Below are 144,179 nucleotides of genomic sequence, written 5' to 3'. Positions count from 1 at the left end.
CGGAGTGTAATGGTTCATGGTGGCTTTTATGTTTTCATGTTTTTTGACCCTGGAACGTATCGTCCTTTCCTTACCTCATTAAGGTTTTTCCAAATCCTGATCTTGCATTACGTCCCCTCATACGTAGTGTAGGTGGTGTTACCTAGCGGGGACCATAGGGCACTATTGTAGGTTACAACGTTATGATACAGACATCACGCTCTACGATTATCCACACGCCTTCCGGCTAGAAAAGGAGAAGAAGTTAGTGAGTCTCTCTTCCCATTCACTAGGAGAGTAAGGGTGAGCTAGAGTATTGTCACATCCTATATTCATTTCCATAGGGACTTTGGGATTTTCACTTATGTCTTACCTTGTGATTCTTAGGTAGAACAAAGTACCGATATTCCTGCTGTGAATTCCAAGAGAAAGAGGGAAATTATCTGTGGTAGGTCTAACTAAACTAAAAGGTTCACATCTATAAGATTATAGGACATTGATGCACAGTAATACAGACTTTGTTTTACAGCTGGAAGTTCCTGCCTTTGAGCCCCGACGTCAACCACCCACAAGATCATCTTTTCTCCCTGCCTACCCTTGTTTTGTTTCCCTGTTTTCCCCTGGTGTGCCTTCGTACTCTAGAGTCAGATAGAGTCGGAGGGATGCAGGGGACGACTGAGGACATTCTCCAGGATTCCTGACGCTCCTGTGGAACAGACCAGCGATCCTTACAGAACGCTAAGCCTAAAAGTGGGTTCTACCCGAGCGTCATGGACCTAGGAGCAGTTACGCTGGCCGATGTTGCTGGCATGTTAGGTAACTTGCAGGTAGAGACTCAGGCTTTGTCTGCCAGGCTAGACACCCTCCAGCGCAGACACGAGGCAGGGGCCACGGGGGGGAGAGCCGAAACGACATCCTCAGTAATACACGTCACTACCCCTACTTCCATCCCTTTAGCACCCCCAGAGAGGTTCTCAGGTGACGCTTCCAGGTGTGCCGCCTTTCTGAGTCAATGCCAGTTACATTTTTCTTGCAAAGCCTCTTGCTTCCCCACAGATCAGGCCCGTGTTGCCTTTATGGTGTCCTACCTCAGTGGAGCGGCCGCAGACTGGGCCATTCCTTTGGTGGACCGTGAAGACCCTCTCCTATACAATTACTCTGCCTTTAAACAAGAGTTTCGCAAATTATTTGACAAACATATGTATACACACTCCGCTGATACCGAGTTGCTGGCTCTGAGACAGGGTAGCCAAGAACTGGTGGCGTATATCACATCGTTTCAAAGATTGGTGGTGGAGTCCGATTGGCCGGAGGAAAAGTGTAGTACATTGTTTTATAGGGGATTGCGGGACGATTTAAAAGATGCCCTTTCGCATATAGTGGACTTACCCTCAGCTTGTACGGAGCTGATAGATTTGGTGGTAAAAATCGAACACCGAATTCAAGAAAGGAAGCAAGAAAAGGGAAAGGGTGAACCACGATATGTCCCTGCCAAAGAAAAGAAAGTAGAATCTGTTAAAGGGCCTGATGAAAGTGAACCGATGCAAATAGGCATAGTGAGAGGGCCCCTGACACCGGAGGAGAGGCAACGGAGACGTTCCAATAGGCTCTGCCTATATTGTGGAAAGGCTGGTCATTTTCTGAGGACATGCCCGATCAAACCGACTCCATCTAAGAATTCGGGAAACTAGAAAGCCTGGGTTTCGTGGAGACGGGAATCCTGGGCAATTCTGGCCTAACAGTCTCCTCTTCAGAACAAGACATAAAACATGTCAATCACCTTTACGTATCAGCTTATCTCTCCGTAGAACAACTAGGTCTCCATGTAGCCATTATGATAGATTCAGGGGCCTCTGGGAATTTCATGGATGAGGAGTGGGCACGGTGTAACCTCATACCGTGTGTTAGGAAAGAAGTGTCCACCAAGGTGATTACTATAGATGGCAGCTCTCTTGTCTCAGGGCCAGTAACGCACAGGACAGTTAGTCTCCACATGCACATAGACCCCGATCATCAAGAAGAGATTGAATTTGATTTAATCCGGTCACCACAGATACCAGTTCTTTTAGGTATTCCTTGGTTGCAGACACAGAACCCTATCATTGACTGGCAGAAAGCGACGCTCACGTTGCGTCAAGATACACACCTTGATTCTAGGATAGCAGTCTCCCAAACGATACTCGATACAGAACTGACGGATCCTGTGCTTGAATTGCCTGCCTGTTATAGCGATTTGTACATGGTTTTTGATCCCAAGGAAGCAGAAGTCCTTCCCCCTCATTGGGTTTACGACTGTAGGATAGATCTAGAGACAGGAGCCAGAATTCCGTGCAGTAGGGTCTATGCCCTTACTGAAAAAGAGAATACATACCTCAGGGAATATTTGGATACCATGTTAGAGAAAGGGTTTATTAGACCTTCTAGATCTCCTGCCTCTTCATCTTTATTTTTTATCCCTAAACGTGAAGGGGGTCTCCGGTGTTGTATTGACTACAGGAGATTGAATAACATCACCATTAAAAACCGATATCCCTTGCCTCTGATTGCCTCCCTCCTTGACAGAATACGCAACGCTAGATTTTTCACTAAATTAGACCTGCGTGGCGCCTACCATTTAGTGCGTGTCAAGGAGGGAGACGAGTGGAAGACTGCCTTCTGCACTAAATACGGGTTATTCGAGTATTTAGTAATGCCCTTTGGGCTTTGTAACGCTCCTGCTGCGTTTCAATTCTTCATCAATGAAGTGCTCTGGGATATGCTAGATGTACACGTCATCGCCTATATTGATGACTTACTGATCTACTCTCCGACCATGTCTGAACACGTAGGCCATGTCCGAAGGGTGTTGGAGCGTTTACGCGATAACAACCTTTACTGCAAATTGGAAAAATGCACCTTCCATACACAAGAAGTGCCTTTTTTAGGATTCATTGTTTCACCTCAAGGACTTAGCATGGATCCTGTCAAGGTCAAGGCCGTCCTCGCTTGGCCGGCACCTGGTACTATCAAAGAGCTGCAGAGCTTTTTGGGTTTCGCCAATTTTTATAGGCGTTTCATCCGGAATTATTCCGAATTGGCGCATCCTATTACTACCCTCTTGAGAAAGGGAGTTCCCTATGTCTGGTCGGCGGAAGCAGAAACATCCTTTCAACGCTTGAAGAAGGCATTCACGTGCGCACCTGTTTTACGTCATCCTGATCCAGCCTTGCCTTTTGTGGTTGAGGTGGACGCCTCTCAGGTGGCAGTGGGAGGGGTACTGAGTCAAACTGATCCGGAGAGCGGTGAGAGTCACCCTGTGGCTTATTTCTCCCATAAATTCACTCCGGCAGAATATAACTACGCGGTTGGAGACAAAGAACTACTGGCGATCAAGAAGGCTTTTGAGGAGTGGAGGCAATATCTCCTAGGCGCCCGGTTTCCCGCTGTAGTATATACAGACCATCGCAACCTTCAATACCTTAAATCCGCCAAAGCCCTGTCCATGAGACAACTTTGTTGGTCTCAATTCTTTTGCGAATATGAATTCACTATACAATTCCGCCCTGGGAGTAGAAACGGTAAGGCGGATGCCCTATCCCGGCTGGGATTTCCACTACCTGACGCGTTGGTTGATACACCCTCTGTCATTCCGAAGGAGTTCATTATAGGAGGGGTGATCACGGAAGAAGGATTTAGGGAGCAGATTAGAAGGGAACAACTCTCGTCGAACATGCATGCCATAGTTGGGTCACATGAATCGGTTTCTAAGGATGGTTGTGTTTGTGTCCAGGGAGGAGTAGTGTTACCTACCCCAGACTTGCAGGCCCGGGTGTTGGACTGGTATCATTCACATCCCTTGTCAGGGCATCCCGGAATTAAGAAGACTACCAAAGTTATACGTGAGAGGTTTTGGTGGCCCACCATGCTGAAAGACATAGAGCAGTATGTGAAGACATGTCATGTCTGTGCCCAATCCAAGGCTTCCCATCAGAATCCTGTGGGTCTGCTCCTGCCACTTGCCTCTCCTCCTGGCCCGTGGCATACCGTTTCCCTAGATTTTATAGTGGAACTACCTGTGACCAAACGAAGGAATAACACGTTGCTTGTGGTGGTGGATCATTTCACGAAAACGGCACATTTCATCCCCTTGTCTGGGTTGCCCACGGCTTCAGAATTGGCCTCCATATTCTTGCAACAGGTTGTCCGCCTCCATGGTTTCCCTGCTGTGTTGATCTCGGATAGGGGGGCCCAATTTGTGTCTCGGTTTTGGAAGTACTTATGTCCCATATTGCAGATTGACGTTCGGTTATCCACTAGTCATCATCCGCAGTCGGATGGCCAGACCGAGAGAGTCAATCAGTGTTTTGAACAATATGTGAGGAATCAGGCCCTGCATTCCTTAGCAGAATGGGACGAGTGGGTATGGGTGGCATAAATCTCGTATAACAACAGCCCACACACGTCCATTAACCTTACACCTTTCTTTTGTTCTCAAGGCTTTCATCCCAAGCTGTTACCCGTAGGGGTCCCTATTGACAGCCCTACTCCTGCTGCCACTGATTTAGTACTGAAACTACAGGACATCCACAAGAAAACATTAGAGGAACTAGACCAGGCCAAGGTGAAATACAAGGAGGGGACAGATTTACACAGGAGGTTGGAACCTATTTATACTCCTGGGGATAAGGTGTGGCTTTCCACTAAACACTTAGCGCTCAATGGCCCTCGCAAGTTTAACCCCAGATACATCGGTCCTTACACGGTACTCAAGGTGGTTAATCCGGTGGCTGTGAAGCTCGAGTTGCCCGCTTCCTTTAGAATTCATCCAGTATTCCATGTATCGTTGGTAAAACCTGTTGAGCCGGGCACAAAACTCCCTAAGAAGCCCGCTCCTGTCACCATACAAGATACAGAAGAATATGAAGTCGAGGCTGTAGTAGACTCTCGCACCAGGGGTAGATCCCTCCAATATCTGCTGCATTGGAAAGGGTATGGGGTGGAAGATCGCGCCTGGGAGTATGCTCGAGATGTGCATGCACCCCAGTTGGTACGTAGGTTTCATCAAAGGTACCCTGAGAAACCCAAACCACGGGGAGAGCGTTGTGGGGGGGAGTGTGCTGTCATGCTTCGCGGTCATGCCCCGAGAGGCGGATGGTATTTAAAGCGTGCAGACGGTTCTAACGCTGCTTAGCGTTCTTGCCGATAGCCCATTTCCGTCCTTTTGTGATTTGCCTGTCTTCCGGTTGTCGATAGGTTTCCTGTTTCCGGTGACTAGCGAGGTGCAGGCTTCGAGTGCGTCGTTCCTGAGTTGGAGAGGCGTCCTTCGAGCGTACAGAAGCGGCATTAGTTAGCTCCTCAAGTCCCTCTGGTTGGTGTAGCTTTACCGGACTGAGCTCATCATTTCCAAGTAAGGTCTCAGAGTCCGTGCCTCTTCGTCTGTTGTATTCCTGCAGGCTCTGAGGTCCCAGCCCTATTTATGGTTATGTTGTGCGGGATCTGTGGACCAAGTCTGATTTGAAGATTTGTGATACTTACGAGTGGAGCCTGAAGTTAAGGTTCCTCTCATTCCCAGTGAAACCGGAGTGTAAATGTTCATGGTGGCTTTTATGTTTTCATGTTTTTTGACCCTGGAACGTATCGTCCTTTCCTTACCTCATTAAGGTTTTTCCAAATCCTGATCTTGCATTACGTCCCCTCATACGTAGTGTAGGTGGTGTTACCTAGCGGGGACCATAGGGCACTATTGTAGGTTACAACGTTATGATACAGACATCACGCTCTATGATTATCCACACGCCTTCCGGCTAGAAAAGGAGAAGAAGTTAGTGAGTCTCTCTTCCCATTCACTAGGAGAGTAAGGGTGAGCTAGAGTATTGTCACATCCTATATTCATTTCCATAGGGACTTTGGGATTTTCACTTATGTCTTACCTTGTGATTCTTAGGTAGAACAAAGTACCGATATTCCTGCTGTGAATTCCAAGAGAGAGAGGGAAATTATCTGTGGTAGGTCTAACTAAACTAAAAGGTTCACATCTATAAGATTATAGGACATTGATGCACAGTAATACAGACTTTGTTTTACAGCTGGAAGTTCCTGCTTTTGAGCCCCGACGTCAACCACCCACAAGATCATCTTTTCTCCCTGCCTACCCTTGTTTTGTTTCCCTGTTTTCCCCTGGTGTGCCTTTGTACTCTAGAGTCAGATAGAGTCGGAGGGACGCAGGGGACGACTGAGGACATTCTCCAGGATTCCTGACGCTCCTGTGGAACAGACCAGCGATCCTTACACACGGATTCTATAACATAGGTCCTGCTTTACCCAGATTGTTAGCACTCCTGAAGGTCTACCCCTCTGCCCTTGAATTGCCGGTTTATAAAAGTTAAGGTATCCTGAACGATGTAATGGATTTGTGGACCATGTCTCCTGGAACACACAAATATTGTGGACTTCGATTGTTCTGACCAGTCCTGGGACTCTAATTTTAACTGTAGTCCTGCAACGTTGCACGAAATGTATGATAGCTGGGCTGGTTTTGTGGAGGTTACCAGGTCTGTGCTGCCTATTAATTCACATTTGGTGGGATCCTTGCTTTCCTTGATTGGGTGGGGGTTGGGTGATTGACTAACCCATTATTACTTGGATAGGTCCGATAATCAAAAGGATTTAGTCAGTCACATTGCTCTAGACCGCCAAGGGGAACAAATCTATTCTCTAGAGTTACTCCTACATTGCCTACGCTGCAAGGTTCATCATGCTTTGAGTGCCCCCCATGAAAACACTAGTTTTGCTTACCGTTGTGTGGGTGTGCATACAGAAATACACATAGGGTAGTGCTCTAATTTGTGTACCTTTAGGTGGGTCCCAACATAAATGGTCTAAAAGAGAACTCAATACATAACGATTATTGCAGTTTAAAACCACACAATCACCCTCCAATGTTTTCTTGGTCGGTCCCAGCCACTCTACCCTTTTGTAATATACAAAAAACAATGGTCCTAGACCTACTTTAGAAAAGCATTAGTCAATACTCCTTGAGTTCCATAGAATTACCAATTTTTTATGAGCGTTGATCTGGTGCAGCCGCACCCGCTCGAAGTAGTGAATACAATAATATATATAAACAGTAAAAATGCAATACCCAATGTTTTACTCAACCATGCATTTAATTCTTCATGCCAATGGTATACAGTACTAATGTAATCGTTTTTATAAATCAAAGCAGTACAATCATTAAGCAATCATTGTAGAGGGTTGCTCCAGATGGAACGTGCGGGGAGAAGGTGCTCAAGTGAAAAGGGGGATGTGAAAAGACTTCAAAGTAGTGGCATAGGAGATAGAGGTTGATATTTTCAAAACAAAAAAGAAACGGTTGTAATTCACCGTTCCATCGGGACTGGCCACATGTATGGTAAATACACAATTTTACATTTCATTTCATACAGATATAACTTCTTGTGGTGCACGTTTTTCAAAGAGAACAGCGTGTGTGGTCCAGGCCAGGTACTAGGGGCGTCGACGTTTCGATCCGTCTTGTGGCCGCGAGGGTAATTTAAACCTCGGCCGTGCGGATCTTCCTCAGGACGAAAATGGGGCAACCAACTCTTATAATGATCTAAGTGGTGAATTAAAAGAGGGGGGGTGAGTCAGGTATTGCATTGGGGAGTAAAGTTGATTAAAACGAAGGAAACCGGGTTGAGGCTTACCCGTCAGGGTCAATGAAATACCCCAGAATGCCCACTATATACACGTTGCCAAAAATACATAAGCGTATGCAGGACCCCCCCGGGAGACCAATAATATCTGGATGTGGCTCTATTTTGGAACCGCTTTGCAAATATATCGATGTATTTCTCCGACCCATTGCAGAGAACACCCCTACTTACCTTAGGGATACGATGCAAACCATCCAATTGGTGGATGAACGTCCTTATGATCGGAGTGGTAATATACTAGCCACCATGGACATTACTTCTCTATACACCAACATCCCCCAAGCGGCTGCCCTATCCTGTATTGAGTCAGTACTCAATAAAAGACCTGCACCATTTAAGGTTCCCACGGAATTCATCATTGAACTTCTTGGTGTGGCAATGACTAAGAACTATTTCTACTTCCAGGGTCAATACTATGTGCAAACCAAAGGTGTAGCGATGGGTGCTAGCTTTGCCCCTAACTTAGCAATTATTTACATGAGTGAATACGAACTACAATTCATCATGAATGAACACAACCCCTACAGGAATCACATAGTCCTGTGGCGTCGTTACATAGACGACGTTCTAATGATCTGGGAGGGTGAGGAAGACCAACTTACATCCTTTCATCTCTGGCTGAACACATGCTCAAGGGACATTCAATTTACACTTGAATCCAATAGAGACCAAATCAACTTTCTCGACATTTTAATTAAAGCAGAATCCGGCGAATTACACACAAGCCTGTATAGGAAGAGCAGTGAGCGAAACACGCTTCTTAAATACACCAGCCACCACCCACGCAACCTCAGGGACAATTTGCCCTTTGGCCAATTCCTGAGGTTGCGTAGGAACTGCTCCAAGAAAGAGGATTTCTTTGCAGAGTCAGCAGGCCTTCTCACCAGACTACTAGAACGTGGCTACCCAATCAGACTCCTCAAAAAAGCACGTAAACGTGCTTGGCACAACCACAGGGAGTTTCTATTGGTCCCAAAATGTAAAACCAATTCAAATGAAGACAGGATTGTCTGTGTGACCACCTTTAATACTAAAAGCAGTGCCATAAAGAAAACAATCAACCAACACTGGCATTTAGTGTCGGATGAGTTGGGTAATATCCCACCGCCTCTACACGCCTTTAGAAAGGGCAAGAACGTAAGGGACCATGTGGTCAAATCATTACTTCCGATACAACGTCCACAGGGTCAAACCACACTATGGGGTATTCCACCAATCAAAGGGCACCGCAAATGTGGCCTCTGTAAAGCCTGTGCCATGACTGTGGAAATCACTGAATTTACACACAACGGTCAAAACTATACACTACAGGAGCATAGTAACTGTAACACCAGTGGGGTTATTTATGCAATCATTTGCCCTTGTGGCTTTATGTATATAGGACAGACCAGCCAGAAAGTCAAATGTCGAATCCTACAACATTGTAGCCGCATACGCTGCATGGTACAAGGCGCACCACTAGTAGAACATTTCAGGAGGTTCGAACACACACCAGAAAGTCTGAAATGGTGGGTCGTTGAGAAGGTGAAACCCAATCCAAGAGGAGGTGACTTTGGTAACATTCTTAGTAAAAGGGAATGTAGGTGGATACATTCTCTTGATACGATCACACATGGCCTGAACGAATTTGAGGAGATAGGGAGACAGGTCTCAATACTGGGTATTGGGTGAAACCATTCCCCCACTCTGTTGCACACTAGGGGCTCATTTGGGCTTTCATCTCATGTAGATACACTGTACACTACATCCTTACTGTGTATTGTTCATACTGGTCCTCCAACTACCTAGAACGTGACTCAATGGATCCCTGTATGAATGAATCCTTGAAGTCATCAATATATGTTGGAGCCTCTATCCATGCGCAACGTGATTATCATCCTTTTAATTTTAATTGTTCTTTGAATTATACATACTCTGTGTAAATACTCTTGAAACCAATATGTATAACGTTATATACTGTATATTCATCTCCCTTAAATTAATTCTCTGATGAATGAATCCTTGAAGTTAACATGGTTACCATATATGTTGGAGCTTCTATCCATGCGCAACGTGATTATCGTCCTTCCAATTTTAATTGTTTTTTGAATTATGAATACTTTGTGTAATTACTCTTGAAACTAATATGTATAACTTTATATACTGTATATTCTCTGATTTACTGAGATCGTGTGAAATATCTTGTCCTTACCACCGTAGAATTCAAGTGGCAATTATAACCAGGGACTCCCCCTCCTATACATCTCGCCGGATCCATTACACATAATTCAATTATGTATCCACCTCGCAGTATTTGAACCTTTCTTCACACATCAGGACTCTTATCCCGGTCGGGATAGTCTTTCATCCCTGTCCGTTCCGTACCGGCGGCGTCATCCCGGTGTGAATGACGTCGCGTACGGTTTATACTTTGGAGTTGCGGCCGCTACCTCCCTTCGAGCCAACTCACTTGGGAATTGCTCGCGGCCGGACATAAGGTAATGACACCCATTGGGAGCGCTCGACCCCATCTACCGCCTCCCCTTTTAATCTAATCAACTCACGCTTCGGCTTAACTTAACTCACGCTTCGGCTCCTTTCAGATAAACTTGGCCTTGAATGCCCCGGACACGGTCTGAACAGAGCAAGAGATTGTTTACCCCTCAAACCACTACTAGGTAAATATACTCCCTTTATCGTAAGTGGGCAATATTGTCTTTTCAATCCCGCATTTTTGAGGGGTTGGCTAATTAATCTATCGCCTTTAACCCTAGGCAACTTATTGACGCACACTTATCGAGTGATTGCTGGGCCCACTAATCGACGGACCCTGACACACTAGGACCCGGGTTTCATTGACCCTGACGGGTAAGCCTCAACCCGGTTTCCTTCGTTTTAATCAACTTTACTCCCCAATGCAATACCTGACTCACCCCCCCTCTTTTAATTCACCACTTAGATCATTATAAGAGTTGGTTGCCCCATTTTCGTCCTGAGGAAGATCCGCACGGCCGAGGTTTAAATTACCCTCGCGGCCACAAGACGGATCGAAACGTCGACGCCCCTAGTACCTGGCCTGGACCACACACGCTGTTCTCTTTGAAAAACGTGCACCACAAGAAGTTATATCTGTATGAAATGAAATGTAAAATTGTGTATTTACCATACATGTGGCCAGTCCCGATAGAACGGTGAATTACAACCGTTTCTTTTTTGTTTTGAAAATATCAACCTCTATCTCCTATGCCACTACTTTGAAGTCTTTTCACATCCCCCTTTTCACTTGAGCACCTTCTCCCCGCACGTTCCATCTGGAGCAACCCTCTACAATGATTGCTTAATGATTGTACTGCTTTGATTTATAAAAACGATTACATTAGTACTGTATACCATTGGCATGAAGAATTAAATGCATGGTTGAGTAAAACATTGGGTATTGCATTTTTACTGTTTATATATATTATTGTATTCACTACTTCGAGCGGGTGCGGCTGCACCAGATCAACGCTCATAAAAAATTGGTAATTCTATGGAACTCAAGGAGTATTGACTAATGCTTTTCTAAAGTAGGTCTAGGACCATTGTTTTTTGTATTATACTATACCCAGGTCCAGTACCGTATTAGGGTAACCCCATTTCTATAATGGCCACTCTACCCTTTTGGCCATTATAACTTGATTTGCCAGTGAAATCCCCCTGTTCTCCCTACTAGTTGTTTGGTGGGTTAACCAGTGCAGGGATTTATTCATAAGTTGGACAGTAGTTTCGGACTGGTCCTCCCTCAGGGACGGGACATTTCCCAGAATCAGTACAAGAGGTGATGAGGCCCGTGGAAGGTGTAGAGACTGATATGAGTTGAGAGGTCTCCCTGTGTCTAATCTTCGCTGCTTAGAGCAAAACTCCCTTCCTCTAACCCCATGCAATGACGACCGTACATTGGTAACTGGGCCATCTGAAGAGGTGGTGGGACATAACTGGGGGTTTGAAATTCCAGCCATGTTCGCAGAGTGTGCCGTTGGACTGGGAGGTAGCAATTGTAGATTATGATGGGGGGTAGCTACAATGGTATAAGCATAGTTACCCTTGCATGAATGATGCCCCTCGTTATTACAGTCCCTTAGGCAAGACCCTCTCCCTGTGGATGCTAGGGGGACTGCTACTACTTCAGGACATGAGCATATGCAAGAGCTTGCACCTTGATTATGTGTCGATCTACCCAACCCTTCAATATGTAGCAATCTCTGCTCAATTTGCGATAGTTTATTTTATAGGGGGTTCAGTAACCAATGTCTCAAGTCTTTTCCACAGTTGATCATCACTCCCTGGGACGAATGAAGTAAAAGTATTGTCTTTGGCCGTAGGATGTAGGATTGTACCTGGATCCGTATCTCCAGTTCCTCTTTGCTCAGTGAGTTGTGACTTTTGTTTGGGCTTTTGCTTTTGGGGGGCACCACCCCTTCTTCATTTTACAGGTGGCTCACTGCTGGTGTCTAATGGGGCAGTAGCAACACGTTCCCTTGTGGCTATTTTTGGTCCAGCAGAAACTTCAGTGGTACCAGAATCAAGTGCCACTGACGCCACAGGGGTTACAGGTGGTACTATATTTGTATGCACGGATGAGGAGGGCGTGGGGGAACTAACCATGCTTATGCATCCTAGAGAGGAACGCTTCTGGATAGCGAGAGAATCCAAGGAGAGTCGCCTCTCTGGTAGTTCTATTTGGTAGGTCAACACCGACACAGCCCTCGTTAGGAAGGCATCTAATGTCCCTGCTATTCCACCCCCCAGATGTATGCTGGTATCTTTGCGCTTGACCATTCTTCGTACAATACACTTATGTATTAAAAAACAATATCAAAAGGCAGTACCTCAGATGAAGAATCTTAAGGGGTCACAGTCCTGCTGTTAAAAAGTGGTCCCTGCTCAGCCTCCTTCGGGCTCTGACGGGCGCAGACAGGCTCGCCCTTGGCCCGGGCACGCCCATGCGCGTCCTTCAACGTGGGAGCCCTGAGCCACTTTTCAGGCGTCCCCTGGCGCGGAAATGGACGTTGGCAGCTCCGGCCGCAATGGGGGATGGAGCCCCCCTGTGGTGCTGGCTGGCGGTGCTGGCAAAAAGGCAGTGAAGGGCTCCCGTGCCATGGGAGCTCTGAGACGCTTTTCAAGTGCCTCCTGGTGGCTCCGGCCACAATGGTAGATGGGGGATGGAGTTCCCGTGTGGTGCTGTCTGGCGGTGCTGGCAGTGAAGGGCTCCTATATACATTCTTTTACATGTTGTCTTAATTAATATCTATTTATTTTTATGTGATATTTAAAATGCACTCTTTGTGATTCTATGGCTAACAAAGGGCCTAGGCCGGGCTTTTCACAGATCAAGTTGTAATTAATGCACTTTTGCACTTTCATGTATGAGAGTGTTTATGACAGAAAGATGCTTTTTTCCTTTGTTATGTGTTTTTAATGTGATATATTAATGTATTTTCTATTTATTTTAATGGCCAATAACGGGCCGAAAAAGGTTTTATTTGATGATGTGTTGGTTGAGTTGAGAGAGAACACATTTCTCAAGAATGTTTGACAGGAAGGGAAGGTTGTAGCTAGGCCTGCAGTTGTTGAGGTCATCTGGGTCTGTGCACAGATTTGTTTATAAGTAGCGGGGCTTGAAATAGTTTGAAGAAGTCTAGCATAACTCCAGTACTCAGGAAGCTCTATATTATCTTCGTCCAGAGAGGGGTTAAGGCGTGATTGAGATTTTTCACCAATGAGTCTTGAAGGGGGGCTTCAAGGTGGGAGAAGGGGTTTGATTTGGCAATCATCTTAGAAATGTCCACCTTTGTGAGTAAGTTGAACAAGTTCCAGCTGCTCAGTGTTGTGGGTGACCCTGGTATTTGGTTGCACCCGGTGATCTCAGGGAGGGTGACTACTACCTGGGTGTCTGAAGAGTAAGTAGGGGAGTTGATTCCCTCCATAATGGGGGGTACATTTTGTATGTATTCCTGAGTGTGACAGCATAGGGAGAGCTCTATTTTCGTGATTTTATCATTAAAGAATTTAGAAAATTTGTCACCGCGTTTTTTGGAGGCCTGGGGGGTTTATTTTGGCTGGTTTGGAGGTTTGTTCTTTAATGATGTTGAAAAGCTCTTTGGGGCAGTTTTTTGCAGTATCTCGTGTCCTGCTTCATTTAATGACCACAAAGGTAAGTTACACATGTGTAAATTCACTCTTACAGTAAGGGAAAACCATAATTCCACATATGTCAAAGAATCACCCTTCTTTGGCATCCTACCCATTTCTGAGCACCACACAATGTTTTTCTCTGCCAAAAAAACAAATAGCTATGAACCTGGAGTGTTAGCAAGGTATGGCAAGTTGAATCTAAGGTTACTACATTTGCTCAAAATAGCTGTTCAACTGCACTTACAGTTCACCTCACAAATAGTAGACACCATCATAGGGAGCATTAGAAGAACCTCTAATGAAATTACACCCATAGTAAGCTGTACTTTGGACTTAATACACTTCACTCTCTTGCAAAGAACACTCTCTGTTTTGTTCAAAACACACATTGTGCTATAATGAAAAGGGTATCTGGGCTTTGGGTATGCACTTGGTTTAATCCTATCCTCTCACAACCCATCACCATCAATGGCCATTGGTCTTCCTGGAAATCAGAAAAAGATGTGGAAGTACTGAAGGCCATCAGAAATGGTGAATGGAGTTTGTTGACTACAATGCCTGTGAGGCAGCTTCAGCTGGTGTCCCCATTGCCCGCTACCCACGTAGTCACTGCTATCTGTGCCAAAACGATGTAATCTATCTACTGGTCCCTTGAAAGTGTGGAAGTTGTGGATGTAAAGTTACTCCTGGCACAAACTTCCTGGATCTGGAAACCAACTACAACTTCCCTATGGGCAATGGCAAATGGCAAATCTTGTGGAATGAGCCTAACAGGACGCTGTGGTCTCAGCAAGCAGATTGTGAGAATCCACAGGATTTCTGCCTGGAGCCACAGGTCCCTTATGTATTGAGACACTTGTAAGGATATTTTGTCCCCAGCAAATGCTATGACAGTTTGGCAATTTCCCAGAGACCTTATTCTATATAATGAAAGGGAACACCGAGAATGAAGTGAGGACTAAACTAGGTAACAATATCAAAGACAAGACACATATCCATCATGCCAGGAATCACCCATTGAAGATAGTGAAGGGACAATTATTAGAGCAATATGAAGCAGAGCAGATGGTCATTAACGCAATTTAAAAGAACAATGGTGGGATTCCTTCTTCTCCTGGGGGAATAGGATATTTGGGTTTGTCCTAAACGTATGTTTCTGCACAATGTTCTACACAATACCTGTGCTTTGGGTAGCAGCAGGATGTATGTGTTCTATGACAAAGAAAGTGTTCAAGAGAAGATGACAGGAGTTTGTAGAGGAAATAGTGGACAAGAAGTGGAAGGAAAAATAGGGATGTAAGAAAGAGCTAGTGAGACTAATGGCCATCAAAGATGTTTTTTTTAATTGTGCTTAAGTAAGCACAAAAGAGAGGATTGTGGAAGATACACAAACACATGACAGTGCCTATGAAGAGAAAAATGTGTATGTGTAGATCTGAACATGTTTTCTGTGGCCTCCTGACTAGTTTTCCCCTCCTCAACACCAAGAATATCTGTTTTGGCCATCTTTCCCCTGTGCGGCCCTTACAAAATTAAACATATCCCTGATTGCTTTGAAAAATCTGCTGTCCCCTCATCTTGCTTGCTGTTTATCTCTAAACATGCTACAATTTTAGTATTTTACTTTTTATCGAGTTTTGAGAAGCTGGAGCTGTTTCTAATTTTAGGAAGCCTATTACATCAAAGGTGAGGTCATCATCATTGTATTTGAAGTACAAGGTATGGTTTGCATTGCTTTAATGTATGTATCCATATGCACAGTGTAATACGCTGTTTAATATCATTATTTTTACAGTGGGTAAGGGACCATGACTCATGAGGTGTGTAGCCTCAATTGAGTCATGATGCTCCTCCACCAGATTGGTAATAAATAGCCTAATACATCATATCTGGATGTATGGTTCATGCCATGCTGTTGTGTCAGATCCAGTAGTTATAAATACAAAATTTAACCTTAACCAAAATACTAGGTGTGAGAAATGGGGGTCTCTAGTTGGCAGTTTGTTACCCATTCCAAGTAGGGACCCTTCTTCCTAGTCTGGAAATGGGGGATACACTTCTAAAATAGCCCCTGCTCACCCCCCTTGGTAGCTTGGCATGAGTAGGCAGGCTTATCTCAGAGGCAGTGTGTAAAGCACTGGCACATACCCAGCAGTAATACTGTGAAAACTCTACAAAAAGACACCACACCAGTTTTAGAAAAATATCCAATATTTTATCTGGGCAAAACAAGACCTAAAATGATTTACAAATCCACCATACAGTTCTTAGAAATATCAATAAGCAAATATAGACTTCAAATACAGTTCCATGAAGTCATTAGCTCAATTTGGGGCTATCATGGCGTCGTGAACAACAAATTAAAAAAGTTCTGGCTGACCGCGGCGCCGCGGGCCAGCTACGGTGTTGGGAAGACCCGCAAACAGTACTTTTAAAAATGTAGGCTGCCCGGGACCTCGCGGTGAGCTCTGAAGAGTCGGCGTTGGCAGCCATCGGTTAAAGAGGTCAAAGCAGGAGTCATCGGGCCCTTGAAGTCACACGTGTTGCAGATGGAACTCTGTGCAGTTGAAATCAGGGGCGCTAGTGTCGGCGGGCGTTGGAGCTGCAGTGCAAAGTGGTGCAGTGCGGTGTGCGGTGCCCTCATGTTGCAGTGTAGCAGCAGCTCAGTGGCTGTCAGCCAGCGGCATCGGTGAGACAAGGGCTGCGATGCAAAGTACTGCAGTGCTCGTTGTGGTGCTAGCAGGTCACGGTGCAGGCAGCAGCAGTGTCGAGGCACTAAACCAGCAAAACGAAGTCCAACGTACCATTAAAACAGGGGACCTGACGATGGAACCCCTGGCGGCACTGATACGGTCCGAAGGGCGTGTACAGGGATGGGAATGGCCCAGTGCTGAGCCTGACAAGGTCGCCCTTTATGCGGACGACGTCCTTATTTATCTAGCAGATCTGGCCCGATCCGGCCCTCAATGCCTCCAGATTCTACACTCCTTTGAGCAGGCCGCCGGTCTCTGGCTGAATTCCAACAAGTCGGTCCTGGTCCCTCTCCACCTGTCTAGAGAATGCTACGATTGGCAATCCAACATACCACCCCGACGCCAATCGTTTAAATACTTGGGGATATGGGTGACTCTGCTTCCTGAACTAGGCTGGGCCCTCAACGTTACTCCTCTGGTGAAGAGAGCTAAAGCAGATCTCCAGAAATGGCACACATTACCTCTGAACCCCATGGGGAGGGTCGCCATGTTTAAAATGATGATTCTCCCCAGGTTCCTCTATGTTCTCCAAAACACCCCTTTCTACTTTCCGAGGACCTGGTTTCGGGAGTTGGACAGCATGGCCTCTAAGTTCCTCTGGGGGAAGGGGAGGGCTCGCTTGGCCCTAAGCGTGTGTAGGGTTTGATGGAGGTCTGGGGATGACCCATTTATATCTGTATTATCTGGCCACGAGCTTGCATCCATACACGACTGGTTTAACGGGGCTGGTCCGACCCGGCCTACAGGCTTGAGTTGGGCGAGTTAGGCCTGCCCAAAATCCAATCTATGTTATATGGGGAGCCCATTCCGTCCTGACTACCAGAGGTGACGTGCTCGGCGCTGTTGGCCTCGCGGGCAGCGCTGCGACACACTCAGTGGACACAAAAGCTGACCCAGTGCACTCCCCTCTGGCAAGGCACCTGGCTCAGAGAGGTTAGTGGGCTACAGGGCTTTAGATCCTGGGACCTTATAGGGATCTCATAGTTGGGTGATGTGTGGGCAAGCGGTCACATGCGCTCCTTCAAGGACCTCCGCACCGGTACTCCCTGCATCAGACACAATTTTATAAATAGCTACAGCTGTGCCATGCCCTCCACGTGCATCTCACGGAAGACACGCGGATCCCTGAATACAGCCTGCCAGAGGCGCAGGGGGGTATCTCCCGCATCTACCGGACACTGGTCAATAACACCCCGACCATGCTAGATCGACTCCGAAACCAATGGGAGGAGTGGGTGGGCTCATTAGAGGAGGAAGACTTGTGTGATGCTCTTTTGGCTCCCAGGACGGTTACCGCATCAGCCAGGCTCTGTATGGTCCAGCTAAACTATTTGCATGCAGCCTACCTGACCCCGTCACGTCTGCACCGGGCAGGTTTTTGCCCGACCCCCGCCTGCACCAGGTGCGCCCATGAACAGGCTGATTTCTTCCACATGGTATGGACATGTCCCCGTTTGACACGGTTATGGGGTGCTCTTGAGGAAGAACTCACGGATATAGTGGGGTGGGAAGTCCCTCATGACCCACGGCACGCACTCCTGGGTATTACAAATGGGCTGGATGAGTCCAGGAATGAAAAGCTGTTTCTTACTACGGCGATGGTGGTGGCTAAGAGGGACATAGCTGCATCTTGGAAATGCCCTGATCCCCCATGCGTTGGGCAATGGCGGAGAGGGGTTGACTGGTGTGCCACACAAGAGAAGACAATGTATGAGGCACGCGGCTGTCCTAAAAAGTATCGTGGGGTATGGGGGAAGTGGTTGGCGGAGGTGGAATAGACATGCAGGGAATGTCCGATTGCATATTATTTTTTGGTACTTTACCGGCTCCGAGCTGAGGAAGAGTCGAGCCATTGTCTGTGATCTTATGTTATCATTGTATAGTGATGATTGGCTGGCATCGTTTGTCGAAAAAAAAAACAGGGGACCAGAAAGCAAAAAAGACAAGGAAAACAGGCAAAAAGATGGCAGGTCTAACACTAGGGGTTAATTCCATGCAGTGAATAAAATCACTATAACTAGACCTTATAAGTATGGCAACAGTTTTGTACTGTAAATTGGTTCTCAAATGTAATTTGTGTGTGGTACTCTTCAAGTCAGTTAGTTGCTACTCTGCTAATAACAGTAGCACTTTTGTAGTACTACTAAGCGTACTAGAAAGTGCAGTTTGTGAAACGGCTCCTAAGGGTTCCCAAACCCACAATGGGGTTTGCAAACCTCTAAAAAAAAAGAAAGAAATAACAATGAATACTTAAAAAAAATATATTTATTAAAATGGGCCAGCCCCTACTTATCTACCTGAATGAAATGCACAACAGGGGTTGGCCACTCGTGGTAGGCCTATGGCTAGGCCCTGCGGCCAGTTCTGCTGAACACGGCTACAGGGCGCGCCCAGTTGAGGCTTTCCGCCTGCAGTGGTCGTTGGTCACCCATTGCAGTTGGGTGCAGGGATTAGCCAGAGGTCAGGCCCTGCAACCAACCCCCATTACACTGTGGGGTAGGGTATGCTTTCATAGACGCTAGATGGAGAAAAAAAGAAAGTCAATGAAAAAAATGACGAATAAAGTGAGGATATGGTTAGGATTGGTTACATAACCCTAAGGTAAGTTTAAGAAAATCCTGTGTAATTCACTTGAAACGATAGTTAAAGCCATGCAAAACATATTTGACCACCAAATGCAATGCTTATAACCTCTCAATATTTATACCAGCAATTAACAATACCTAAGAGCACAGCGTCATTAAATAACAACATTTGCTCGTTCAATCCAAGCATGGTTGAGAGATAAAAGGTTACCCTCTTTGTCAGAGGAAAGCAGGAACAGGCTAGAGGCTCCTATCACACATGAAGAAATAATAGAGCAAATAAAGAAGTCTAAAAACAAAAAGGCAGCTGGTCCAGATTCACTTCCAAGTGAAGTGTATAAGCACCTGTCAGAGGAGCTGACCCCCCAATTAAGTATCATCTTCAACTCAGTCTATAGCTTTAAGGGTAGGGGACCTGAGTCCTGGAAACAGGCAACAATTGTTTTGATTCTGAAGCCTGGCAAAGATCCTTTAAAAGGAGACTTGTATCGTCCAATCTCCCTGCTAAATGCTGACTATAAGATCTTTATGGGTATATTAGCAGGGAGATTGGCCAAGGTAATCTCAGAGTTGATCCATGTAGACCAGAAGGGTTTCGTTGCTGGACGGCACATTCAGGAGCAGACACAGTTGTTAATCGGGAACATCGATTTGGCCACGCAGAGATCAGATCCTCTGGCTATAGTTGCTGTAGATGCCGCCAAGGCGTTCAATAGAGTTTTTTGGATGTACCTCTGGGAATTAATGGCGAAGGCGGGTTTTGGACCTATTTTTATTCAAACGTTAAAAAATTGTTATTATGGTGCCTCGGCCAAAATTCTCCTAAATGGGATATTGATATCAAGCTTTTCCATACAAAGGGGCACCAGGCAGGGATGTCCAATGTCGCCTCTATTGTTTAACATCTATATAGAGCCTCTAGCACAAGCTCTAAGGTTAGATGATTCAATCCGACCCTTTAGGTCAGAACAATACAGTTGTAAGCCAGCTCTATATGCAGACGATCTAATTATATATATTAGTGACCCTGAAGGAGCTGTTCCTCGGGTGGAAGCGCTTCTGTCTAATTTTGGGGACTTGTCTGGTTATCTGATCAATAGGTCTAAGACAGAAGTAATGTGCTAGAATGTAGATCAATGGTCTGGCAAAGTTATTACTGAATTCAGATATTTAGGGATCTACATAATTAAGAATCTGGAAATGATCCCACAGATAAATTTGAACAGAGTAACCAAAGAAATAGATCGTCTTTTTAGCCGATGAAGGAACCTCCCCTTGACCATTTTTGGAAAAATTAATTTGGTGAAAATGATAATCTTGCCTAAACTCTCTTATCTATTTTCTACCATCCCCCTTGTTTTTCCTAATAATTGTATTAGTAAAATACAGAGTAAAATCGGGAGTTTTGTATGGGGAGACAAGGGGGCTCGGCTGACATGGAAGAAGCTGAGACGAAGGCTTGTTAAGGGGGGGTTGGCCCTCCCAGATATCAGTCTGTATGCGATAGCTAACCAGTTTAAAAGTATTCGGATGTTATGTGTGAAACCCGAGAAGTCAGCGTGGGGTAGGCTTCTGGGAGAAATGGTTAGAGCTGAAGGAGGGGGTGGGGGCCAGTCTTTTCTATATAAGTTTGGCGTCCCTAGGTTCTTCAAGCGAGTTCGTCTGAAGGTGCCGAGGGTAGCCCTAGAGCTATGGCATAAGATCAGACTTAAGTGGGGTATTGGATACTACTCTGACTGTGCCCCAATTTGGGATTCCCCTGGAACTCCGGAATGCCTTAATACATTAGTGCTACCTATTAAAAGGGCGGGTATTAACACCTGGTCCGAGCTGGCAGACTCCGAGGGGATTCACCCCTGGGAATACTTCCAAGCTAGAATAGGGGCTGGATTCTCTAGGTTTAAATTCTTGCAGCTGAAGTCTTGGGTCAATGCGGAAAAAGGGGAATTAGAGGAAACCGAGATATTGAAAGCTTGTGTCAATCTATCAATCCATTGAAGCAAGAGATCTCAATATGGTACAAACTGCTAATTGATGTTGATGATCAGAAGATATCCTCTTCTGAGATGGTTTGGTCTGGAACATCTCTGGGTCCATCTATAGGTTCTTTGTTTGAGCCATCTTTGAAGATTTTATACAAGCAAGTTAAACCTGCTTGTTTGAAGAAGAACCACTTTTTTGTTATTAATAGGCTGTACTACACCCCGGCAAAGATTGCTAAATTCGCTCCATCCCCCCCTCCTAAATGTTTCAGATGCTTATTACCCTTGGCAGACGATTTACATGTTTTCTTTGAATGTCCGGTTTTGAGGAACTTCTGGAAAGAGGTCGGAGATTCACTTCAAGATATCTTTAAGATCAACATTAGTATTAATTTGTCATTCGTGTTCTTTGGAGACGATGGGCTAACAAGTCATATAGTCACTCCACTACAGAGAGGCCTCTTGCTATACTTGGTTCTCTTGGCCCGGAGAGAGATCTGCAAGAAATGGAAATACCCCCAACCACCAACAAGGGAGAACTGGCTCAGGGCCTCATTTAGTATGGCTCGTTTGGAGTACGAAAGCGCTGCAGACAAGCCATCTAATGTCTGGTATCCTCTTATTTGTTGGGGACGTAGTCTCCGGTTAATAGAATTGGTCCAATGATTACATCAAGCTACCCTAAGCTAAGGGGTTTGGTCGGAGACCAAGGTGATTGCGGAAAAGCCAGGAGGCCCTCAGAGTGTTAAAAAGGCTTTATAAGATCCGCATAGAAAAGCTTGGTAAGATGAGGGCAAAAAAAAAAAAAAAAAAAAAGTTCAAGCTCTTCATCAACCAATTATCATTCGCAAAATAATAGCTATAAAACATGGCTTATGGAATATACTAGTTGCATGCTCTCAACCAACAAGATATACTTAAAAGCCTTACAAGCCCATCTTACTTCTTTAGTAATGTTAATTTCTCAAAAGCTACTAGGTGATTTTTGCTGTAGTAGAGAGCAACATTTCATGTGGAAACAGGAGATAGAAACACTTCTTTTTGACTATCACAATGTTAGAGCCCTTCAAACAGGGTTACTGGGTCTTAGCCCTGGGGTCTTTGGTCATTTGTCTCTGATGCCCTCGGTCCATCCTACTAACACTTTGCAAACTAGGCCAAGTACAACCCCTTCAGCACTTGACTATCAGTGGTAGCATTGGCAAACAGCCAATGGCTTCTCAGAGAGGTGGTGTGGCGGTATATCAAGCTTAGAACTCAACAGTCACCAGCAGTGCAATAATCGATTGTTGACAGAGTGCTTTTCTTTTATAAAAATAAAGTACTTTATTATACTCAAAAAATGAAATACTACAATAGGCAGCAATGAATATCCACTGGCAAAGTCCATTTCTCACCATCTATCTTTAAGTATAATGTTGGAAATTGGGTTATTAGTAGTGGTAAATATATGTCTATCACTGGCAATAAGGCCACTAACACAGTCTAGGGCTCAGAATAGGACTCAGAAAATTATTCCCATGCACAACCCTTGGTAGCTTGGTTGAGAGCAAGGAAGCTTAACTTCAGAGAAGTATGCAAAGCATTTTAGAAAGCATTTAAAAATACCACTTCAGTCAATAATTAGGACACAGCACACAACAAAAATCCAACACCAATTTATAAAAATAGAACATATATTTATCTTTCAAATGACACCAAAACAAAGAAAATCCAATGTAGGGAGCCAGATATATGAAATTTAAATGATTTAGAACTATAGAGCACATAGAAACCTATAGTGCCTATTGGGACAGGTCATGATAGACCGGAAAAAAGCCAAAGTTTCAGGCAGACTGCGATGGAGCCCTGCACGGCTACCCCTCGGGGTAGGCCTTGGTCAAAGTTTTTACCATCTGACTTAGAAACTTTCCTGGAGCTTTTTCTGCCGGGGTCCCTCAACGTTCTCCACCAGTCCGGATTCGGTGAGGGTTTGCCGGCCTGCCTTTCAACGAGCTCCTGGTCAAACTACGGATGTTGCACCTCCGGAACTTTCCAGCGGGACGAATCAGGGATCCAGGCTGGCTCGCGGTTGAGGGTCTCTGACTTGGCTGGCCAGGTCGAGTCGGTCCACTTATGGAGCTTTTTTCCAAAGTTGCTCCAAACTCCTGGTACTTCTTCCTGAAGTGCCTTTAGTGGTCTCACAGTGTCCAAAACACAGCCCAAGGGTCTGGAATCTCAAGATGATCCTTGAAAGTTTGGGACTTCAGTTTCCACAATCCACTTGGACAAAACCCTTACAAATCCACTGGAAGTCCTCCAGGCTGGGGATTCTTGGTGGTGATGGTCCAGGTGAGGTCTGTTAATCTTTAGCTAGCAGGGAGTCCACTCTTTATTTCTCTTAAAGCAAGTTAGGTCCACTGGACAGTAGTGTCAGACTGTACAGCAGGCGCAGTCAGTCAGAGTGCTGTGCATGGTTGGTGCAAACCAAACTTCCAGCATGGACCCTTCTTCTTCTGTTGTTTCAAGCAGAAGATCTGAGAGGCTCTGCCCCTCTCAGATACTTATTCAGTGTTCTCTGGGGTCAAACAGGAGGGCACTCCTGTCCTATGAGAGGGAGGGCAACACCCCAGAGCATGACAAGTTCCTCCAAAGTGTGACACAATGGTCTCCCAGAAAGCACTATTCCTCCAAAATTCAATATTGCTGAAGTTGCAGCAGAAAAGCAAGAGCTAGCTAAACCAACCTCCAGTATGGCTCATTACCATAGCTCCCCTCTCTCTTACATCTGCACATTCCTTCCTTCAGCCTACCATCTCGCTGGGTTCAGAGTGGAAGGGGGTAGATGGACCTGGCTGTCCCTTCTCCCTTTGAAGCTGATGCTTTATGACCCCACCCCCCTGCTCTAGCATTTCTGTGGAGGAGGGTCTTCTTACAAGAGATAGCCTTTTCTTCCTAGGTGCCACCTATCACTTCATCAAAGCAGCCTGCTTAATCCACTTAACTCTGACCAATCAGGGGAAACCACTGGAAGGCTGAATTTTGGCTTACAGACAAGAAAGGCTTATAACTTATTTTCTGCACATTTTAGGATAAATTAAACAACAGCATATTGTTGGATTTATCAATACCATTCTCCTAAGTTCTTGAATTATATTTTTCTGTCGTCCCTTGCAGTAGTTATGAATTCATAAACTATTGCAATGTTAACGTATGTTGTTGGGGATCCACAATGGGTAAAATGAGGTGTCCAATTTCTCTAACACCTGGGCTTATACAACTGCTTGGATAAGGACCCTGCTTATAACTACCTGCCCCCCCCCCCCCGCCCTCCCTCCCCTGCGACACCTAGGGTAGACTGTAGGGTTCCTGAATATACAAAGAAAATGTAGATCCTCACTCCACAGTACTCGTAGCACAAAAGTTGATTTTGGAAATGACTTTACTACAATGAGGAAAGTGAAATGTGCAATTCCTTTATCCCCAAGGCATAAAAAACTTATTTTATAAGACTCCTCCCCCCTCTGGAAACCTATGGGAGTCCCTGGGTGTACCTAATATGCTCAAATATTGTAGTTTGTCCATTTTTAAGTGCCCCTAACACCAAAGTCGAGTTTGGGCACAATTTACATTTAAAGGCAGTTCTGCAACACAGGGTTGCTTTTAAACTGACCTCAAGCTTCAGCAGTGCACACACAAGCAAGTGCAGGAAGGGCTTTGGCCTCTAAAATGCCATGCCCTATTACATACCAGGGACTTAAAGGTAGTTTAATTCCTCTGCTCTATTATATACTAGGGCCTTATAGGGGAGGTCATGCCAATCATAGGGGTACCCTAACCCATAGTGTACCCTAGTATGTGTATGTATTTTCACTTTATTTTAAGTGTTTTCAGCAAAGCACTGGCCTTGGCCTGGTTATGCAGAGCCCAGGTCAGTCAGAGTCAGTTACCACCAGTTCCAGCCAGCAAAAAGGTGGAGGGTGCCCAGGGCACAGGATGACTGTGCAACATATAATATATGGTAAGGCAGGTTTTAGGCACAGATGGAGTGCTACCTCTCTTGTTCAGAGTGAATGTGCTTGGTTTCCAGTCTTTGTCCTTGTATGTAAAGCTCACCAATACAAGTCATTTTCTTCCACCAGTCATGGTCAGGCCTGCACCACGTTTCTGGTTCCAACTCATTCTAGAGGCATATGATGGAGTGAAGGTACAAACATCACTGTTGTGATATCCTGGTCAAAAGCACAGAGGGCAAAACATACTTTATTATGGGCCTGTACCTATCCTGATACATGAAATTGTGCATCACATGATGTAACAAAACAGGGAACACATGGTTATATGTACCTGCAATGAGACATCTATTGGTGTATGTGTGGAATGGGTAGGTTCAACATAAGCCTTCTGTTAAATAAGTGTTATTGGTCATTAAAAGGCAGTTGTATGGGTAATGTTTTTAGCTGTGACATGTTGTGTTTTATATTGCTGGTAGCATTGCTTTCCTCCTTGTGCAGCACATAGCCTGGCAGCCACATGTACCTACCTGCTTGCTCATAGCAAATCTCAGGAGAGCTAGCAGCCTAAGAATTCGGGATCCCGGTGCTCAAATTGGTATACTATTGCTTGTAAAACTGAATCTATAACGTGTAGTGCAGGATCGGAAACCGAAAAATGTAACCCGCATGCGCGGGTTTTGTCGAGCACTAGTTTGCATTGCAAGTCTTACTTTGGTAACACACAGCTCATCATGCATGTGCTCCTACGATGCTACTTTGTACAATTAATTCATCAACCCGCCTAGCTGTGATGGAACTTGTTTTCTCTAACTTGCTGCCTTACTCCATGATCATTAGAATCATTAATCAATGGAATTCACTGTGATCTACGGCTAAGCAAGACAGTTCTACTTTTACACAATCACATTCTGGTATTCTCCCATTGAGTGCTATAGACTTAACTCTTTAATTTAAGTTTAAGGCACTGGAAATAACACTGTTGTAGGGAGTTTGTGGAAAATGCAATTCCAAGTAGTGCATATAACTAATGTTGATGAAAACCTGGACTGGTTCTCTGACATATGTTTTTCATAAATATTGCATTTGTTGCTAATAGAATATTACGTTCAGAACATGTATTTGATGAGTGCGTATATAAATTAGATGACTGCCCAATGCAGAAAGTAATTTACGAGGTCAAGAAAGTTTAAACTGCATCAACAGACGAGGGCCTTGCGTGCATTGCGTGTATAAATACATTTAAATAAATTAAAGTAAACCGGTGCAATCCAATTTGCTGCTAAATAACAACATAATCAGTAGCTCCCTCTTATCTCCAGTCTACGAGATTACAGCCAGGTCTTGCCATGCAGTTCAACTATTGCTGCGTTTCAGTGATTGGTTGTGTCCACTTCCCGAAAGCAAAATCCAATATTGCAGACATTCCTGCCCTCGGGGTGGGATGCTCGAGAGGGACCTCTGCCAGCACCTGAGCCTTCCAGATGGATGGCACGTGACACGTCACGCAATTCCGGACCCTTTTATACTCCAGCAAGCTGTCTTCGTGGACGAGGCTGGTGAAAGACACCGTTAACAGGTGAAGTACAAATAACCATACTTCCAATGAATTTCTCCTTTGCGTTTTTATACCGAACTGACAACAGTTTGACGTGTTATGTTTTTTTAGGCTGAACAAAGAACCAAAGAGTTTGTGGACCATGTTTCCTTGCTTTCGGAGGATTACACCGGGATACATAAAGTTACTACAGGTATGGGCACTTTTTGTTGTACAGCATGTGACGCTTCGGCATAGATGTTATTTATAGAATGATCTGTTTGAGACTCTTGCATACATATTCCTTCTAGTTGTACTTGTATGAATTATGATGAGAGTTTGCTTCAATATAATGCTCAAGTATGAAGAAATATTGCGTGCATAAATATATGGGATTTTATCGGAGATCATTAAATATGGATCAGTTCACCCTACAATCCAAGTATGTGTCTGTGGCTCTGCTTAATTTATGAAAAAGTAAGTGCCAGGGCCCTCGTCAGGAGGCCACTACAGCCTACACCACCCATTGCCCCTGCCAGCACTACCAATGACAGTACCAACACAACTACTAACCATCACACTTTTGTGTGACAATTCAGGCACTTCCTGGCCCCCAAAGCTATAAAAATGACTTGGGCTGCAGGCATTAGTCATTTTAATGTATATTAAATTAATAAACAACTGTTGTTGGGGTCGTCTCTAAATTAGACAAACAACGCAACCATGTGGCAGACTGTCATAAATTGGTGACCAAGTGGTAAACCAGACCCAGAGTGCACAATCTTCGCCCATGGGCTTTCAAGAGTAAACCAAAATCAACAATGGTGAGACGCTTAGTCAAAAAGAGAGTAGTTCTTCAGTCTTTCAATTGCTTTATTGAAGTCGTGGTAAGGTCAGTATTTAAAGTTCATGCAGAATGCTGCTCCACACTCGCAGCATCAGAATCTGACAATGTGATATTCATCACGCATGAACAGTTGTGTTCAAAACCCAATGCATTTCTGGAAAGAATCCTTCATCAGGGGTAACTGTAATATGAAATAAAAAAGGTCTATTCAGAACACTCTGTAGGGAACTGGGGTAATGTTTTAGAAATTGATCTCTTTATCATGGGAAACACACGAATCCAAGTGCAGGTCCCACATGCCTTAAGGCTGCTCACCAAACACCATCCATACCAGGTGTGTCAGTGGTAAAGTGTCATGCGACATATAAAACCATGGCGGTATCAAGATATTGTGTGAAACGGATGTCCACCATGCAATATTAAACCATGCTACTGCAGCGCATCTAAACAATACCCCATAGATATTGAATCAAAAGTGAAACACCAGTGCTATAAAACCGCTCTTGACTGAAATGCAATGCCAATGTGCCCCAAATGTGTTTATTGTGCATATCCTTAATTATCCAGTGTTTAATGCACGGTAAAACTCTAGGTGCTACTTCCTTCACGTACGGCAGACTATAAACTGCACACGCATAAATCGATGAGTCTCTAAGTGTGAACCTGTGCGCTGATGGAAACAGTATGTCCCAGCCCCTGAGCTGCCGCAGATGCAGCGCAATTCTAAAAAGCGTAACAAGCAGTGGTTAGACTGCTAATCGAGGAGGATTACGTGCAAAACAGTGAGAAGCGGAGTGAAAGTGTATGATTTACCTTACAAAGCTGAAAAGAAGAAGGCCTCTCCTGTGTGTGACGCCGTGAACGTGCACCATGAACAAGACCATTGAACTGAGTAACATGGTATGATACATGGATGTGCAGCAAAAGTAATTCTCGTTTTGACTAATTGTTTCACCATTGTTGATTTTGGTGTAAGCTTGGAAGCCCTTGGGCTTGAAGGTTGTGCACTCTGGGTCTGGTTTACCACTTGGTCACCGGCTATTGTTAACATTTTGCGCATGCACTGGGCAGAGTACGCACCACTGTTGCACACCAAAGATTTTGTTGACCCTACAACAAACTAAAGTTAGAATATTGTATGGTCATTGTATGTTTATATTTAGAGTGCTTTCTAACACATTTTTCATTAGACTTAAGTACCAGTGTTAACAAGTATGTGCCGGTGCCAAGCACCGGAAACAACTGCTCAAATTAAGCACTGGATCTGCGGTGACAATAAAATAACAGAATATTGAGGTAGTGTTCACCCAGAGGTAGTGGCTTCAGTGAAAAGCACGAGTGGATGATGCCAATGATTTTTGTTACTCAGACATTTTAAACAAAAAAGGGCTGGTTTAAAAAGCATTACAAAGAGGGCCTTCAAATCACCCCTCCTTTACCTGAAGAATAATAGCTGCTGGATGTGCAGTGGCGGCTGGTGAAATTAAGAAGTGGTGAGGCATAAACAAGTGGCCAGAATTTCAGAGAGTGAGCAAGTGAAGTGAAAAGGCCCAACTCTTTCAAAAGTGGTTCAGGGGGTTCATCACTGGTGCCAATTTTTTTTTCAAATAGGGCATGAAATGGTGCATCCTGCACCACATTGCCTCCAAAAATTGGTCAAGAGGCCATGGGTTTAAAAGGTAATTTTGCAGGAGTGCTCTTGAAATGTTCAAATACTCAGGAGTGTGCCTCCCGAAAAATGTGTCAGCAGTATTACTCTTGGTGCAAGAGCATAAATATTTAATATATTGACCGTCTTGCTATAATTTGTGTCCTAAGCCAATAACTCATGTCAGCAGAAGGCATTTGACTCATTGAGTCATCTAGTCACCCTAATATAACATAACCATAACATTTTTTTATGTTGTTTCAATTTTGCACATATATTATGTATTGGCACCCTTAAAATAGCCCATTGGGTTAGGGACAACAACTTGTGCACAGAGATCTGTCAGAAACCTCAAGCCATAAGTTTTAATCCACCATGGCCGAATCTGTATGTTATGCTTTAAAGGCTGAAAAATGGATTCCATCAATTTTGTAATATCACATTTTAGCTAATCACTAAGTTCACATGCACACACGTTTTATTTGATCAACCCTCTTATGTAACCAGGTACTTGAATTTTTGACATTGTCTGGTTTTGTTATGATTCAAATGATGCCTTATAGCTTTCCCCACCCACATACTTGTTATGATTATGAGCAAAACTTTCTATTTTAAATAAAGTCTTGGACATTGAATCCCCAAAATGGCAGGAAAAGGTGAAGTGACTTCACACACGTTTTAACATCAATTACACTTCAAGAAATGACATCATACGACCTTTGACCCTGAATATATGGAAGTGATACCACATCACCTGGATCCTGTTAACGTCACAATTTTTGTTATTACTGAAGCCTACTGTATAACTCCAAGATAAAATGTATTAATAAATCACAGGAAGACTCTCAACAAATAGATTTTGAAAACAATAGTGGCCATGTCCACTTGTATTAATCCCTGTGGACTACTTATTTAATATGAACTATGTTGTTTGCTTGATTTACTCCATCATTCAATCCCGTTTTGCTTCCAGTCACTTCAGGGCTCAGCATGGAGCAGTGTGTCACCCCACTTCATCCATTGGATGCCCTTTGTTGTGGATGTTGGCATTTTGCCAGTGCCATAGATAATAGGCAAAACTTTACTTTCCAATGCTTTTTATTTTATATTCTTTATCCTTATTAGTTTGAAGTCATCCATTTCTTTACACCATTCCTTAAGATCACCTATTTTAGAGCAATAGTACCTGTTCTGTGTACAAGTAAGATGAATATATTCCTGTGATGTGTGTTAAAACCGACTGTTCTATGTACACCAGCCTTGTAGGAAGTACCCATAGTTTTCTGTAAAATTGTGTGCAATTATTAAATTTTTTTAATTTAAAATTGGTACTGCAAGCATATGGCACCATGATTAAGCAATGTGCTTTTTTTTCTTTTTTATATTTTGTGGCATATTCTTGCAATAATAATAAAAACAAATCTCACCAGATCACCAAGGCCGCACCCAGTGCTTATATTTGAGCCATTGGTTGCCGGTGGAGGCCACTGGAACTCATTTTTGGGGACCAGCACTTACTTTTCTTCATCAGACATTTCCTGAGAGCAAGAGAAAAAAAAACACAAACAGGAAAGGAGGAGGAAGAGAAAGATAGACAAGCATTGGCATAGCCAATAGGTCTCGCTTTTGGGACCTTATAAGTGTTTAGTTATGCAACTGGTGCATGGCTAAACACTTATAAGGTCCAAAAGGCGAGACCTATTGGCTATGCCAATGCTTGTTTAAGACATGTTGCACAACTGCGTGGCTGCTATAGAGCATGGCTGAAAGAGGAAAACGATTGATCTGATGCAGCCTGCATTGACTGCCATTGCACTTTTTTTAATGTTACTTATTTTACTTTTAGCCTTGCTGCACAGCAGCTGTGCTGGTATCTAATATGGCCAGGAAAAATTAAACAACTTGACAAAGTTCATAAATTTCAAATAGACGAGACCTATTGGATTTAACCAATGGTTATTTCACATGGAGAGTTGTGTTTGCTATCCTTTTATCTGAACTCATGGTTAGCATATATTGCAATTCTATCTACTGACTGATACTCTTACTGTGATACAGCTGAAAGGAGAAGGCCACACGATTTCAGAGGTTTTCTAATATGCATACAAAAGTGCTTCCTTTACAGAGTTAAATACAAATATCTCAATATATATGTCTGAAAAATGGAAGGTACAATCAAGCAACTTAAATCTGTAGATGTCAACGGCCATCACCCCCATTCTAAAAATGGTTACAGCACCGATACCAGTAATTGATACAAGTCTGAGGACACTGAACATATACAATGAAAGGCTATTCCAGGCTGAAAGTGAGTGTGTGAAATCCACAGTGTTATGGGAAGGGCCACTCAAATTATGTGGCAGGTGAGGCAAAATTATGCGGCAGGGTTGAGCAAATTATTCTGCAAGAAAAGTCAAATTATGCGGCATAATGTGGCACATTTTCGGATAGTTATACTTAATTCTTTTTACACTTGTTAACACTTCTGGGCATTGGTTACACCTTGCTAGTACCAGTCTAACTCCCAAATGTAGCAATAAGCAGCAGAAATCTGCCCACTTATCCTTTGCAAATGGCTTCCCACTGTGCGACAGTACACGCTGCTGTTTTTGTTTTTAGTACATTTTGAACCATTTGAGATAGAAATATTTGTTTTTTGTTAAAATCAGCAGAATATGCAGCAGATGATGGATTATGTGGCAAATCTATTATCATGCAAAAAACACTGCAGCCAGAGTAATAACATGATTCCAGTGGCCCTGGTTATGGGCAGGTTTTATCACTAGATATGGATACGAGTGGGAATGGGAGTTCTGTGAACCAGATCAGGAAACGGAAATGACTCTACCAGCCTGGCTAGAATGTAATCTGCTATATTTACAATAACAACTCATTTTTAGTTAGCGTTGTGTACTTTTGAGTTGTAAATCTCCGCATGTTTCAGCAGCGAGCATATAACTCAGGGGGTCACCCTGCTGGCTTATAGATTGACAGAGCCTCAGAGCTAAGGACTATAAGAAATGTCTAGGCTTCTTTGATGTGTATGACAGCGCGCTGGAAGTTTACACAGAGCTGCACGTGGCCAGTAGGGTGAGGTGGTGCTTGTCCTTTCTTTTTTACTTCAAAGCCTCGCATACCAGAGCTGCTAATAGGGCCTCAATCAGCTCCATGTCAGTTTTCTTTACAAGCACCAGTTAAACAAAGCATTGCCCAGCTTGTCACACAGCGGCGAGAACACCTGGAGATTTGCTTGAACTGGGAGCTGGGATGACCACCCTCAGCGTGAGCCTGTGCTGGCCGAGAAAGGCACACTGCTAACTCTCACCCCAGTGACACGTCGCATTTCATTCTTTCACAGAACTGCTCGCACTCTCACAAGGTTTGAAACAGGCTGAACTCTGGCCACACACGTGTTATTTAACACACTGTCTTAATAGCAAAGCCATAGGCTATTTATGATAATATTTTAAAACCCTGCAACCAAATCCATCATGTGCCAGGATGCATAGTCATAAATGAATAGGATCACGACCAGCAGAGCGGAGCACACTCATTGAATGGAATCTTTGCCAAGAGAGGTGCCTATGAAGAATATAATGAAGGTGGACTTGTGTAATGTAAATGGTGATAATGTAATGTGTTCCAAAACCTTCAAGTCTTACCATGTGCTGCAACAACTTTAGGCTACATTGAGGCGCTATGTGGGCATCTCTACATCACTATGCAGTACTCACAAATGCAAACGTTTTAACAGAAGGGTTTGAAAAAGGGGGCATCCAACCACATGATGTAAATTGCAACATATGGCAAGTCACTGAGTCCCAAAAAAAAGGCCTACTTAAGAAAAGAATCACAAGAATCTCTATATGAGTGACAATACTACTGGTCATGACCGTGATGCATTATTAAGGCACAAAACTGATAAAACATCAAAGCGGCCGTGCGGCCGCGAAAGTGAAAGTAATTGCGGTGAAGTGCGGCGCGCGTGCCCGCGCACATGCACTGTAGCTCTAGGCTGGCCTGGTAGCACTTTTTGGAGCCCTCTCAATAAGGCTCGCCAGACCAGCGCATGCGCTGGGTCAGGCGAGACCTAAAACAAGCATTTGCAATGCAATAGGTCTCGCATATTTGAAAGCTAGAGCTCTTGGTGTTAGAAATGACAATGTTTTTTACTTTTGTTTTTTGTATGTAGTGTAGTGATGATATTTGCATAGTGCTATTGCCATTCGTATCGCCTTGTGGTGCTGTAGAACCAGAAAATGGGAAATAGGTTATGAGGGAGGGGAGACAAGAGTAATATCATATGCTGGATGGAAAAAAAGTAACAACAATGCAATTATATGCTTCTGAAGCCACAAGATTTTAAACAGGACTATTTATTTCACAAACATGACACATAATCCACAACCTACTGCATAATCTCAGATCACACAACAAACACATAGTAGCTCAAATGAAAGCAAAAACAAAAAAGCATGACACGTGGTGCTGGGCACTGGCATGGTCTCTTGAAAGTTTAATCTGTCACCGTACAGTTGTTGATTGTTGAATTCAAGTATTAAACTGGTACTAATGTGGTCAATCTTTTCTCCAGCCAGTAGTTACTGTCACAGATGCAACCACACAAGCATGCACACACACACACACACACGCATGCAGGCATAAGCACATACAAGCAGACACAGACGTGCACATAGACATGCACATAAGTAAGCATGCACATACATATACAGCATTACCAAGAGGAGATACATTTACACACTCACACATGCATGCACATATATACAAGCACAAAGGCACTCACACATACCTGTGCATATGTGCACACCCAGACACACATGCACGCAGGCATGCACTCGCACATATACATGCACACACTCTGGTGTGTGTCTTGCCTCACCCCTGTAAGGTAGCTTAAATGAAATATTTATTTTACATTTTTGGAAAATGTAAGCATTTGAAGTGCTCTGACTGGGGCAGCGGATAAATGGAGCCAAGAGGCAGATAGGGTGGCAGACATAGAAACAAGAGACAGATGGAGATAAGAGGCAGATACTTCGGCAGACAGAGAAACGAAAGAGAGCTAAGTATGTTAGATGGGGGAGAGCAATACGGAAAACACAGACGGGAGAAATAGAGAAATAGATGAGAAGAAACAAGAGATGTTAAGGACAGAGAACGAGATGGGGCAACATGGGTGAATGGGCACGAAGAGAGAGCAAGATAGAAAGGGGAGAGAGATGAAGACAGACGTGAGAGAGAAAGGGGAAAGAGATGAAGACAGGTGAGTGGGTAAGGAGAGAGAGAAAGGGGAGAGAGGTGAAGACAGAGGTGAGTGGGTAAAGTGATAGAGAAAGAGAAGGAGAGACAGAGATGGTGCGACTTGGGGTAAGTAGTAAGACGAGAGCAAGAGAGGGGGAGAGATAAGACAACGGGGTGGGTTACATGAAAGATAAATAGAGAGGGAGTGAGATATTGAGTGAGAAGGATGGGTGGGTTAAATAAGAGATAGAGGGTGAGCGTGGGGTGAAAAGACAAAGGGATGGGTAAGGTGAGAGATACAGAAAGAGAGGGAGGGAGAGAGAGAGATGAGGAGAAGCGATAGGGAAATGTGAGAAAGAGAGAGGGACTAGAGAGAGGGAGAGATTGGGAGACATGGGTGGTCTAGTAAATTGGGAGAGAAAGAGGGAGGATGGTAGAGCGAGATTTTGAGAGGGAGACACTTAGAAAGAGAGCGCAAGAAAGTGAATGAATCTGCGGCTAATTATGTGAGATTTGTAGCTCGTAGATGAATAGTGGTTCAACACAGCCTTTGAGTTTACAAAGTGTGAGAGCTGTAGACATCAGCGCATGGACATGTGCCAAGAGACCTCTCGGTGCGGCACTCTGCATGTTTGTCCGCACTCGCTCTCCCGAAGAGCTGTCCAATGTGCAGTCTCAGGTATGCAGTGAGTCCCCCACTGCACACCCCACTTCTAAAACACATATCTTCTGGTCGGGAGTGTTAGAGATGGCGAGGCAGAAGGAAAACCGGCTATTCTCTATTTCAATTAAAAGTGCAGAAAGTGAAGACACACAGTCGCGGCATCCCAGGAGGCCAGCAGCCTAAAGTACCCTACATGCTTCCTTCGAGGAAGGCAGGCTCTATTTCAAATAAAAGTGCAGAAAGTGAAGGCACACAGTCACTGCATCTCAAGAGACCAGCAGCAGTACCGTACGTGCCTTTTTTGAGGTCTGACTCCATGGTATTACAAACACACTCGGGTGGCTAGTGCTACTGTCTATACTTGCTTTAACTTTGCAGCGCCAGCCACCGCAGCAGTTGAGGGATTGCCACCCGCCTCCCGAGTCCACCACCAGAGTACTGGCCGCTGCAACAGTCACAATCAGTCTCTCCCTCGCCTCAGGAGCAATAGAATTTGTGGGGGCGCATTGATTTTAATACTGCAGCTCAGCTGACAGCGGCTGGTGCAAGCACTCAGGCAGCACCGCCAGAGCCATGATTGGCATGAGCAAACTGTCCAGCCACCCTCCCATAACAAACACCGGTTCTGCAGCACGACGTGACGTCATCCCCGTGGCATCAGAGACTGTACCACGCAACTCTGTAGCCAGCACAGCGGGTGCCGGCACCAGTAAAGGATCCCTTGCTGCAGCAATAAATACAAGCAGCGACAAGCGGCAGAGGAAGGTACGAATTAAAACAAGGCACGACGGGCGGGTGGCAGTGAGCGGGGCACACAGAGGGCGGGTGGCGGTGGGGGAGTGACAGTGGGGAGGACGACACACATGTGCATCGAGCACTGCCATAAGTATGAAGCAATGCAATAAACAACTAGGACCCACAGAGTGGCATGCAGAAAGCTGACAAAAAAATAAAAATAAAGAAGGAGAAACAGGCGTGTGGCACTGGGGGAGTGTACACAGAGGGCGGGTGGCTGTGCGGGGGGGAGACAAAAGTCGGGAGGACAACACAGACGTGCATCGAGCACTGGCACAAGCATGAAGCAATGCAATAAACAACAAGCATTCGGCCGCGCGGCCGAAAACGAAAGTAATAGCGATCGCGATCAAAGCGAAACTGATCGCGATCGCTTGGACGGGAGCGCTGTGTGGCAAGCACGCGAGTGGTGCGCGTGCAGCAGTGATTGGCGGCTGCGCGCGTGCACGTTCACGTGCACTGTAGCCTTAGGCCACGGCAGCACTTTGAAAAGCCCAGTTATAAAATGTCTCTTCGAGCCTTTGGCTCGCGAGACCTAAAAAGGTTACCAGGGGACAAAGCAGGAACCTACCTGCAAGAGAGAGCTGAAGGGGCAGGCAGTGGCTGGTAGTGAATTAAAGAGGCCAGAGGTATATTCAGGACTAAGCAGCCTTGGCATTTGGCATGCTGACATTTAATAGCGCCAACCGTGGGCTTCTGAGCGGTGATTTGGGCACCAGCACTCATCATTTTGCAAATTAGGGACTGGCCAGACCTCTTGACTTGCTTGTTTTTCATGTAGCAACAAAAATGAAGAGTGGCAACAAGTTTTTTTTAAGTGTTTTTATTCGTTTTTTTCATCATATGATGTGTTCTAAAAAGTGCGGCGTTGTTGAATGGATTTATATGACCTAAAAGAGGGTGTAATGTTGCAAAGGGAGCTACAGAAAGTAACCTGCGCTCACAATGGCACTCTCTGCCTCCTCTACATGACTCTGCTTATGTCACCCGTGAAGGCAGGGTTCTGCGTCATAAGGGACAAGCCAGTCTCTGCTGGGACCCCTAAATGGCAATGATGAGTAAAGTTACAGTTTCCTGAAGGTAACACAACTGACAGGCGCAACGGTGTTACCATTCCACAACGCTTTTTCGGCCAAAATTCACAATGCTAAAATAGCATGACATACAAAGTTGGGGACAGAGCATATATATTTTATTTTTCGTATATTGAGGGTAATGGTAAGACGCGCTGCAGCAAAATGCCTATATCGGACTGAGCATGCACACAATGAACCAAATGGCTCAAGATGATCAAAGACGTTTAGTTTTTTTAAATAATTATGTTACTTATAAAATGCTTTATAATAAATAAAACTCTGTACCACTTAGCAACTGTTCGCATGTTGGTCTAATACAAGGGTCTCCAAAAATTTCAACACGAGAGCCACATGGTATCCGTTTTATAAATTAATGAATACAATTTAAATGAATAATTAAGGTTTACTTGGATTTTTGAGCTTTGGACCATTTTAATTTAATAGGTGGAATGTAATCCCTCCCCAAACTTGTGTGGAGTAATTCTGCACATGTTAATCTTTGGCCGGGGTGAAAGCTGGCTACAGAAAAGTTGGCATTAAACTGCAGCTTTAGCTTAGGAAGCAAGATCCAGATATAAAGCCAAGAACTGTCTTCAGTTAAATGGGTCTTTTGCTTCTTTTAAATACCCTTTTAATATGAGAGACAGACGCTTTTAACCAAAAGCAGTTCACAATTCTGCATCTGCATGCAGTGTGCTGCTGGCCGAGAGCCTGAATTGGATAAAAGTAGCACACATGACATCAAACCGAGTGGTATCATTAAGTCTATATCCAGATGCGGAACACAACAGCGAAGTGGTATTTCCAGGCATAAAGTCCACAACCAGTGAACCCATGACGAGGCAGCGCGATCTTGGAGGTCTGACAGTAGTAAAAGTGCTTAGAAACCACAGGTGGCTTGTTTTGATACACTTTACTAAACACGGAGAAAACAGTACCGATGGAAGGGAAATTGTAGCACATGAAGATAAAATATCACCAACAGCGCCCAAAGGCTGAGTGCGGCATGGGAACACGGCAGTGAAAACCTGCGGCTCGCTCCTCAACACCTGCATATGTGAGACAGCCTGCATGTCCCGAGACTGGTTGTCTACTGGCTGGTGGCCAGGTAGCCAGAACGGTGCTCTGGAGCCAGCCGCTCGGGCCCCCACCCACCATAAGCTGCGCCTCCTCTGCACAGTAAGATCCCTGCCTCACCTGTTTCTATGGGGCATATTATCAAGACAGGCGATAAAATTATCGCCTGTCTATGCCCCCTGGTCTCCTCGTTGCCCACAAATGGCATGCGAGCCCCGTCAGGAAAACCGCCAACTTCATGGCAGCAGCATTTCATTTGCGGGAGCCCAGCACACCCTCCATCCTGAAAACAACGTGAGAGCGACGCTGCAAAGCGGCTTCCGTGCACTTCCGACTAGCTGCCCCGGCCTGACTTAGTCTATTATTTCTTTGCACGATGACACGCGTACTTTTAAATTCATGAGGGGTAATCACCACTACAAGGGACAAAATGCAAAGAAAACAATTTGACTAAATAATCTACTCCCACGTAGAAATGAAGAAACACTGCGTGTTACCCCCCCCCCCCCCCCTTTTGACGTGTTTCCTCACCCTGCTGTTGCATCCCACTTTCGAAACAGTCGCAGTCTCGAACATTCGGCCTCGGGGATTTAGGACTAGCAGAACGCTTGTCGCTGCCCACAATCTACGTCAGACACTTCACTCTATGCAGGGTGATAAATATTGATGTATCTGGCTTGTTGTGCGCATCTGTTCCTGGCGCCCCTGCCTATATAGCATATTGATGGTAATGTTGCTGCGGGTTGGAAAAGCCTAGAGGTGGGCCGCATAATGCCCACAGGCCGTAGTTTGGAGACCTCTAGTTTAATACAATATCTGCTCACCTGAGCTTTGAGGCATTCTGAGTTGGAGATATGAGTATACGTGTTTCTTTTCTTTTTTATCACTTTTTTATTGCTTGAAACGTGAGACAAATCATTTCCCTTTCGCTTGAATGCTTCAAGACAGCTGCATGAACAACTTCCAGCAACTTAAAGTCGGAGAAACTGGGCCCACACTACACTTGTCATCTCAGACTGCACTGGTGGCATACACACTCAAGGGAATGACAGGAAAAACCCGTGTGAGCTGAGGCAGGGACCGCAAAACATGCCCGATCACCCTGCACCTTACTTGGATGGTGAATGGCCTGATGTTTTACTCCCACGACCCAGCACCTCTGCGCTCATTCACAGTCTCGCATGTGCTGAAAGGTGCTGCTGCATGGTATTTACCCGTTCTGTCCCGAGGCCGCTCTTTTACAATGGAGCTGCCTCGGCACTGACTTCGCAGTTTTTCTTAGTGCGAGGCAAGTCAGCGCTTCATGAGAGACCCGGGGGTGTGGAGCTGTCCCCCTTCTGTGTGATGCAGACCGTCTGCTGAGACTTTAAAGTGTGCAGGCCAAGCTGGCCACCTTAAGATGCATGACCAGGCATGCACACTTTAATGTGTCAATCCAGTAAATGAGGTAACAGCCCCCCAGCAGACGCCATCAAACAAGGCATATTCAAGAATGTCTGTTGTTGGTGATTATTGGTGATGCACGTCTAGGTGAAGTGAACTGTATTTTTTTGACTCTTCACTGTATGCTCACTTTAAATCACAACATCAAAAGAAACAAACTTGCCAAGCTATCACTCAGAACAGGAGCACAGCAGATGGGGACACCTTTGGCTCACCACGAGCATGCACTACTGTGCAGAGTCTCTAGGCAATAACAGATGATTACTGGAGAAAATAAAAAATAGATAATTAACCAAACAAGGCAGTGTGCTACAGACTATGGGTGGTGGGCATTGTCCGAATGCCCATGTGGATCAACTGCCACTGTAGATCAACAGATGTATTGTGATGCAGGCTGTAACTTGCAACAGTTTGTAAAATTTTAGGAACTCTTAAATGTCTCATAAAAAACAGGTTTGTCAAACCGTATACCTATCTGTCCTAGACAGGTACTATACTATTCAAATAGATAGCATCCATCACATAGCTTTATTAAGGCAGAAAATAGTGATATTTCATGGTTGCTCTATGTTGTATATATGTGTACATATTAGAGAAATATGGGTTACTACAATGAACATAACTGTCATGCATTACACTCACCACTCATGCACACAAAAACATTATATTACAACACATTATATAATATTTATAAAATATATATGTATATTTGTGTGAATATTGCTCTTTCGCAAGGAGGAGTTGTGTGGTGATATATATATATATATATATATATATATATATATATATATATATATATATATATATATATATATATATATATATATATATATATATATATATATTCACAGAAAAAACCATAGGTTTCAGGGGCGTTATAGTTAGCGAGACATTTCCCTCGTACAAAACCATTGAAATTCCCCCGTTATAGTTAGTTCAGCTAACTATAACTCGCGACCCTGCAATGCACTGCTGATGACGTCACATATTACATCACTCATGACATGGTCAGTGACATCACTGATGACATCACTGATGACATCTGAAATGACATCACTGATGACATCACTGATGACGCCATCCATGTGAAAAATTAGTGCATCTTCTCACACCCTTTGATATACTCAATCAAAATTTCAAACGTCCATTCTCAAAACCATAGATACTCCAATACCAATAACTACATACCCACTCATTGACTCTTAGATCTACACACACATCCACTCACTCACCTGTACAGTCACTCATACTTACAGTCACTCAGTACAGGACTATCATATGCATTTATACACCTACATAGACACTCACACACCACCAATCATCCATAGAGGTACTCTCACACCTAGTCAGTCATACAAATAATGAATCACACTCCCATTTACTCACCTATGAATTTATACACACACAAGTTCACTTACTCATACAAATAGTACCACATTCTTACACTCATATACAATCACTGATACAAGCACACACTCATCCATACAGTCACTCTCACAATCACACACTCTCACATATACCCACTTATATACTCTTACACACATATATACTGACTTTCACATATGTAGTTACTCACACATGTACCACTGAGATATACATTCAATCACTAACACACCCATACATACACTCACCCAACCATACAGTCCATCACAGATGCACTCTTAAAACCATGCACCCATAGAATCACCCAGAGAGTCACACACACCCCACCCACACAAACACTCAGGCACCCATACAGATACTCAGACAACCAATCCATAACCCATAGATACACTCATATAGCTATTCACAAAATCATGCAGCCACTTATATACAAACAGATAGACAGATACAGACATTCACACAGTTTAGTCACTAGTCTGCAGTAACATACATTTAATGACTCACTAATAGAGTCATTCACGCACCTACTAAATCATCCATTCACACACTTATACACCCACTCATTCTTCCATAGGTTTTTCCCTATATATATATTAAACATATTTAAAATTTACAGAAACACACACTCACTGGATGACGTTATGAGTGATGTCATCAGTGATGTTATTTCAGATGTCATCAGGGATGTCACTGACCATGTCATGAGTGATGTAATATGTGACATCATCAGCAGTGCATTGTGGGGGTGCGAGTTATAGTTAGCTGAACTAGCTATAACGGGGGAATTTCAATGGTTTCGTACGAGGGAAATGTCCAGCTAACTATAACGCCCCTGAAACCCATGGTTTTTTCAGGGAATTTCTAAGGTTTTTTAAATGCCAATTCCTAACTATAACGCCCCTGAAACCTTTGTTTTTTTCAGTGAATTTCAAAGGTTTTTTAAATGCTAATTCCTAACTATATCAGGCCTGAAACCTATGGTTTTTTCAGTGAATTTCCAAGGTTTTTTAAATGCTATTTCCTAACTATATCAGGCCTGAAACCTATGGTTTTTTCATGAATTTCAAAGGTTTTGTAAATGACAATTTTTAATGTATTAATTGTTATACTGATTTTTTTGATACTGATTTACTACATTTTTTAAACTATTTATTTTTAGATATTTTTTTTAATTACATTATAATTACATTATACATTACAATGCAATTTATACTTTCTCAAAATGAATTACTTTAGTTTAAATACTTGGCAAATAGGCAACAGACTTTTAAGTACAGTAGTTACAGTTGTTGCAATGGCCAACCCAATTTCAAACACAAAGCAACATTGAGCTCAATGTGAATTTCTTGTTAAATGCAATTAGTTACTTCATGGATTACTTTTCTAACCACAGGACTGGATCCTAGATTCAGTCCTTGGACATCTCCTGTAAACAGTTGAGTAATAGCGTTTTGGTTACAGTAGTTATTTTTAAGGAATATTATTGTATTTTAAAAGTTGACACTTAGAAATGTTTTCACATAGAATCATCAATGTTGTCCTATGGCAGAAAATTCACTTAGCAGGTAAGTAGTCTTATCGTTGCATTTTCTTACTCAGTGCTGGATCCTGGATCCAGCACTGGCCATCCTCCTGTAAACAGTTGAAAGAATGTGTTTAAGTAATACAGACGATTTTTTAGGAATATTTTTTGTTTGTGAAAATAGACAGAAACTTTTCTGCTGAAAACCACACAATGGATTCCTATGGAAGGAAATACAAGTTACTGGTAAGTACGCTTAAAATTACTTTTCAGGGTCAGCGCTGGGCTAAAAGATGCAGCACTGGGTTCTCTCCTGATTACAGGTGAGTAAAACGGAATTCGTAGTTCGGCTGATTTTAGAGGAATATTTTTAGTTTGTGAAAATAGACACTTCGAAAATTTTCTGGTGAAAAACACACAATGGATTCCTATCGACGGAAATACAAGTTACTGGTAAATACGCTTAGATTTACTTTTCAGGGTCAGTGCTGGGCTAAAAGATGCAGCACTAGGTTCTCTCCTGATAACAGGTGAGTAAATCGGAATTCGTAGTTCGGCTGATTTTAGAGGAATATTTGTACAACGGTGAAGGAAGGGGGCGGGGCCTGAGGTGATATGTGTGCAAACACGCCCTGTGGCGCGTTTTAAGTTGGGGAATTAATTCCTCTTCAATCCTGAGGTCCCCTGGGGGCCAACTAGCCCACCAGGTACCTCCAGTATGCACCAGGGGGCTGCATTGCAGAGAGGTGTTCAGAGGCCACGCCCCTTTTTACAACACTCTGCAACGCAGCTCCGTGGTGTCCCCGGGCTGGGGGGCCCCTCTAGGCCCCCCATAACTATGAAAAATTGCCCCCAGGACTTGGCCCCCCCGGGGGCTAATTGTACACGAAGCGCGGGAGCCCGCGCTTGGTTTTTTTTTTCCTCAGCGGGATGCGCGGACCCTACGTGCATCCCGCAATTTAAAAAAAAAAAATGTTAGGCCTTGGGGGTCCTTGTGGGACCCGCTGAGCAGGCCTAGAGGGTCAGGGTGTTTCTACCCTGCCCCCTTTTCGCTTTTTGCAATGTTTTTTTGGGAGCTTCTTGTGCCTCGGTTCTACCGAGGCACAATATGGCTGCCAACACTTCCTGATCTGGAGTGTTGACAGCCAATTAGCATTCAGCTTGTGCACAGCAGGGTGCGCACTGGGTGCGGGGAGGGTCTGCGGATCTCGGCCATAGATATCACTAACTTTTAACTCTAAGTTTCTAAAGGAACTACTGAACGGATTGACACCATTTAAGCAAAAGGCACGAGTCTGAACTGAGGACTACCTCTTTGCCAAATTTGGTGTAATTCCGTTCAGCAGTTCGGGCTGTAGCTGCGACAACAGGTCCTATGGGAAATTGCATGGGGAAAATGTGTTTTGGGACAACCCTTTTTTCTCAGCTCCCGCTTAACGAATCACCGCACAACTTTCAGGGTAGGAGCGGAGCGGAGCTGGTCAAAAGTTTGGAAAATTTCGCGAAGATTCGTCAATTGGTGCCAGACTTATTGGGAATAGAATGTTGCGGATTTCCGATGGAAAATAGGTCCTAACTATAACTATCTACTGGCGACCGCCAGTAGATAATATATGTATATCTATATACATATATGTCTCATCAAGAATTGCTCCAGCAATTAAGGCCGCACTCCGTCAAAGGTAAAAAACATTTCTTTATTATGGAAATCATGCAGCTTCTTCTTCCGTACTTTTATTCTCCTGGCCGACGCGTTTCGATGAACTCACTTCATCTTCTTCCGGGGCCAAAGTGAGCAAATTGATAAATCACGTGCATCCACACAAGCCCCTGCATGCTTCTTAAGTAAGTACTCTTGGCCTCCGGTGTGCCATATATTACGATGCCACTCTCATTGCATGCTGGGCTTTGTAGTTTTAATTCGCACCAATCAAGCCCTCCAGTGGGTTCAATTGCTCACTTAAAATAAAAGAACAGTTTATGCAGCCCCCATTGAGCCTCTGAAGGAGACTCTGCATGATTAATTTAAAGCCACCCCTGGCGCCGCATTAGAGGAGTCATTACCTCTCGAGTGGTCCCGTGTTCAGTGAAGCGGGTGGTGCGTCGCCTTCACATCCTGAAGCGCGCCGTGCAAAATGTCTCATCAAGAATTGCTCCAGCAATTAAGGCCGCACTCCGTCAAAGGTAAAAAACATTTCTTTATTATGGAAATCATGCAGCTTCTTCTTCCGTACTTTTGTTCTCCTGGCCAACGCGTTTCGATGAACTTACTTCATCTTCTTCCGGGGCCAAAGTGAGCAAATTGATAAATCACGTGCATCCACACAAGCCCCTGCATGCTTCTTAAGTAAGTACTCTTGGCCTCCGGTGTGCCATATATTGGGATGTCACTCTCATTGCATGCTGGGCTTTGTAGTTTTAATTCGCACCAATCAAGCCCGCCAGTGGGTTCAATTGCTCACTTAAAATAAAGGGTCCCACCACCTCCCTGGGGCTGAAATAAATTAATGTAGAGGTTCTGTCGCTGACCCCGGCACCAGGGACCAGCTCTTCCTTGGGTTCACTTGTGGAGCCGTTCATAGCTCTGGGGACCACCATCCCCCAGGACCGGCTCCTGCTACCTCCCAGGGTGCCCACCCTCGGGAGGTAGCTGTTTGCTTTTGTTTGGTAGGAGCTGACAGCTCCCAATCAAGCAAAAGCAAAAAAACTCTGCTTTCTGCAAGCCAGAGCTGTCAAACATGCATGCAGGGAAACAGATTAAAACATTGCTCTGACAAACAGGGAGCTGCCTTTCAGCAGCTCCCTGTCTGTCAGAGCAAGGCCGGCTCAGACCACGAGGACTTTGAGTCTCCCCCTGCGGTCCCATTGCACATTCGGTGTCCTAGGGGTAACAGGTGAGATAGCCCGGCCCTAGGGGATGGGGTCCTCTGAGCCAAAATTAGCCTGGGGAGGGGAGCCGTGTAGCCCATCTCCCTTTAGGAAAAACAAATAAGCACTTGCAGCTGTAAAGTACAAATCACCCAAGTGTGTTTTACTCTGCATTTCCACCATGATAAGTTATCTGTAATCCGTGCTGGAGGTGTTTGCGTCCTTGCTTTTCTTTAGCGCAATATCTCATGTAGTGTCTGTGATAAGGGGATTCTTTCTTGTCATCTGCTGCTGAGACCAGAGATTGTGTTCTAAACTTTTAAAAACTAGCAGTGTGTACATTTGCCTATAAACCCTGCCCGTTTTCTTCTGCTCCATATACATTAGTGGTTTGCAGTGTCTTCCCTCCCTTTTCTCAGGATGATGGTCTGCTTACTAAAAGGCACCTCAAGCACGTTTCCCACCAAATTTGGAGATGGGGTCTTGATGCCTAGGAATATGATAGCATCAATATTATGTGAGTGGCTGTGTGTATCTGTGTGTGAGTGTGTGCCTGACTGCCTGTATGGGCATGTGAGTGACTTTCTGGGTATATAAGTAGGTGTGTGAGTAGCTGTGTGGATGAGTGAGTGGCTCTGTGAGTGACTGTGCTGGTGAGTGAGTTGGTTTGTCAGTGGTTGTATGGGTGAATGAGTAGCTGTATGGGTGGGTGAGTGTGTGTAAGTGACTGTATTGTGAGTGAGTGGTTGTCTGAATGGCTGTATGAGTTACTGGCTCATTGTGTTAGTGGCTGTATGGGTGAGTGGCTGTTTGAGTAGGTGTTTTGTTAAGTGGGTTGGTATATGAGTGGCCATATTGTAGAGTAAGTGTCTGTATGAATGGAGACATGGTTGAGTGAGCAGATGTGTGAGTGCTTGTATGGATGTGTGAATGAGTATATAAATGTTTGTGTGGGTGTGTGAGTGAGTGTGTGAATGTGGGTATGGCTGTGTTAGTGGCTATATGGGTAAGTTACTGGTTGTATGAGTAGCTGTAAAAGTGAGTGATTGTTTGTGTGAGTGGATATATGAGTAAGTGGGTATGTGAGTGGCTCTATGGATGAGTGAGTGGTTGTGTTAGTACTTGTATAGGACCGTGAATAGGTATGCAAGTGGTTGTGTGGATGTTTGAGTGCATATATGAGAGGTTGTATAGGGGTGCGAGTAGATGTGTGAGTACTTCTGTGGATGATATAATCAATGATGGTATTTGAGATGTCACCAGTGATGTCATCTATGATGTCACTGACCATGTCATGAGAGATGCAATATGTGAGATCATAAGCAGTGCATTGCAGGGCATAAGTTATAGTTTGTTCAGCTAACTTTAACTGCTGAATTTCACTGGTTTTGTACGAGTGAAAGCTGAGTCTAACTATAACGTCCCTGTAACCTTTGTTTTTTCAGTGAATGTCTAAGGTTTTATTTAATTCTATTTCCTAAGTATAACATCCCTGTAACCTTTGTTTTGAATTTCTAAGGTTTCTTTTAATGTTGTTACCTAACTATAATGTCCCTGTAATCTAAGGGTGTTTAAGTGAATTTCTAAGGTTTTTTACATTTTATTTCCTAACTGTAACCACTAGCCTTTGATAGTGAATGTGTGAATGAGTGCATGTGTATCTCAGTAGGTCTGTGAGTGGGTGTTAGGGTGTCTGAGTGGGTCTGTCAGTGAGTGTATGAGTCGGTCTGTGAGTGGGTGTGTGGGTGTCTAAGTGGGTCTGTAAGTGGGTAAGTGAGTGTCTGAGTGGGCCCTTGAATGAGTACAGAAGACTATGAGTCTCTGAGTGGGCCTGTGAATGTGTGCATGAGTCTCTTAGTAGGTCTGTGACTGAGTGTGTGAGTCTCTGAGTGGGTCTGTGAGTGGATACGTGAGTCTCTGAGTGAATCTGTGAGTGGGTGCCTGAGTCTCTGAGTGGGTCTGTGAGTGGGTGCAAAGGTTTCTGAATAAGTCTGTGAGTGGGTGCGTGAGCCTGAGTGGGTCTGTGAGTGGGTGCATGACTCTTTAAGAGGGTCTGTGAGTGGATGTGTGAGTGTCTGAGTGGGTCTGTGAGTGTATGCATGAGTCTTTGAGTAGTTTTGTGAGTGGGTGTATGAGTGTTTCATTTAGTTGGTGAGTGGGTGCATGAGTCTCTAAATGGGTGTGTGAGTATCTGAGTGCTCTGTGTTTTTCCCTCTTTTGCTCTGCTTTGCCTTGTATGCCCTCTGTTCTGCCTTTCCTGCTTAATTTACTGTCCTTTGTTTTGCCCTCTTCTGCTCTGTTTTACTTTCCTGCTCAGTTTTCCACCCTCTGTTTTGCCTTTTTCTCCTAATTTTCTGCTCTCTATTTTGCCTTTCCTGTTTATTTTTCTGCCCTCTGTCTTGCCTTTGCTGCTTGTTTTTCTGCTTTCCGATTTGCCTTTTCTGCTCTCTCGTTTTTATGCCCTCTGTTTGGCCCTCTTCTTGAATCCCAAGGGGGGATATGCAGCCAGGCACCTCCCTGGGCCGATTTCGGACCCAGGGACTCCATTCACCGGGGTCTAGGCAAAAGCATCAGAGGGGGAGGGGGCCACGCAGCCCCCTTCCCAGGCTGTTTTCAGCTTAGGGGACCTGATGCCCAGGGGCCTTTCCATTTTTCCTAGGGTGCCCTGAAGCTTACCCAGGGCACCCAGTGGGCAGCTTGTGGACCACGGGGGAGCTTTGATGCCCCCTCGGTCCTTGCCAGCTTCCTCTCTCCTGCAGGAGCTGGCATTGCTGCTGCATGCAGGTTGCTACTGTGCATGCAGGAGCAATAGTTTCATCTTTTTCCCTGCCCGCATGTTTGCGGGCAGTGAAAGAAATGAAACCTCTGCTTCCAGTGGGCGGGAGCACTTTGATAGCTCCTATCCACTGGAACCAGAGTATTTGCTATTGCTTGGCAGGAGCTGTCAGCTCCCTGCAAGCTAAAGCAAACATAAATGTATCAGGGGTGGGCACCCAGGACATAGCAGGAGCATAACTGGCTTCAGGAGGAGGGATACTCACCCGGCCCCCAAAAATGTAACAAAAGCCCTAGAGAGGTGGTGGTCCCTGGGGCACAGTGGGTCTGCATGCCCCCCCTATTCATTTTATTTAAAGCCCAGGGAGGGGGTGGCCCAGAGGGATGTGCACACCCCCTGCATTCAATTTAAAAAAAGCTCCAGGGAGGTGGTGGTTCCATTGGCTAGAGGGGTCTGCATGGGAAGTGGTGGTCCATGGGGCCTGGGTGGCCATGCAGCACCCCCGCATTTCATTTACCAAAAGCACCATGAAGGTGGTGGCCCCCAGGGCTTGAGGGGACTGCATGCCCCCCAATTCATTTTATTTTTAGCCCTTGGGACATGGTGGTCCATGGGGTCCAGTGGAGTTCTACACTGGGCCCTCGCTTTTACATTAACATAAGCCCTGAGGAGGTGGTGGTCCCCGGTGCATAAAAATGCCCATGAAGGGGTCCACGTAGGACCCCCTCCTTTTAATTTAATAAAGAAGGCATGCCCCTGGGATCTGGGCCACCCAGGGGATTATTTAAAAACAAGCGCAGGAGACCGCACCTGTTTTTTCTTTTAATTTTTCCACAAATTTGTGCTGATTTTGATGCAGATTTTGTTTTGTTGCCCTTGTAGGGTCCCTCTGGGACCCAAGACCATAGCTAAGGAGTCAGGGTGTTTCTACTCTTTCCCCTTTTCTTTTTTCACTTTTTTTGGGGTACTCACCTAAAGCCGAGTCCCAAGATGGCCGCCAAAATTTACTGGTTAAAGTGTTGACAGCCAATTAGAGCTCTGCAGATCTCTGCATGAGCTTGTTATTATTTGTGAATTAGCCATGATCGTAGATAAACAAATTAGGATTTCCTTTAATTTCTCACAAACTACTGAATGGATTTATAACAAATAACTGAAATCATGTTCTGCATAACCTAAACTACCTTTCTGTCAAATTCGGTGTAATTCCATCCAGCAGTTCAGGCTGCAGGCATGTCTAAAGACTCTATGGGAGTTAGCATGGGAAATGCACTTTTTTATCCCCCTTTTTCTTGGCCCCCGCTTGACAGATCACCCTGAAACTTTCCATACACAACAAGATTCACTTGAGCACTTATTTTGGGAAAATGTAGTGAGGTTACGTCAAACAGCACCATTGATATTGGCAAGTCAAAAACGTATTTCCTATAGAAAGATGGTCTTAACTATAACTACCTACTGGCAGCCGCCAGTAGGTAACATATATATAAAATAATCCATACTACTACTCAGCACTATACAACTATAAACTCTAAAAATTCTCTTACTACCCCTCAATATTACTCTCCGCTAAACAAAAAAAACCTTTAATAACCTTATATACCACTAAACCACCCATTCTGACACAGAAAAATTCCTTACTTCTCTTATGTACCACCCATCCCTGAGCAATAAAAACTCCTTACTACCCCTGTGCACCACCCATCCCTGAACCCTAAAAACTCCTTACTACCCCCTAAACCATACATCCCTGATACCTAAACACCCCACATTACTCCTACCACTCATCTCTGGCCCCTAAAACTCCCTCACTACACCTATCCACTGCCCATCCCTGAGCCCTAGAATGCCTTACTAACCCAATGCACCACCCATCCCTGAACCCTAAAAAACCTTACAGCCCCTATTCAATAACCTTCCCTGGACCGAAAAACTCCTTGCAACCCCTATACATTTCAAACCCTTAAAACCTTAAATGTGTTCTCATTGTAAAGCATTATAATTTACTTTGTTGTAACTTGCTTAGTTTTAGTGGTAAATTCATGGTAATAACTTTGATGTAGTGGTATAATACCTATAGACAGTTCATTTTTGTGCACTGTTAGTCAGATAAAACCTATATATAATTCATCCGTAAAATTTAAAAACGTCAGAGCTTAATTGATATAACATAATCAAGCTGCAAACAAAAGCATTTCTCAGCTTTAAAATACTTAAATGGAAGAGTCTCTTATCTACACATATGTCCTGCTTGCTTTGGGGGACCTTGCTTTCCTCTGAATTAAGTATAGTTTGAGATTACAGTCAAAATGTTCAAGGGAACAAATATTAAAACAATGTGTCGTTTTTATCGTTGTGTTCCTATTGAACAATCCAGATGTTAAGATGTTAATGTATTTTTATAAGCATCACTCAGATGACCATGTACTATCCAAATCCGCCCCATTTAATACTGAAGCTTTCCACTGGATAACTCTTTAACACACACTCTAGGTCATGAACGTTCTGAAATTAAATCTTACTATTAAAGATGCAGGTTTGCAGATTTGTGAAATCATAAATATTATAGAGTGTTGTTTAACATTAAAATACTATGTAGTAAGGAAAGATTTTGACTAGAAGATGAGCTGAAAGGGAACACATATAACAGGATTGTGAAATTCAGCATAAAATACTGGTTGGTGATTACTGGTTCGTGTGGCGTTCCAAATCCTCCACTCCACCAACTTGAGCGGAGGGCACAGGGTTCTTACTACCAGGCCCCCAAAGCATCGAGAAAAGCACAGGAGTGGAGCTTGTGAGTGTGACAGACAGCCCCAGCTCAGTTTGCTCATTGCGCTGAGTAATCTTTAATGGGTGTGCAGTACACAGTAATCTTACTGGTGGCCTGTATAGAACTACAACATCCAGTGGGTCCTCAAAAGGCTGTAGCGAAGGCCGGCACAGGTAAGAGCAGTGGGGCAGGGCAGGGCTCGGAAGGGAAGTCGGCAGATGAAGGAATAGGTATTATTTGTTTATTCAATTATACCTATTCCTTCGTCTGTCGACTTCCCCCACCCTACCACGCCCCACCACATTTACCTGTGATGGCTGCCACTGAAAGGCTGTTTCATCTCCTCCCAGATGAAATGCCATGTAGTTCCGCCAGTTAGAGCCATTCCCAGAATCCTTCACCCATATTTATTTATTTACAAATTTGTACAGCGCACAGGTACCCCCAATGGAGGTGTCCAGGCGCTGAGGCAGTCGACTGACACAGGTGCATAGGGATCTAGGAGCTGGTGAAGAACCAGGTTTTTAGGGCATGCCGGAAAGTTGATTTTGTCTCCGACAGGCGGATCGGGAGTGGCAAGGCCTTCCAGAGTTTCGCCGTCCTGACCGCAAGTGCTCTGCCGCCTGTCCTCACCTTGCGAAAGCGGGGAATGGCGAGGAGTCGCAGGTGGTTGGATCTCAAGGCCCGGTCTTGATGGTAATGCTGGAGTCTGCCTCTCAGGTATGCTGGACCCAGTCCCCTGGGGGCTCTGAACGCCAGGGTGAGTGCTTGAATTCTATGCACCTGATGACAGGCAGCCAGTGAAGGTTTCTCAGGTGGGGAGTAATTGGGTGGAGACAGGGTATTTTGCAATCAATCTGGCTGCGGCGTTCTGAATTATTTGCAGTCTACGGGTCAGACAGGCGGGAAGTCCCAGATAGAGACTGTTAGCGTAGTCTAAGTGAGATGTAATTAGGGCATGGACTACTGTTCTTCTACAATCCAGAGGGAGGAAGTTGAGGATTTTCCTCAGGATACTTTGCTTCCCAAAATTTGAGGAAGAGACTTGCCTAATCTGAGATTTACAGGCGAGCTCGTTGTGAAATCTGTACCCCAAGTTTCTCACTGAGTCAACAGGCTCAGGAGGGGGATTCAGCTCCTGTGGCCACCAGAGTGCGGCAGGAGTTGGGGACTTCTGGTTGAAGAAGAGTACCTCAGTTTTATCTGAGTTCGGCTTGAGACAGTTTTGGGTCATCCAAGCTGAGACTCAGACACCTTCCAAAAGTTCTCAAATGCAGCCTGATTCTTAAAGAAAAACACAAGTTGGTTGTCATCCACGTAGGAGATCACCCTCACCCCGCAGGATTCACCCAGAGCAGCAAGTGGTGAGAGGTAGGCGTTAAAAAGGAGAGCACTCAATGCTGATCCCTGGGGAACCACACAAACCAGGTGGTTCTGGGAAGAGATGACAGGGCAGAGAAAGGCTTGTTGTGACCAATTTTCCAGGAAGGACCGGATCCAGGTCAGGGCCATGCCCTGAATTCCCTGGCATTTTATCCTCTCCAGAAGAATGGAGTGGGCTACCATGTCGAACGCCGCGGTCAGATCAAGTAGCACAACCATAGCTGCATTGGGGCGTTAAAACAGGGGATCAAGAGTTTGAAAAACTGGGCCGGGCAAGGATTGCCCGTCGATCCAGATTTAAATGCTAATAGTTTTTGTAGGGAAGCATCAAGAGAGAGATGGCGGAAACTGGTCAGTGCCTCATCGTTGTCAGGAGAGACAGTGGGCTCTGATGTTGTCAGGGTGGAAGGGAAAGTGGCATAGATAGATTGGATTTTGTCCTGGAAAAAGTCAGACAATCCCGTACAAAGGGAGGCGGTGAGGAGTACCGTACCAGCAAGGGCAGCAGGTTTGGTAAAGTCTTGAACAATTTTAAAAAGTGTTTTTGCTGAATTTTCGGCTAATTTGATCTTGTGGGTAAAGTAGTCCCTCATAGTATTGCGCTTTAGTTTATGGAAGTTTTTTTAAGGCTTTTTTGTATGCCAGCTCGGCAACGGGGTCGTAGGATTGTCTCCAGGTGAGCTCCAATTTTTTACAAAGGCTTTTCTCCACCCGGATCTCAGGGGAAAACCATGGGGCTGATAGTCTCTTCCTGGTGGAAGTGACTGACCTGGGGGGGCAACAATGTCTAAGGCCTTAGCCACCAAACTGTTAAAGCTGACTGAGTCCTTGTCAGGTTTCCTGACAGTTGGAGCGGGACCGTTGAAAGTGGGGGTGCCATATTATTTCTAGTGACATTGCGCCAATTTCTCCTTTTCTCTGGAACTTGCTGTGGCCTATAGATGAAGTAATTCAGCTTTCAGCTGAGAAGTATTAAACAAGCATTGGCATAGCCAATAGGTCTCGCTTTTGGGACCTTATAAGTATTTAGTTATGCAGCACAATATCCTTGGTGCAACAACATCAACTGTTGCATGGCTAAACACTTATCAGGTCCCAAAGGCAAGGCCTATTGGCTATGCCAATGCTTGTTACACTTGTTAACACTGTCTGGGCATTGGGTGCACCTCATTAAACCAGTTTAATACCAAATATAGTAATAAGCAACAGAAAGGTGCCCAGTCAACCTTTGCAAAGGGTCTTTCTCTAAGTGGTAACCTGTGCCACTGTGTTTTCAGTAACTTTTGAACCGTTTGAGCTACAAATAATTTTTTTTGTTAAAATCTGCAGATTATGCAGCAGATGATGGATAATGTGGCAAATAAGGCAAATCTATACTAAATGGAAAATCATTGCTCAATCGCATAATCTCAGTGGCCCTGGCTACAATATTTCATATTAAGAATAAACATGTTATATTTAAATTCATCTTTCATCTTGACATCGTATTTTTGAAAAATGTGTTGTAAAATGCACCATTATGCCATTTCTTTCCAAACGTTCATGGGGAGTGAAACCTCTCCACCCCAAAACCTCCCTTCCAGTGGTCAACATTTTTCATGACGCACCCTATAGGGACTGGCCTGACAACATGTGCCAGTGCTGCTTTGGGCTCCCAGTCCGGCCCTTTATGTGAGGGTCTTTTCGGTCCCAGAACCCAGCTTGCCGTAGGGACGGAAGATTTACCGTGTGATGTTGTGTGCATGTGTCAGGGATAGAGTAGAGAAGACACACTCGGTTATGGGTTTTTGTATGGATCCCAGTTAAAAAAGGCATATCTCTTCACCATCCCTGGTCCCTAAACACGGGGTGTCTTCCCCATGCAAAGGCCATACACCTGGACGTAAAGAAGACACACCTGTCATATCCAGACACAGGAACCAAGAATAGGCAAATATTGAGGCCCATGTGTATGTAACACGGATACGGAATACTCATCTGGTCATAAGCGTGTGTATGGGTCAGGGAAATGGAAGAGTATAAAGTTCAGCGTCTCAGTGAATCCACTTGGGATCTGATGCCCTCCAGCGTTGACGAGTTGCATTAGCTTTGGAAATGCTCTTAGAAGCAGGCTCAGTGCAGACGCGGAGGGTAGGGAGTGTCGCACGTTGCAAGGTGGGGGTGGTGGGGTCAGCTGACCTTTGAAGTGCGTTGCCAGCCCATTCCACCTGCATTAGGGAGGCACAAGTCCTTGGCCGGGATAACCTAGCAGCGGTTCTCATAATTGGCTTAGGCGAGTGTGGGTGGACCCAGGAAAGTTAGCTGTTTACAGCAAAACAAAGACGGCAAAGGAAAACAAAAAGTTAAAGCGACGTGTTTTAGTTGACCGCGTCCGGAAGTCCATGGACAGCCTTTACCTTGTGGGAGCGAGCAGCGCTAGGCACGATAATTGCAAACAGATGGCGCTGATGCTCGCTCCGGCAAGGTAAACGCTATACATGGACGAGTACTGATGGGAAACAGTGCAGTACATGCACTTTTTCCCCAAAAAGTACGGAGTGATTGCAAGAGGTCACTCCAAAACAGCGCTTACGAGCTGCATAGGCGAGACCTAAAAATGGTCCGACCATGTCAGTGGTTGAGGGGCAGCTACTCTCAGGTTGGGATCATTAGAAAAAATGAGGTCCAGTGTATGACCAGCAGCATGTGTGGGGGCATTGACCAGCTGTGTCAAGTTGAGTCTGTCTAATGTTTCCGCCAGTTGGTTAGCTTTCATGCATTTGTCGCTATCCATATGGACGTTAAAATCTCCCAGAATCGTGAACCTGGCGTGCTTGAGGTCAGCTGCTATATCGCATAGTTCTTCTAGATGGCAAGCAGGAGTGTTTTGGAGTCTGTAAACTAGGATCCCGACCAACGAAAAATCAGATGCAATCTTAACACAGAAAAACATGGCCTCTAGGGGCCCGTGTTTTCAATCTTCCTATATGAGATTTCCCAGCCCTCTCTGAGAATAACAGCCACCCTGCCACTGGTTTTGTTGCCATCTCTATTAACACATATTAACCAAAAACCAACTAGATTGGCTAGTGTGAGGTGAGGTAAGAGCTTTCCCTGAGCCAAGTTTCAGTGAGAAACATTAAATCCCAAGAGTTTACCTCCAGGGAGAACCAAATGTAATCTGCATGTTTAGGAAGGGATCTGCAGTTGATCAGGCAGGCCCTTATAGGGGAGGTGTATCTCCGGGCCGCAGTGTTAGGGGATGGTGAGTCCTTGAATATCAAGGAGCCTGTCTCAAGAGAGTACGGACAGGAGCTGCAGACCGTTTGTTGATTAGACACCAGGCAGTCTAGTTTGAGTGTGTAGCCACAGTCCTTAATATTCATACTAAGTAGTTGTTCCCTGGACCAACAGATGCATCCACCGGGAGAGCCACGGGCAGCATGGCTGGCGCTGGCCGCGATCCGGACACCGACGGGCGCAGACAGGCTTGCCTTCAGTGTGCCAGCGGTGAGGCCTCTGTGCTCCGCAGCCCCGTTTAGTGTACACCCATGAGCGGGAAAGCTAGAGTGCTGCTCCAAAATGTGACTTCCTGTAAGTCAGGTAGAGAGAACCTGCCCCAAACGTGTGCAGTATGCCACACAATTCACATTCACACGATGTTAAAAAACATAAAACAGTTTTTAAAAATGAATTTGCTTGCAACTGCAGCGATCGGCAGCCTTACGTGCTGTGTGCCACGGCCCCATTTAATATACACCCATGAGTGGGAAAGCTAGAGCGCTGCCCCAAAATGCACTGCTTCCGACCTCACGGTGACTTCCTTAAGGTGAGTCATGTAAAGAGAACCTGCCCCCAAACATGTGCTGTATGCTTCACAATTCAAATTCATACAATGTAAGTGACAGAGATGTTAAAAAAACATAAAACAGTTTTTAAAAATGAATTTGTCAGCGTCTTTATTCTCTTTGGACAGAAGCCGCGTCTACCAGGAAAGCACGCACACAGCTGCACTCTCTCCCTACCGTCCTTTAAGGAGATGCTTCTGCTGGAGTGTTTCACCAGCATTTTTGGCAAAAACTCTATTCTAGATAAACTGCTGTAATTCAAATATAAGAACTGACAAAAAGGTAACCAAAATTAAATTTCATAAAAAACTTTTGAAGACTGCAGGAACCAAGTCAATCATTTTTTTTTTTAACCAGAATGCATTTTACTAGGTGCAGAATGCATTGGAAGAGTATTTCTAGTTGTAAAAACGAATTTTTAAACCATGTTGCTTTATATTATCTTGATATTTACAATAACACCAAACGTGCTGTTTTTGACTCACAGCTCTCTTTTGTTAAATGTTTTATTTTTGTGTCCATTTTTGTAATATTATTGACATACATCTGGGTAACGTCCCAAATTATTTATTATGTTTTTCCAAATGAATGCTCGCTAAAAGCCTGTTTATTCTTGTTATGACAACTGTCCATGAGCGGGGAGGACAGCGACAGTAGGAGCGGTGATAGGGAGAGAAGGGACAAATGGGCAGGAGAGTTAGGAGGGCGAAATTGAGGGAGAGAAATTAAATTGGGAGAGGGGTGAGACATGCTGCGATAGAAACAATGAGAACATGTCTAATTAAAGGAGAAAATATGGACAAAGATCAGGGGAGACAGGCGTAGAGGGAGAGGAAGTAGGAAAAGAGGCAAAAGAAGTAAGGAGACAAGAGTGATGAGGACAGAAGGAGAGAACTGCAAAATGAGGAGGGAATGGAGGGCAATGGGAGGAGAGACAGAGACAAAAGGAGAAGTGAGACACAGGAAAGAGGAAAGGAGGTGAAACAAGCAATGGCAAAGCCAATAGGCCTCACCTATGCGAGAGCTATTGGCATTGGCAATGTGTTTTAGCCATAGTTTACACCAGTGTGACTGCTGTTTAGCCTGGCTAAAAGTTAGTGGAGTAGGCTGGATTGGGGTAGATTGGAGTTGGGTAGATGGGAAAACTTGGAGTGGGGTAGATTGGATTGTGGTAGCTTGGATTGTGGTTGCTTGGAGTGGAGTAGATTGGGGTACATTGGAGTGGAGTGTGGGGTAGATTGAGTTGAGTGGAGTGGGGAAGATTGAAGTGGAGTTGAGTGTAGCTGTGGCCATTAGGATACATCTCCTGCACTTACGTGTGTATGAATATAGGGTGCCTGAAAGAGCATTTGGTGGCATACATATGAGAATGAGGATTAAGGCATAGATTTTAAGGAGTAATGGAGTGGTTGCTGTGCTGCACAAAACTGAAGTGCTTTAAACAAACACATAGAGGCTAATATATGCGAGCCCTGTGTCACTTTTGCACCACGTGAATTCATACATCGATGACAAAGAACTCTAAATCCTATTTATGAAGCCACCCAAAGCCACCCTGCGTGGTTTTGGGTTTCCTCATAAATCATGAGGAAGGCAACGCAGCGCAAATCGACACGTCACCTTACTCCGCGCCCACAATGTGTTCCATGGGCATTGCCGTGGGTTTTTCATGCAGCACCCATTGAATTTGATGCTGCCCAAGATTGATAAAATTATGTAAATCTGGGGAAGCAGCAAATCTGTACACCCCCTGAGATGAGGCGTAACAAGTAAAAATATGTTAATTTCTCCTTGTTTCTTCCCCTTTCCATGTGTGCTGCATGTAGCACACGTATAAAGAGGAAAACTCTTAAGAATTGCTTTTGTGCAGATAGGTGTCCTCTCCTGCACAAAAACAATCCTGCATCCAGCGGAGGCACCCTTGCACCATAGTGCAAGGGTGCCTACGTTGGTGCTGGGCTGTGGAAATGACGCCAGCCCAGGGAGAAAGGACAGGAATGCACCGTATTGCATAAATACAGTAGATTCCTGCCCTTTCACTTTAGCTCGACCGAAAAGTGAACTGAGTGCCACTCTGAGGCCTCCTGGACTGTGTAAGTGCCCAGAGGCAGGACTGCAAGACCCTACTGAATGAGGGACACAAAGAAGCACTGGGAATGGCAAGCGGATGGAAGCTGCGGCATATAAAGGATAGCTAGAGATATTTGCAAGCCACCTTTCGCTCCTAATACTGTACAAGGAAAGGGCACCTCTCAAAAATATAACAGGTCCAAGTCTGGCATCTGCTAGTGGTTGAAAAAGAGGTGATCACTATGCACCAATATATTGTTTAAGTGCATGAAAACCCATTAAACTCGGGTGTAGAACAGGAAGAAAGCTAGAAACGGGCTCAGGTTGAGACATGTACAGCATGCAAGGGGGCCTTTGAGAAACACCCAGGAGGCAAACAATGTGGAACATCTGTTGGGACCTTCACACCCATGTGGCTGGTGAGAGATTACACTAACCCAGTTATGCAACAGTACATAGATGTGAATGTTTGTTTGGACACAAAGGGAAGTTGAGTGACGAGTGACCAAAGTAGCCTACTTACAATGGCGAAACCCCAAAACACAGAAACAAGGACCAACAGAGTAGTATGAGGTACCCAGAGCAGGAGACCTAAAAGGATGAGCCAAATCAGGCGTGGACAGTGAGGAGCGTGATGTAGCACACCAGAACAAACTAGATGTCATACTAGCACCAATCAAAAATTCTAGAGCCACTCTAGAGGCAAAAATAGACACAGTAGCAATTGAAGGTAGCCCACACAGGGCAACCTAGCAAAGATATCTAGAAAGGTCACTGAAGTCAAGAAGCGGCACATGAAGCCCATGCCAGAGGTGTGGGACATCCAGGTACAAATGGCTGGCTCCATGAAGAGAAGATATTTCCTAGAGCACACAGCAGAGGATATGGAGGGGTGATCACAGATGAACAGCAGGAGGATTGAGGGCCTCCCGCGGAAGGTTCAAGGCCTAAGAATGGAACTGTACTTTAATGAATGACTGATCTTGCAAACTACACCACAAACCCTGTTCAAGCTCTTTAAGTCGATAGAGAACACATGGTTCTAGCAATTGCTCAACTATAAAGACTGAGATTTGATGTTGCAGCTGGGGTGCTAAAGAATCAACATTTGAATTGCAAGGAAATGAAGTTGTCCTGTTCCCAGCTTACACAGCAGCAGTCAAGAAGCATAACAATGCCTTCCAGGAAGGCATGACAGTTCCTAAATCACTGAACCTAAGGTGTTTGCTATTATTCCCAGATAAGCTTAAAAAGCCGTTGGGCAGATTCACACTTCTTTACAGACCCAGAGGTAGCAAGAGAGTGGATGCCATGCTGGTTAGCTCTCAGATTAGGACAAACAAGTGCATGAAGGAGTATTACAGTATAGAGGGCATCAGACAAAATGGATAACAACAAGGGTTGCTATATAAAGGAGGCATACATAGTTAAAGTTACTGTGGACCAGCACTGATGATAGAAGAGATTGTGCATGCCACAAATTAGTTGGCACCAGGAAAAAATACTGAAGGCGCTGGATTTTCGTTGGAGTTTTAACACACACATAGTGCAACATTGGTTCCTATGTTAATGTTGATGTACCTGATCCCCAGACAAAGGGTAAACCTACCAATCAGTGGTGCCAAAGCCAGAAGTGTAACATTACACAAACAATGATCTCATCCACACAAGGGCCCAGATTTACTAAGATTTTTGTATAGAGGTTTCATCACTTTGGTTGCTCAGTCCAGACCCAAAATAATTTTTGGCCCTTACTAAGCCACACAAAACCACGTTTTGTGGCTTTGCGTGGGTTAGTAAATACAAAGTAATGAAATGGAGTGCATAGTGTTGCCTTGCTTTACTTTGCATTGTGTAGGCGTTACATGATTGGAGCATAGGTGTTTCCATGCACCCATCCATGTATTTTGCCGCAAACCCAGATTAACAAAGATTTGACAACCATGGTTTGTTTCAAAATGGTGCACCTCCCAACAGAGGTGTAACAAGGAGCAATATCTTTATTTCTTCTCAATACTTCCTCATCCCAGGTGTGCTGCAGTCTGCAGCAAAATAGAAAGAGGACTATGCCTCTAAGGATTGTTTTTATGCAGCAATGTATTCCTTCCTGCACTAAAACAATCCTGCCCATAACGCAGGCATCCTTGCACCATGGTGTAAGAATGCCTGCGTTGACAGTAGGCAGCACATTGCACATTGTACCAGCACTAGGAAAGAACATAAGCAGAGACTTAGTAGATATGGCACATTTATGGTCTTTCCCTTTCATGCAATACAACACAGCAAGGTGCCCTGCTGTGTTGCGTTGCATGAGGGAAAAGTAAAACTGGCCCAAGGTGTCTTCATACAATCCTTTATTAAAGCTAAATTTAGGCTGCAAAGTCCTAGGCAAAATATTAGCATACAGACTTACTTCTGTGAGACCTGGCACATTAGGAATAAACAGGGTTTTTATCCCAGAAAAATTCAGCACACAAATTCAGGAGGCTCTTTCATGCTGTGGACGAGTGCCTGGATGAGACGGAGATGACATCCATGGCGTCAATTGACTTGAAGAAGGTTTTTGACACATTAGGCTGGAATTGCCAAATTTCAGGCCCTACATACCGTAGACTTTGGCCCTGAAATAATTGTGTGGATTAAATCACTGTATATGTAATTGACAGGGAGTGTCCGAATAAGTCACTTTGGATAACTTCCCGGTCCAGCTGGATATTCAGCAGGGTTGCTCTCTGCCACTGCTGCTCTTTGTGCTCACAATTATGCAACTGGCTGCAGCACTCAGGAGGGTGAACTCCAACAGAGGGGTCGGGGGGAGGCACAGGCATGTAATATCCCTGTATGCAGATGACATCCTACTTAATTTAGAAAATGTGGAGACCAGTCTGCATCCATTTAGGTTGCCTTGCTTTTTGACATAGGTTCAGATTTACATTAGTATTGATACCTTTTCTTAAATCTGTTCACAGAGCTAGCAGCATGTGTGGCAAGAAGTTATTGGTGAAAGGAGCACTATATTGTTTTTTAAAGTTTGATACCAAAAAAGTATTAAACTGCCATCACAAACTGATAAGTGCATGTACGAGGAGCAGTACGTTCTTTATAAATATTTAACAACAAAGACATTTTAAAGGTCCATTGCAAATTGAGAAATGCAACTGCTTACAAACGTTCCTCGGCTATAGTGTGTTAGCTGTAATGCCCTAAGTAGCCAGGGCTATGCCCAGACCTGGGTCTCTTGCATGCTTTGTCACAGGTTCCTAACCAACAAGGCCTAGAAAGGCCGAAACTGATCTGGGGGTTGCTTGTGTTTCCTTCTGGAGGGGGCCTTGATTGGCAGTACATGGAACACTGTCCCCATGAGGAGCAGAATGAGTACTAATTTGCATAAGGCGAGCCTCTGTCCAGAGGGGCACAGTGGGTGACAAACAAAGGATTGGAATTCTGCCCACAGCAACAGCCAGTGGTCAGACGATTTGTAAGCATTCCTCTCATCACCATTTTTGTGTGTGATATATTTGTGAATATTTATGGCACAATCTTTTTGTCAAATGACATCTTGGTTATAATATTCTGGGACCATACCTCTAAGCTTTTGTTCTAAAGAAGGTTGAAGTCACCTAGAAAGAATATCATAACTGAATGAGTGTAGCATGCTGGTGGAGAATTGCAAGATGTGTTCACTGAATGCTATTTGATTGCGAAATGCGTGGTACATTAGCGTGACAGTAAAAATGATTAGCCAAAGTGTTTGAAATGTATAAAGTACTGTGTACCATTGCAAATTGATGTTTTCATTTGCTAATGATAGCCATATTGCCTACTCTGTTTATTCTGGTCACAATTTATTATTTCGGTTCCCTGACAAAATATCGATGTTAAAAATATAGAAGTAAAAAATATTGATGCAAATATATCAACTCCCTATACTTAAATAAGTAAGTACAAAACATTTTTTTAAAAATTGATGTAAAAAACTATAGTTGTACAAAATATCGAATTGTATATATATACAATTTGATATTTGGTACAACTATATTTTTTACATCAATATTTTTTAAAAATGTTTATATATATACATATATATATATGCTGGTGGCTGCGTCTGCAGATTTGTTTTGCAGATCTGAGGCCTCCGCTTCACAAGTGGAGGAGTGTGGCTCAATGGTTAGAGCGGCAGACCCTGAAGCAGAGTTCTGGCCAGGGACCAGGGTTCGATTCCCGCCTCGGCGGGTCTCGGGCTCAATTTCCTCGGACCTGTCTATTCTCGCCTCGGTGCCTAATCTAATCACGGGCCCCACGCTGCAACTCTGGGCAATAGCTTGCTTAGCCTCCACACCGGCCCCAACAGCGCTAAGGATGCCTGGCTTCACTCTGGGGGTGCCCAGGAGTGGACACTTCACAGGGAAAGCCAGGAGGGGTTCCACAGTGGTATGAGTATCATCGCCAGGAAACCGCAAAGGCGACACCGCAAGGTGGCCGTCTGGTGACAGTGCGCTCTATAAGTACCTTGACATTTACATTTACAATTTGGCCACGGACATTGCTGGTGGCTGCGTCTGCAGATTTGTTTGGGATCCGAGGTATTGGAAGGTCCGTGGCTTGCATCTCTATTCAGGACACCAGACGGCGGCGATACGTAGGGCGGGTTGCATTTCACTCCTGCCTCCGTCGCATTTGTTGCCTGAAGTGTGGGGCTGAAGCGGTGTTTGGGGACCCAAAGAGACACCAGGAACATTACTTAAGCAGGAACTTGGCAAGTTTGTTTCACCATTGTTTGTCCTGCACCCCGCGACTCTCCAGCTGGACAGCATATTCCCCCAGCAGCACCATACCTCGATCACAGATGCATCTTGGGACCTGTAGTTTTCACGCATTGCAGGTCGGTGAGCAAGAACGAGATAATGGGGCGGAGCGGGTCTCCACCAGTGGGGAAGCTGCGGGACGCTCATATTCAAGGTGTCTCAAAGCCTCCTGACATATAGGCATCTGAAGAAGGCTGGACTAAGCCGAAATGCATTATGCCGCATATTTCTATTAAAGGTGTTTCCGAACAGCCTGCCGTGAGGACTCGGCTCTTTCTTTGGAAGAGGTGTTTTGGGATCATTTTCATGTCAGCTGGCAACATGATTCTGAGGCCCCAGCTTCACAAGTTGGCCACGGACATTGCTGGTGGCTGCGTCTGCAGATTTGTTTGGGATCTGAGGTATCGGAAGGTCCGTGGCTCGCCACTCTATTCAGGACACCAGATGGCGGCGATACGTAGGGTGAGTTGCATTTCACTCCTGCCTCCGTCGCATTTGTTGCCTGAAGTGTGGGGCTGAAGCGGTGTTTGGGGACCCGAAGAGACACCAGGAACATTACTTAAGCAGGAAATTGGCAAGTTTGTTTCACCATTGTTTGTCCTGCACCCCGCGACTCCAGCTGGACAGCATATTCCCCCAGCAGCACCATACCTCGATCACAGATGCATCTTGGGACCTGTAGTTTTCACGCATTGCAGATCAGTGAGCAAGTACGAGATAAGGGGGCGGAGCGGGTCTCCACCAATGGGGAAGCTGGGGGACGCTCATATTCAAGGTGTCTCAAAGCCTCCTGACATATAGGCATCTGAAGAAGGCTGGACTAAGCCGAAATGCATTATGCCGCATATTTCTATTAAAGGTGTTTCCGAACAGCCTGCCGTGAGGACTCGGCTCTTTCTTTGGAAGAGGTGTTTTGGGATCATTTTCATGTCAGCTGGCAACATGATTCTGAGGCCCCAGCTTCACAAGTTGGCCACGGACATTGCTGGTGGCTGCGTCTGCAGATTTGTTTGGGATCTGAGGTATCGGAAGGTCCGTGGCTCGCCTCTCTATTCAGGACACCAGATGGCGGCGATACGTAGGGTGAGTTGCATTTCACTCCTGCCTCCGTCGCATTTGTTGCCTGAAGTGTGGGGCTGAAGCGGTGTTTGGGGACCCGAAGAGACACCAGGAACATTACTTAAGCAGGAAATTGGCAAGTTTGTTTCACCATTGTTTGTCCTGCACCCCGCGACTCCAGCTGGACAGCATATTCCCCCAGCAGCACCATACCTCGATCACAGATGCATCTTGGGACCTGTAGTTTTCACGCATTGCAGGTCAGTGAGCAAGTACGAGATAAGGGGGCGGAGCGGGTCTCCACCAATGGGGAAGCTGGGGGACGCTCATATTCAAGGTGTCTCAAAGCCTCCTGACATATAGGCATCTGAAGAAGGCTGGACTAAGCCGAAATGCATTATGCCGCATATTTCTATTAAAGGTGTTTCCGAACAGTCTCCCGTGATGACTCGGCTCTTTCTTTGGAAGAGGTGTTTTGGGATAATTTTCACGTCAGCTGGCGACGTGATTCTGAGGCCCCCGCTTCACAAGTTGGCCACGGACATTGCTGGTGGCTGCGTCTGCAGATTTGTTTGGGATCCGAGGTATCGGAAGGTCCGTGGCTTGCCTCTCTATTCAGGACACCAGACGGCGGCGATACGTAGGGCGGATTGCATTTCACTCCTGCCTCCGTCGCATTTGTTGCCTGAAGTGTGGGGCTGAAGCGGTGTTTGGGGACCCGAAGAGACACCAGGAACATTACTTAAGCAGGAAATTGGCAAGTTTGTTTCACCATTGTTTGTCCTGCACCCCGCGACTCCAGCTGGACAGCATATTCCCCCAGCAGCACCATACCTCGATCACAGACGCATCTTGGGACCTGTAGTTTTCACGCATTGCAGGTCGGTGAGCAAGAACGAGATAAGGGGGCGGAGCGGGTCTCCACCAATGGGGAAGCTGCGGGACGCTCATATTCAAGGTGTCTCAAAGTCTCCCGTGAGGACTCGGCTCTTTCTTTGGAAGAGGTGTTTTGGGAGATATATATATATATATATATATATATATACATATATATATATACATATATATATATATATAAAATAATAAATATTAAATATTTTAAATAACAAAATTAATAAAAAAGTAAATTTCAGATAAATTAAAAAATATAATAAATAAACATAATAAAAAAGGTTAAACACATACATAATAATTCATATATATTTACTTTAAAACAATTATACACTATTAATTGTAATTTATTTGGGGGGGAGGGGGCGCTAGAGAGCCCTCGGCAAGATAGTGCAGCTCTGCCGGCCGGAAGCTCAAATCCGGTGATTATCGGTGGATCGGGCATTCATCGTCAGGAAACAAGGCCGAAATAATGTTACAGTAAGGACGAGCTGCCCCAGGAGTCCTTTTGGGCTGACACGAACTGCGGCACCAGGATATTTTGGTGACTGGGCCTGTACAAGCCGCAGACTGAAATCGAGCAAGATGACGGTGCAGGATGGACATTATCGGAAGACGGAACTGCTTCTTGGCCGACAATAAGCAAAGCGTACTGGCTAACCAACAACAGTATTTGTGTGTGAATTAGAGAATAATTATCGCACACCAGGTGGGCCCCGTTGAAACAGTGCTGCGGAGATAGCAGGAGACAGAAGAACCATCCAATTCTACACCACGACCGGCGACCGGAGCAGTGTCTCATGAGCAGCTGCACGGTCCGGTCGGAGTTTGTGGAGCGGACCGCAGACCACGCGCCAGCCAAAGAAACAAAGATTGGTGGAACCGGCATTGAAATCCCAGAGGTAAGGTGGAGGGCCGCGAGTGGCAACGTAGAGCGCAGCTGAGTGCAGGAGACACGGCTGTATGGGCCAGGAAGGTGCGACTGCCATCGTTATAAAGGGTCAACCCTGAAAGAAGCAGGGCGGCGAAGCGGTAAGTTTGTATTGGGATGTAAAGCGAAAGAAGCACACATGAAGGCCTGTAGGTGAAGGCATCGGCGGTTCCCCCCTAGGAGAGAAATGTTTTAGTGGTAAACAGAGACTGTGATACCCCCAAAAATAGTCCATATCAGAGATCCTGAATACAGCAGTGGTGTGGTGTAGGAGTACATTGCACAGCTAACCAGTACACATCTGCAGAGAGGTGGAATATTTAACGCAGTTGCACGCCTGGGTGAGACCACAGACACAACTGAAATGCCAGCATGGGAAAAGCAGACCAGCAGCAGACGAAGTTGTCCTTCGAATTGAGGTGCTCCACGAAGCACACGGGGTTGCACAGTCGAACATGTCCACTCTGGAGGCTACTCTGAAGGCAATGCAACAGAGCCTGCATGCCATAGATGGCAATATAGACACTCTAACGTTATGAATGGATAATATGTATGCCAAGATGGACAAACAGGGTGAGCGCCTAACAGCCTCTGAGCAACGTATTTCATCTGGATGAGGCACACGGGACTACGGGCAAATGCCAGGAAATGGAGAAATTGTCAAAAGTTATAAGGGCAAAAAATTAAGATTTAGAGCGGCGCTCACATCGCAATAAACTGCATAAAATGGGGGTCCTCGAGAGTACCAACACAGGCCGCCTTGAGATTTATGTTGAGGAAATGCTTAAGACCATCTTCGGTACAGAAAACCTCTCTCAAGTACTGATCATCGAGAGAGCACATAGAACATTTGCCCTTAGGCCTCCGCCGGGCGCTCCGCCGAGACCCATTGTAGCCAGACTCTAGAATTATCGAGATCGTGACGCTGCACTGCGGCTAGCAAGAAAGAAACAACATACCAGCTACCAGGGGAATGAGGTGTCCTTTTTTCCAGATTTTACAATTGCAGTGCAAGCGGCTCGAAGTGAATTCACTTCTGTCAAAAAGAAGCTGCGCAAAATGGAGGTGCCTTATACAATGCTGTATCCAGAGAGATTGAGGGTCACCGTTGAGGGGAAATCAAAGATTTTTCAGTCACCACGGGAAGCACAGGAATACTGTGGGACAATAATGGAATTAAGGCTGATGCCCGATATAACATTCTAGTACTGTAATGCATGTAGAACGCTGCTTTCTGTCACAATTTTATGCTCAAACAGGTGGCTTTGGGCAAGGCGGGGTGAGCAGATATCATCGAATAGGCCAATGGCAATATAAGAGAAGGTATAACTATCCTTGGTTTTAAGGTTTAGTTGAAAATGAAGAAGGCATGAGGTAAAATAGAAAGTCACAGAATATGAAGGCAAAGTAAATTGTAAAATATAATTGAATGTTACAAAACGCGTGTTTCTCCCGGCCTCACCTGCGCTGCAGGTGGGAGTTCGGGTTTCTGGTCGCCCCTATGTGGGTATACCCCAAAGTGATTGTCTTGTTGTTTAAAAGTTCTATGGGGACATGTCTTTGGCATCATTAGGATTCCGAAGTGGGAGAGGGCATTTCAAACAGTTAGTTGTACGGCTAAGCATGGTACTCCAAGGGCAGAAAACTGAGTTAGATCTGTGGAGAGATTTGATTGCATGGTCAGCTACGATTAATGTACTGGAAATAGAATTGACATATGAATGGGGGCGGAATTAGACTATTGACATGGAATATCAGGGAATTGAATAATCCCAAAAAGATCAGGCAGGTTTTGGCATACCTTGATGGACAGAAAGTACAATTGGCTCTATTATAGGAAACACATCTTATGAAATTGGGTGAGGACATGGTGGGTAGACGATGGGCAATGGTAAAGGCGACAGCATCATACTCCAATTATACCATAGGAGTCATGATTTTAGTTAAAAGAGGAACACCTTATACACTTACGCATGTTGAGTCCGATGATATGGGGCAATTCACTCTTATACAAGGGAATTTATGCGGAACCTTGATAACAATTGTCGATACCTATGGCCCAAATATTGACGATCCGGAATCCTTTCAGAGACTGAAGAACAGGTTATTTGTATTGCAACCTGAGGTGATTTTCTGGGATGGAGACCTGAATACATACCTGGATCCTGATATGGATCACAGTGCTAACATACCCTGGCAGAGAAAGCAGGCAGCACAAATAGTGTGTGATACATATGTCCACCCATGGGCTCATTGACATCTGGAGGGACCGGAACCCTAAGGTACGGGAGGGCACACGTATGTTATCAGTACATAAATCATGGTTCAGATTGAACTACTGGCTGATCTCTGGATCGGTGGCCTCATGGGTGCCACAGGTGCGGTACCTGCCGCGGACATTGTCGGATCACTCACTGGTGACTCTGGAGTTGAACATTCCCATACAACATGCGCAACCATTCCAGTGGCGACTGCAGCTGACCTCACTGCTGGACCCAGTCTTTAAAGAGGGGGTGCAATAAGCCATGGAATTATTCTTTGTTTAAAATGAAGGGACAGTAGAGGAGACTGGAACTCTATGGGAGGCATTAAGGCCACCATCCATCAGGGGGTCTTGCATTGGGTTACAGGCAGGGGTATTAAAAGACTTACGTTCTAGGATGGCAAGTCTGGAGAAAGACATTAAATCATTAGAAAAAGAATATACAGAAACGAGTAAACCCAAATCCCTGGTAGAGATTAGAGAGTTAGTGACAGAATATAATGACACTGCAGACCAGGAAATAAAAAATCTGTCTAGACGCTGGAAGCCAGGTCTTACGGGGAAGGGGGGCAACCTAGCTGGATATTGGCAGTAAAGATTAGACCCCATCGGTCGCAGGCATATATTACAGAAATAGTCAGACAGGACGGCACGACATGCTACAATATACCTGAAATTCTTGAACAATTCAGAAGCTACTATTCTGAACTATATGGGGGGGAAGCGACAATTGAAGGTGAAGAGGTGCAATCTTTTTTTAAAAGATAGCGCTAGTATTGCTCTCCAATGGGCAGAGAGAGTAACTCCTGCAACTATTCACAGTCAAAGATGTCAGGGAAGCAATACAGGCATTACCCTCCAGGAAGGCAGCTGTGGTTGATTGGTTGCCAAGTGAATTTTATAAAGCATATATAGATCTGCTTGCCCATCACCTACACAATTTGTACAGTGAAGCATTTGAAAAGGGGTCTGTTCCTCCCACACTATGGGAGGCATTAATAATCACTCTGTTGAAGCCGGGTAGGCACCCGGACAGTTGTGATTTATATCGTCCACTTTCATTGCTGAAAATAGATACTAAAAATATTGCAAAAATGGTTGCCACCAGACTGCGGCCCCTGCTGCCGGCATTGGTCCTCCTGGATCAATCGGGATTTGTACTAACACGATCTACCACACACAACCTGAAAACTTTATTCGCAGTAATGCACCAATTGGATCCGAAGTCTAAGACTGCGGCAGTAATGCCAGATGCTGCCAAAGCATTTGATTCCAGAAAATGGAGGTACATGTGTGCAGTTTTGAGGCGCATGGGACTTCCATTTGCGTTCATCTAATGGATTGAACTATTATATGCAGCTCCAGTAGCTAGAGTGCGGGTAAATAATTGTCACTCAAAATTATTGGGGATTTGTAAAGGAACACGGCAGGGATGCCCGATCTCTCCCCTGCTGTTTGCAATTGTTATGGAGCCACTGGCCTGTATAGTGAGACAGAAATATGCAAGAGCAGCATTGGGGTTTAGACAACGTCCACTCATAATATCAATGTATGCGGATGACATGGTGCTCTATGTCTGCAACCCCGAGGAGGAGCTCCATGGGTTGATACAAGAATATATTAAGTATGAAACTTTTCTCAGGTCTTAGAATAAATTGGGATAAGTCCTCTGTGTTTCTGTTGACCCCAAGTACACTCCTGTGCATATTGGAATTCCAGTTAAAATGGACAATGGACCCTGTAAAGTATTTGGACATATAGATACTTAATGACCCCGAGATAGTGATGAGGGAAAACTATGGAAGGGCAATGGTGCAGAGGAGCAAGTGGACAGGTCGGTTAGATTACCGTTTTCTTTGGCGGACCGACTAACAGTCATAAAAATTACAATCCTCCCAAGATTTTTATATCTGTTTGTTAACATCCCTATACGATTACTAAAGTTTTTTTTATAAAGACTTCGCTCCATTCTAGGCTGTTTTGTATGGGCAGGTAAGCAGCCGCGATGTGGATGTGCACAAGCGCATATTGCGCATTATTGGTATTACCCACCACCCTTCCTACAACACGTGGCGGTGGAAGTGGATGATGTGTTCCCAGAGCCACAAACCACCTTAATACTTAAGGTACGAACTACATTTCCCAGCAGGGAAATGAGTACAACAGATTGCACAGTGCAGGCATGGTGGAGGTTGGCTCCCTATATATGCACCATCAGTCCCACTGGCACAACACCTTATATATCAGTGGCGCAGGAGGCATGGTCAATTGCAACACTTGCAGGCATGGATATTGTAACAATGGGGGTTGTATATCCCAAGGGCACGTTGGCAACCCTGGAGGACATCCAGGCACGCAAGCCGTGTACACCATTGGCTGTATTTACTTTTCTTGAGCTGAGGGAGGCCCTCAAGGCCTTTAATGACTGTCATCCTGCCGAATCATTAACCTTGAAACCGCTGCAAGCAATGCTGATGGGGACTTCAAGGATAAAGCTGGTTACTAGAATGTATAAAACACAATCGGTGATGCACCACAGACTGTTGAACATAAATATCAGATACAAACATCCAAAATCACAATCATTTATGACATATCTATGTGAATGACATTTTCCATCCGGTCTAAATGTTTTTCTTTTCCTTTATGATGGTATACTCTGTTCATAACAAGCATTGGCATAGCCAATAGGTCTCGCTTTTGGGACCTTATAAGTATTTAGTTATGCAGCACAATCTCCTTGGTGCAACAACATCAACTGTTGCATGGCTAAACACTTATAAGGTTCTAAAAGAGAGACCTATTGGCTGTGCCAATGCTTTTCCAATGCATTTCCAGTAGCTGGGGCCCTGACTCTTTCCTAAACCTGCACCATGACACATATGCTCAAACTTCCTTTCGGCGTTCCACGTCCCCTGGTTTCCTATGAGAAGCGGAAATGGGAGGCGAGTGGGAAGTCCGCTGAAAGTTTACTTCCCAGACCATTAACAATAAAAGATCCTGTTGGCCTCATTGAAATAGTCACGTGCTGGTGGCGGTAACAAAGCCACCTGTCCGTAAATACTGAAAGCACCTGGTTTTAAACCCAACCCATATTTAACCTCCCAGACACCTACAGCCAGTAAACGTGCAATATTTACAGCAGAGGCGCAACTAGAGCCAAATTTCGGGGGGGGGGCTAAGCAAAAATTTCGGGGGGGCTGAATCTTTAAACAGTAGGCAGAATGGCGCTGATTTCGGGGGTGGGGGGGCTGAATCTAGGCAGAGTGGAGCTGCAGGGGCTCTTAGAAGGGGTGAAACAACAGCGAGGCCTCATTAACACGCAAATGGTCTTTTTAAAGACCTGTGAAGTGCTCGGGCGCGGCTTTGTGTCTGCCCGGGAAGTTGTCTCATCCCGGGCTGCCACACACGACGGGGGGGCTGAAGCCCTTTGAGTTCAATGGGTGTTGCGCGCCTGATTTACAGCAGCCTATTTATTTTCCATGATCTCGATAAAAGGGTTTGCTACAGAACGGTAAAATTGTTTGTTTGTTTTCACTCTTGGGTTTCACCAGGTTGAGCAGTGCACTAAGATGGGACAAACGAGAAATACAAACGTTTGACCCAAGGGGCCATTAGGAACAGCTGGCTGTTGAAAATTAACTGCGCTCTGCAAAAAAAAAAAAAAAAAAAAAAAAACAGGAAACTTGTAATTTTCACAGCCCCGGGAGCAGGATAGAGCTAGCCGCTCGCTGATCTTGGGGTAAAAACCAACGGAGCTGACAAGACCAGGCAGTGCTCAGCACTGCAAGCCGAGCTAGCCGCACACTGCTTTTGGGGTGAAAGCGATGACAAGAGCAGGTACCTATAAAACAAAGACATTTATCAAGCACAGACTGCGCTAACGAAAATGTTACTTACTCGTGCCAGCCTGACAGACAGAAGGCTCTGAAGCAGGGAAGGGGCGGGGATTCTCCAGGGGCCCAGGATTCTCTCAGCTCACCCCCACCGTGCCACGTGCAATGTCTGGCAACCTAAGTCGGTCCGTGTAAGCATCCGAGAGGAGGGGGGAGAGTCGTGGCTGCCTGCAGCCAGCATTGCTCCGCCGTTACTGCCGGAGCACAGGTTTCCCGCAGCCTGCCTGCTGAAGGAGCTCTCGCAGGACACGACCTGCAAAAACTTGTTTAGAGCGGCGCTGAGGAGGGGGCGCGTATGACTGGAAGTGCATTTTACTGAGCTTTTTACTCTGTCTTCCTTCCCCCTCCAAGATGCGGATGAAGACCTGGGCAGAGCGGGACAAAGATCAAGGGTTTTTACAAGACGATAAATCAAGTAACCTGCTGAGTGGTGTTTTGGGCTACAGGAGGACTGTGTTTAGGAGGAGATGCATCCTTCCTCTTTGTTTTCAAACTATGGTGTGTGGCCAAGTTTCGGTAAACGTAGATGTTTAAGATCCGGTGATTCCTACAATGATTGTAGGAGAGTTGAAGCTGGACTACAAAATCGGATTTATAACAATAGAGCTACACACATAATATTCACCAACATAAGGCTGTGTTAATACGCAGTTTCAGAGACATTACTACACTAACTTCCTTTTTAAAACTAATGCCTAACAAAACAAGCATTGGCCGCACGCACGCACGCCTCGCGCTTAAAGTAAAAAAAAAAAAAACGGCAATCAGACAAGCAGCAGGTGGTATTACTCAATTCGGTGCTGAAAACAATCAAGCTAAACGTCTACTAGGTCCAAGGAATTAGCATAAGGAAACTAAGGTAGCGTGGGCCAGGGCCGGACTGGCCCACGCGGGCAGAGAGCTCGGCGGCTCCCCCAAGCCCCGGAGAGGGGGGGTCGCCAAGCACTTTTCCAGGGCCGGTTTTGGTTCCCAGTCCGGCCCTGGCGTGGGCGCCGACTGCAAGTCCGATAGAAGCACGTTAAACGGTAAAAATGGGACACAGTGGTAACTGAATTAAACCTACTTAGATTGCGTGGGCGCTGGCGGTAAGTCAGAGAAAATTGAAGAAAGAGGTCCGAAGTAATCTAGAGATCGGGGGAAAACAAGGTATGCATTTAGCCTTGGGATTTAGGACAAGGGAAGTGTCTGAGGTCAGGTGAGGGCGCAAAAACACTTACTTTTATTAGCTGTAAACAAACCGAAAGAAGCTGGGTGGTTGCTGGGGACAGTGCTCCATTGCGGAAGTCAGGAGCTCCACGTGAGCAGTATTAATTTAGAGCCACACTGGGGAGAGAAATAACTATGATTGGAAAGTGAAAACTCAAATGAGTGAGAATGGGGAGGGGGCGAGTCAGAAACTTACTGAAAAGGTATGAAAAAATCAATCAGGTATTAGGCTGAGCAGCTAGGCAGTGTAGAGATCCGCCTTGGCAGTATCAATCTGAAACGTAGATGAACGTGAATTAGGAGCTTCAAGAGCTGAGCGCTCTAGAAAACTATAAGCGCGGTTTTAAAAAAAAATAATAGAACTTACTTCTTTGGCGAGGCGACAGGGCATTAAATGGGTGCCTGAAGCCCAGCAGCCGGAGACGTCGTGCTGCTGAGTGCGGAAGTAGCGCAGTGTGTGTGCTAATTATACTAGGGCTCAGCTGGAGGGAGCCTCGGGGCATTGCTAATTAGGGAACCTCGAGCGCACGTGAAGTTACTTCCTTGAAACAAGCCCGGCGGAGCGTGGCACGCGCTCGCTAGGGGGCGGGGGAGCGGACCCTTTGAAGTGCTCCCAAAAGGCAGATTGCATGGCGGCACGATGCGCGTGATTGTGCACGTGCTAGCCATGCAATCCGCTTTTTGGGAGCACTTTTGAAACCCGTATTCTATAGTCTCGCTTTGCAATCGCTTACGCGATAGCAAGGCGAGACCTAAAAAACCATCAGCCAGCGCGTTTCGTCCATTCAACATTGGACTTTTTCAGGGCAGCAAAGTTGTAAGGCGTATGTGCCAATCCTGATTGTGCACCAGAGATTGAAGGGCACCTCTTAATAAAATCAGCAACGCGGCATTTGTAAACAATCCTTTGATTATCGTCTTGTTTGTCGTTAATGCGACCGGATGCATGCCATTAGCCGTGCTCGTTGTGTGATGGTTCTTCCCCACTAGGAAGTGTTTTTTCCATTTGTGACTCGCACACTGATTTTGGAATAGTTCTACTACTTGTACCGTCTACGTGGCTCACGGTGATACTTTGACCTTTGGATAGTCAACCTTATTTGTCTGTTGGTTGGGACTACAATTCTGGTTCCATACAGATGCCGCGTTGTTGGTTTTATTAAGAGGTGCCCTTCAATCTTTGGTGCACAATCAGCATTGGCACATATGCCTTACAAAATCATACAATTACCATAATTAATCAGTAAGACAAATACTGTGAAGCAGTCAATCCCTGCAGTGATGTAGAACTGGGTGAACAAATGAAGAAATGGGGGCACAGGGCCTGAATAGAGTTTTAATAGAAATATTTAGGAGATAGGTTGGACCCTAAATGGGAACTATGGTTGGTATCAACTCCCTGATGGGGTGGAGTGGAGGGAATATGACAGAGGACAGAAGAGATCCAATATTGGCCATAGCTATAACTATGATGTGCAAGGGGAGGTTACCAGGTACCAAATGCATCCTGGGGAAAGTGAAGGAAATACACCACAACTCCAATGCCAACTGTAAAATGGTTAGATTGCCTAAAGAATAGATAGCAAGTGTGGAACTATAATAAGAACCGTGATCCAGATGGGATCTTCTTCCAGGAGACTCCTCTTTTATGAAAGGATCAATTTCCAGTGCAGCATAAGCTATACCCACATCAATTCTGAATGTCAGCAAACACAAAGATGGCAGATGTAGCAATCATTTCCAAAGCGCTTGTTTGCATGAAAGGAATGAAGGTTAAAAAAGACAAGGTTATGTGATATATTAAATTGTAAATTGCAAGGCACACCCAACCTTCCAGTTTTATGAACCTATGCATACCTAATAGCGCCCATTAACCCTTCCTGCTGGTACTCATAGAAAGCATATGTGTTATTGTGTCCTGAGAGAATTTCTACCTGGCATGGGGCTTGGAACAAATAAAGTGTACCCCCAATGTGGGAGCTATGTCCAAGACCCTTAAAAACAAATTGACAGAACTCGAGTTTGTGTATGTTTGGCAACATTACCACATTGAAAGAGGGACTTTTCTTTCTTCTTACACGTGTACACTCCACATATTCCTGAATCGATTGTCTTTTTGTGTCCGTTGTTCTTATATACAAATATATCTCATTATCAGACCAGGTACATAAAGAGGTGGCATGAAGTTAAGAAAAGGGATCCCAAACTGGAGATGCAATAGACGATAGAAACAAATATGTTGACTGACCCAGTCCTTAATTAAGAAATGGCAGAGAAGATTGTGTGAACACTTTAAGGTCAATAATGAGCAAGGCATCCGGCCATCCAAAGAGGTCAATTAAGACTTCACGGGATGAACAGAGTAGAAAATACTCTGTTGCACACAGGCCATAAATCCTTTGAAGGAGTAATAAGGTGGGAACTCTATAATCCAGAAATACTTAGACACCACTCAGCCCTAGCTTAGAACCTTCATTCAGGTGCACTAAGGGTTCTTTGAAGCAGTTCTTGATAAAATAGGGCTGTGGGGAAAAATGAAGAGCTGGATGTTAGCCAGGTGCAAAACTCCCAAGGCGGCCATCGTACTCAAAAGATGAAAGTCCTAGGAGTTCTCTATCCACAGGGGTCCCTGGGAGGTTCATACCCTCTTGCCTCTTCTGTTTGCTCTAGTGGTGGAGCCAATGGCCATAAGAATCAGATTCCTCGATGTCATTAAAGACATTCTGTTTTCAAACAAAGAACATAAGCTTTGCCTGTTTTCCAACTACCCTTCCAGCGGTCCTACAGGAACTCTCGGGGTTCAAAAAGGTGTTGGCCTTTAAAGATAGCATGCAAAAATCAGTTATCCTAAATCTAACAGCGCCAGAGTGCAAAGTGGCAGAGCTGCAACTACTAGCACCCCCTAGATGGGAATCCGACGCAGTGCAATACTTGGGACTGTAAAGGGCGGAGAGAAGGAGAGGAGCCAACCGGCCCACACTAATTAAGCAAATATACGAGGACATGCGTAGATAAATCCCAGTATACACTTTCTGGCTGGGGTGCAAAAGTATGCTTAAAATGCATATTCGGCCCTAGCTGTTATATATATTTTAATCCCTGCCAATCACCCTCACTTAAAAAAAAAAAAAAGACCAATTTGCTGGTGTATGCTTTTTTTTATTTGCCCTAGGTTATTACGTGAGTAGGGCTTTGCATCACCCAAAGTACCTCTATGTCTTTGCAAAGCAGAAAATAATGTCTTGCTCTGAGAATCCTTGCTGAAGTACTCTGTAACTTTCACTGTCTACCAGAATGCTTCATTTTAATGTCGCGGACCAGACAGTAATTAAAATGAACTAGAAATACTCGAGTGCTCTTTTGAGCTGCGACAGACACCAGAGAAAAATGAACCTCTTAGCATGCGGTTCAGCTCTCTTGTCATAATATAAAAGCCACCCGAGAGAAGGAGAGCAGTGCTATGAATTTGAGGACAGTCTGCAGGGCAGCCAAGCAAAGTAAGTTAATTTTGTTTTTTTCCGTTGACTGACAGAATACTGTTCGCTTTGAGGAATTGGGATAGACAGTTAGTGATGATAAAATGGACGCTATTTACAACAAGACACAGGTCTAGACAGAAACGAGGAAACATGACATACTTTTTGTCATTCTCATACATGCAATATATCAAAGTGTTTGGACCATAGGCCAGATGTCTGAATGCATTTTATGGTCACAAACCTGCAATTCGGTAAATCACAGGGTTTGCGGCACGAAAATGTGTTTTTAGAATGTACTAAACCCAGTTAGCAATTCGGTAAACATGTTACGAATCTCCCTTTGGAAGGGTGTGTTTAGGGTGTCTGTTCCAAATAACGATTCCTTATGGTATGTATTAATGTTCTACGACCGAAATCCAGTTGCAAAGCAACCATATTTCATCTACTACTGAAAGGCAGTGGTAACCCGTTCGCCTCCAGAAGGGGGTCCCTTGAAGGTCAAAAAGTACTTTTTTAGAGTAGGCAGTGGTGACCACAGCCTACTCATAAAAAATAATTTTAAAAAGGTTTCTTTTTTTTTAACACATTACATTTTGATTTAAGGAAAAAGTGTTGTATTTACAAAGAACAAATGTTTTATTTAAAAGCAATGATAGACATGGTAGTCTGCTGATCCCACCAAGCCACCATCCCTGTGTTGGCAACGAATAGTAGTAGGTCGCAATTTGCGATCTACCTCATTAATATTCATGAGGTAGGTCGAATTGCAACCTTCTGCAATTCAGAATTCTGTGAAGCGATCTATTCATATTTAGGTAGGTTCACAAAATGCCATAGAATTCACAAAACTTCAGCGCCCAAATTGCAACCACTTTTTGACGGTTCTCTCTTAGTAAATCTGGCCCAAAGTACAGCTAAATACCACTACTATTGTTACTCCTAAGGGCTCTTATATAGTGCACTAATACCTTCAAGGGTCACTATCCACTAAAATGTAGTCTTTATTTATTTATTTTTAATGTTATCTATTAACCCCTTAACTGCTGCCTTTTTTTTTACCCTCCAGTGCTCAGCCCTTTTTTAGCTATTTGGGGTAGTTCACACTTAGGGCTCCATAACGTTTTTTCCACATAAGGTATCCATGCCAAATTTGCGTCTTTTTTTCCAAAATCCACAGGATTCTATGGGTAACCAGGGTTCGTGGTTTCCCCTGGAGGGGTTTGAGACAGTAGACAAAATACAGAAACATTTGAGTTTTGGAGGAAAAAAGTGCTAAGGATAAAAGCGTCTGTTTTTTCCCCTAAAAATGGCATCAACAAACGGCATGCTGTACTAAAGTCAGCTTTCAGGAACAGGCAGAGCTCAATCAAAACATCTAATTTTGTACCAAAGTTTTGGAATTTTTCATAGAGGTAGCCCATTTTTCCTTTAATTGTGCTCTTACCTAATTCCAGTTTGCGTTAGAAACCAGTGTAAAAAACATGGGCGATTCAGGAAGCTATAGGTTTGTGAGAAGTAGACGAAATTCCAAATTCAGCAAGGGATCACATGTGCAGATCCCTCAAAGTTTTCGCAAGGAAAATAACTTGAAATAAAGAAATATTGAACATGAGTAGGAAAAAACAGGCATTTGTGACAATATTTTGATCTGTAACTGTTTTTCAGGATGGCCGATTCACAAAAGTAAAATAACACTACATACGCTAGATCCTTTTTGTTGTGGGGATATATAGGACTTGTGGGTTCTCCAAGAACCCAAGGTACCCAGAGCCAACTACTAAGCTACATCGTACAATGTTTTTTTTTTAGTATAGTATAGACCAATTCATATGGTGAAATATGTAGAGTGAAAAATGAGTATCAGGGAAACTTCTGTATTCCTGAAATGGGCATAAGATATGGAGTATGAGAGCAGTGGTTATTTGTACATCTCTGATTTTGTGGGTACCCGTACTGGCGTATGATTTACAGGGTATTTTTCAAAATATCTTCTTTCTTATACACTGACTTACATTTGAGATGCACAATCCATTTGGTAATAACAAAGGTTCTACTATTCTATGCTCCCACAAATTGCTGGAGAAAATTGGTACCTAACTTGAATTGGTAGTCCTACTGCCTGCCACAGGAAACGGGCCAACACACAACATGGACGCATCACATTTTTCCACTGAAAACTGACCATTTTTTTCCAATGTGGGTAGCTGTAAATTTTGGACCCTCGCTCAGCTGGCACCATGAGAAACCTAGCAAACAAGTAAATTTTTAAACACTAGACACCTGGAGGTATCCACAGTGGGATGACATGCACAGCTCTCACCGTTTTGTTTGGCCCAGAATCCCTTGCAAACATCTAACTTTGACAAAAAAAATACATTTACTTCACAATTCTGTGATGGAAAGTTCTGGAATCAAATGGGAGCCACAAATTTCCTTCCACCTGGCATTCCCACAAGTCGTCCAATAAAATGGTACCTCAATTGTGTGGGTAGGTCTGGTGCTTGCGACAGGAAACGTCCCAAAACACAATATGGATACATCATATTTTTCCACTCAGAACTGACCCTTTGTTTGCACAGTTGGTAGCTGTAAATTTGGATCCTACCTCAGCTGGCACCTAGGGAAACCTAGCAAACTTGTACAGTTTTAAATACTAGACACCTCGATGTATCCAGGGTAGGGTGACTTGCATGGCTCTCTTCAAGTTCTTTCACTGACAATTCCTTGCAAACCTCAAACTTTGACTAAAAAACACATTTTCATAACATTTCAATGATGGCAATTTCTGGAATCAGCAGGGAGCGACAATATTCCTCCCAATGGGCATTCCCCCAAGTCTCCAAATAAAATTGTACCTCACTTGTGTGGGTAGGCCTAGTGCCCGCGACAGGAAACGGCCCATCTCGCAACATGGCCACATCACATTTTCCATATGGAAACTGATCCTTTTTTCCAATGTTTAAGTAGCTGTAGATTTTGGACCCCAGTTCAGCCGGCAACTAGGAAAACCTAGCAAAACCTGGACATTTTTGAAAATTAGACTTGTAGGAGTGTCCAGGGTGGGGTGACTTGTGTGGCTCTCACTGGGGTTTTTTCCCAAAATCCTTTGCAAACCTCAAACTTTGACTAAAAAACCCATTTTCCTCACAATGCTGGGATGAAACATTTTAGAATCTGCGGGCAGCCACAAACTTCCTTCTACCCGGCATTGGCCCAGGTTTCCTGATAAAAATGATACCTCTGTGGGTAGGTTTAGTGCTTGAGACAGGTAACAGACCAAAACACAACATGAACGCATCACATTTTTCAACTGAAAACTGCATTTTTTTTCCAATGTGGATAGCTGTAAAGTTTGGCCTGTGGCTCAGCCAGCACATAGGCAAACCTAGCAGACCTGAACATTTACAAGCAGGGAGTCCATGTGTGTGTGACATGCTTGACTCTAACCAGTTAATTTACCCAGAAGCCCTTGCAAACATCAACCTTTGGTAAGAGACCCATATATTCCTCACATTTCTTAACGGAAAGTTCTGGAATCTTCGGGGATCCACAAATTTCCTACGTCCCTGAGTTCCCAGACATCTCCATATAAGAACAGTGTGTGGGTGGGCCAGGAGACCACGACACAAAAGGCCCTAAAGCACTACATTGAGAGATAAGATATAGGGGTAGCTGTTGCATTTGGGGCTGTGCTGTGGTGCCATCCATGCAAACCACAGATATGTTTGAAGATTAGACAACCAGGAGACTCCAGGTTGGTCTGCCTTGTATGGAACCCACAACTGATTTTCTTACTCACAATGCTCTGCAGACCTCAAACTTTGCCTGAAACAATGCATTTTCCTTCCATTTCTGTGATGGAAACCTCCAGAATCCACAGGAGTCTACAAACCTCCTATCACCAGCATTACCCCACTTGTGCAACAAAAAATGATGCCCCACTTGAGTGTCTAGGCCTAGTTCCCACAACAGAAACGTATCAAACCAAGGTCAATGGGAGTCCCCTGGCAATGAATTCCATTGACTTGGTTTGAACCACTCCTGTAGCGGGCATTAGGCCCAGCCACACAAGTGGAGCAGTGTTTTTATTGGCACAAGTGGGTAATGCAGAGTGGTAGGAATTTTGTGGATTCCTTGAGATTCTGGAAGTTTAAATCACAGAAATGAAAGGAAAATGTGTGATTTCAGGCAGTGTATGAGGTTTGCAGAGCATTGTGTGTAAGAAAATCTTATGGGATCCACACAAGGTGCACCACCCTGGACTCCCTTGGTTGTCTACTTTAAAAAAATGTCTTTGGTTTGTAGGTTTGCATGGGTGGCGCCACAGCACGTCCCCAAATACAGCAGCTATCCCTATTGCTTATCCCTCATTGTAGTGATTTACAGCCTTTTGTCTGTTTTTTTTAATTTTTTTTATTTATAAAGTTTTATATAGCATGGATTTGTCCCTATTTGGGTATCAGAGTGCTTTACAATTGGTTAGGCAAGATGAAAATATGACATCCAAGCAACAAATGCTGTCAATACATGTTGCAAATTGGGAGGAGGTCCATGAGTTAACCACCGAGCCGATGAACGGCAGGTGTGGGCCCAGGTGGGGATATTGTGTCAGTTACATTCCATATGCTGAGTCAGAGAGTTCTAGTGTAGATATTTGTTCATCAGAAACAGTTTGACTTCATTTTTGAATGAGGTGATTGATGTATTCATTCTGATATCAGGGGAAATGGAGTTCCAGGATTCTGGGGGCCATGACAGAGAAGGTTTAGGTGTAGGTTTTTTTGGGAGTAAATTTCTGTGGTTTTAACAGTAAGGTGCTGGCACTCCTGGAGGATTTGCAGCCGTAGGACAATTCCAATTTGTCATCTAGGTACATCGGTTGGTCAGAATGTAGTCCTTTATGTGTCAAGCAAGCACTTTTCAGCTGTATCTTTTCCTCATAAGGCAGCCAGATTAGTGTCTTCAGATCAGGAGTGATGTGGTTGTTTTTCTTGGATTCAGTGATGAATCTTTCAGCAGAATTAAGGGACGCCTTTAGTGGAGCCAGTTGGTATCCAGGCAGACCACATAAGGTAGTACTTCCATATTCTAACCTGGGGATTACTAGTGCTTGTACAGCTGTTTTGAGGTTGTTGAAGAGGAGGAAGGTTTCATTCTTCTTAGAATGCTGATTTGAAGGTTGGCTTCTTTGATGGCTGTGCTGATGTGTTCTTGCATGTTGAGATTCTTGTTGAGTGTAATTCTGAGGGATTTCGTGGAATCAATAACTTGTGGTATGCAATTGAAGGCTGTTTCATCCAATCTTTGATGTCCAGGGATCCCTTTGGTGGGATGAGTAAGAGGAATTCCATTTTGAGTGAGTTGAATTTGAGGTGGTTTCTTGTCATCCAGTATAGGGTTTTTAGAAGAGTTGTGTTGAGTAGACGGATGTCCTCCAGGGAGGAGATTTTTAGGTACGGTTGGATGTCATCTGCACACATGGAGAATTTCAACATATCTGTTAGGGGCTGCATGAAGTGGTTGAAGAGAATAGGTGATAGGGTGGGCGCCTGTGGGACTCCTAGAGTGACCGGAGTGGAATTGGGCAGAGTTTGGCTAACCTTGATTCTCTGACTTCTTTTATGAAAAATCGAGGCAAACCAGTTTAGAACGATCCATGATAACTCCATTCTGCATTCCAGTAAGTCAAGTAGGCTGTCATGTTTGATTGTATCAAAGGCTGAGGAGAGGTCCAGAAGGATGAGGAGGCAAGAATCATTCTGATTGTCAATGATAAAAAATCCCTTGCCGGAATCAATTCATTCTATTAAAAAATTCCACATTTCATTTCATTTAGGCTCATATATGCATCCACACCCATCTTAAGATGGACCCAAAAGACAATTTTAAACAATTTGTTTTTAATATATCACTCCAAGTGAAAAAGTTTATACAATCTATATAAAATTCCGATGTTTTTTTCTTTTTGAAACAGTTTAAAAATCCAATAATAAAAAAAATTACACAGAATATCATAAAACATACATAAGACATAGATAAGACACACACATTTGTCATTCGAAAGTTGTTAATTTGAGTAGAATCAATAAGAAATCATATTCTATGAGCATTTTTTCAGTATGTGGCTTATTGTTCCTCAAATTTAACAGAAAACAGATCGTTATTTGTATCCCTCTATACAATTATGCAGTGTCTACCTACTGTTTTCTTAGGTGAGACACACTGAAAACCTGCAAAGCTGGTCTCACTCACTTGAGCTTTAAAGGTTAATACAAAGCTTTATTGTCTATAGCTCCCATGTTTTGGTGGAGCATATAGTCGTAAATACAAATGCTGATGGGCTTCACGTCGCTGTTTAATCTATACTTTCCCCTTTAGTGCAGTCCTATAAGATTCTTGTTCTATGAATCAAGAAATATAATGGCAGTAATTGCTATCTCCGAAACCTATAGCTATGGACAATAAAGCTTTGAAACAGTTTCTTTATTATGATAACGAGAGTTGTTGCTCCCTATTTATTGGTAAGTTATTGGTCCCAATGCATTTGGGGCTGAGTGATGCTATTCGTCAGGGGAACATTAAACATCAGCGTCAGTCGGTAGGAGACCGCAGCATCGAAGCATGTGCGAACCGGTCGAAATGCATTGGGACCAATAACTTACCAATAACTTGGGAGGAACAACTCTCGTTATCATAACAAAGAAACTGTTTCTCAATAGCAATATGTGAAGGAAACATACTTCGTTATCTGTGAATAAGAATTTATGAAGACAAAATAAATTATATGTTTTGAGAACAGATCATCTTGTTTCACCCTTAATCAATTTTGGAATACTCGATTTAATGGGTACTTTGCTGTGCATTCGGGGCACGCTGCCCCTGGGTTGACACTTTTTTGCATATGCCGACCGACGCTCATGGATCAGAGAGCAATACCCTGTCTGCACTCATCACCTCATGAAGCCTATAGGAATATTTGAACATTTGGATTATCTTTCGGAGTGCATGAACCACATTGTTTCGTATGTTGAGTTTTTAGCATTTTCCAATCACGGGCGCTAGGGCCAACCACATAAATTGTGTTCAGTTTTTAAGTGGAGACACGTGGTGATGTTGGTTCATTGTCAATTTGTGGATCTCAACAGATTACAGACATTCCCAATGCAAAATATAAATAAATGAGTAATGTTAGTCATGTACGCACTTTCACGTTTTGTACGGCATTATGGGAAAGTGAACAGAGTCAATGCAAGTTACACCATTATGAACACCTCCAGGTGCTTAGATTGCAAAAAACAAATAACGAGTTCTTAGTAAGGGCCATATTTTTATTTTGGCTGAAAAAGAAGACTCCGCTGCCCTGGCAGAGGACTTAACGTCTGCCATACTAAGACTACTAAACCCGCCAAATTTAGAAATGGCCAATAAGCTGGCGGTCAATTCTTGAACATTGACCGGAGCAGTCGTCGTGGCGGTTCCTGTCAATGCTTTTTTACATTTGACTCGCTACTCCATCAACATTACGAAGCAGTCTATCATGTTTCTTTTATTTTTGAAAAATAAAAAAAGCCTATCCCACCTTGGGAGTTATCGTCCATGGCAAGGGGGGTGTTGGACAGTTTTCACTGACCCTTACCAGAATGGTTTTCCAAGTGGGGACTGGCAGTGCAAACTGACCTGTATGTCTGCACATCTAAATTAGGTGGTCGTACATAGAAGTCATCCGCAGATAGCCCTTACTCTGATGTGACATGGCAGGGGTGCAACCATGCCAGAGATGGAATAGTTTTCCCTACTTTTACATCAGTGATACGTCCACATATATATTGGGGGGCCAGGCCGTTATTTTCATGTTAAGGATACTCTGTCGCCATTGCGATGGAGTATCCTTACTGCTACAGATATAAATCTGGTACACATTTTTTTTTGTCAAACATATTTTTATTGAATTTTTTTTTAAATGTTATTCCACCACTTACACTGGTTGGTTTCAGCACCTCCAGAAATGCTAAGCTCAAAGACCAAAAATGTATCAAAGTATCGGAATATTTAAACTAAGACTACTGAAGGTGAGCCATAATGCCACGTCAAGGCACCAACCGCTTTATGGTTCATTCACACACCATTCATGCACCACACACAAGACTTTCATATCGCCTGCCACGGGCCCAATCCAACAGATCAGTGCACTCATATCAACATACCACCACCGTTTCAATGGCCCCTCACATTCATACACCACAGGATGGAATCCCCGTTCAAGACAACCTCTCAGCCAGTCATCAACCAAATTGTACACAAACAAATCTGTTTAAGCACACATGTCCTGACATGTTGACAGTTGGTGCATCCACAAACTTCACAAATGAAAAACCAGTTTGACAACATTTTACTACTTGTAAAGTAACCACATCCATTCTGAACATTACTGAATGCATGCCTAGTGAACCCTTGCTAATAGCTCTCACGACAGCCATGTGAGGCTCAGAAAGACATGTCTTACACGCATCTTTAGCGCACTCACTGTGGTAAATCCAACTTGTCGGTAAATATGATATCAATGACCGCCACATTCAATATACACACAATAACAAACTCATATTGTTCCTGTTGAATTCACCCAAGATGACCTCGCCGTTAATTCCGAGTCAGAGATACGTGGTCCCTACGACCCAAACCCAGACTAACCATTGATAGGTCACAGCAAGGGTTACACTCAGCCCTATGACAAACGTGTAACCAGAGAAAGCAATGATCGATCCCACAAATATAAAGTTACACCACAAACAGGTCCAAGGAAATTGGCCCAAACAAAACAAGTTTGGCCAAAGGCACACTTTCCCAAAATACCACAAAGTTAGATAACATATGTTGTTAGGAACACCCAGCCAATCAGGTCACAGCATGCACACCACATGTAGTGATCATGTGTTCCCCATGCCGAACATCTGGACAAAAAGACACTGGCACACACTAGCTCTCCCCGAGGTCGAGGGCCACCTGTGTCCCACTTCTCAGATGGTTGTGTTCATGATATATGACTAGGCCTCAACTCACATGCTCTCTAAGAACGTTAAATCATTTTATTGTAGCTCATGAATATATATATGATCGGCCATAACTTCTGTACATTGGACTGTCTTTAGACGTGACTCTGCCGATGCTCTCCCGGCAGCTGTGTTTAATTAAACAAACTTGTTCCTGTTTTGCAAACGCCTCTTGTCTTTTCATTTTTTCAAGGTAAATTCATATCCGAGCATCATTTTGGGCGAGCCAGATAGGAGAGATTCATTTATCAAATGACTATTAATTTTGAATTTGGAAGCTGCTACAGTTTGCCTTGAAAAAGCCCTGGCCTATTGGCCCCTGGGCAAAACACGTGTCAGCTGTTCTTGCTTTCATTTGCACCCAAATAAAGAAGACAAGACTGAAGCAATATTGTTCTCTACTTCTTGCATCTGATCGCGCCACTACCAGATCTTGGGATTCAATTACCCTGTGATTACAGATTACAACCAAATGTAAAAGCCTATTAAACTTGTAAATCTTACATTATATTAGGTCGCTCCTGGGTGAAACCACTGAATAGGCATGTGCTAAAGTTACATTTGGGTCCTGTCCAACTTGTGTGTGAACCCTGGTAATACCCATTACCCGAAAGCGCATTTACTTCATCCTCAACTGACTATATTGACTGCCCTAGGAACATTGCATATTGCATATTGTTTCTAGACTTTTTTTAGACTTCAGAAGTTGAACTCAGATCTCCTGGCTTTAGTAATTGTGTATCCCAACTATTAATGATTTTCTATGGTAACATAATATTTTACAATACATCTGATATTTACTTTTGCTGATAGAGTTTAGATATCGTACTTCTGAGTGGTAATAAAGGTTAAGCGTAAGGCACAGCCCAATCTTCAGTAATCAATACCTCACACACAACTATTGGCTCGTACTTGGTACGAGCAGTTAGCGTTATCACCGAGGAAAAAGACAGGGCAGAACGTCGCCTTTCACTAGGATTATGCGTGGTGGTGAGAGGCCCAGCTAGCGATGGTAATGGGCCAGTATCATTAGGGAATGTGCAATTGGAGTGGAAAATCACCCTTGGGTTCCTGGGGTCCCTCAAAATACACCAGAACTAGAGCCCAATACATGATCTGACTCCCTACTTATACCTACACCTGATGGACCCCACACGCCAAAGAGGAAGAGAGGGTGCAAGACCCAAGTAACGGTTGTAGGCATAAAAGGTAAGAAAGGATCCAACTAGAGGCCCATATAAACAGCCAGTAAGAGTACCACCGATTCAGTCACCTCTTTGAATATGCGATTGGCCCACATAGTAGCCTCTATAGTATCTAAAATAGATGACTTGCTAAACCCGATCCGTGAAAATCTTGACAATTTGACTTGTGAAATGGATAAGAACAGTTCACATAGGAACAACAGTAGCAATAATCAATCAATCAATCAGGGATTTGTGAAGCACGCTACTCACCTGTGAGGGTCTTAATGTGGTGGGGGAGGTCGTGCAGCTCTGAACCAGCCAAAGAGCCAGGTCTTGAGGCTTTTCCTGAAGGTGTGCAGAGTGCGTGAATGTCTGATGTTGAGCAGGAGTTTGTTTCAGGTCTTTGCCGCGATGTAGGAGTAGGCTCTTCCGCCCGTTCTGGCTCTGCGTATGTGAAGGGTTTTGGCGAGGGTGAGGTCGGCAGACCAGAGGTTTCTCTTGGGTGCGAGGAAAGAGATTCTTTCATTGAGGTATTGGGGTCCAGTGTTGTGGAGGGATTTCAAGGCGTGAGAGAGTAGCTTGAAGGTGACGCTCTTCTCGATGGGGAGCCAGTGGAGGTCTTGTGGGTGCTGGGTGATGTGTTTGTGTCTTGGGATGCTTAGGATGAGCCTGGCAGCAGTGTTCTGGATGGTCTGGAGTTTCCAGTGCAGGGATTTGTTGATTCCGGCATAGGGGGTGTTCCCATAGTCCAGTCTGCTGGTTATGAGTGCCTGAGTGGCGGTCTTTCTGGATTCGGGGGGATCCACTGAAAATCTTGCAAAGAATGCAAAGGCTGTTGAAGCGGGGGGGGGGGATGCAATAAGGGGGGGCACCCCACCCAAGATATTGCCACAGGTAATATTTCCCCCAGATGAGGCAATAAATAATGTGACAAGTAAAGAACAGTGTAGGGGTACTAATGATCATATAAGTGTAGGGCACAATTATAGGGGACCGGATACTATACATATAATTTTGGATACCACTGGTACATTTACACAGCAGACCCAGAGAAACCTAGACTACTCAAAACGAAGGGATATAATTGTCTTGGAGCAATATTCCCTAAAGCATATCCCGATGAAAGATTATGTTGCCCATGGGGAGGGGGTGGTGTCTGTATAAATCTGCCACCGGAATGCTGCCCTTATGTGGCAGTGTTAAAAAAATTGCGACCGGGTCAAAAGGAAACCAATGACACCCTAAAGGCAAGAGAGGTACATTGGTTTCATATGAACTGTGGATACCCGGTGGCAGGACCTGACCAGATATATTTGATGCGAAGAGTGAGCTGGATTGGCCCTTTACGAAAGAACTTCAAAGGAGATTGTATAATTATTCATTTCAGAAATCCTAGCTGGGCAAGAAACACCCTAGTGATTCAATTGGACCAGAATGTGTTATTACAGCCCTGTAGCTTCTTTTATAGACATCTAAGGCCGACTCAATACGTGGAGGGCGGGACTGGTAGCTTACGTATGATCTCAGACATAGATCCCAACCCTGCTACGCATTGCCTGTCACAAATAGGTACCAAGCTCTGAGTACCCTGCAGGAAAATGATTCACATGAACTTGACCATTCCTCTAGGGCTTATATCGTATCCCCTAAGGATGGTAAGGGTAATCATGTTGGGGTGAATTTAGATGTCACTGCCTTACCCTATAAAGATCTGGGTATTGGCCCGTCATATGCCGAGAGCACCATCTTTGCTTCTATTAATCAATGGGAGGATCGTGTGAGTACGTTTTCTACTGGCAACCCAGGGCTTGAAATATATAATGGATATAAAATTGCAACTTGGAATATTGCTGGTTTAATAAGCCTACGGGACTCAATAGGATGGTATGATTTTATCAATGGACTTGACGTGATTTGTTTAAAAGAAACCTGGCGCACCAACCCTGTTTATTTGGAAGGATTCTCTTCACATTGGTTACAGGCAGTACCATCTCCTGCTGGAAGAGCAAAATTGGGGCTTCTGATTCTTGTTTCAAATAAGTTACCGGTAACTGTAAAGAGCTGTCTCGATTGGAGTGCATACTCAAATAATGTGGTTGTTTTTAAAAGGAGGCAAGGATATTGTTGTGGTAAATTATTACAAAAATGTGTGTGATTCAACTCGTAGTAAAATTGTTCTAGAACTAGATAAGGGGCTAGCTACCCTATTATGTTCAATTAATAAAAGCATTGCACTCATTTGGGTTGGGGATTTTAACATTCAAACATGCCCTCTGTCGGATACTCAGGTATGCGGGGTAAAAAATGAATAGGGGGATGATTACATACATATACCACACAATGATTATGGTGGAGGCCTGAACTCAGTGATTGCTAAGTATGACCTAGAATTGTTACAGTGTGCTTGTAACATTAATGGCGACCAGATGCCCACTTTCATAGGTAGGAATGCTGCATCTACCATCGATCATGTGTTAATTTCCTCTAGTGATAGCAATATGTGTTCTATTCCGATGGTTGCCAAGCTAGCATTAAGCGATCACATTTTTAAAATAATGACAGTCTTCTTTTGGGGTAGAAAGGTTGTAGACCACCCAAGTACTATAACTAATATCTCCCCTTTGAGACCTAATGGGGTTCGTATTAAATGGGAGGGAGTGGATCCCACAAAAGTTTTACAGGAAATCGTCATAAGAGATTTCCTATTGTCTCAATGATGTTGTTAGTCACACCCAGCTGATAACTAATTTTATCAAAATCAACACTATAAGTGCTGGAATATTGAAGCTCCCTTACCAGGTAAAAAACAGACAACGTAGAGGGTGGTTTGATAATACATGAACACAAGCCATAAATCAATTGAAACAGGTCCTACAGTGTCAACCCAGAGACAATGTTTTGATTAAAAATCTGCTGTCTAATTACAAAACTGCCCTTTGGGCTAGGAAAAAGGAATTACAGGAGTCAGCATGGGATAAGTTATCCATGGCGGCAGATACTGCTAATAACAAACTGTTTTGGGAAATAGTGAACTCCCCATTTTTAAAGTGTGATTCGTTCCCAGAGTTGATATCCCATGTTACATGTGAAGCATGGGTATCTCATTTTAAGTATTTTTAATCCACCAGATTATGAAGTATGTAGGACATTGAGTATAACACAGAGTAATTGGCCTATCCTACCATTAAACATCACAACTGAAGAGGTACAGATGGGATTGAACGGAAGCAAGGGGGGAGCCCTGGGCCCAGATGGGATCTCAGTAGATGTCTATAAAGCTACAACAGATTTATGGGGGCTCATTCTCGTGGGGCCAATATGTTATCATTCCCATTTCCAAGAAAGGCAATAAATCAGAAGCAAAAAATTACTGCCCCATATCGCTCCCCGACTCCTCAGTTAAGGTGATGAGCAAAGTTCTTTTAGTGTGATTAGAAGAGTGGGCAAACAAAAAGGTGGTACTCTCCCCAGCACAATATGGTTTTAGGAATGTGGTAGGGACCATAAAGCAGTGCATTAATTTGGAATTATTAATAGGCAAATACACGTGTGCAAAAGAAGGGAGATTGTACTTATGTTTCACAGACTTTAGAAGTGCATTTGATCTCATTGTCCATTGAATCCTCTGGCCCACTTTGCTTAGCCTTGGCGCACCTAAACCAATTATTTGTTTCCTTGCGAGTGTTTATGAGGTGTTCTCAAGTAAGGTGCGATATGGGCAGCAGGGCGAATGCATGCTAAATTTTGATGTGAAACGAGGCATTCGCCAGGGCTGTGTCCACGCCCCACACCTCTTCTCACTGTTTATTAATGAGATGGACAAAGCTTTGCAAATGGTTCAAGCCGATGCTGCACAAATCTCTAGCCCTATACCAGTGCTGTTATACGCAGCTGAAGCTGTATTGCTTTCTAGGACCCCAGTAGGCTTACAGTGATTAATTGACAATTTTAGGGATTTTATCAACGTAAGGACACTGATGATCAGCAAAACAAAGACATATACTATGGTATGTGGGCCTAAATTAAAGTAATGCAAAAATATTTATATTGATAATACACCTGTAGATACTGTTAACACTTTTTGCTACCTGGGAGTAACTTTTTCAGGTAGAGGAAATTGGTCACATGAATTAACCAATGTCCGATCCAAGATGAACAAGAGTGCATTCGGGGTTTTAGATTTGCATCAAAACTAGGTAACCGCCCAATTAAGGAAATGTTAGCAATTTACAAGGCTATATCAATTGCCATTGCCCCATATGGCGCAGGGGTGTGGGGCCATAATTGCAGTCAGGTATTGCAGCGTGAAGAAAATTCATTTTAAAAACATCTTTTTAGTTTACCTTCTTCAGCATCTACTGAATTAATACACCAGAAAGTAGGATTACAGTACTTAGCAGACTTGGTTGCCAAGTGGCTGTTGCTGTTTTGGAGGTCCATTTGGGCCAAAGATTAAACAAATTTTACCAAATCTATTATTATGGACTGTTTACTTCTGAATAAAAAAATGTGTATTCCTTGGTAAAGATACATCAGTAATACATATAATAAACTGTTTAATAACCAATCCAGTTGAACCCTGCGCAGGTGATTACCTTAAATAAACAGGTAATTTAGGATGCCTTTCTGAAATGTAAAAAGAAACTTGTATGAGATTGGCTGGGAAACAATCAACTTTTAAATTCTATCAATCAATTGAATCTAGGATGGGATTTCAAAATTATTTGACCCAGGTGACAAAGCCAACACATCGCTTTGTATTGACCAGACTCAGACTAGAAATAGTACACCATCTAGTCGCTCTACCTGCAATTAAATTGTGTCCCCCATATTTTACCCCCTGCCCATGTGACGGCCAGTCTAAGCACAGCACAGTTCATTTTATGCTTTTTTGTCATTTTAACTTGTATTTTAGGCATTATAATGTAAAATCACTATTTTTTTAAACGAAACCTGAAAATGCACAAAGCTGCAATGAAATTACATGCTGACCTTGATGATCCTGGGGTATGTTTTAATGCTGCGTCATTTATTCTAAAAGCTATAAATGTAAGAAAAAGCATTGTTCTCTGACAAATAATCATTATGTATTTGATAAGGAGTGTCCTATATAATTTGCTGTGATCCAGCGAGTGGTCAATACCTGATCAGGGATCAACACTCAATTTATCAAATTACTATGGTCCATACACATTCACCCAGAATCCCTGATGCGCTGGGGTCAATTTATTTGCGTTCAATATCTTTCCTTTTAAGGTCCATATATAATGTTATAAAATGCTTACTTAATTCATGAATCAACTTTCCTTCTACTTGGTCGATGGACCAATTAGTTGAAAAGTTGATGATAATGATTATACTATCTAAATTAACCCTTTAGTTGGCTTAATAATCACAGACACTCGGTAAAGTTTATGAAGCTTTATCTCAATATTAACGCAAATGCTCATCTGCATACAGTCACAAATGCAAATAACAAACTCACACAGGGAGAGGAAACATCAACAACTTAAAATGAATTCAAACTCATCACATACACATTGACATTATGCATGAAGGAGTGGATAGATTAAGAGACAAAAGTTTCAGCAAAATCATATGCGAAAACCAAATAGACCTAACGGAGGGGATAGATGAAGAGACAATAGTTTCATCTAAATATTACATTCTATATCAATAACGGAGTGGATAGGTGAAGAGATAAAAGTTTCAGAGACAAATACATTTGCAAACAACTTTGCATGTATAAGTCAGAAGTAATAAAAACCTAACGGTCAGTGGAAAACCAGCCCCTCGGCCTAGGCGATGGTGGGGGTTCCCTGAAATAGGATCAGGGAACAAAGATTACTGGGCCCAAAAGTAGGACAGGGACAGGGAAACAGCTAGGCCTCTCTGCGAACCAACGAACAGCGATGCATTCACCCGTCTTTTCTTCCTCCCTGCAAGTCTGAACCACACACCGAAAGGCACCCCAATACACCCTAAAACCTACATGTCCATCCCACATGGTTTGAAACATTACTGAAAACTAAGCAAATGATTGGTCTGCTTTGGGGGTGGCTCTGTCACACCATGGTGACTTCACTTACAATTTGAACATTTTATTGTTCAGCATCCTTTCTTACACTTTGGTTCTTACATGTGCTCACGTTTTCTTTCATAAGATACATTTGAAGACTTTTATTCATTAAATTGTCAACGTCCGCGGAATAAGACTCTGGCCCCCCGGTTGATTTCATCACTTGGCAGACGATCGTCACTTTGTCCTTCACCTCGTGCATCTTTTTCTGCTGTGCACAGCGCGTCTGCCTTGCCTCTGACAGTCCAGATCCACTCCTCAGTTCACCCCTCCCTTTTCGAACAATATAAGAAAAATTGAGTTTCATCCAGCCCACTATAGCAAATGGAAAATGAACATTTATAAATTATATGACAATGTAGTTTACACTGTTTCACCCCCTTCCTGCACTATTCCTCATTTAGAGTTACCCAGCATAAGCTTTAAGCAGAAAGCAGCATTCTTTATTGTGTAGAAGCAAGATGCAATCGTGCAACCTCAAAAATGCACATGCGGCCTAGTCATGTATTATTTCTCGTTTCCTTCAAAGCATACTGTAAATATGGTTTTTAGTCCCCACACATATTAATATACGTCACTGCATTCATGCACAAAGCTATTTCCCTCATGTTTGTGTAAGGTGCATGTTAGTCTTCATTTACTACTTACAGTTAGTACTTATTTTGGGGGTATTAATTCGAGCAGGTTTCTTTTCTTGAACCCCTGCTCCATCAGCTGCTAAATCTACTTTTAAATGATTGTTTTTGTAATTGTATTTTAAAAATTGTAATTGCTTTTATGGTTGTTTGTACATACCGAATAAAGCTCATATTGATTGATTGATACATCATTGTTGAGCTCTCACTATAGTCTTCAGTTCTGAAACAGACTTTTTTGAGCAGCACAAAGCTAGTTTCTATGACCTCTGAGCTTGCTTTCTCACTGTGGTAGATTTACCACCATGCCACCCTCCAGTACTTCACCTTTGACTTGGGGCCTGATTATGGTTTGGTGGATTGGTTACCCATCACAAATGTGACAGATACCACGTCCACCTCATTTCAAGTGCCTTAACATGTAATGTACTTGTCATAAGAGGGATGGATATTCGTCACATCTCTAAACTCCAAATTAGGCCTTTAATCACTTTTTGCTTGTTTAAATCAACCAACATGTTAACCTGGAAACTGTAGCCAGGAAGGGTTACATGAGGCCTAATATCTTTGCTAAAAGTCTTTTTTCATGGCCTAAGGTTCTGAACTGGACGTACCAGTTTGCCTTGCCAGTGGAGCATGCACCCTTCCTGGGGAAGCTTCAGCACCTTGTTCATGCTCCCAAAAGGCAGAAATAAGGATCAAGTCACACTTTTTCCCAACTTCTGCAAATGTTCCTACTGGTCTCTCAGACAGTCCCAGGTCCACAGGACAGGCTTCTAGGCACAAGGACCCTATCTTGCCATGGTTCTTGCAGGATTCAGTCCACTGTCATCAACTGTACTTTCTTTGAGTCAGAAGTCTGTCTGCATTCGATATCCCTGTAACAAGTAAAAGAAGGCCAACTACTTGATGCTTGTAGAGCATTTCACCCACCCACCTGGTCACCAGCAAGAATCAGGAGTTCTAGCTTTCAGGTAGCTTCTTTCTTCTAAATATTTACTTTCTAGGTCCAGGTATGTTTTGGAGAGGTGGTGAAGAGGTGTTAGTCTTATCTTGCACACTAGCTAGGGTTGGAGAATTCCCTACACACAATCCTGCCAAAACTGTCTTGTGGAATTTCCACCTCCTTTTCAGCACTTCCTTTCTTAGTTTACTGCAAACCTTCTCAGAATTCCTCAACCAAAATAACCTGATCCTTCTACCAGCTGTAGCAGCACAGTGTCTCCTTCCAGCGAACCTATAGGAGAATCAGTTCCATCACTTCTGTTAGTGTTAGAATTGCTTTTCCCTTCTGCTCTGGACGTAGAAAGTCTAGTGTACCCGGTCAGTCAATGATTGTAGGTCTGGAAAGCCCCATTTGGAAACTCCTTTCAAAAAAAGAGCAGTGTTTATGTAGCCAACTGAGTGAAAATAACTTTTATTCACTGCTCCAGGATTTTCCCATACTAAGGTAGGAAAAGTGATTTTATTTGTCAGTAGGTCAGTTCATTAAAGGCACAAATTTACCTACTCAGTTAAAACAAAGTCTTGTGACTATTTAGTGTTGGGGCATATTCTTTCCAATTTTTAGTACGCTCCACTGTTATATATCAATCATCCAGAATTGTGGGTGTAATCTATATAGTTGGGATTTCATATACAGTACTTTCTTTGCCATGTGTTCCTGAACTATTTTTAAACTGCAGCACAGTCAATACACAATTGTGCTCTATAAAGCCACACATTTTTTTTTATCATATATGTGGTTTGTGGAAATACATACTGTAGATGACATTTAACTTCCATACCACAAGTGCAAATTCTGCACCAATTTATAGTGGCCTTACCAGAGAGTTAAAAAAAGCAATCAGGGGAAGCCATTCCTATGGAACATGTTTGAGGATAGAGCACACACACTGTGGCAGCAAATGCCACTGTCACAGTGTGCAGTCTTAAAACCAGAAAGCACAGCATCCATAAAAACACTAAACAAATCTCGGAGATCACACAGAAAAGGTGGATTACTTATGCACATTCAGAGGAAAAGCTTGAATTCCTTACTTCAACTCTGTATGTAGTGCAGCAGAATACTAACAGTCGAGAAAATTGTGTTCGGAAATGTGGACAAAGTATTCTGAGCAAGCAGTGTCATAATCAGTCACAGGAAATACCTGTTTCAGAGCAGCAACAGCCAATAATAGTTACGAAGAAATAGACTTCAAACTTACCTGAATATGGGCAACAGAGATAGGGTGAATAAAGCAGGCATTCCAAGTGCAATGGGCTGAGTCCAAGATATGAGCCAAAAAAGAATTTGCTATGAGTGGCAGAGTTCAGCCCAATCCATAACAACAGGGGACCAGAACACTAAACTGACAAAAGAGAATGGCATAGACCTGAAGCAAAGACAGTCTATGCGGTGAGTGAATTTGCAACCAGAGAAAAACTAGTCATCCAAGAGAACAATAAGAACTGTGGGAAAGAAAGACAAGGTTAAACATGTTGAGGCTTCACTAGTCCCAGCTTTCTCTAAATTACTTTGTGATAGAACAGACAAGTATCCACACCCTGGACAATGGCAACAGCGGCTTAAAAATCAGCATCCAGAAACTCAAGGCCACAAGTGACATGAGCCACACAAAACTACAGTCACAACACACACAGAGAAAGTGGGCTATGCAGAAACATGTAACATATAGGCTAGTGCCAGGCAGATACCTGGAACCAGGTCCCTATTTCTGAAAAGAGAACTGCACAATTACCAAACCAGAACATCTATTAAAGGGGGCCTTACAATTCCACAATACCATGCCCACAATGCACCCATCCTGAACACTGCTCACTCAAACCAATAGCAATGGAAAGTTAACAGGGCTACAATAATTATAATGCAAGCTGACTGAAAACAAAACCTAAAACAAGCATTGGCATAGCCAATAGGTCTCGCTTTTGGGACCTTTTAAGTATTTAGTTATGCAGCACAATATCCTTGGTGCAACCACATCAACTGTTGCGTGGCTAAACACTTATAAGGTCCCAAAGGTGAGACCTATTGGCTATGCCAATGCTTGGTGTGGTTGTGTATGTGGTTGTGTGTGGTCGTGTGTGTGTGTGTATGTGGTTGTGTGTGTGTGTGTGTGTGTGTGGTTGTGGGTGCGAGTGCAGTTGTGGGTGTGTGTGGATGTGTGGATGTGTGGTTGTGTGTGGTTGTGTGTGTGGTTGTGTGTGTGTGGTTGTGTGTGTGTGGTTGTGTGTGTGGTTGTGTGTGTGTGGTTATGTGTGTGTGTGTGGTTGTGTGTGGTTATGTGTGTGTGTGGTTGTGTGTGTGGTTGTGTGTGTGTGGTTGTGTGTGTGTGTGGTTGTGGGTGTGGTTGTGTGTGTGTGTGGTTGTGTGTGTGTGGGGTTGTGTGTGTGTGGTTGTGTGTGTGGTTGTGTGTGTAGTTGTGGTTGTTTGTGTGGTTGTGTGTGTGGTTGTTGTATGTGTGGTTGGGTGGGGTTGTGGTTGTGTGTGGTTGTGTGTTTGTGTGTGTGGGTGTGGTGGGTGTGGTGGTTGTGGGTGTGGTTGTGTGTGTGGTTTTTTGTGTGGTTGTATGTGTGTGTGGTTGTGTGTGTGTGATTGTGTGTGTGTGGTTGTGTGTGGTTGTGTGTGTGTGTGAGGTTGTGTGTGGTTGTGTGTGTGTGGTTATGTGTGTGTGTGGTTGTGTGTGGTTATGTGTGTGTGGTTGTGTGTGTGGTTGTGTGTGTGGTTGTGTATGTGTGTGTGGTTGTGTGTGTGTGTGGTTGTGGGTGTGGTTGTGTGTGTGGTTGTGTATGTGTGTGGTTGTGTGTGTGTGGTTGTGTGTGTGGTTGTGTGTGTGGTTGTGTGTGGTTGTGGTTGTGTGTGTGTGGTTGAGTGGGGTTGTGGTTGTGTGTGGTTGTGTTTGTGTGTGGTTGTGGTTGTGTGTGTGTGGGTGTGGTTGTGGGTGTGGTGGTTGTGGGTGTGGTTGTTTGTGTGTGGTTGTTTGTGTGGTTGTTTGTGTGGTTGTGTGTGTGGTTGTGTGGTTGTGTGTGGTTGTGTGTGGGTGTGGTTGTGTGTGTGGTTGTGTGTGTGGTTGTGTGTGTGGCTGTGCGTGTAATTGTGCATGTGGTTGCATGTGTGTTGTGGTCATGTGTGTGGTGGTGTGTGTGTTTGTGTGTGTGGTTGTGTGTGGGTGGTTGGGTGTGGTTGTGGTTGTGTGTGGTTGTGTGAGTGTGTGGTTGTGGCTGTGGCTGTGTGTGTGGTTGTGTGTGTGGTTGTGTGTGTGGTTGTGTGTGTGGTTGTGTGGTTGGGTGTGGTTGTATGTGTGTGGGTGTGGTTGTGTGTGTGTGTGTGTGTGGTAGCATGTGTGTGGATGTGCATGTGGTTGTGGTTGTGGTTGTGCGTGTAGTTGTGGGTGTGGTTGTGGTTGTGTGTGTGGTTGTGTGTGTGGTTGTGTGAATGCAGAGTGGTGCAGTTGTAGTTTTGCTTTGGCAGTGCTGGATGTTGATTGGTGGGTGGGGGCTTCCTTCATCAAATACTGCTGCATTCACTTGAAGGTCGCTGGAGGCACTGATACTGATAGCCTCTTTTACACGGTCCTTTATCCCTGTCATTACTGAGATTCTGGCCCTGATATTGAGGTCCCTGAATGTAATGTTGGGACAGATGGTTCTTCTGCAACCTGTACAGTTACCATTTAGAAGGTAAGCTTAATCTGCATAAATCCATCAAACAGATTCACTGTGTTTGTATCCTTTCACCTTGCCTTGCCCCTGTTGACGCTTTCACAATTCAATGTAAAGTGCTGATGCGCAGAATAGAACCATGTGAGTTCAGAGGATGAGGGCCCATGAACAACTAAAACCTTTGCAGGAAAAATCTAAAGTCAAAACCATGAGGATTATTCAAAATGTAAGAATAATTACAAAATGCAACAAGCATTGGCTCACGGAGAACATCAAAGCGTCCGTGCGGCCGCGAAAGTGAAAGTGATCGCGATCGCGATCAAGCGCGGCCCGCGCACGTGCACATGCACTGTAGCTCTAGGCTGGCCATGGTAGCATTTTTTGAGCCCTCACAAAAAGTCTTGTCAGACCAGCCCATGCGCTGGGTCAGGCGAGACCTAAACAATGAACATCTGAAACAGACAGATCCCAAGTGCCCTGGAGCCAGACAACATACACAATTGATAAGAACCTTCGAGGAATAACAGCACAAATGGCCTTAAGACTGAACATGACAATGAAGACATGGAAAACACGAGAAGAAGATATGTTATGCATTGTTTAAATGCAAACTTAATGACCATTCATGCCAACATTGAAGATTGAAAGGTACATGCCCAGAGAGAAGTGGGGCAAGCACTTTCTACCCAGGAACGCGCAGGGGAAAATGACCGTAAATCATTTGTTGGAAAATGTCCAGCCCAAAAAATGGTAGCACAAGTACGTATACAGCACAAACAACATCAGTTTGAAATGCCTATAGGAAGCACAGTAGTGGTTCAACAAGTCCTAAAAAGAAAGCAACAAAGAGGCTGATGTAGGACACAACATTACAAACAGTACACAAAATGCTGTGCAGAATTAAATGAGCAGGCTCAAACCTTAACTTTCCATCATGCGTGTATCAGTGCCTGAGTCGGTTGATGGATCAGGGGTACATGAGAGCATTTAAAGATGAGAGCCCTAAAAAAAAATCATGTGAACCCAGAGAAATCATATAGGAAAATCCACACAAGACAAGGTTTAAAGTACAAACCATAAAGGTTTATTTAAAATGTATAAATCCATAAAGAAGGCAAAAGGCAATGGTAAGCAATCAATTCAAAATGCAAATAAATATAAAATATCATAGGCAGTGGAAGCTGAACTCTAATTGAATCAATAGCCAAAACCAAATACTGTTTAGCATGAGGCAGGAGGGAAGCTTGGGAAATGTTCTAAGTGCAGATTAATAAACAGATTAACATGGAGCCTGATCTCTAAGGGGATTGGGAAGGAACCTTGCTCAATTGCCTAATGGTGATTGTTAGAAATCGGGTTTCTGGTTGGTAGAGGTATGCACCCTGTCCAAGCAGGAACCACAATCCTAGTCAGGGTAAGTCACCACGCACCCTAAATTATCCCGTGCTCACCCTCTGGCAGCTTGACACTGAGCAGTCAGGCTTACCTTAAGAGGCTGTGCAAAATACTTGTGCAACACTTCAAACAGTAACAAAGTGAAAACATGACAAAAAGACTCCACTCCAGGTTAGAACAATAGAGCTTAATTTTATAAATAAAACAAGACCAAAATGACAAAAAGCCAACTGGTAGATGTAGAGAAATGAATTTTTAAAGAATAAATGTAGAATAGCGCTTAGAAGCAATAAGCGCTAACATGGGTAATCTGGTCAAGCTGGACCAGAGCAAAGACAAAAGTTCAGGTTGACACCGATGGAGAGCAGGCTAAATATAGGGACCCACTGGGCCTGCTGAAACAAGGTACCTTGATCCAGGCTTGTGTCAAAGTCGAAGCAGATGCGATGTGCAGCCAAAGCAAAGCGTGGTGATGAGCCATTCCGTGGGCGAGATACGTTGAGATTCTCCAAACAATGGCAGCAGTGCATGAATTCCAAGAGTGAGGAGCCAGTTTCAAAGGTGATGCTCGGCTACTGCTCTCGCAGCTGTCGATGCGTCAATTCTGAAGATGATGTGCTGTTTACGAGTCATATACGCCAGCTCCGTTCCACGCTTCGACGAGAATGAGCCGGCTCTGATACACAGAAAGGCGAAGATGCACCAGTTCTGACCCACACAAAGGCACATATACCCCGGTTCCAATGAGGATGTGTGGACTCTGGTTATAGAAGCATTTTAGGTCTCACTTCCAAGGGTCCAGGACTGAGGTGGCACCACTTGGCAGGGCAGACTCCCAGCTTATAGAGTCTGAGTCCAGATGCAGGTAGTTGAAGTTTCTGATATCCCTGAGGCTTAGAACAGGAGGCAAGCCAGCAAGCCCTTGGGGTCACTCTGGGTTCAAGTGATGCAGGCCCAGTCCTTCTCACCCAGGTAGGAGAACAGCCGGCAGCAGGGCAGCTCAGGAAGGCAACATCACAGCAAGGCAGAAGTCTAGCAAAGCAACAGTCCAGCAGAGAGGCAGTCCATTCAACAGCACAGCAGCTCCTCTTCCTGGCAGAGTGGTCACAGGTCCAGAAGTGTACTGATGTCATGGTGGCAGAGGTCCAGTACTTATAGCCCGTTGTGCCTTTGAAGTGGGGGAGACTTCAAAGAATGCTTTGAAGAGCACAGAAGTCCTCCCTTCCTGCTCTGGATTTAAACACACTACAGGGGGTATGCAGACCTTTGTATGTGGCCAAAGCGCATCCTATTCAGGTGTAAGAGTGAAGTTGTGGTTAGCTCCTCTCTCCCATCTCCCAGGAAGGCCCATCAAGACACACCTCAACTCCCTTTGTCTGTGGCTGTCTAGAGGGAATACACAAAGCCCAGCTGTCACCCAACCCAAACTGAACAGAGACAGGCAGCAGGCACCAAATGGCTAAAGCAGTAAATGTCAACTTTGTAAAAGTGGCATTTGCTAAACTGTCATTTAAAATCCATCCTCACCATAAGTAGTGATTTTAAATTGTGAGTGCAGTGACAACAAACTTAAAGGTCTAACTCTTCACATTTGGGAATTACATTTAAAAGATGTAATAAGGCAATCCGAATGTTATCCGATGGGAGAGATAGACCTTGCAGGAGTGAGAAATGAAATTGGGAGTTTTTCAGTACCAAAGCATGTAAAACTTAAAAGTACATGTCCTGCCTTTTAAATACATTGGACCGCTTCCATGTGGGTCATACAGGGACTACCTTAGCCGTTATTTATATTTATAAAAAGGGAATGTTTAGGCCTGGGAAGAGGTTTACCTTACCTGGTCGAAGTTGCAATGTAAAACTTCACATACAGGCTCTGCAATGGCAGGCCCAAGCCATGGTGAGGGGGCTACTTAAGTGGGTGGCACAATGAGTGCTGCAGGCTCACTAGCAACATTTAATTTACAGGCCCTGGACACATGTAGTGGACTTCACTTGGTATTGACTTATAAATTAAATATGCCAATTGGGTATGAGACAATGTTATCATGTTTAGGGGAGAGAGCACAAGCAATTTAGCACTGGTTAGCAGTGGTAAAGAGCAGAGAGTCCCAAAGCCAGCAAAAATAAGTTCAGAAAAAGAGGGGGAGGACGGCAAAACGTTTGGATGACCCTTCAGAGAGAGCCATTTTCCAACAGTGATTGTTATACTTTTAGACAGATCAACTGTACAGTCACTGTGGTATGAAGAAAAAAGATATATTCATCCAATAGTAAAACAGATCATACATCACATGGTATAATGACTTTTATTATACTTCTATTGAAAAATCTTGTGTTATGCTTTATAACAGAAAACAAAAGCACATTCAAAAATATAAACAGCACTTCCTTTTGGCAAAACGAAGTGCCCTTCAATTGTGTACAGTTGTAAATCTGTCCTCTCCAGGGAACATCATGAACAGAATGGAATGCATTTTAAAAATGTTACAGAGCAAGCAAGACCATTGTGCATACTGAATTGTTTACAAAAATGAAAAGTTGAAGGTCACATTTGGTGCACAGGCAGAGAAAGAGAAAATATTCTTTGGTCAAGACCAGCACCCCACGCACATTTTTAAAGTGCAGTTTGCAAACATGACTGGGCCTACTATTGTCAACCAAAATAAACTATGCATATTTAACAATGTAAAAACATTGCATTTACGTTTCTTCAGTATTAATTAAAAAGTACAGAGCTTCTTTTTAAAGATCACCAAATGGCGGACAACGCTGATGAAGGCAGGGGAGTCTTCCAAAGCGGCTTTGGCGACAGGAGCCTTGGCCATGGAAGAGGACGGGCCGCATGCGAGGCCGACATGCCCGCGTGAAAGCAGATGAAAAAGAATGGGTGCCGGTGACAAAACTAAGTTGGCTGGTCAAGGACATGAAGATCAAGTCTCTGGAGAAGATTTATCTTTTTTTACTTCCAATCAAGGTGTCTGAGATCATTGACTTCTTCCTGGCCTCCTCTCTAAAGGATAAGGTTCTGAAGATCATGCCGGTCCAGAAGCAGACCAGAGCCGGTCAGCGTGCTAGGTTCAAGGCTTTTGTTGCCATCGGAGACTAGAATGGCCATGTTAGGCTGGATGAGAAATGCTCCAAGGAGGTTGCTACTGCTATTCGTGGGGCTATCATTCTGGCAAAGTTGTCCATTTTACCTGTGGGATGAGGTTACTGGGGTAATAAGATTGGCAAACCTCATACAGTGCCTTGTAAGGTGACTGGACGCTGTGGTTCTGTTCTTGTGTGTCTGATTCCTGCACCCCGCGGTATTGGCATGATGTCTGCGCCAGTCCTCAAGAAGCTGGTATTGATGACTGTTACACCTCCTCCAGGGGCTGCACAACCAAAATGGGAAACTTTGCGAAGGCCACCTTCGATGCCATCCCAAAGACCTACAGCTTCTTGACCCCAGATCTCAAGAAGACTGTCTTCACCAAGATTCCATACCAGGAATACACTGATCACTTGGCTAAGACCACACCAGAGTGTATGTGCAGAGAATCCAGGCAACCCCAACATAACATGTTCTGCCGTAAAATAAAAGTAGTTGGAACTGTTTTTTTTTATAAAGTACAGAATTATTAATTGTGGATTATGCACCCATAAGTGTCAAACGGTAACACAGGTGAGCTATCTGTCAGGGCTTTGAGCAGCATGACATAATTTAATAAAAGCACAAAAGAACTGCGCATGTAGCTAATCCTATAGAAGAGAGTAAAAAGAGAATAACCAGACATAAAGACTATTGATATGTCAGTTATATCAAATGTATGCGAACCACAGTGTGAATGAACAGGTCATTAAGCAGATAAAGCAACAAAGAAACAAACCGGACTGGAATACACAGACCATCATTGGGCTTTATGCCGGATATAACAAAATAGGAAACAGATCTGGTAGACCAAACATCACCGAGTAGCAGAGGTGAGGCTCAGGCTGATGACTGGTGGAACTACAGTCATGTGCAAAGGCCACTACCACAACAGGACAACCTGCACATAGCCTGCACATCAGTGACATGCCAAAAAGGGAGGAGAATTATGCAGTCATCCAGGGTCGGCTTTAGAACTGGTAACTTATGACATGCAAGTAGCAAAAGGATCTCTATGACAAAAGCAGTAACCCACTGAGCTATCTACATAAAATACAATTCTGTGATCTGTACGGTGCACATTCTTTGCAGCAGCCTTATTAACTATCTGCACTACTTTTATTATGAGTCGAAACTTCCACTAGTCAAAACTCCAATCTCCCTCCGGCAGGTATATTAATCACCAGAGTTACCTTGAGATTTTTTTTGTTGCTTGAAAATTGCTAAACACACAAGAAACTCTGCGACAGGAGCTTTTAAGACCCTTAAAGATTTCAAAACACGGCATCTCTGAGCATCTCACATGGTGCTGCGGCACCAGTCGCACCGCTCTAAAGCCAGACCTGCAGTCACCAAGCACAGTCAGGGTGAAAGATGCCCCTCGTGGTGCTAACCAAGGCCCAGCTGCCCTGAGTTAAAATAAATTGCCTACACCAACAGGTCAAACAGGGGTCCTAGCACGACGCCCCGCCCAGCATCGACTGACTGAAGCCATTCCACAGCGTCGACAATTCCCCACTATAATATGGCACCTGGATGGCAGCCAATAAGTAGGAAAGAGAAAGTTTCAGAAATGGTTAAATTACCTTAAAAGTTAATGATGACTTACCACATATTGAAGAGTTTTTAAACACGCTTTCTGATTAAAAAGACCTTCAGGTAAACAGATGATGATAATTAGGAAATGCCTATTGCATAGAACAAAAGTTCTCTAATCCAATGGCATATTTACCAAACATCAGTCGATAAACTAATGCTGAAGAAAATACTTGCCTGGGTGAGCAAGAAATATTGCAAAGTCTCTGAAAGACAGACAATACAGATGTCTGGTGAGCCCTGGAGCAAGTGGCTTGCATGTGTCCTGCATGAGGACTCCCCTCACTGTGTAAAGACTGTGACAAGGAAGATGGACGTGGTGGTAATGGTCTGACTAAAGATATATAGTTGATAAGTCCAGAGTGGGAAAGCATTCTACCCTCAGGACAAGCATCAACATATATCAGTAGCATTTGAAAGAGGGTGTCTATCCATCCATGTACTGATATTAACATGTTGAAGACCCGCCTGCTTAAGCAAATTGCCATCCAACTTGCAATTGTTCATGACAGGGCTAAGCTCTTTGAAGCAAATCTTGGGTCAAGAAGGCTTTCTTATTGGAGTTTGAGCCTTTCCTCCCCTTCCTTTAAGGTTTTATTACTTCATTTTTTGAGGCCTAGTACCTCTCTTTCGAACTATGCAGTCCATGAACCATTTAAACCTCCCTAGGCATTGACTACATTGCCAGAAGTACAGTTCTCCAACAATCTGTTCATGTGTACTTCTCTCAGTTTGGACTATTTGTTCTCATTCTGCTCCTCATTGTAATACCATTCTCAAATCCTGGTGTCCCCAACGCTAATGTATGTCCTAATTTCTCCATCCGTAGTACGCCTGTTACCTGTAGAAAAAAAGAATCATTACAGAGGAGTCAGCTGCCATCCAAAAGCAATCATTTTCGCCTTGTCTGAACATTCATAGCTTCTGCGTGCAAAAGATACAGAGTTCACACAGGACAGTGAAAAGACTTGGACACCCTAATCATTACTACTTGCCCTGAAACACACAGAGAGCAGTAGACCGTTTTACTACAAGTAAAGCTATTGTGGTCCTGAAGAGAACCCTTGAAAGGAAGAGGGTTTGAAACACATCGACCTTGCGTTTTTTGCCAAACAAACGTTCAGTTATAACTTCGCTTTTGTGCACTGTAAATATTTTGCCACTTTGTGAATCTATTGTAAAGTTCGTTCCAGAGTGCACTGGAAAGACTGGTGTAAAATCCTTTCCATTGTTTGGTTGTTCCCTCTGGTTTTCAAAATATTGAATAGGTTTGGTGACCCAGGAAGGGAGTGTTGTGTATGGCTGGAATGTAGTGTGGGTTATAAATGGGTTTGAATGGAGATTATTGAATGTGAGAAGTAGATGACGAAGTGCGTGTACGGTGTCTGTGGACAGTGAGTTTGATTGAGATTTTGTTATATGGTATTTATCTAAAAGTTTGTCCTGAATTGAAAGAAAAGATGCACTAAGTTAAAAAGAAAAAAGAATTCTAAAATAAATGGAAGAGTTCAAATATTACTTCAGGCTGTCGTATATTCATTTCTATGGACTGTCTAAATAATAACTAATTGTTTATCAGTTTTGGCATCGTTGTTTGGTTTGGTTTATAAGGGCTCAGCCTTACTGATTGGAGCCAAGACCCATTGTTGTTTTATAAGTACCAAATGAGGCTTTTTAGAAACCTAAAACCATTCCTCCCTCAAGAGGACTTCAAGCAGGTGGTTTAAGCGCTTGTCCTGCCAAGACTAGGCTATGGTAGCGTGATGCATTGTGGCCTTCTCAAACATACCTTGGCCCCGCTCAGGGCTTGGTTGAATGCAGCTGCCAGACTGATCAATGATACAAAAAGAACTAATCACATCTCCCCAGCCCTAAGATCTCTAAAGTGGTTACCCTACGAAGCAAGAATACAACTAAAGATGCCTGTCTGACGCACAAAGCCCTCCACTTCAAAACCCCTGGTTACCTGGCTCAAAAACTAGAACTATCGGGGGGAGGCAGACCATCAAGAAGTGCAAATTCTCTACTACTGAAACCTCAGACTTTTCGCAAAGAGAACAAGGCTCCAAGCCTTCACTGGCTCGGTACCGAAGATCTGGAACTCGCTCCCTCCGGAAATCCGCAGAATTCCCTACACGGCTGCTTTCAAACATGAAGAAAAAACAATCCTAATGAACAGGTTCCTGCCTTAAATGACCATTGATCTTCTGCTTTCTACATGTTTTTTTTTCTTACTGGCCTAACAACTGTAACACCCAGTATTGTCTACCTTACCGTACCAAGCAATGTTTGTGCGCATCCTTGTACATTTTTATTATGTTATTATGTTATCCTCTCTTACTTCCTTTATAATGTTCCCCTTTTCCCTTGTTCTCCCCCTCCATTATTGTAAAGCGCTCTGATACCCATCGGGGTCTTATTCACGTTATACAAAACTTTTTTAATAAATAAAATAAATAAATAAATATGCAACGAGTTAATAAAATATAATTTATATTAAATAATAAAGCACAATTTAAATGTTTTAACATATTGATATTAAAAAAAATATTTATACCACTCTACATTTATTAAACCATTAAAAACACATTTTAAAACAAAACACATTTTATAACTATGTGAAAAACTAATATTTTTAAATACAAAATCTCATAATAAAAATGGAAATATTTTTAAAAACAAAGCACATTAAAAATATAATTTCAAAAATAGATATATGTTTAAATGATATACGCCCAAAATAGGCTATTAAAATACACAAGAAAGTAATAAATAATAACTTAAATCCAACGTACAAACATTAAAAATACAAACAAACAAAAAACTATTTAAATACAGTATTATATTTGCAATGCTGTAAAAATTGGGGAAGTACATGCATTGTTGGGGATGGGGTATCATAGTTAGTATTCTAATTCCTATCAAATATTGGAGTAAGTGCATACATACTAAGAAAAATTGGTTGGTGTGGGTGTCGCATTTACTATCCTTAATTCCGTTCAACAAATACTGAGGAAAAAGCATAGACTGGGTGTAAGGGTCCAACTCACTATCCTAACTCCAGTCTAAGCATTGGGAAATTGTAGTGTCCTGAGAAATGAGGCACTAGGACCCCGAGGAGGGCAGAGGGCAGGAGAGGTCACCGGACACCAGTTCCGGTCAAGGGGTGAGGGGCAGGATATATACACAGGAAGCGGGGGACGAGGCAGGACGTGCAGCATGCTGGCTGCAGATACATATGCATGCAATAAATAATAGAAACTGACCTGGCTGCGTGGTGGTGATTGCTGAGACGCGACGCGACAACTGGCGACGAGGCGGGATCGAAATCCACGCGTCGCGGCGACTGTCGGAGCCCACCCGGTCGCGGAACAAAATTCGGAGCCAGGAGCCCACCCTGGTCCGAAGCGCCAGCAGAAGAAAACATCGTTGCGGGAGCCCACCCCGGCGCTGCTAACAGAAGTAAGAGCAGCGCGATAGTGAAACTGAAGGAAAGATTAAGATCCCTCCCGTGCGTGAGCTTCAACGAACTCTCGCGAGAGGAGGCGGCCATCTTTAAGTCAGGCGAATTGAGCCAATCAGCGCCCAAGATAGACGGCGGCCATTTTAAAAGGTCAGGCAAAGTCCCGAACAGCGCGAAATCGCGCGAGAGTGCGGCGGCCATCTTGGAGTCAGGCAATTTGGGCCAATAGGAGCACAGGAAGGCCGGGAGGCCATTTTAGAGTCAGGCAAAAAAGGAATATAGACGAAAAAGGTCCAAATAAGGAGAAAACGACAAGAAAAAGGTGCCAAAGAAAGGAAATAGCACCAGAGGAACAAGAAGGAAGGAGAAAGAAGGCAAGAAGTACATAAATAAAACAAAGAAAGGAAGAATATGGGTGACGAAGAAACAAGGAGCACACAAGCTGTGTTCCGCAGGCCGCTGCCATTCAACATGTCGGAACCGCAAGCAGGCATCAGATGGGAGAGATGGCTACGACAATTTGAACGATACATGCGCGCGACGGACGTCGCAGAGAGCAAACAATTAGATCTGCTGGTCAACCTTGCCAGAGACGAAATAGAAGACTTAATGATGACACTACCAAGTGAAAAGACGGCGGATTACAAAGGCGCGAAAGCGTGCCTCACAGAGAAGTTCGACCCCCAACGCAACATCGATTTTGAAAGGTACACGTTCCACACAGCATGCCAGCAACCAGAAGAAAGCATGGATGACTTCGCGACAAGGTTGCGGAAGTTGGTGACATACTGCGAATTTGATAAATTTGACAACGAAGAAGCAATACGAACGCGCCTCATCGTAGGGTGTTTATCAGTAGAGTTCAGAGCACGCATCCTAAAAGAACCAACAACACTTGAGAAAATACTGACGATGGCCCGCACAAAAGCACGGGCCACGCAGCATGCCAAACAAATACAAATTGGAAAAGAAAAGGGAGAAGCGATGGCACATCGGATGACGGAACATTTCAAAAAGAACGACAACTGGGAGCAACAACATCACAGGAAACAAGCGGTCCCATGCTACAGATGCGGCATTGACTTCCCACACGTTGGCACCTGCCCAGCAATGGGCCAGAAATGCAGAAAATGCAATAGGGACAATCACTTCGCAAGCACCTGCATGAGCAGGCAATTTAGGAACGAGAGGGGACGAACAGCAAGACAAGGGACCACAGGCACCAGACACGCCAGACATATGGAGACAGCAGAGAGAGGCTCGTCGGAAGAGTCGGATGAACAGACGACGGCTGGGAGAGAAGCACGGCTATACCTCATGTCCGACACACCCAAAGAAGGAAGACAGCAGGAACACATCCAGCTGGTGGAGAAACAGCAAATAAAAAAGACGGCCACAGTAGACATCGACGTCGGGCGCCACAGAACAACGTTTGTGCTAGACAGTGGTGCCACATGCAACATAATGTGCATGTCCGAGTACATGAAAATGAGAACAAGGCCAACGCTATCGCCATCAACAGTAGATGTGTTCACGTGGGGATCAAAGACACCAGTAGAAAACATGGGCAAGTTCACTGAGACGCTAACATATCAGGACGTGACGCGTCAGGAAGAAATACATGTGCTGAAAGGGGACATCCCAGCGCCCTGCCTGCTGAGTAACGTCACGGCACAAGTCATGGGGCTGTTGGCGATGACGTACCACATGACAGAAAAAGAAAACATACTGCAAGAATATCAAGAAATACTGCAGGGACTGGGGAAGCTAAAAGACAAACAGGTCACCCTACACATAAATGAAGCGGTGAGACCAGTGGCACAGCATCACAGGAGAGTGCCGATCCACCTACAACCGCAAGTGGAGGAAGAAATAAATAACTTACTGCAGCAAGACATAATTGAGCCTGCAGACGGGCCAACACCGTGGGTATCACCGATTGTGGCAGTCCCGAAGAAAAATACGTCCAAAATAAGGATCTGTGTGGACATGAGACTACCGAACACTGCAATATCGAGGGAACGTCATCCAGGACCTCATCTGAACGACATGATCAGCAGGCTGACAGGGGCGTGCCGATTCTCAAAGCTAGATCTATACAAAGGGTATCACCAACTAGAGCTGGACCCACAGTCGAGGTACATAACAACATTTTCCACACACCTAGGACTATTCAGATACAAACGGCTCAGTTTTGGTATCTCGTCAGCGGCCGAAATATTTCAGGAGACAATAAGACAGGTGATACGACCAGTACACAACAGTTTCAATTACAGTGACGACATCCTAGTGTTTGGGAAATCAGACGGAGAACATGACAGCGCCTTAAGGCAAGTGTGCAAACATCTAAAGCAGGCTGGACTAACACTAAATGGAGAGAAGTGCGAGCTAGGGAGAACAGAACTGATTTTCTTCGGACACATATTCTCGGAAAAAGGGATGAGGCCTGATCCCAGCAAAGTGGAAACGCTAAAGAAGACAAAGCCACCGTCAGATGTGGCAGAAATAAGGTCATTCCTAGGCCTGGCAAGCTACTGTGCCCGATACATACAAGACTTTGCCACAGTGAGCACGCCGCTGAGAGAGCTAACAAAACAGGGCCAGAAATTTGTCTGGTCTCAAGAGTGCAATGAGTCGTTCGAAGAGATCAGGAAGGCTGTGATGACGGCGGAGCACCTCGCATACTTCGACCCTCGGCTCTGCACCGAGCTGACGGTTGACGCCAGCCCAGTGGGGTTAGGTGCAATATTAGCACAACACCTGCCGGGAAAGGAGTCACCAAGGAAGATTGTCTCATATGCCAGCAAAAGCTTGACAGACATTGAGAAGGCGTACTCCCAGCCGGAGAAAGAAAGCTTGGCGGTGGTATGGGCATGCGAGCATTACCACATGTTTGTGTACGGAAAGCCGTTCACCATCATCACGGACCACCAAGCACTAGTAACAATTTACGGCAACCCAGCAGCAAAGATGCCGCCCCGCATTGAGCGCTGGGGCATCAGACTAATGGACTACGACTTCAAAATTGTCCACAAACCTGGGAAAGAGCATAATCCAGCCGACTACATGTCACGGCATCCGCTGCCACATGCAGAAAAAAAGGCCTCAATGGCCGAAGAATACTTAAACTTCGTGCTAAAGCAAAGCACGCCGGCACCAGTAACTCTAACAGAGATAGAGAGAGAAACGGAAAAAGATGACACACTGCGAGCGGCCCGAGAAACGACGAGACAGCAAAGATGGAGACATATAAACAACAACTGCACATGGAAGGGAGGAGTACAAAAGGAGGAGATGCTGGCTCTACAGAAAATAAGTGGGGAACTCTCGGAGACAAACAGCGGAATAGTAATGAGGGGCACCAGGATAGTCATTCCACGTTCGCTACGACGCCAAGTGGTCAGCATTGCACACGAGTCACACAGGGGCATTGTGGCGACAAAAAAACTGCTGAGAGAAAAGGTTTGGTTCCCGGGGTTAGATCGTCTAGTCGAAGATACGATAGCGGCCTGTCACCTCTGTCAAACGACGGGTCCGCCTGCAAGACAAGAACCACTGCAAATGTCGGAACTACCAAGAGCAGTATGGACAACAATGGCCGCTGATTTCTTTGGACCTCTAGACGCGGGAACTTACCTACTGGTCATAATAGATGAATACCTCAGATTCCCGATTGTGCGATCAGTCTCCTCAACGTCAGCAGCCGCAACGCTACCTGTTCTGGACGACATATTCGCAGCATGGGGCTCCCCGGAGACGTTGAAAACGGATAATGGCCCTCCGTTCTCAGGAGAGGAGTTCCGAAGGTTCATGGCTTACCTCGGAATACAGCACAGAAAGGTAACACCACTATGGCCGCAAGCAAACGGCATGGTCGAAAGATTTATGGGAAACATCAAGAAGGCAGTTCAGAGGGCGAAACTGTCGCAGATTTCCCTAGGACAAGCACTATGCCAAATGCTGAGGGATTACAGAAACACGCCTCATGGATCTACAGGGAAATGCCCGGCGGAGCTAGTACTAGGGAGGACAAGCAGAACAAGGCTGCCGCAGATAGAAGGACTGGCCGCGCCGGGGCACGAAGGCGTGGCAGCAAAAGATGAGGCAGCCAAGAAGAGAATGAAGGAATATGCTGATGGAAGACGACATGCCACCAAATCACACCTCCATGAAGGAGACACTGTCATTGTACGACAGAGACAACAACGGAAGTCGGACAGTGCATTCGCCCACGACCCATTGACGATAACACAAGTGAAAGGAACAATGATAACAGCAGAATCAGACAGCAGGCGAATCACAAGGAACAGCTCACACTTCAAAGGCTTAAAAGAAGAAAAAGAGGAAGAACACGTGACAGGCACCGAAGGGATAACAACAACGAAGGAATGCAATGGAGCAGGTGTCGCAGAAGCAACAAGGCCAAAGGAGGGCCAAGGACAGGTGGAGAGGCCAAGAAGAGACATTGTGAGACCGAAGAGACTAATAGAGGAAATGTGAAATGCCGCTCTAGGCAGCATCTCACGGGTCACATCAGTCGACAGTTCACATCCTGCAACTGACTACAAAAGAGACTGTCCCATTTTAACTACCAACGAATGCTACTGTCGTAATGCCTTTGTGACAAAGGGGGGAGATGTAGTGTCCTGAGAAATGAGGCACTAGGACCCCGAGGAGGGCAGAGGGCAGGAGAGGTCACCGGACACCAGTTCCGGTCAAGGGGTGAGGGGCAGGATATATACACAGGAAGCGGGGGACGAGGCAGGACGTGCAGCATGCTGGCTGCAGATACATATGCATGCAATAAATAATAGAAACTGACCTGGCTGCGTGGTGTCACTACACCTAAATAACATAAGTATATATTACACATTATTTAAGAAATTACATTTTGAAAAACCTGCAATCGTATAGAAGTGCAAGCTTGTCACTCAATGCCTTCTACTTAAATGATGTGCGTGGCTTAGTGTTGTGTTCTGAACTTCAGTGTTCTATGTAACCCTGTATTACATCTCACAAAAATTGATTGAAAGTTAAGGGTCAGCATTGCGGTGCTATACAAAAACCCAAACAAATAAGTATTGACATTGAGAGGTCACCATAATGACGTCTCCCCATATACTAAGCACCAAGAGACCTCAGTTCCTTTTTGTTACTCGTGAGTGAAGCGAACGTAGTATATGTGTATGGAACAGTGAGGAGGAAACTTTAGCTGACTTCAAGTCAATAAGCAAGACATGGATTGCTATAATATTAGATTTTAATAATCACTCTAAATCAGCACAAAAGTATGTAGGATACTTTCTGATACAAGGTTATAGTGGAAAGTGTGCTTTGTGACAGTTTAAAAAGTCAGCTGTGTATATCAACCCGGGGGTTGACTTCAATCTCATATTTTTGTGACGTGGACATATTTTTTACGAACCATTGAAAATATGTCATTCTGAAAGATGCGTCTGATCCTTAACCATTTCAACACTAGAGGGCAGTATAAGCCTTGATAAAGTTAACAAGGCATTTATTTAGCTGTTGCCTTAATAGATTTTGTATATTTCGTTGTAATGTAAATTTGCAGACATCCGCGAAACCTAAGAGGGTAAGTAAGTCTTTAGCAGACAACTATAAAATGACGTAAGAGCACCAGCCAGGGAGAGCACGACTGACCCAAAGAAGACGTTGTGCCCTTCGTTGCAACATACCGGACGATGAGATCTGGTCCACCTGTAACCGGGGCTCAGATAGGTGTCCTTCAAATCTGAATTTGTGAGTGTGCCTCTCTCATTCACCAAGATATAGGCAAAGCATGCTGAAGGCACACGCCTTTAAACACTAAATAACGTAAAAACAAAACACGAGAACGTTCAGAGGAAGAAATGTGAATGAATAATAGCTACTTGAAACCAAAAGGTTAACTGGTGCCCAACTAAGATCTTCGAGTAAAAATAATACTTTCTCCGTGTTCCAGGGCTCGTTACTGCTCCCTTTGCTTGTAAATATCCTTTTCCCCTTCCTTGAATTTGTGGGAGGGGGAGGTGCTTCTTGCTCTGTGATGAGGGCAGGCAATAAAAAATACAGCTCATATCGAACTACTGACTCTGAGCAGACTTGAGCCATCTGCAACAAGCAGCCAGTACGATCAGTTCAGATGGGGCAGCAAAACACTTCTTCAACTGACTTCAAACAGGAGCAAGAAAGAAAATCACTTACGATGTGTCACTGTGTGATTAACTGTCTCTTTCAGGTTCCCTTCCTTCACAGTGATCCACTATATTAGGTTGAAAATCCCCCAGACATAAATAGACAGATATATATCCTCTGCTCGTTTTGAGTCTCGTGGCTCAGTAGACTAATGCATCCTCTCCATCAGTCTATATTGGCACTCGGGGATTCCACTCCTGGTCCTGTATGCATTTTATTCCCCGGTCTGCCCTTAAGCCAGAGCTTAATTTGGGAAAGAAAGAGTGCCGATACCCAAACTCTGCTAATTAACTGTCACCTTGTGGAAGGCTGAGCAGTCTTAAATTGACCTCCTGCCTCCTTAATCGACTACCGGACACTCCCTGCTCCTTTATCCCTACTCCTGCAGGTTGCTGCTTTCTCCCCATGTGACAGTTTTGCCGTCTTTCTTGTTCTCCGTCGTTTCGATTGGTGTGCTTATCCCTTTCTTGCACTTCGAAAATAAATGATACGGGAAAATAAGCGCTGGTTCCTAATAAATGTGTGCTGGTGGTCCCCACCGCAAACCACAGGCTCAAATTAAGCACTGCCTGCTGCACTCCTTTAACTGGGTGTGCCAGGCGCAGATCATTTGAGCGCTGCCTATTACAGTGAATGCACAGCCCCGAGTGCTGCCATCAACTTGCCATGGTCTTGCCCCTGCTTTGGGGGTCACACTAGTCGTGGCAGCTGGTGCAGGCAAGAGCAGTGGGGCAATTGAATTGGGAAAGAATAAACATCTTGTATACTGTGGAAATATACCCTAAGGAGTATATGCGCACTTTACAAATACTCATGTTGTGTAGCATTGTTACTCACCTGGTCATTTAAAGGATCGGAACTCATATCCCCAGTTCTCTAATAAGTCTTCCATATTTCGTTTTTGGGTTTTTCCCAGCGAAGACAGATAGGCTCTGCTCAAGGTTGGAGGACACCCAAAGAGTACAAATTCACTGAAAAAACCATAGGTTTCACACATGTTATAGTTCGGAATTAGCATTTAAAAAACCTTGCAAATTCACTTAAAAAACCATAGGTTTCACACATGTTATAGTTAGGTGGACATTTCACTCATAAAAAAACAATGAAATTCCCCCGTTATAGTTAGTTCAGATAACTATAACTCGCGCGACCGCCACTCTATCACAAGGATGATGTCATCAGTGATGTCATGAGTGATGCCACTGACCAAGTCATGAGTGATGTAAGATGTGACGTCATGAGCAGAGGATTGCGGGCGCGCGAGTTATAGTTATCTCAACTAACTATAACGGGGGAATTTCATTGGTTTTTTACGAGTGAAATGTCCACCTAACTATAACATGTGTGAAACCTATGGTTTTTTAAGTGAATTTGCAAGTTTTTTCAAATGCTAGTTCCTAACTATAACGTGTGTGAAACCTATGGTTTTGTCAGTGAATATATATATATATATATTCCCCAACGAATCCACTATCTCAAATCCTTCCTTCATGGTAGGAATTCACGTGGCACCACAGGCATCAGACAAATCTCTTTAAATTAAGTATTCACCGATAGTGCATCACAACAGGGACAGTTGGCGCGTTTCAGCACTTGCCTACCACAAGACCATAGAATCCCACCATCTTGACAGTCCATTAAAAGGTGCTTATGTACTCTGTTGTGGTTACTAGGTATGTGTTTGCTTCTACTATGTGGTTAGTTTTGGTTTAATATATTTAAAATGTATTTATGCATGGTTTCTTATTCCCTTTTTCTGATTCATCTTAAAGCGTTACCAGGAGCATACGACAAGGATTTCATATATATTTTTAACCAATTGGTTATTAGTGTCTTTCCCAGTATTTGCTATTTGCTCAGCTAATGAAACAATTAAGCAATATCGCAATCAACACAAATAGATGATAAAAGGAGTTTCTTGAATATTAAGGGTATCAAACCCTGGTCTAGCTGTACGCATGTTCTGAGTACCCGACGCTATACCTATTTGGCCATCGGGGTTCAGTGTATTTATAAAATGAAGAAGCTGACCTAATTGCTCTCAATCTCATACTGAGCACTAATTTTGTTTGATCTGATATATCCCAAGAATGTTGAGAGACTCAAATTGGAGCACAGAGAGGCATGTCAAAAAAGGTTATATACATGTACACTCTGATTAAAAGTAATATGTGTTAAGGTCAATCCAATTAAAATAAATAAAGAAGCCCTGTTTTAAAGCTATGTGTTGAACATATTCACAGTGTTTAATTTAATGAGCTACGAGGTACCAGTTTACTGTATTTCCCTTTCTGTTTTTTTTGCCAATGTTCTCCCATTACTTGCATCCAACAGAATGCAACAACATGCTACAATTCATAATAATAAACTATGAATAGTAACTTTGGTTCCTACAGAGGAAGATGACTTAACATGTAAAACACTGGACATTATAATGGTCTTTCTACATATTCAATTTACGATCAATCTTGGCATAAAATGTGTTTATCTATCATGAGTCAGTGTGATATTAAGACTTTATAATCAGTTTTTATATGAGATAGGGAACGTTCCCACCATTACTCGTTCCAGCATAAGTTTTGCTTGTATTTCTCTAATTCCACATGCCAGCTGGACAATGGTGTGGATAATTCAACACAGATTATAGTTCTATATGAAAAGACAATTATCAGATGCAAAAGCCAAGTTCAGGAAATGTTGGTGAACAAAAGACATCTCTGCTGATAGCCGCTGAAATATTTCAAAAAGCCAAGGAATGTTAAAAAGGAAATCAGCATGTACTGATTGTGTCAACCGTATCAAATGTGGGAAATAGGTTGCACCGAGCATATCATTGTTCCTGCTTCACTGTTCAGGAACAGACTGATTCCAGATTGGCAAAGGAGTTAAACATGGCTTCTTTCTTTCACCCTACCGAATAAAAATGTATGCAGAACACCTAATGGGAGGAGTTAATCTGAAATATGAGCGTGGTTTCACAATTGGTGATGGAAACATCAACAACCTTAGTATTCTGATGACACCTCTCTCATAGCCAAGCAAGAAGAGCTGTGAACCATCATAATAAAAATCAAAGAGGAAGAGGACATCTACCAGTGCAGGTGGACTCAATCACAACAGCAATGAGTATGCCATTGGGAAGTATGAAGATCTAAATAGTAGACAGCACTTCCTCGAGATAAAACCTATGGTCGCCAAGTGTTGACATCAATTTTATGCACCTAACAAGAGAAAACAAGGATCTTGCTTTTACTTATTGCTTGTTATTCATTTGTTAAGCTGTATCTGAGCTACTACATCTACATTATGCTTGAGGAGTAAGCAATGCTGTTCTAGTTCACTGCCTCTCTGAGAGCTTTCCAATTCTTCTTTCACAATGGTAGGCAGTCATAACAAACCTCATAAATAATCCCAAGACTAAGCCTGATTGCTTGGCTTTTGGGCTGAGCCCTCATTCTTCATAGGGGGATTGCTGTGAGATTCCATTAAGTAATACAAAACACAAAAGATGCACAAGGTCTGGGAAATTAATTACTGTTTGTCGTACATACTTTTCTCCTTCACCTGTGTAATCCTTGTGACATACAATCCCTTAAATAATTTCACACATATATTACCCAACATTGCCAGTAAATGGACAGGGTAGGTTGTAGGAAAGAGGGACACTGCTCTGATGAATGCCCATGATCTTAATATGTAAGATTAACTTCCGAAACATGTTGACATGAATAATATATAAAACTTCTTCAACAATACCCATCTCTTAATTTTGTAGAAGCAGGTTAGAAATACAAATAAATTGAAAGGTAGAAGTAGCCTTGCTACAGTGAATAACGACTTTAGGAGCTTTTCACTGTTGGGAAATGTAAAACTTAAACACACTACTCCTACTTTTTAAAATACTATACACCCTACCCTCTGAGTCTATGGGACCTATCCAAGGGGTGATGTATAAGTATTAAAAAGCAAAGTTTAGGCTTGGCAAAAGGTATTTTTGCCAGGTCTATATTGTAATTCAAAAACTGCATTTAAGGCTGCAGTGGCAGGCTGAGACGGATTTTGCAGTGCTAGTTTGAGTGGTGGTACAATGAGTGCTGTGGCCCGCTAGTAGCATTAATTTACATGCCCTGGGTACATGTAGTACCATTTACTTGGGACTTATAAGTAAATTAAATGTGCCAATTAGGTGTATACCAATTCCACAATGTTTAAGGGAGAGTGCACAAGACTGTTACCACTGGTTAGCAGGGGTAAAGTGCACAGTGTTGTGAAGCCCACAAAAACAAGTTCTGCAAAATTATGGTAGTAAAGGCAATAATTCTAGGGGAATACAACAGCAAGGATGTCAGGTCTAAATAGTATATATATGACAATATATATGTATGCATATTTGGAAAGTGGGAAAAATTAATTATTAAATTACTTTAACATTGTTTCCAATTGGTTTTTATATTTAGTCCCATTATTTTCTATGGTGGAGTGTTGGTGTGTGCAGTACCTGTGAGTGGTATTGTGTGGTGCTAGACTTACTCCAAAGCTTTTCTGGAGTATATTTACGACTATTTTGTCACCTTTAGGGCAGTAGTACATTTTGAAGTGTTGTTCGTGAATAGCAATCGTCTTACTATTGGGTGGGTGCATGTTTGCATTAGCAAGCCCCTCTCTAAAATTCTCTTTCTCTTCCCTATAACCCCATTATCCTGCCCTAAATCTCCCACATTTACTAGAATACATTTCCCTTTTTCCCATCACCCCACAGTCTCTCCCACATTTATTCCTAAGGGGCTGATTCCGATCTCGTTCGGAAGGGCACCGAATCAGATTCGGGTTTGTCAAATCCGATCCGGAGCCCTTGTTTCCTGACCGATTTGGACATACTTCCGAATGACCAAGTACGATGCATGGAAACCGTTAGGGCTGTCCGAATCGGTTCTGAAAGGTATTCAGACAGGTCGAGCCTTTCCAGAGCCGAATCGTACAGCTCTATGGACCCGGTTTCCGAGTGAGCGAGTATGATGACTGATTTGGACAGCCGTTGCGAATCGGTTTCTGTGGAATTAATCGGCTGCCGGAATAGGTCTTTGGGGACCCGTAGCCGGCCCGCCTTCACCCGGGGCCCTCCAAATCGGGCCTGTGTGGGTACACAAGGGGCCCCCCATTCCAACCATGCACAATGTGGCAGGCACCATAGGAGGCCCGCCGCAGGGTGCATATGTTTTGCCAACCAGCCCTTTCTTCAATGGGAGACTGTGTTCTCGTTCGGAACACAGCCTCACATTGAAGTCAATGGGAGCCTGACTGAATCGTATCTGGAAGCATCCGGATGCATCGTACTCATTCGCTCGGAGTCCCCCGATACGAGTTGTTCGGAAAGCATTCCGGAACCAATGCGGTTGGAATGCTTTCCGAACGAGATCGGAATCAGCCCCCTGGTAGTAAACCTACTTGCGCTGAGATCTCCCCATCGAAAATAAAGGAGATAACATAGGTGGTCTCTGGCAGCAGATTTGTGAATTGCATTTTGTAGAAATTAAATAGTATAACTGTAGTACTTCTTTACATATTACAAAATGCAGTTTGGGATTTAGGACAATTTAATCTCCTTTGAAACTTGAAGAGAGAGATTCCTCCGAGGCCCTGGAGTTAGCATTTCCTCCTCAGCCCCCAAATAGTGGCAGCACCCTAGAAACCCACCGTTATTAACATAAAGGGCTTCAGAAACTGGAAAGAGGTCAGTATCCTACTACCATTAAACTGTGTTTTTTATGAATGGGCAGTTAGGCCATGAGTTGCAATGTCTTAGGAGCCCTTCACCATATTTTGCAGTCCCCTATCCCATCATGTTTAGTACACCACTCACTGTATCTCAGACTACCAACAACTCTTGTAGAATTAGAATACCATTTGTAACATTTCATATGGGTACCAATAGATCATCTATGATATGTATCAAGATTTTTTATAATTCTTTATTGTTATATTTCACCACCAACAAAAGAAAGTCTGTTCAACACAATTCCATAGTTCATAATACGCTAAGTCACAGCAAGACTACGAGGCTATATGTATCACAATCAACAGTGCGTCTTCAGCAGTAGATACAACAATTTCCTTTTCCATTTGAGAGATTAACACCATCACTTTACCAGGAGCATTGTAACAACCTTTCGAGTGTGAGAGAGAGAATAGGAAAGGCACTCCGATTTGCCTTGAGCCCCGCCCCACTCTACAGGTTTTTCTGATCTGACTGTGAGTGGCAGGTTTTAGTGCAGGTCATGGGGAGGTGGATAGCTTTGTCTGTATTAAGCAGGAGGCTTTGGCTGCTCCCTGAAGAAGGCGAGGGAGTCTGCATAAAACATTCACTGCTTCTCTCCTTGATGGCCCGGAGATGCTCCTCCTCTAAATGTGTGAAAAGCAGTTTTGCGGGTGGACATGGTCAATCCCCAAGTCCTCTGATGATGCAGAAGTAGGGAAAAATATTTTGAAGTGAATTTAATTTTTGGGGGGCTCTCAAGGAAATTAGCATTGGATTGTATGGCACAAGATTTAAATTAATTTAATTAAATTAATTTAGGGGAAAGCGAAAAAATGCATTTTTATCCGAAAAGCAGGAACTGATCAATGAAAATTGGATAGTGGCTACTCGATGCTTCCCTGGAGCTCTTAAAGCTATTCCTTGATAAGTACTCTCTAGATGTTATCGGAATCACTTTAGTTGAGATTATGTAACTGCTTCCTCTCTTTTGATACTTTGTAGATCTTAAACAAAATTATTGCTGTACAGTTTCTTAACAGATTAAAGAAGATATTTCGTTTCTTTTTTCTTAGATTCAAATTGCTGGAGAAATACGAGTCGATTCGACGGATGTATTCATGCAACGAGCAGCCATTTTGCTGGGAACAGTTGGAATCTGGATGTCTTCATACAGTGCACGTCAGATGACCAGGAAATAACTGTCATTGACCTGTAGACGTTATCTATAATAAATCATAAATGTGAAACCTCTCAGTATGGCTTTAACACATAAGTTGACTTAATGTGTTACACATTAAAATACTGTTAGATGCTGATTGTTACAGAGCTCTCTACTAACTGATCAAGGCAAAAGGATGTTGCCAAAACCTTAGAACGCCTCCTGGAGGGTAGTTGTTTTTTAAAATCACAATATAACGCTTTCACAGTAGTAGAACTAAAAGCAGTAAAACCATGTCAGCTTCTATTCAAGTTGTAGCAATCTCCGCTCTAACGCACTTACACTCTGTCGAGGATATTTTACATTTTGACTACAGATAAAGGTTTAAAAAATACAGTGGCAAGAATAATATACTCATTTATTCGAAGGTCAAAAACTATTTTGTCTGAAAAATCAACCGAGTTCTGAGAATTGTATCTCAATTTAAAGCAATAATTATCTTATCAATTAACTCCCGGTGGAATTCACTGAACCATTTTACAAGTAAAAGTGATGATGGACACAACAAACCCTACCTGATTAAAAAAATCCGGTTTAAAATGTACTGTTTGGTAAACCCAATATCACTTTCATTGTTATAAGCAAGTGAACACCGAAACCAAAGAGCAGCTAAATCTAATTATCATAAACAACGGCCTACCTTCAAGATGCACCATACAATAAATGCTGTGAAGAGCATTATCTCATGGGGTTCAACGCGATAGAAGCTCTGTAGCTTTCAAATATCTTTTTGGCGTGAAAGGAGGAGTAGTGGAAGAATTATTTCTCCACCATCAGCCAAAAAGAACACATTTTGCTAAAGATTGTTCTTCAAAACTGTCAAGAAGAAAGGAATTAGACTGTAAATATCGGGTACATTCATCAGTAAAAAGCGATGGCAAAGCCAATAGGTCTCAGCTTTAAATATTCAAGCTCTTGGCTTTGCTAATGCTTCTTTGCACAAGCATGTGAACGCATGCATCAAGAGGCAAGTGCATGCGTGGTTGGCAATCTTGGAATGGTTTTCCTATTAAAGGAAAGCCATACCAAGGTGGCCCCAATGTGTCCTGAGGTGCACATCATTATGTCACGCCTACGTGGTGATGAGTACATGCAAATGCCCAACTTGTATAGGCAAATTAAAAAAAGAATATGTGCAGAAGGGCATTTTAAGAAAGGAGTGGCTCATTACCAAATTGCAGCTGCCGAGCCTTACAAAAAAATAATAATATTTGAAAAAAGACATCAATAGGTGGCGGACAATGGTACAGCTGGCAGGGCTTGGGAAAATAAACACTGCTCAGCAACAAGTGCATGATTGGGAAAAATCGAGATGCTGGGTGGTGGGGTGACATTTAGAAAAAAAAACACATAACAACCCAAGCACGCTAGAGAGGGTAAGCTACCCACAAGCTTGGAGGGGGACTTGAGGGGCATGCAGCAGATGGAGATACAGCAAGAAAACAGATGTAAAAATAGTTCCTCAACTAGCAGTGGAAGGATACAATGCATCCAATCGGAATATTGTGAAACTGAAAGCGCCTAGGTGGGACAAACACAAATTTAGGGAAAACATTGAATCAGGAGCAGGGAGATGAGACAGACAACAAAGTCATCAAATCATGAGCAAGGGACTGACACAAAGCCCACTCTATCTGTATTGACCGGTCTTAGAGTCGTCTTGGCAGAAGTTGGTGGCTATGCACTGTTCAGGACCGTGGAACCACAAGCTCAGGAACCCTTGTGAAGTATAAACCTTTCGCTTGCATTCCATTCTTCTGAAGCTATTTCCTCTAGGACTGGAATCCATCCCAGTCATAGGTCTTTATTACCCTTTCGACATTTTGTTGACATCTCATTGATGTATGTCTTTGGTCAGCTTGCTACTGTTCTGTACTGAGGGGTCTAAATAACTGCCAGGGATACTTATTGGTCTTAATCATGTTTGAATATTATGCTGGAAACTGAAAAATCTTAAGTATTGCTTGGATTTGATTCTACATTTATAATAATGTCATAATGGTGAATGCAGGTATATGTTCTGCACACTGTATTATGTTTTTCTGTATTCAGCATATGCACTTATTTTTCACCAACACTGTGCCATCTGCCATCACTTGTAGCACCTATTCATTGTTGCAATCATATATATGTATGCGTGTATGTACATGTACAATTAACTGATAATTGATTAATCCACTACCTTTAGGATTTGGTAGTTCATTAACTGTATCTGCTGGGCCCTTGAGTAAGTTAGCCCCTGCAAAATTATTATGAATTATTTCTATTTGATTCCTATTGGAATGTTATTTGGTACATATGGCCTTAATTACCCAAGTTCCCTTGGTATACAGGGTGCCACATGTTTGATTTCACATGAAAAACACACACGTTCTAATAAAGTGGTGTTAATAGCTGTGAAGGATGTGAGTCCTTCAAAAACAATAAGTACACAACTTCCTCTTTACTGGAAACCAAGTACCCCATTATAGTAACTGGCTTTCTCAGGGTAGAGAAGCAGACTAGTCTAAGGCCCACTCAGGAGAGGAGGTTTGAACTAGCACCCCTATCTCTCTGGTACACTTATGGGACTTTTTCATTTCAGTCTTATTTTACTCATAAAACTTCCCTCATTACTTTAATGTCGGCTGTGAGGTTTTATTTTGTTTTGTGAGACTTTTTCTCTTTACAATGTTTAAATACACATTGCCTTTGATGTAAGCCTGCCTGCTTTATGTCATGTTACCAGGAATTAAGTACGGGTTTATTTTATTCAATGTGTGCTGCATCTAGCAGGTGCTCACTTTAGCCTTAGAGGTGGACACTTGTCAATCTCAAATAATAATACTGTCCTACACAAGCACATAAACACTCATATAGGCACATCAATAAACAGGAATGTGCCCACACACACACTCATTCACTCTGTACATTCATCATCAAAAGTCTTTATTTCGGTTTTACAGTACCATAAAAGAAGCAAGCACATTGATCTTATGTAACAGTAGACAAGATAAAAGGTACTATACAGACTCGTGGAGTTTTTAAAAACGAATATGCATACACCAAAAACTTGACACAAAAATACAAATACATAAAAGGCGCAAGCTCGGTAAATTTCAGTATTTAAGTGCTTTGTCCTATTAAAACAGAGCTAACGTGCTAGTGCCTGTGTGACTTTTGTTTATATGTCAATTTTTACAAATATACAACCTAATTACACAACAGCTTCCATTTTAAAACCAATGCCCCAGATTAGCAATAGAGTGATAAAGATTTGACCCCACTTAAAAAGATCATAGTTTAAAAACCAATTATTTACAATCCAAAGTGCTAGTTCAGGGTACACACCCGATTGGTCTGATCATTTCGATCTCAGTAAGTTTTATTTACACCAAACAGGCGAGTAGATAGAGCCCTCCTTTTTATCGCCCAAAATTGACCCAGAAATGTTGCTGTAGCACATGCATAAAGTGGTCTCGCATCTGACTTTAAAATGCGTAGGGCATCTTTATGGCTATGTGTCCCAAGCTGTTTACAAACCGCAGTTAGCCAGTTCCTTCTAGGTCTGGCGTATGCAGCACAGGCAAAGAATACATGGCCTAATGTTTCGTTTGGGCATGGACAAGAGGGACAGCCCTTGTGCTGTGATGTATTTGGCACCCAAATATTAGTAAAAGCATTAATGGGTAGGCAGCCATATCTGAACTGAGTGTATAATTTTCTCTCTGCCGGTACTTTTATAAAATCAAGGTAACTTTCTAGCCGGCTGCCTGATTTGATATCAGTGAACACATCAGTTAAACAGCCATGGCGTATTTTCAAGAAACCCGTCTGTTCTACCCACGCCCAAAACTGTGATTTTAATGTGTCCCTAGAGTATGTGGGCGGAAGACCTTCTTGCTCCTTAGTTACACCTATGTCTGCCCGGAAGGTATTTATATATTTAAACCACCCAATTTTCTTATTTATGTCCAAGGCTGAAACTTCTGTATAAGCAGCAGCGTAGGACATCAATTCGGGGGTTGTGACCAATCTATGCCAGAAGAGCAATGGGCGTAAGCTTTCCTTGTCATTGATAGACTTAATACCCATGTCACGTTTCAGGGGAAGGAGGGGAGTACTCTGTGGAAGTGATACCATACTCCTAAGGAACTTATTTTCTATTGTTGAGAGGATGTTAGCATTTGTGGAACCCCAGAGTTCTGCCCCATAAAGCACACTTCTCACTGCCTTGCAGCTATACAACTTAAGTACGGGGGCTACAGGCCTGGTGTAGCGAAAGCAGTGCTCCCGTCGCAAGGCCCCAGTTAACTGGAGAATTTCAAGGACGCCCTCTCTAGATGTTTCTTCCATGTCATTCCCTCGGACAACTTGATTCCCAGATAATCAAAAGAACTCACTCGTTCGAGCGGAACATTATCAAGGACTAAGTTACCTTTGAAGGATTTGTGGGGATTTAGCATCATCAGCTTTGTTTTAGTGGTGTTGATGACCAAACCCCTCTCAGCACAAAAAGTCTTAAAACAATTTAGAAGTTTTTTTTTTGCCCATGGGAGTTTTAGACACCAGGAGGGTATTGTCTGCAAACAACAAAGTAGCTATTTTATGGTTTGCCAATGGGGGAGCATCGGCCGGGGTAGCAAACCAAAGGTCGGCCACCTGGTTTACATAGAGGGAAAACAGGGTGGGGGCCAGAACACACCCTTGGCGTACCCCCCACCTGATCTTAAATGGCTCGGTGTTTTGGCCTTGGTTTCCCACCTTACACAGGCAAAATTATCATCATGTAACCTGATAAGTGGTTCTAACAGTTCCAAGGACAAGCCCATGTCCCGAAGGAACTGCCAGAGTAAATCCCTGGGAACTAGGTCGAAAGCTGTTTTGAGGTCAATAAAGGCAAGATATAAACTGCCTTTGCCCAACACAGCGAAACGCCTGGTCAATAGTGCCGGTCTTCTGCCGAAAGCCCGCCTGGAGAGGAGAAAGGATGTCATTCGCCTCCATCCAGGTCTGGATTTTATTAAGGAGCGAACAGCAGAAGACCTTCTGGGCACAGTCTATCAAGCTAATTGGATGGTAGTTGGCGGGCTTCGACCTGTCCCCCTTCTGAAAAATGGGTATTACTTCTGCCCCTTTCCAGGTGTCCGGAATGCTCCCCCCGCTAGTGATGTCATTGGCCAGTCTCGCAAAATAGGTTACCCAGTGTTCCTTGTCAGCACGAAAAAGGTCTCCTGGGATGCCATCGGGACCGGCGGCTTTTGCTTGAATAATGGCGCAATATTTCCTCCCTGGTAAACGTGAGTGGGCATGCAGGAAGACCTATGTCGTTTGGCATCTGGGAACTATCAATTGAAGGACCACTAGAGTATAACTCACTAAAATGCTTGTGCCATTCATCAGCCGGAATATTATTTTCCAAGGGTGGTGTACGTTCGAAATTACTTTTGGACACCAAGGACCAAAACATCCGACCATCAGGATGCCCAATGGCCTCTCCTAGCTCCTCCCATCTCCTCGCCTCTCATCCCATTCTCTTTTTGCTTTATCCTGCGCCTGTTTATAATCCTTCCTAGCTTTACGGATACTGGCTGGCTCTTTGTTCTTAATAGCAACAGTCAGTCTCCCTCTCAAGGTCCTGCACTCTTTGTTAAACCATGAGTGTCTTCCCAAAGGTCTTCCCTGAGATAACCTGGACTTATTAATCGGGGCATGGAAAAAACAGGCCAGACGATCAAAAAATTCCCTATGAAGGGTACTACAACTGCTCTGTTTATGCAAGTCAGTGGTCACACATGTTAGAGACACTAAATGATCAGTTAGGGCATCCTTAATAAATTTAATCTTTGGTTCGTCCGCCAATACCACAGGCCATTTGATTTGTCGCTTGTCGCTTGTGAGGACTAAAATCTTTGTACTTACTGGTGTCGGGGACTCTCTCCCAACACCACTCCAGGGATCATGAATGGACAGAATAAGGGGATTGTAGTCAGTGATGCTTGTTGCGCACCTGAGAAGGGCGCGAGGCACCCTGGGGCGGCGAGTCCTGGTCCCCTCTGCTCCCGATGAAGCTGGTGCTGCTGCTGTGAATCAGGGGCATCCCGCGCTGCGGGGGCCCGCACTGCCCTTTAAGCTTGCGCCTCCTGGCGCTGTCAGTGATCCTTGTTGCGTGCCTGAGAAGGGCGCAAGGCACCTTGGGGTGACGAGTCCTGACCCCCTCTGCTCCTGATGAAGCTGGTGCTGCTGCTGTGAATAACGGGCGTCCATCTCCTGATGTAAAATGGCCTCTCTGAAGGGTCACCCAAACGTTTTGCATTCCTCCTTCTTTTTTGCTGACCTCTTATTTGTTGGCTTTAGGACACTGAGCACTTTACCACTGCCAACCATTGCTTGAGTCCATGTACTTCTCCCCTAAACATGGTTTCATTACTTATTCACAACTGGTATATTTAATGTATCTGTTTTTCCATATTAGAGGGCACTACTTGTGCCCAGGGCCTGTAAATTAAAATACCACTAGTGGACCTGCAGCACTTATTAAGCCACCCACACAAGTAGACCTGTAAACATGTCTTAGGCCTGCCACTGCAGAGTGTGGGTAATTTACACTGCCATGTCGACTTGGCATTTACAACCCCTTGCCAAGCCTTAACCTCCCCTTTTATTAAATATAAGTCACCCCAAAGGTAGGCCCTCATTCTTCTTTAGTAGCCCGTGATTGCACAGGGTGACTGATAGCATAGGGGCCACAAAACAACCAATCACTAAATTCGTTGTCCATTGGTAACTGCTCATTTATGCATGGTGATGTAAGCCACACTGTGTGAGGGGGGATTTGCCATTGCTTTTTCTTGCTGTCACACTGAGGGTGTGAAGCTTAGAAAAGCTTGTCAGTTCCACACACTCTGAAAAATATACTAGGCTGGGTTACTTACTACCAGCGGAGGAGCTACCAGTAGGTCCCTAGCTACTGCTTGGAGATACCTGCATATGTTAAACAGAAATGACAACATTCTTCTTTTGTACTACTCTGTGCTAAAGCTCAGCGGCAATAACCTGCAGTACAGCTTGGAGGTGAAACATGAAGACAGTTCTTAGAGTTGTATGCAGGACGAGTGGCATTCGAACTCAGCACAGTTTAGCCATTTTAATCACAAATAGACCTTCGATAGGGAATAATTGATATAGTGCGTGGGAATGCCCTCCAATAGACAGTAAACATGCCAACCCGTGTTTTACTGCAACAGCTGTACGTCCCAGATCAGTTGCTATTTAATAGCTGCCAAGGTTTGCCATGTGTGACATTTTCATAATTTCAGTCTATTAAGGAGTGACATTTCAACAACTATGAGTGATACTTTCTCACGAGCAAAATCAAGAAATATAGACGAGGGACACATAACAAATATCAGAAATTACACGAATTTGAGCAATGATAAGGCCAAAGAAGATTTTAAAACTGCTGCAAAGCACCAGTAATCGAATGGCAGTAACATGCACTTGTGTGTCGAGGTCAGGAGGTTGAAGACAGGCATCAGTTTTCCTGTAATTTTACTCAGCCAGCGCCTGGTGGCAGAAGCAATTACTGGAGCCTGCTTTGTCGAAAAAGTTACCAGAATGTTCAAATAAACAGTTTAGTAGGCATGTAGAAATAGAGAAGCAGTACCAGAGTTGCTAGCGCTACAGAGGGCCTCCAAAACAGATCTACTCAGCTGATTTAACTGACAAGTTCAGAGTCCCACCAAACTGTTGCTTTCGTTTTGCAGTTAAGCAGTGGCGTAACGAAACTTGAGGGGGCTAACCTGCAGGGTACGTGGAGGGGTCCCCTCCGAACTTAATCTGGAGCTCTAAAGCTGAAGTGCGGTGCTGAGGGGGCCCCCTGGAGTTTGGGGTCCCCCGCCCCGCGGGGATGTGGAGGCCTGTGTTACGCCCCTGCAGTTAAGTTGTTATTTGACAACTCCAAGCGGCGTTCGAGCTGTCATTTGCGCCTCCACCCACCCAACCAAATAGAAGGCAAGTAAATGACAGAATGGAATACAAAACAGATATCTGTTTAAGGCCGATACTGTGGCAATGCTGATGTAAATCCTTACTGGGCAGCGTGACATTTTAGTGCTGTCAACCATAACTGGGCTGAAAACCATTCACACGAAGATGACGTGTACGCTGGGCATACACTGAAAATTCAGAGTTCACATAGGAAGGTATCGCTCATAAACAGGTAGTCACAACTAATGCCAAGTCTTTCTGCTTATCGGTTAAAAGGCAGAGGTTTGCATCACATTGTTGCAACAGCGAATGTAAACGATATGATGACAAGTGAATCGGTGATGATGCCCGCCTGACTTGAAGATGGCAGACTTCTTAGCAGCTTGTACCATAGTGAGTAGACTTAGTGGTCTTTTAAAAATACATTCCATGCCCGTAAAAAACACTAAGTGGCAACCCTAACTTAGTGTGCTGGGAGGTGACCAATACTAGTACTGTGGTCGTCCCTCGAAAGGCCACTGTAGTCACGAGTCTATGCTGGGGCAGCGCTCGCTTTGCAAGTGGCAGTCACTCCTTTTTCTCCCCCCTTTTGTGTTTCATACGGCTAGACAGAGGAAGGTGTGTGACCCCGCAGCCGGCTGTTTATAAAGTGATTGCAGCTAGCTGTGACAGGTGAATAAGGATATATATATACTGGGTGAGGGGCAAGGCAGCGCTAGAGTGATGCAAAGTGGGGTTATGTATCCCCACCCTGTGGACAAAAGTCCCCTTCAACTAAAATTTTTTTACCTATAGTCTAGAGTGATTTAAATAGATAGCTGCTCGCTGATGTAACGAAGGATAATTATTTCAGTTACCTGTTAGCGGTGGGTGGCAAGTTGTGCTGAGTGAGTCGGCGCCAGTCCAGTCTGCAGTCTGAGTGCCGGGGGGTCCGACCGGCCGGCGGTCGCCTGAGCGCACGATCATGATGCCTCTCATGTTGATGCCACATGGCCATGATCATGCTGACCAGGCTGAGTGAGAGACTAGTCTCAGAGAGTCACCTCAGGTGGTCGTCGATGCTGTGCCGTCCCGCCGGCACCGGTCCAAGACCAACGCCAGGTTAATTTATATATTATAATAAATTATTGCCTCTGGCTGCGCAAGCAGCAGTGCACTCTGACTCTCTCAGACTCACTGAGAGAGAGACACGCGACTGCACAACTCCTCAAGTCCATGGCCCCGCCGCTTCTGACCGGGACCTCACTCCACTCCCTTTCTGTTCAGGACGTGAGGTCAAATCCCCCCCACAGTGCCACAGCCTGTAACGCGCCATTGGGGCAAAGACTCTGAGGGCAGGCCCTGCCCGGGGGTCTTGTATTGGCTAGTCAGAGGCAGTGACTCAGTGTGTGTGACAGCCACGGGCGCTGCGCAGCGGGTGGGAATTTCAATGCAGAAACCGCCACTCTAGTCAGGGCCAGGGAGTTACACACTGAAGATAACTCCTGCTCACCCCCTTGGTAGCTCGGCACGAGCAGTCAGTCTTATACCAGAGGCAATGTGTAAAGCGTTTGCGCATCACACACACACAGCAGCAACACACTAGGCACACCACAAAGGAAACTCCACACAAGGTTATAACCTTTGTATTATCCAAAACACATTAGAATCATAATCACACATATAAACTGTGCCAACTGGCACTAGGCAATATTCACAGGGGACTATATACACAGGACAGGGCCAGTCGGGCCTCTGTCAAAACCTTTAGAAAGCACTAGTAGCACATATGAAACACAACCAGTGACTACTGGTAAAATAATGTACTGAACATCATATATAGCAATGTTAAACACATTCTGCATAAACATCAGAAGCATAAACACCATGGGGATAAATCACATTTGGCAACCATCAGCATGAACACATTGTGCTTACATTTGGCAGTGCACCACAGTGACACTAACTAGGTGCATACATTTATTTATTTTATTTATTTAGGTTACTTATAAAGCGCTAACAATCATCCCGGGGGATATCACGGCGCTGCGATTGCTACAGTGAGGATGCAGTGGGAAAAAATAGGTGTCTTTAGTCATAGTCAGGGAAAAGAAAAGTTTTCAGTTGTTTCCTGAACGCCAGATGATCCTCTGTAAGTCGAAGGGCCATGGGAAGTTCATTCCACTTCTTTGCGGCAACGTGGGAAAGGCTCGTTCACCCATTCTGGCTTTCTTTACCCTCGGTATGCTGGCCAGAGCCGCGATTTGTGAGCGGAGGTGTCTAGTGGGCGTGTAGAACCGGATCCTGTTTCTAAGGATGAGAGGGCCTGTCTCATGAAGTGCTCTATGAGCAATGCACAGCATCTTAAAAGTTGCTCTCTGCTTCATCGGAAGCCAGTGCAGATCTCGCAGACAGTTTTTGGCCGAGTCATATTTCCTTTTCATACAGATGGCCTTGGCTGCTGCGTTCTGAAGTGTTTGTAGCTTGGTGAACAAATTCTCCGCCATGCCAACAAACAGAGAGTTTCCATAGTCCAGCCTGCTCATCAAGAGAGACTGAATTAGGATCCTTCTGCAATCTAATGGAATCCAAGGAAAAACTCTTTTGAGCATTTTCAGGATCGCAAAGCCTTTGCCGCATATAGCGGCTACATGAGCTTTCATGGAAAGGGACGTGTCGATCGTTATCCCCAGATTCCTTGCTGTTAATGTAGGGGCTGGGGGGATGCCCAATGCTTCGGGCCACCAGGTGTCATTCCACATTTGTGTGTGGCCTCCAAACAACAATATCTCTGATTTGTCTGCATTCAGCTTGAGATAGTGTTTATGCATCCAATCAGCCAAATCTGAGAGGCAGCTCCTAAGTCTGTCCTTGGAATTGGTCTTCTCATCCAGGACTACCGTAAGTTGGGTGTCATCTGCATAGGAGCAAATTTCCACCCCCCATTTTCTGCCAATTCCGGCCAGAGAAGACACAAAAACGTTAAACAGAGTAGGGCTTAACGAAGCCCCCTGTGGGACCCCATATTTGATGGTCCGGGGGGAGGATGAGAACTTGCCCAAATGCACCGATTGGGATCTTTCCAATAGGAAGGACCGCAACCATCCCAGTGCTCTGTCCCTAATGCCTCTGGTGGCTAGTGTCTCCAGGAGCAATTTGTGTGGGACGGTATCGAATGCCGCCGAGAGGTCCAACAGGATTAGGGCAACTGTTTTCCCCTGGTCCACCAGCATTCTGATGTTATCAAGCACGGCCAGGAGAGTTGTTTCCGTACTATTGTTGGCCCTAAAACCTGTTTGCGTACTGTCTAATAAATTATTAGTCTCGAGAAAACTGACCAGTTTTCTATTGACCAGTTTCTCCAAGACTTTCGACAGGTAGGGAAGCTGGGAAATAGGTCTATAATTGGCCGGATTGTTAATGTCTAGGCCTGCTTTTTTTAAGAGGGGGGTGACTATGGCATTCTTCCAACTGCGTGGAAATTCTGCAACTTCTAACGAGTGATTCAAAACTTGAGTTACTGCAGGGCAAATGAAGGGAATAATTTGTCGGAAGATATGATGGGGGCACGGATCCAAAGGAGAGCCAGATGTAATTTCAATCATTGTTTTGCCTACTTCCTCTTCGGAAAATGGCCCAAAGCTAGTGCAGAGGACTTGAGGAGAGGGGGGCTCATGATCTATGAGGGGTCCTGCTTCCGAATTAGGGAAAGAAGCATAAATCTTGTCTATCTTTTCACAGAAGAAGCTGCTTATTTTATCGCAGCTGATTTGTGATGGGATCAATTCAGATGATAGACTAGACGGGCTACATAGCTCCTTAACTATTTTGAAGAGTTCTTTGGAGGAGTCTTTATTCTCTAGAATCCTCTGGGAGAAGTAGTCCTTTTTTGCTTTCCTGATGGCCAAGGTGTAGTGCGACAGAGCTATTTTATACATTGACCTATTCTCTTGAGATTTTGTTAGCCTCCATTTATGCTCAAGCTTGGTGCATTTTCTTTTAAGTGTCTTTAATTCCTGGCCGTACCATTTTTCTGACTTAGTACGGCTGGGTTTGGGATTCCGACGCTGTCGAGAGCAATGCTCAAGGGACATCACCTTAGGGTCTTGCACCCTATCTACACCATAATGCTGACCCCAGGCCAGCTGGCCTTCCTGGGGCTAAACTGCCCATTGTCCAAAATGTCAGGGCTCTTAGCTGTAGGGCCTTCCACTGGCCCACTGGCTCCCTTGGCAGTAAAAGCAAAGTGTGCAATGCACTGGGGGCATGGGGTGCAACTCACCCCCTCCTCATTATGAAAAGAAATGACCTCCTTCATGGCAGCTGCCCGCTCTCTCACGGTGCAGCTGAGAAAATTAAGCACTGGTACTACTGTGCCTCTCAGCTCCCACTCAGGGAACCAAACATTGCCCCAACGTTGCAGCTGCCCGCAGTCAGGGCGGTGCAGCTGAGTGCAAAATTAGCCCGGGCACCACTGTGCCCTTGAAGCCCCACTCCGGGACTCCTAAATATCAAATCGCCCCCACGTGGCAGGAGGAAGCCACAGCCCACTCACCGGTGCTCTCCTTCGAGGCTCTCTGCCTCTTCCGGTCTCCTGGGACAGGTGGGAAGGCACCAACAATGTGCCTCAGCAGCCCCCCTCCCCCGGGGCTTCTCCTCTCTTTGCCTGGCAACGCCGGACTTCACTTCCACAGGCTCCGCCCACAGTCAGGCAATGCGTGCCTGGATTCTGCGTTGCTTGTGGCGACGGTTCCTCAGCACGAAGAGAAATGCGGGGTAGTCTCCTGCTCTGCTTCCCAGGAAACACCAAAATGCAGGGTAGGCACCCACTGCACCTGATAACCCACAATGTGCCGGGAGCAAAGTCTCCACCGGCATCAGTTTCCTCAGCACACGATTCACGGGGCTTCCACAGGCACACGGGAGCCCCGCCTCCAAACCGGCACAAGCTCGCCTGACTTCCTGTTTTCACGAGGCGGCTGCTCCCACCATTTCTGCTGGCGTAGCCCCCTTCTCAGGCTTCCCTGTGAGCGAGCAAGATCCACTCCTCTCTTCAGGGCCTCAGGGGTCACAATTGGTAAGCGCCCACAAAGTTCTTTTGGCATGCAGGAGCCCCTTACCTTAGGGGCACTGGAAGGCAGAAAACCAGCACTCCTCACTCGACCTGGAAAATGTAGTGACCACGAGGCACTTAGCCCAGAACTCAGCAAGCAAAGCTGGGCAAAGTAACAGCAGGCAGGCCAGCACGCTGGGGCACAAAGGCAAATAGACCCTTTAGCTGCCTAGCAGGGTAGCCAGTCCATCCCCAGCAGCGGTTCGTCCTGGCAGGCTGGCAGCCTGCCGGCCGCAAGTAGGCTCCAAACGGCACCAACAAATAGCGCAATTTTATGGGGTCACAGCCCCAGTATATATACTACATCTCTTCTTTGTCTGCCCTGGCACAGGGCTTTGGGGAACCAGTATCTACTGGTTCTGGGGGGTGTTGGAGCACTCTGTGTGCAGTGCTCACACCCTCCTTTGTCAGATGGGGGTCTGTCATTAGACACTCCACAGGGGGGCGGAGCCGGCATTCATCTAGTAGGCACAGACCTGTTCAGGGAACTACTCCTCCCACTACTTCAAATGCAGATACCCTATTCAGCCTAGCGCTGACTCACCCTGCCCGCCCTGGAGCCACACACACCTCACCAGCCCCTGTCACTCCAAAGCCAGACATGCAATCCACATCAGGCAGGCAGACACATAGCACACAGAAATGGCAACTTCTAAAAGTGGCATTTCTAAAATAGTGATAATAAATCTGAGCACACCATTGCGCAGCATTTATTATTACTATTCCAATCATACCAAACTTGACCACGCTGATCCTCTCATATCAGGAATTACAACTGAAACACTTATCAGGGAATCCCCAATGCATTCCTATGGGAGGGCAACCTCACAGCAGTGAGAAACCAAAATGGCTGTTTGTCACTACCAGGACATGTCACACAGTTAAGGTACATGCCCTACCTTTTACCTTCAATGCACCCTGCCCATAGGGCTAGCTTACGGGTGACTGACATGCAGTAAAAGGGGGTCACAGATGTGGCACACACGTCACAGCGGCAGTAACACTGTGGGCACAGGCCCTACTTTGATGGGTGGAGCAATCAGCGCTGCAAGCACACCAGTAGCATTTAATTTACCAGCCCTGGGTATCTGAGATATCACTTTACAAGGGACTGACAGGTAAATTAAATATGCCATACAGGTGTAGACCAATCTTACCATGTTTACCACAGACAGCACACTCACTTTACACTGAACAGCAGTGCTAAAGTGCCCAGAGCCAAAAACCACCATGTCAGAAAAAGGCTAGGAGGAAGGCAAAAAGTTCAGGGATGACCCTGCAAAAAGGGACAAGTCCAACAGATATAGACACACTCAGAAGATAAAATATGCACTTATAAGAAAACGTGCGCATTTTAGTATCAAGGATGTGCAAATCGACTTATGTTTAAGGCTCTTCACTAAAGTTCCTTAATTTGTTTAATCCCTTGCCTGTCAATCCGCATAGCTTTTGGCCTGGCAGACATGGTTGACAGCATTCAGAATCACTCAGAAACAACCCAATTTCCGTTTTTTATCCACATTTAAAAATAAATACAGACAGGAAAATAAATGTCAATTTGTGTCATACTTGTATTTGTATATGGCTTCATACGCTTGACGAGGTGCTGATGGGAAGCGCCTTACTCATTCAGATTGATTGGGAAGAGTGTGTGTCTGTCATGTGGCCAATTTGAGTACATGTTTTCAGTGGCAGCTCCTTCACTAAGACAGAGGAGCATCACCCCACTGCTTTTAAGTAGTGTCACTAAAGGAAAAATAAAATGACAATAACTCTAAGTTATTATCATTTTTTGTCCTTGTTGCAGCAGCTTTGCGGGCGGGACGGGTGGGGCTGCTCTGCTGACAGAGCAGAGGAAGAGTGGTGTGCACTCCCTAAATTGCGCCTTAATGTTTGGCCGGCCGTCAAGGGCCGGCCAAACATTCATGCACACTTTGCGTGTTCTCTACCCAGGCTACATTACAGCCTGGGCAGAGAACATGCCCAGGCCCCTTGTCCCTGGCTGAGCGCTGAACTACGGCGCTCAGACCAATCACAAGGCTGCATTGCAGCGCTGTGATTGGCTCAGGGGAACCTGGGGCTTTGGCTCAGGGGAGCCTGGGTGCTTCCTGGGTGCTCTGTTCCCGGAGACGACAATCTGTGTCAGCCGCCACTGCATGTTTAGGTCGAGCACGAGGAGCTGTGGTAGTTGAGTATGAAGAGAACCCTTTTTTTTCATTGGCTTGTATGTTTTTACTTTGTAAATGCTGGCTTCTGAATCATTATGAGGCTTGTTAGTCCCTCCTTAGTGCAGCCATGTCGTCATTTGTATCCTCCTATGGCTACTGGCCCCTTTACTTCGAGTGTTACACGGGGCATGTACTATTTCCTTCATGCACATGTAGCGCCACGCAGCTTTGTCCGTTCCTTCTCCTCTCCTCCCTCCCCCCCACCCTCCCGTTGTCCGTGCCTTCTTGGTTCTACCAGTGAAACTAGATCACCCCTGTAGTGAGCCAACGTATTTCATGTCTGTAATGCAACTCGTGCTCATGTAATGCGCTCTGATATCTTCGGGTCGAGTTTGCGCTATATAAAATTTGTAAGATGATGTTCCATATGCATTCAATAGGTGTAACATAAATCACTATCGAAATAGATCTATTTGAGATATTCCTTGAAAAATTACGTCAGCATCTGTTAGGGCATTGCTATGATATACATTCTACCTACATTGATGGGCGTGGTGCCAAGCCATGACTGACACATCCAGACAGTTTTGACATTTTAGCCAGGAGGACTGCACCGATAGTTTCAATCCCTTACTTCTAATGAGAAGAGTGAAACTACAAGTCCCACCATGCACAGAGTTAGATGTTTCTTGAAATCCATGACTGCTTGAGGATGGCTACACACGACATATGCAAAACAGCAACACTTAGCGCGCTTCGAACTTCTATGACGTAAGCATTTCGATTCAATGCGTAGCAGAGCGGCGGGCAGGGTGTTTGTTCACTTGTGAGTTTCTAAGGTCAGGCTTAAGTGGGTCGAGGATAACCAAGTTCATCCATTGACAAACGACGACAAGCAAACAACAAGTCCACCGAGTGGCCCAGGGATGTGTTCTGCAATGCTGATGAGGGCGAGGCAAGCTCAGGCATTCTGGCCGAACTCCTTTGACCCTTGGCACTAACTGACTGGAAGCACTCTTGCCTGATTCGAAACCCCATACCTCTGATGCTTCAGTTATGTAAGAAAGAAAAGTGGCTGGCCCATCACAGCGCATCTGCAAGGAGTTCAAAGGAGTGACCAGGCTTGCACCAGGGAGCGCACAAGTGTGCTCTGGGAGTGCTGCGCGCGTGAGGACACAGGTGGACCAGGCTGGTGGGGAAGACTGATGCTTTTCAGGTACATATTTATGTTTTGTCTATCAGGTGAAGCATGCGCAATATATAAAATGAATGTATGTATGTGTTGTCCTGTCACTAGCACTCTGAAGCTGCTGTGAGCTACCTATAGCAGTGTAAGGAGTTCAAACAATGAAAACTGAATTCTTATATGATGCGCTATGCTCAGAATGAACTCTGTATGTACCTTAGAATCAGGAACGGTTGTTCTTTTGTCAGAAAGTATGTGAACAGTTTAGATATAACGTAAAAAGCTTGGAAACATCGTTCCCAATAGATTTCACCCACTTCAACTTGTGCTTAACATCAGGCATCATTATCAACAGTCTATTCAGACTTTAAAGTCCGACCATTTTCCTCTATACACCTACCATCTCCGGCACACTAAAGTAATATGATAGCCACTTAAAGCGCTTTACAAAACTCCTCAACAAATAAGTAACATTCCATTGCCCAAGTACCTTTCCTACAGGAAGGAGACAAACTGCTAAATTTCTTCATCCTCAGGTGGATCCACATACGTTTTGCCAGGTATCATTTGCGTGATGGAAGCAAATCCCGTTTTCGTTCTTGGTCCTATTTCAGGTTTCTAAGATTAAGTGACATAAGAGGTGTGGGCACCCTTTTGCATACCTCAGTCAATTAACCAGGAGCTCTTTGCTGACTTTTTGTTCAGATTGCAACCTTATGACCTGGCTCTTCATCTGCAATTTCTGTTGTTGCTGTCATCTGTGCAGTGTTGGCATTGGTAAGACATTTGGGGTATCAGAAAGTTATATGTGTTTCAAATCAAGTCAAACCAATCACAAACAGCTCCATGACTTTTCTCAAACTTTCCACTCCTACGCAAAGGGTTAACACCCTTTTTGTGCATTTTGACATTTCAAGGATTATGATTTTCAAAGAAAGGTCATTCCTATTTCACATCCCCTCTAAAAACGATCTGAGAAACTGCCCCTTTATTTTCAGGTCGAACATAGGCAGTGCATGCACTGCTCTGCAAGCCATGCTGAATTGGAGTATGTACTTGAAGCCCTGTCCACTCTCACCCCATATTTGTCATTGGCTTTTGTCATTGTCCTTCTTAAATGCTATCTTCTGATTTGTTGTTAGGCCTGTTAGTCCCTCCTTAGTACCGCCTTGTCTTCATTTATAACCTCCCATTAGGACTGGCCCTTTTACTTCGGCTGTTACACAGTACGTGTTCTTTAGTCTGTAAGCATTATTTTCTTTAATGAGTTTCTCTTACTGCAAGAGGGTCTCTCATGCACAGTAGTGACCACCGGCTTGTTTATTTAACTTGTAGTAAACAGGGAGCCCTTCAGGGGCCATGGAAGACAGAAGGGGACAACTCAGCAATGCATTCAAGCATTTGGAATGCAATAGGTCTCGCATTTACGAGAATTTAAGCTAATGGCTTGGTGAATGACAATGCCTTTTTATTATGTTTTAAAAGCGAAAACATTAATAAAAGGCTTTCTTATTTACAATGCCAATATCCCAAACTCGCGTAAATGCGAGACCTATTGCATTGCTGATGCTTGTTTTGATATTGTGTTGAGTCATGTTTTTGTTGCTGTGCCTTTTACATGCGGTGAAGTGGAAGGAGTGAGATGTAGGATGCGTATGCTCATGACACTAGAGTATGAATAGAGAGAAAATCTGTAAATTCAGTGTGGTCTATGCAAGAAGTGTTGTTGTGTTGAGCAAGCACGGATGGGCTGGTCATATGGAGTTACTGTGGATTTGCTGCTGCTGTGCAGATGTTTGTTGCTTTGCAAACGTAAGTGAGTAATAGAGCTGCATATCATTATGCCTTCCATCCTTAGGCTTCAGGCTGCTGATGAGGCACTTAAGCACATTGCTGGATTGATAGGAAGCTACTTCCTAGGCATGCTTTGATGGAGTATGATGAGTTTCTGATTTGGCCTTTATGGGTATTTTTTTTTTGATGAAGGAAGACCCTATTAGTGCTAATATAATGTTTTTTCTGCTTTGCTTTCTCTGGAATGAAGTGAAAGGACCAGGAAATAGAGTGAGGAGGTTTATAAGGGGCCTGTATGGAGAGGGTGTGTGAGTGCAGTGAAGCCTATTTGAGTAGTGTTCTGGTGCTGGGTGCATATGGCAGAGGCTGGTCAAATAATACAAATGCAGCAGTGTGACTGCTTTTGTGTGGCAGAAAGGAGAGATACCTATGCAAGTGTTTGTGCCTAGCTTCTTTAGGAGATTTGTTTCAAATCCAAATGTGAAGGGTACCGATGTTCTTGAAAAATACCATATTCCTTTAGACTCCACTGAAGCATCAGCCAAGGTGACCAAACCTTTGCTGGAGACCCCGGACCGGACCCCAGTAATCTCCGAAGCCCAGTCTCAAGCTGCTCAGCCGCAGGAACTCACATCTCAATGGATTTCAAAGTCCTTGCTTGCAAATCAAAATAGGAAACTCAAACCACAGGTGATGTTCGCCTTGGTCTGTGTGCAAATAGGAGTAAGAAATAGGCATTCAACTTTCACAACCACACCGCTCCACTGCCAGAAAAATAAACAAAAATGAATGGCAAGGATGCTTGCTTAGGCAGGGGAAGAAGTCTGCAAACATGAACTAGAGGTGAACAGGAAATGTATTCTTTGCTTACATTTCAAAGATAGGGAGAGGCCGGTGGCTGGCAAGCTGCAGGTTATACATGCATCACCAGGTGCATGGCTACATGGTGTGTTTGGGGAGTGACACCACCAAATAAATACATTCTTGGCTTGGCAGCTGGGTCTGGCGGAACTGATTCAGGTCTGTTATGAGTGTGTCCGTTCTTCTCATCATGCACCAAAAAAGATAAAACAATGACCTTTGATGCAAAACAGAAGAGAGAAAGAGATATACTCTAGTGGCCGAATTTTCATAATGTGATATCAGAGCATTTGGAATCATTAAGGGCTTCCCTGCTGATCCAAAATGTGTGATCTTAGGCAAACAATATATTTCACAGAGCCTTCTTTTCTTTAGTATCACATATGAGAGCACATTTAAAAACGTGGGTTCAGAATCTGCACTGTACAAGTACATCTTATTTTCAATTTAATAGACTATAATGGTGCGCCATCTATAACAATAATCTAGACCACGTTTAAAGGTTACATGACTACTGACTTGCTTCTTAGTTCACGGCTGGTATTGTCAACGTGGGGCAAGCCATTAATATTTCTAAGTTCATGTTTAAAAACTATCACTTTTAATAATTACTTTTCCATCCATTGATATATTATGATTTACTAAGGTGAAAAGCTTCCGCATCTTAAAGAAATACACTTTGTTAAATTTTGAAGCTACTATCAAATTTTTTACATTATGTTTGTTGCATGATATACATGCCAAATCTTTTCATTCCTTGGTTCATGCACAGATTCTTAAATCCAAGCCACACCCTTGGCTCAGCTCTGGCTCCGCTTGCCTTATTAATTTTCTGACGTGCCCACATCTATTTGTGACTCGGGCATAGCACAGTCAGTCACTTGATGAAACGATTTGGAAAGGACTGGAAACATGGATCCCTGACTACATTCATCAAATTGACAGCTCCACCATCAAGGCTTCTTGTAGCAGAGATGAAGAAGAATGTGTGCAGTGAAAATACATTTTAAATAAGCTATCCCAGGGTAGGGACTCAAGGCAGCTGTTGTGTTGTATGTGTCTGTAGTCCTGAGTTCCCAAGGATAAATACCAGGCCCCGGTGGGATGGGTAGGAGGTGGACCTTTGGGGTGCAGTGGGGGTATTTGGGGACACCCCAAGTACATTCTTGGCTTGGCTGGTGGGACTGGGGGCCCTGACACTGTTCTGCTATGTTGTGTCAGTTTTTCTCGTCCTACTCATTTCACTAAGACCTTTTAACTTGATCATTTTGTGGTGAGAAAATAAATATATTTAGTTGTAGGTTTATTAAAAAAGTAGTAAACCTTCACCTACAAAAGTACTCCTTAAAAGGGTGCAAATTTCCTACTTTTTGCAATTCACAAACATTGGCAGCAGTAGGCTTAGAAAGCTACGCCAGTCGCAGGATTCCAGACATACTACTTACAATCAAACACCAAAAAGTTGATGGGAGGAATGTTTGAAATAGTCTAAACAGTGGTGATCGCTTTGGGTAGCATTACGACCCATCGTCTTACTCCCACTGTACCACTCTAGACAGAGGCCCAACTAATGCAAATCAGTACTGACCCCTTTCCTCTTGTAAGCAGTCCATCCTGAACCTTAGCCATATCACTGTTACACCCCGCAGCAACTGCTTTTTAGTTGGGAAATTTGAAATTCACACCCCTTGATCCTTTTTAACTAAACTACTCCTCTGACTGTCGTGCTGGGCTCTCTCTCGGTACTGGAATCTTGTTCCCTGGTTTTCCTGCTCTTGTGACTCTGGTTCTTTTAAGGGATTTGTTTCAGCTATATCTCATGGAGTCCTGCTCCAGATGGGTCCGGTCCTAATCTACTCCGCTTCGGGGTTTGTGAGTGCCAGGTTCTGCCACTATTTTAGACTTATATTTCTACTGCCCGCCTCAAGGATTTAATTCTGATTTACTTTTTTCTCCATTTGGTGGCACTTCAAAGAGATATCTGTTGCTTCGAGTTGTTAATCAGACCCAATAAGCAACAGTGGATACAGGAAATAGATGCCTTTACACCTGGGCTCAACAAGCGAAGAGGGGGGACCACTGCATCCTACTCTTTACATCTTTTATAAAAATGTACTGACATGAAACTTGTCTGGAGAATAATTCTTCCACTATCATTATATCACCCTTCTTTTCAAAAGAAAGTGCATCTCCCCACTGTATGACAAACAAAGTTCACATGCAGATGTTAATCACTGTCAGGACATCCCTCAAGGACCAGAGACAAGCATCTACGTGGCCTCTACCTTACTCTGAAAATCTTGCAGGGTAAAAAGGTAACATCTTGTTCACATGTGACTGGCTCTCATGTCAATCGAGGACAATTTTCCTTCCGCCTCCTTCAATTACTCCCATTCCCCTTGCAGAGCTTATTAATTCTTGCAGAAGGCCAAAACAAGAATTCATTTATGAGTAATTGGGTTAAGCTCTCAGCCCAGGAAAATACAGTTTACTTGTATTATTTATCACAGTCAAGCATTTCCATATCTCCAGATCTACTTTACTTATTGTAAGGCAAGTTAGAAAAGTATGCATTGCTGATATAAAAACATATATACAGTGCCATGGCCTAGCACTTAATACCTCTTGATGTCATATCTGTTCAAGATGAGAGAATAATCACTGTTTGACAGGAAACAGCTTGTTAAAATCTAACAAATGTTACTAGACAAGTTAGTATTAAAGTATCTGGTTAGTTGCCTGACACCCAGGGACATTTTAAGGATTTTAGGGGCCCAGGCCAAACATATTTTGGGGCCCCTGTTCGGAACAGCTTTTAATTTATAATCCGATTTCAGCTCTTTCATGCCCTCTTTGGGCACGTCACTGACAGTGCACCTGCGCACTTGTCCAAATTCTAAATGTGTTTACATCTAATATTGATAGTGACAATATTGTAACACATCAGCAGTTCATTAATATTACTGTAAATAAGCTCCCTGATACCCTCCCATTTCTCACATGAGAGGTCCTGCTTTGATCTAAAAGAATTTTTTATGGATGTTGCATGAAAAATAAACACAACATTTCTCTGCAAAATACCTGTAATAGGCTCTCACTTCACCCACATTAAAAATAAATTGAAGGAAACGGTATTTAAAACAATCTGTTTAAGAATTATTATAGGTCGTCAAAGAAAAGATTCTGTAGAACTGGGTTGGCTCTATCAGGGGGCCCCCTGAAAGGCTGGGGCTCCGGGCCAGAACCCACTTTGCCCATGCCTTAAAACGTCTCTGCTGACACCAGCGCAAATCAGGGTCAGTCCTAAAGGCCCGGGAACAGTTACGCCAATGAACAGAAGAGAATACGTGGTTTGAGATTTGAACTGGAAAGGGTCGCTCACCAGTAAAAGCAAGAAAAAATGGGTGAAAATACCAAAGCAGACAAAATTATTCATAGCGTGCTAAATCACGGGTTTAGTGCATGCACTCCTAGAGCTAGCCCATCACTGCAGAAAACTCCACGTCAACATTTAGCTTGACTAAAAAATTAGTTAATTATATCACTTCATCTGGCTATGATATGGGCTATTAGCTCATGATTCTATATGTCTTGCCTGAAACTATGACAGGAAATAGCAATCAATTTATAGAGGGGGGAGCTGGTATTTGACCTATGCTTCAGACAGGAAAGAGACCAATGGATAATTAAAGAAAGAAAAAGATACTGTTGGGCTTTGTCCTCCTGGCAGGGTCACCCCATAACATTTTGCCTACACCCCTCCTGTTTTCTGAATTCGTTTTTATTGGCATTAGGACTCTGGGACCTTTACAACTGCTAACCAATGAATAAGTGCTTGCGCTCTCACCCTAAAACATGGTAAAATTGGTCTACACCTCATTGGCACATTTAATTTACTTGTAAGACCCTAGTATATGGTATTACATGTACCCAGGGCCTGTAATTATTATTTTTTTTTTTTAATTTTCAAATCTTTTATTGACTTATGTTCACAATACACTGTTGCGTCAAATCAGAGCATCCTACACATCACGCAATCCTCAGAATACAGTAGACACATGAAAAGTCTAACCCCACAGTTGCGTTGTCCTGTACAGCACGACAGAGGCACCATAAATA

At 44.1% G+C, this 144,179-nt stretch overlaps 1 long non-coding RNA gene and 1 pseudogene across 1 annotated transcript; both read left to right on the top strand.

Annotated features, from left to right (window-relative positions):
• Window positions 1-26,580: 26,580 nt before the first annotated feature.
• On the top strand, window positions 26,581-121,000 carry LOC146817218 (uncharacterized). Its single transcript, XR_014962510.1, has 3 exons — window positions 26,581-26,717; window positions 26,808-26,889; window positions 120,846-121,000. It is a non-coding gene; the product is annotated as an uncharacterized LOC146817218 (long non-coding RNA).
• Window positions 102,384-103,190, top strand: LOC146817219 (small ribosomal subunit protein uS5 pseudogene; annotated as a pseudogene).
• Window positions 121,001-144,179: the final 23,179 nt, after the last annotated feature.

The sequence above is a fragment of the Triturus cristatus genome, chromosome 6 (assembly GCF_964204655.1).
Source record: "Triturus cristatus chromosome 6, aTriCri1.1, whole genome shotgun sequence".
Taxonomy (NCBI): domain Eukaryota; kingdom Metazoa; phylum Chordata; class Amphibia; order Caudata; family Salamandridae; genus Triturus; species Triturus cristatus.
The sequence above is the reverse complement of the archived record's forward strand: the minus strand, read 5'-3'. Positions and strand labels throughout refer to the sequence as shown.